Raw genomic sequence first — 144,179 nt, 5'->3', positions numbered from 1 at the left:
GGTCTGAAAGGAATTGTCAATGTGGGAGTCAAAAGATGGGATGTCTCATAGCATCTGAACATTGCCCAGGCCCTGAAACAAGGGTACAGTATGTTGCAGGACTTATTGGACATTGTAAAGCCCCATAGCACCTGGACATCACTACAAGCCTTGGTATAAGGGTGTTTTATATTGAAGGACTAATGTGAGACCTGGGAAACCATATGAAGAGATTATATCTACCTACTGATGGAAGTTAACATTTTTGAAGCCTCCTGAGGAACCAAAGAAATTTGAAAGGGGAAGCGCGTCAAGGCATTGAGGCATTCTCCTTTTGAGATGGGACGTTGGTGAGAGAATAAAACCACGACAAGAAATATCAAGCATTTTGTGGATGTAGAAAATGCAGCTTGACTCGTGGAATGACACCCCCTGATGTTTCCTAGACATCCCAGCTTGTAAGGACAGTATCGTTGGACACTTGTAGCTGATTTTCACTTTTTTGACCCCAGTGTGGCTTCCTTCATCCGAAGAAATCAAGGATAGGGCCATATGTTATCTGTGGTCATTTATGTATACACAACCTCTTTCCTTGTAAAAAAAATAATTTTCTGGTTTTCTTTTTAAGCTTACCCCTTTAGAAAAACTGATTGAGTAATACGATTTCAACTTACTCTGTCATCCTGAATGGGGAGTAGTGAACTTATCATTTGGTATCTTGACAGAAGTCTGATTCTCTATATCTGTAATCCCCACTCTACGGGCACTACATGATAAATGAAATTTTGACCCCGACAGACAGCTTGAGACTGCTTTAGTATTGGCTATCCTGTCTTTTGACTCCCGCCTTGACTTGGGAAACCGACAAGTTTATAACCAATTCCATTCATACCTTTCATACTAGTTATATGTTTAGGGTTTAATAGAGTGAGATCAGGGTCAGCCACCATCGAGTGGGGGTGGGGGCGAAAAGAACCTTAGAGTTACCTTTGCTGACAGGAAGATATTCTGACTCAGGAATATCCTAGGGAGAGGCAAGCTTATTTGCATTTTCTAGCACACATTTTTGATGTGTACATATATATGCACAATCTTCTGGGCTATGATTGCATGTTCTATATTTAAATATTTTTAAAAATATCTTTCAAGTGTATTTTTTTGGATGAATTATTAAAAGTTAATTTTTAGATTGGAGTATTGGTCTTTGGTTATAGTCTCCAAATATTGAGAAATAACCAAATGGATTTTCTTCTATTCTCTGTCAAATGCTTTCGACAACTAGCCTAATACTGTCTGTAATCACTGAAGCATTAAGCTGGGTTCACACTAAGCGACAGCGACAACGACGTCGCTGTTACGTCACCATTTTCTGTGACGTAACAGCGACCTTGTAAGTCGCTGTTATGATCGCTGCTTAGCTGTCAAACACAGCGACGCAGCAGCGATCATAACGTCGCTGTGCTACATGTGCAGAGAGCAGGGAGCCGCGCTTAGCGCTGGCTCCTTGCTCTCCTAGGCACAGTACACATCGGGTTAATTAACCCGATGTGTACTGCAGCTACATGTCACAGTGCAGAGAGCAGGGAGCCGCGCACACTGCTTAGCGCTGGCTCCTTGCTCTCCTTAATACAGTATACATCGGGTTAATTACCCGATGTGTACTGCAGCCACATGTGCACAGAGCAGGAGCCGGCACTGGCAGCAAGAGCGGCGGAGGCTGGTAACGAAGGTAAATATCGGGTAACCAGGGAAAGGTCTTCCCTTGGTTACCCGATGTTTACGCTGGTTACAGCTTACCGCAGCTGCCAGACGCCGGCTCCTGCTCCCTGCTCGCTTCATTTCGTCGCTCTCTCGCTGTCACACACAGCGATGTGTGTGTCACAGCGGGAGAGTGACGACAAAAAAATGAAGCTGGACATTCAGCAACGACCGGCGACCTCACAACAGGGGCCAGGTCGTTGCTGGATGTAACACACAGCGGCAGCGACGGGACGTCGCTGCAACATCACAGAAAATGGTGATGTAGCAGCGACGTCGTTGTCGCTGTGTGTGACACCAGCTTAACTCCTGCTTCACACAATTGCTAATTAATGTATTTAGATAGCTTGTAAAGTAACCTGAATTGCCGGAAATGACAAATCCTACCTAGAAGTAGCTACCAAGATATTAGGCAAGGTAGCTACTATGGGGTCAACTAAGGGGGTCCATTTCACTTAGACATAGCGTGTTGTTACTGTTTACTATACAGTGGCATGTAAAGGTTTGGGCACCAATGGTAAAAATTACTGTTATTGTGAACAATTAAGCAAGTTGAAGATGAAATTATCTCTAAAAGGCATAAAGTTAAAGATGACACATTTCCTTTATATTGTATTTTTTTTATTTTACATTTGAAAAATTAGAAAAAAGGAAAATGAGCTGCTGCAAAAGTTTGGGCACCCTGCATGGTTAGTACCTAGTAGCATCCCCTTTGGCAAGAATTACCGCTTGAAAATGCTTTTTTGTAGCCAGCAAAGAGTCTTTCATTTCTTGTTTAAGAGATTTTCATCCATTCTTCCTTTGGAAAGTCTTCCAGTTCTGTGGGATTCCTGGGTCGTCTTGCATGCACTGATCTTTTGAGGTCTAGCCACAGATTTTCAATGATGATCAGATCAGGGGACCATGAGGGCCATTGTAAAACCTTGAGCTTGCGCCTTTTGAGGTAGTCTAGTGTGGGTTTTGACGTGTGTTTACACTCATCCATTTGTAGAAGCCATCCTCTTTTCAACTTCAGTTTTTTTTTACAGATGGTGTTATGTTTGCATCAAGAATTTGTTGAAATTTCATTTAATCCATTCTTCCCATTACCCTTGAAAAGATCCCTGTGCCATTGGCTGCAAAACAATCCCAAAGCATGACTGATCCACCCCCATGCTTAATGGTTGGCAAGATTTTCTTTTCTGACATTTTGTACCCTCTTTTCTCTGCATATACCTTTGATTATTGTGGCCAAATTGTTCTATTGTAGCCTCACCAGTCCACAGGACTTATTTCCAAAATGTATCGCGCTTGTTTAGATGTTCTTTTGCATACTGCTGACTCTGAATTTTATGGTGAGGACGCAGGAGAGGTTTTCTTCTGATGACTCTTCCTTGAAGGCCATATTTTTGCATCTTTCTCTGAACAGTAGAACAATGTACCACAACTCCAGAGTCTGCTAAATCTTCCTGAAGGTCTTTTACAATCAAGCTGGGATTATGATTTGCCTCTCTAGCATCATATGAGCAGCTCTCATAGAAATTTTGCTTGGTCTTACAGACATTATCTTGACCTCCACTGTTCCTGTGTTAACTGACATCTCTTAACTACATTTTGAACTAAGGAAAGAGCAACTTGAAAACCCTTTGCTATGTTATTATATCCTTCTCCACCTTTGTGGGCCTCCACCATTTTCACAGTGCTACGCAGCTAGTTAGAAGAACCCCTGGCTGCTGGTTTTTGGCACACGGTTAGAGGAGACTGGGTTTTAGAAAGCTGTTAAATTTGCATTACATGGCCCTTCCTAACGTTGATAGTGAACAAGCCATAACCCTAACAGTCTAAGGTCTGAAACCTTGGTAAAAGTTATCTGACCACACATCTCCAAGGGTGTCTCAACTTTAGCATCAGCCCATTTTCCTTTTTGTACATCTTCAAATGTAAAAGATGAAAATATTTTTTTTTGCCTAAAATACAAAGCAAATGTATCATCTTTAACTTCATGCCTTTTAGAGATCATTTCATCCTCAACTTGCTTAACTGTTCACAATAACAGTAATTTTTACCAGGGGTGTCGAAACTTTTACATGCCACTGTAGATGTTATAGAAATATAAATGTGGTTCCATTCTAAGTTTTACTGTGGAACTCCTTGGTTACTCCTGTTGCTAGTAGTCCTTCTCCCCAACATTATGTATTATCAGTATTGATGGTTGGACTTGCAGATAACCGGGACCGGCGGGTCACTGTTATCTTTTTTTTTAAATCCGGTTCCGGTCCAAAATCCGGTCCCCATATAAGCCTATGGAGACTAGAATCCAAAGACTAAAAATGTTGGTAGAAGGAATAGGGGCATAGGAGCAAGTGTGCTGTACTTACCGAGGATTCTTTGTGGCTGTCACACTACTTCCAGGTTGCGCATTCACTTCTGGAGCCAATAATTAACCTTCATTGAATATTCACTGCTTTCCCTGCCCACCGGCGTCTGGGATTGCAGTCAGATGCGCTCCCAGCCTGTGCGACAGCGTGACTGACCAATCACGGGCGCTGTCTGTGGGTCTATAGTGTACAGTAAAAATAAATAAATAAAATATTTTCCATAGTATCCCCCATATTATGATACCCAGCACTTTTGGTGTTTGTGTTTATTTACTTTCACGTCCAGATTAGTAATTGGAGTGTCTCATAAACACCTCCCATTACTAATCTAGTGGCAGCTGTGGGCTGTTATTAACCCCCAATTACCCTGATTGCAGCACCTTCCATTACTAATCTAGCGATTAGTGGCAGCTGTGGGCTGTTATTAACTCCCCATTACCCGAATTGCCACTGCAACAGTGCATTCGAGAAGAGCTGGGCAAAGCGCCGGGCTTGTTGCATCTAATGGATGAGATAAAACGGGCAGTTGCAGGCTGCTATTTTTAGTCTGGGGGGCATCCAATAAGCATGGTCCTCCACAGCCTGAAAATACCAGTCCTCAGCTGTCGGGCTTTATCTTGGCTGGGTATCAAAATTGGCGAGTCCGCATATCAGTTTTTTAAATTATTTAGTTAACTAATTAAAAAAAAAGTCGCATGCGGTTCCTCTTATAATAAAAATAGCCACATGCGGTTACTCTTATTTTGATGCACAGCCAAGATAAGCACATGGCTGGAGGCTGCAGCCTGTAGCTGTAGGCTTTATCTGTTCTGGGTTTAATAATATGGAAGGGAACCTACGCCAATTGTTTTATTTCTTTATTTTTATAACACGATACTGACCCGCAGACAGTACCTGTGATTGGTTGCAGTCAGACGCGCCCTCCAGCTTGTGTGACAGCATCACAGACTCCAGGACAGCTGGTGGGCAGGAAAAGCAGTGCATATGGATGAGCAATGATGAGCAGCCCAGGAAGTGAAGGAGAGGCTGCAGGAGCAGTGTACAGATGTGCCGGAGCATTCGTAAGTATGAAGCGCTTGCATCATTCTTATTTTCTTTATCTTTACTTTATTTTTTCTAATTTCTCGAGTGCCAGATGCATATCAACACCTGGAATCCCGGGTCCGACACCCGGGTACTTTTACAGTCCGGGTACGCCAATCAGTAACTAATTAGCATTGTGCAGAGAGGATAATGCCGTACCTACGCACATCCCTGGAGATTTGCATTCTGGATTATATTTCCAAGAGTAAGGCGGGCTTTGCACGTTGCGACATCGCAAGCCGATGCTGCGAGGTCGCACGCGATAGTCCTCGCCCCCGTCGCAGGTGCGATATCTTGTGATAGCTGGCATAGCGAAAATTATCGCTATGCCAGCTTCACATGCACTCACCTGCCCTGCAACCGTCGCTCTGGCAGGCGACCCGCCTCCTTCCTAAGGGGGCAGGTCGTGCGGCGTCATAGCGACGTCACACGGCAGGCGGCCAATAGCAACGGAGGGGCGGAGATGAGCAGGATGTAAACATCCCACCCACCTCCTTCCTTCCGTATAGCCGCCGGCGGCAGGTAAGGAGATGTTCCTCGCTCCTGCGGCTTCATACACAGCGATGTGTGCTGCCGCAGGAACGAGAAACAGCATCGTACCTGTCGCAGCAGCGTAATTATGAAAAAGTCGGAACCTGCACCGATGATACGATAACGACGCTTTTGCGCTCGTTAATCGTATCATCTAGGATTTACACACAACGATGTCGAAAGTGACGCCGGATGTGCGTCACTTTCGATTTGACCCCACCGACATCACACGTGCGATGTTGCAACGTGCAAAGCTGCCCTAAGGCTCTGTTCACATATCTGCAGTTCTGTTGTACTGCCTTATAGTGCGTTTTTTTGAACAGAGCAAGATAATCACTCTGCAGACAAGCTACAAGCAAGTCTATAGTCAGCCGTTTTTAAAGCATTTATACTGAACAGTGGCCAGCGTTCTTTCTATTTGATGCTTATTCTGTTCAGATATCTGTTTATCTTTCCATTTATAACAAACCAAGAGGGCAGGTTAAGCCCTTACCGCCATGGCCTGTTTTCAGCTTCCTGAAAGGGCCAAATTTTACAATTCTGACCAGTGTCACTTTATGAGGTAATTTTGGAACGCTTCAATGGATCCCAGTGATTATTTTTTGTGACACATTATACTTTATGGTAGAGGTAAATTTAGGTTCTTATTTTTAACTTTTATTTGTGGAAAATATCAGACTTTTGGTGAAAATTTTCAAAATATCGCTATTTTCAAAATTTTAATTTTTATGCCCTTAAACCAGACATTTATGTCACAAAAAATTGTTAAACAATAACATTTCCCACATGTCTACTTTACATCAACACTAGTTTTTTTAAACATATTTTTTTTGCTAAGACGTTAGAACGGTTAAAAGTTTACTTGCAAATTCTCATTTTTCCAACAAAATTTACGAAACCAATTTTTTTTAAGGGACCACATCCCATTTGAAGTGAGGGCCATATATGGCAGAAATATAACAAAAGTAACACAATTTTAAAAACAGTGCTCAAAACCACATTCAGGAAGTTTTTTAACAATTTAGGTGCTTCACAGGAATTAAAGCAATGTGGAAGGAAAAACTGAAAAAGTAAATTTTTGATACTCACCGTAAAATCTATTGCGCTTAAAGGCCGCTTTACACGCAACCACATCGCTGACGAGATGTCGTTGGGGTCACGGAATTCGTGAAGCGCATCCGGCCTCGTTAGCGACGTCTTTACTTGTGAAATGCAGGAACGATCGTTAACGATCAAAATTACTCACTTTATCGTTGATCGTTGACGCATCGTTCCTTTCCCGAATATCGTTGCTGTTGCAGGACGCAGGTTGTTCGTCGTTCCTGCGGCAGCACAAATCGCTATGTGTGACACCGCAGGAATGAGGAACTACATCGTACCTGCGGCCAGTGCAATGAGGAAGGAAGGAGGTGGGCGGGATATTCCGCCTGCTCATCTCCGCCCCTCCGCTTCTATTGGACGGCTGCCATGTGACGTCGCTGTGAGGCAGCACGAACTGCCCCCTTAGAAAGGAGGCGGTTCGCCTGCTACAGCGACTTCGCAGAGAAGGTAAGTCCGTGTGACGGGTGTTAACGATGTTGTGCGCCACGGGCATCGATTTGCCTGTGACGCACAACCGACGGGGGCGGGTTCGCTCACTAGCGATATCGATACCGATATCGCTGCATGTAAAGCAACCTTTAGTCTTCATTGGGGACACAGAACCCTGGGATAGTCTGCTGTCACCTGGAGGCTGACACAGATATTATATAGCAAATAAATTATCTCCTCCCAGCAGACTATACCTCACCTGCTTGTCCCCGACCTCCTCAGTTTAATGAGAAAGCAGTAGGAAAAGCAAAAAAGGTGAAGGAAAAGAACAACATAAATATATGCCCAACTGGGAAACAGTAGAGGGTGTTGTGTCTCCAATGAAGACTAACGAGAATCAAATTTTACAGTGAACAGCAAAAATCTACTTTTCTCAGTTACTTGATTGGGAGACACAAAATCCTGGGACATCCTAAAGTTGTCTACGGGGTGGGAAAAGACACAAGATAAATATTCGGTTGAAATCACAGAACTTACTGGTGAAGCTCTAGTGGAAGCTTGAGTAAGGCGGGCTTTGCACACTACGACATCGCAGGTGCGATGTCGGTGGGGTCAAATTGAAAATGACGAACTTCCGGCATCGCATGCAACATCGTAGTGTGTAAAGGCTCGATGATACGATTAACGAGCGCAAAAGCGTCGTAATCGTATCATCGGTGCAGCGTCGGCGTAATCCATGATCACATCGCTGTGTGTGAAGTCGCAAGAGCGAGGAACATCTCCTACCGGCGTCACTGCGGCTTCCGTAGGATATGCGGAAGGAAGGAGTGGGCGGGATGTTTACATCCCGCTCATCTCCGCCCCTCCACTCCTATTGGCCGCCTGTGTGACGTCGCAGTGACGCCATACGACCCGCCCCCTTAATAAGGAGGCGGGTCGCCGGCCAGAGCGACGGTCGCAGGACAGGTGAGTCCATGTGAAGCTGGCGTAGCGATAATGTTCGCTACGGCAGCTATCACAAGGATATCGCAGTTGTGATGGGGGCGGGGACTATCGCGCTCGGCATCGCAGCATCGGCTTGTGATGTCGCAACGTGCAAAGCCCGCCTTAGGCTAAGTTCACACTTCCGTTGTTTTGCATCAGTCACAATCCGTCGCCTAGAGGAATTACGGTATCCTGCAAAATATTTTGCAGGAATCCTGTTTTTCCCCATAGACTTCTATTAGTGACGGATTGCGACTGGTGATGCTGTCTTGCATCCACTGCGTCACGGTCAGTCATTTTTTAACTGACCGCCGGGTGGGAGCAACGCAGCCTGTAACGTTTTTTGAGCAGCGCGATCCGTAGGATTTTGCTGTGCATGCTCTCTCTGGCTCTCTGCCCCCATAACCAGGATAAACATCGGGTAACCAAGCAATGCGCTTTGGTTAGTTACCCGATATTTACAGTGGTTACGGGTGCAGGGAGCCAGCGCTAAGCTGGTATCCAAGATAAATATCGGGTAACCAAGCAAAAAGTGCTTTGCTTATACCCGATATTTACCATGGATACAGTGTGCAAGGGGCCGACACTTCACCACTCGGCTCCGCCCCCTCCCGCACTCTGCATGTGTACACACTCACAATCACACACACACACACACTCACTTGTCCCCAGCTCTGCAGTCCCCGCGGCACTTTATTCCTCAGCTCCACGGCCCCGCTCAGCTCCGCCCCCTTGCACTCTGCCCCCTCCCGCACTCCGCATGTACACATGGACGTAGACACACACACACACACTCTCACTCACTCACCTGTCCCCAGCCATGCAGACCGCGGCACTGACGTCCTCAGCTCCGCCCCCTGAACTCCGCCCCCCAAACTCCGCCCCCCCCGCACACAATGGAGTCCGACAATGAAATTCTTTCTTTGTCATCCATTGTCATCTGTTGTACAACGCATCAGTCACATGCGTCAAGCAACGCATGTGACTGATGCAAAACAACGGAAATGTGAACTTAGCCTTACCTGTAAAATCTTCCTTCCTGCTCAAGCTTGCATCAGCAGAAGCAAAGGTATGAACCCTGTAAAATTTTGAAAACATGTGTACAGATGCCCAGGTAGCTGTCTTATAGAGCTGCAGACCCGAGGCCTGATGATAAACCACCCGGGAACCCCCCATCGCTCGCTTTAAATGAGCCTTCAAACTATGTGGGGGAGCACAGGTCTGGTACTATACATTACATTACAGAAAGCTGGCTCCCGTTTGATGTGCAGAGGAAGGCTGACCACCTCTCCTTCACGGTCTGATACTGTACAGAACTGAACATTATTGGCTGTACATTACTGGATTTTGCCAGATGTGCAGATGAAGGGTACCCACCTCTTCTTCCAGGTCTGGTACTATACAGGACTGTACATTACTGACTGTACATTAGTGGTTCCTGTTAGTTGTGCAGATATGGGGTGCCCGCCTCTTCTTCTGAGTCTGGTACTGTACATTATATTACATTACAGGAAGTTGGATCTTGCTAGATATGCAGAAGAAGGATGCCCGCATCTTGCTAGATGCGCAGACAGAGGGTACCAGTCTCATTTTCAAGGTCTGGTACTGTACAGGACTATATATTACTGGCTGTACATTAGTGTCTCTTGATAGATGTGCAGACGATGGGCGCCCGCCTCTTCTTCCGGATTTGGTAGTGTACATTGCATTACAGAAAGTTGGATCTTGCTAGATGTGCAGACGAAGGATGCCCGTTTCTTGTTGGATGTGCAGATAAAGGGTGCCCACCTCTTCTTCCGGGTCTGGTACTGTACAGAAGTACATCATAATGGAGTCAGTTCTGCCTTTGTAGTGTACAGAACTCATTGTAGCTACAATAAACCTTTCTTTACTCCATAAAGGAAGTGGTTGCGCAATCCTTGGGAGACTGAGAAGTTATTCCTTATCATACATTACTGGCTGTACATTACTGGCTCCTTTTAGATGTGCAGACGCTGGGCACCCACCTCTTCTGCCGGGTCAGGTACTGTACAGAAGTGTACATTACTGGCTTTACATTACTGGCTCCTTTTAGATGTGGAGACGCTGGGCACTCACCTCTTCTTCCGGATTTAGTACTGTACATTACAGAACAGTAAGTTGGATCTCATTACTGTTGTACAAAATTTACCTTAAAATAATTCCTACAGAACCTATCTTGTTCGTAATCCTTGCACTATACTTTATACCATATATATTTCACATTATAATATTCCTTTAAGTGTTATTTTAATAATTAATTATAATTGACTTTTACAAAATTCCAAAATTGGCAAACAAGAAAGTGCTCACATAAAGTTATATCATGAATCACACAATGAATATTGTTAGCTCACTAAGATCTAAATAATGGTGCTCAGCAATACCTCGGGATATATTCTCTAATAGGTTCTGATTCTACATAGCCACATACTAGAGAAATCGAAAAATCTGGACATGGTTAGCCCCTTTCTGTATTATAAAATTTAGCTATTAAAGCCGTATTGTTGTATCTAGATACACCACCTAAACTTTAATTTTATGGGGCTTTATTAACGTGTTTTCTATGATCATTAAGAACCTAAGTGAAAACCTCTGAATTGAAAACGGCTTCTGCTGGGGTTTCTATGTCTATTATGGTGAAGATCATTGAATGGCCTAGACAACAATTAAAAATAAGAATCTACATTGAACTAGGCTAGAGACGTGCACTGGAACATGAATTGGTTTGTGTTAGGAGAGATTCTATGCACAGAGTCCTTGGTGTCGGGAAATTAAATTTTTCATTTAATCTGCAATTTATTCATGTTAACAAAGCTCTATATATGAAGGAACGGTTGTTGAAATCTTTTTAAGAAATCACAATTTATACCTTCTGTTTTATCAATAATGACAAATCTGAAATTCTAATTTGAAGCTAAGCCATTTTCTTACGTCTTTATAATTCATGTATAAGCTTCCAAATGTAACCTCAAATCCTAAGAATTATATGAATATTAAAGAGATAACTAGTGATGGCTTGAATTGTGTTTTATAATAGTTTTATCTGGAAAGCTCCCAGGTGGAATACATTAAAATCAATATATGGAACAGCCAGGAATAATACTGACTGTAATACCAAGATAACGTGCCAATGTGCATTCGAAAGTGGCACAATGAGCTGGCAAATAAATACGATTCTTACGCTAGGTTGACAGTGCTATTTCTTCAACTTACGAATTTCTTTTTGTCCCCATTATGTTCACATTACAAGTGATTCATAGGCAAGAACTGAGAAATTAAAATGTTGATGTCCAACTTACAAGGAAAAATATTTGCATACATTTCATAAATATTTATGAAATCTAACAATAACAAGCATGCAACAGTATACTAAATTTATAAACAGTGAGACTTATAACAATCCATTGTCACAGATTTTTTGCTGTGGGTTTGGAGCACAAACCTAAAGATGACTTTTATACAAAAAGTAAAAGTGCTTGTATATTAAAAAAAAAACCCTTATTACACTGCATGTTTACTTTCCAATTAATGTATAAGCTGGTAAATTGTATAGTGACCTGTCATAGATATCATACAGTGTTATCATGACTAACCATATACTGCAAGGTTTACTATTGTCATTGGATGTCACTATCACAGGTGTGAGGGGATAACAGGGGACCTGGGTTCTACACTGGCCATGGATGTCTCTACTCCCAGAGATACGTCTAGTGGTGACGATGTATGGGCCATCTTCCTATCCCCTGCTCCTGGGCCTTCCTGATCTAATACACCCTCTCCCCCACCCCAGGGGAGGACAGGGAAAGGACTGGTAGAACCTACAGATATGGACAAACTGGGGAAACCAAAACTTTATCAAGCAGCATGCTCACACAGAATAATCAGACAACAAATGATAAGGAGGAAAATGAAGATCAGGGAGGAAATAACCAAACAACAAGAGGAATTCCACAGCACACCAAGCAACATGCAGTAAATCACCAGTTACTGCAACATAACAGCACACGGACCGGTTAAAGCTATAGTCGGCATTGCAAGACAGATTCCTCAATCTTAAAGGGAACCTGTCAGAAGAAATTTCGTAATAAACCTAAAAGATTCCCCTTCTGCAGCTCCTGTGCTGCATTCTAGCAAGGTTCCTGTGATTGCGCAAGCGTGAGATTATGGGCGGCGCTGTGATTATCATCAGCAAGTACCCGCCCATAATCTCATGCCCGCGCTTTCCCCTCTGCCTCCACCGTTCTGCGCAAGCGCTGGCCAGATGAACCCACGTCACCTCTTACCCATGTTTCCCTGGAGCAGGAAATAGATGGGAGGAGCGGAGCACACCACCGATCAACAGGGTTCATCTGGCCAGCGCTTGCGCAGAACGGTGGAGGCAGAGGGGAAAGCGTGGGTACTTGCTGATGACAATCACAGCGCCGCCCATAATCTCATGCCTGCGTAATCACGTCACCAGCGGTCACACTGTGCACAGTGCACAGTACCGCGAGAGTGGCACGGCGCATGCGCGAGACCTTGGGAGCACTGGGCGGCGTCCTCAGTATGGAAATGAGTGATGGGGACGGCGTAAACCGGCAGGAGGGCGACTAACGGACGCAAGAGAGCCCGCCCCAGTGTCCAGAAAAAAATATTTGCATACAAAAAGTAAGACTTTATAAACTATTTATTTAGTTCTCAAAGGGGGCAGAATAGCAACAGGAACCTTGCTAGAATGCAGCACAGGAGCTGCAGAGGGGGAATCTTTTAGGTTTATTACGAAATTTCTGCTGACAGGTTCCCTTTAAAAAGGCGAGGAGTAACTGTGATAGGTCTCCCACAACATGTGATCCAAAAAGTAACCAGCAGGCTAGCAGTAATTTACTCCTCCTAGTCCAATCACTAATGAGCACACAGCTGGTCGACGCCCGAGCCTACCTGTGCAACTCAGAAGCATCAGAGAAAGCATAGTTGGAGTGTCAGTCTATAGTGTGAACAGCATCTGATGCCACCATGACACTCAGCTAGTTTAGAGCCAAACATTGTGTGACAGTCCCTGTATGGAATCGGGACTGTCCTATAAAGTAAAAAAAAAAATGGAATCCCTTATGTATACTGCACAAAGGCATGATAGGCCTCTGTAAGCTCTGTAAGGTGAAAAGGGGTCTATGAATGGAGAACAAGGTAATCCCAACCAGCCACCCCATTGTGAGAACTAGCAAAACCAGAAGGTAGAGAAGTTGTCAACATTTGGTGAAAATATTGTTGTCCCCGCATTTGTAATATGCTAATCACTTATATCATGCAACTTCATTTTCTAATTTTGTCTCTGTGAAGAATAATCTAGTAAATATGTGAGCCTGACAGAAGCAATTAGAATTGTGGACCCATAGGGGAAGGGTGAGCAAGAATCAATGTTTATTCCATTTATTCACAAGCTATTTTACTGACGTGCAATGAGACAAATAAACCAAATTGTTTCACTGTAGATGTGTCGTTTTGTGTGAACAGAAATGCTAAAGTCTTCATATAACAGGCTCTAGAGATTTGAGAGTGGTTAAGGCTAGGTTCACATTTCCGTTGTTTTGCATCAGTCACATGCGTTGCTTAACGCTTGTGACTGATGAGTTGTACAACGGATGACAAGTATTGTAAGAGAAAGTGGATTCCGTTATAAAACAAGAGACAGAGAGAACAATCAGCTGATCGCTCTCATTAGCCGGCCACCGGCTTTTGAGAGCGAACAGATGATCTCCCGGCGGCCGACTAATGAGAGCGATCAGCTGATCGTTCACAATAGCCGGCCGCCGGCTTTTGAGAGCAAACAGATGATCTCCCGGCGGCCAGCTAATGAGAGCGATCAGCTGATCGCTCTTATTAGCCGGCCGTCGGGTGATCAGCTGATCGCTCTCATTAGCCGGCCACTGGGTGATCAGCTGATCGCTCTCATTAGCCGGCCGCTGGGTGATCAGCTGATCGCTCACAGAAGGTGGCTGCCGGGCGATCAGCTGATCGTTCTGCCGCCGAGAGAGAGCATGCGCATCGAAATCAAAAGGATTCTGCTGCTCAAAAAATGCACATGGTGCGTTCCTGCCGCCCGACGGTCAGTCGTTCCATGGAGGAGGATCCAACACAGTGTCATCAGTCACAATCCACCGCTCATACAAGTATATGTGAACAACGGAATACGCCAAACGGATTCCGTTGTTTACCAGAGACGCGGATTGTGACTGATAAAAATTGACGGAAATGTGAACCTAGCCTAAGAGGTAAACATTTAGCTTACAATGTTGCTTTACAGCCGCTGGTTGTTGTGCCAAAACTACAGTTTAACTATAAGTACTTTTGGTTTGAGAAAAGGTTGAGTACAGAAAAGCAACTACTACTACTAGAAGCACAACTACCAGCGTGGAATACTCTGTTTATATAGCAGTGTAGTCAGCTAAATGTCTACCAAGTGAGGACCACCTTAACGCCTTATTTTACCTGCATTCTACAATACTACCCGTTGTGCACTTGTCTCACTCTTCTTTTTCATATGCTCTAGAGGTTCACAGATCTCTTATTGTGTCTTTCAGGTTCCATCAGTTCTTGGGTGGTGATCTTCATACTTCCAATAAACAGTGCCCTGAATCCCATCTTGTACACTATAACAACTAGACCATTCAAAGAGATGATCTGTCAGATATGGAACAACTACAAACAACGACGTTCAATTGGGAACAAAAGTAGACCAAAGGATTACTCACCATCCTTTTTCTGGGTGGAGATGTGGCCTCTACAAGACCTTTCTGCAGAAATAATGAGACCTGGTCTTTACACAGACTCTGAAGTATCAGTAGATACTCACACAACAAGACTTAGTTACACATAGTAGCAGGCAAGAACTTTGTATTTTTTTTATTATCCAAATAAGAGAATAAAGGTCCTTACGACACATTGAATCACTTCTGAGGATCTGACTACTGATGGACTGGATTCGAGCAATGATAGATGACTTTAAGCTATGGCTTCAACTAATGGCTTAGAGGTCTAAAATATATAAAGTTCACAGTTTAGATTTTTGATGTTACCTATGGTCCAAGTACTTGGAGGTGAACTCAACAGAATTGAAGGAAAACGGACCAAGATTGAAGTCTGTAAAATAATTTTATACTATAATCCTGTCCACAAGTAAAGAACCACTTAAGCTGTCCCACCAACAATTTTTTTTTAGATAAAAAGTGTTTGTTTTTAAAAGAATGAACAGATAATGAATGATAAAATAGTGATTTAGATGTCAATACAAAACAAATGGACTTTGCACCATGAAAGATAATAAAAAGTAAAATACATTTGGTAAAACATTGGAGCAGGAGTGACGGACAAGATAAAGGGTTCAAACAGAATTTCTACAGGAAAATTACAAAATAAATATATAAACTAATTGTACTGAGCGAAAAATCCTAAAGTAATGTGCATGTTTAGAAAGTAAAGTAATAACTGAACTAAATTTCTTATATATGAAAAATTTCTCATAAAAGAAGAAAAAAATTACTCTTTATCTATTTGCTTTGATGATACACTACAACACAAGAAATCTGTATTGTAAATCATAACAGTTCCTAAGCAAAAGGTCTGTAAGGATTTTTGTACAGTACAATAAGAACACTATTCGTCAAATGTTTGGACACGTTGCTCATGCAGTGGTTTTCTTTGTGCTTATTGAAGATGCACAAATCAAGACTTAATTTGTGGAATCAATCGCTTTGAGGAATGCCCAGGAAAGAAAGGACAAGAATAACATTTGCTGCAGAGAATAAGTTCATCATAGTTACTAGCCTCAAAAGATGCAAATTGACAGCCCCGAAGAAAACAGCTCTCATAAATGATGCATAGACATCATGTAGCAGACGCATCTCAAAAACAACTGTCCAGAGGTGACTGTGAGAAGAGGCCTGTATAGTTAAATTGTTGCAAGGAAACCACTACTGAGGACCACAAAGAATAGATTTGTTTGGGCAAAGTAGCACAATGATTGGACATTAGATCAGAAGTCTTTGCTGTGGTCTGACAAGCTAAAATTTGAAATATTTGGAATCTACCACAATGTTTTCATGAGGTGCAGGAAAGGTGACCAGATGGTTTCTCCATGTGTGGAGCTCACTTAGAACCTTTTGGAGCTTTTGTGGTGACACCGTAGATGATTTATAGCAGGTTCAAGGCACACACCCAGGGCTACCACAGCATTTTGCAATGACATGCCATCTCATATACTTTTTATTTAGTTGGGAGCATCATTTGTGATGTAGCAGAACAATTACCCCAAAACACCCCCAAGCTTTTTAAGGGCTATATGACCAAGAAGGGGGAAAGAGTGTTGCATTAGATGACATAGCATCTAAAATCACCCAACCTCATCCCATTCAGATGATTCAGCATGGGTTGGACTGCAGAGGGAAGGCAAAGCAACCAAAACATCTGTGAATTCCTTCAGGACTGCTGAAAAGACTTTCCAGGTGACTACTTAATAAAGCTGTTTGTGAGAATGCAAAAGGAGTGTAAAGGTGTCATCAGAATAAAAGGGGAGAGACTTTGAGGAATCTACGGTTTAATACATACTCTGTTTTTGTTCATATGTGTTACTTTTTGTTTCCATTTGTTTTCCTTCATGGTTTTGTTGTCTTCAATCTGAATCTAAAATGTGCACATTCTTATAAGAACAAGGAAAACCATTGCATGAAAAGCTCTCAAAATTTTTCATACTGTACTGAATCTCCTCCCTTCTCTGGCTCATGTAAAGCCAATGCTGTCAATCAAATAAGAGAGCGGCAGAAATAGATGGAAAACAAGTAGGAGGGAAGGTGCACTGAACCGTTTGGTCACACTGAGTGATTGTACATGTTTGAACAGGCAGTTTGAACTGACATGCTGTTTAATTTATTTTTGCAGTATAACTACCTTTGCTGTCAGTTAATCAAAAATAGATACTGTGTGCTGTCAGGATAATACTACACCCTCTTTTTCACCTTTTACCTCTGACCTCTTACCAAGACAAGCCCTGCAGACAATGCAGATATCCCACAGCTGCCACCAATATGTTACTGAGACAGCCCAGGAGATCACGCAAATATCCCACCGCTGCGACCAATTTGTCACGAACAGCACTCAGCTGCCCCCAATTGTAAGGATAATTTGCAATTGACTGCCGATTGATGGATGAGGCAACGACGGCTTTCACTACTAGGCCAATTATTGAAACACTGACAGTGAGCATATAGTATATTCACAACCGATTCCAGCTCATGGAATTAATATATATCTCAGTACAGTCACTGACAACTCCACAGTAACAAAACGAACCAATACTAGCTGCCATCACCAATCGTTTTACAGGCTGATTGGCTAACCATTACAGGTAGCGCATGGCTTCGGGGATTCAGTTTATAGAGCAAGAAGAACAAAACTATTAGATTTTATATATTCAGTCTGAAAAGTAGGCAGTTTTTATGAAAATTTACAAAAGAGATTGCAAAGGGGAACAAAACAATACATCGTAGACAATTACATAAAATTAATGGGATAAACAAAAGAAAATTACTAAACCTTATGTCACTGCAATGGTTTCAGAGCTTCAAAGAGGGAGGTACTCCTTAGGAAAAAAGGACAGAACAGCAAACTGTAATTTCCAAGGACTAAAAAAGTACCAAATCGAATTTCTGCTTGTAGCGCCGGTGTCTCTGCAGAGATGCCGACTTACTCACCACCTTGGCCAGGTCACCTCCTCCCCCACACTCCCCCGGCCATCCATATGCGCTTGCTGCCGCCTCCTCCCCCTCCCAAGCCTGTACATGCCTCACAGGGTTCCCTGGAGGGCATATAAGACACGTGTGCGCACACCAGCCATCCTTTTAAAGGGCCAGCATGCCATTTCCCAGAAATGCCTCTCAGTCTATGGCTGAGAGGCACTATATATTTAAGGCACACTCACATTTAGTTAGTCAGTATATTAGTCTGCTGGCTAGTTGTCAGGTCCCGTTACCTCTGTGTCTGTCACCTATACCTAAGGAGTACTTTACACGTTGCGTCATCGCTAGCGATATATCGTCAGGGTCACATCGTTAGTGACGCACATCTGGGGCTGGTAGCGACATCGCAAAGTGTAAGTCCTAAGTGCGACAATGAACGAGCACAGAAGTGTAAAAAATCGCTGATTTGTGTAACGTCGTTCATGTCCATAATGTCGCTACATCAGGAGATACGATGTTGTTTGTCGCTCCTGCGGCGTAACACATCGCTGTGTGTGAAGCTGCAGGAACGACAAACATCTCCTTACCTGCGGCCACCAGCAATGCGGAAGGAAGGAGGTGGGCGGGATGTTACGTCCCGCTCATCTCCGCCCCTCCGCTTCTATTGGCTGGCCGCTTAGTGACGTCGCAGTGACATCGAACGCACCTCCCCCTTGAAGGTGGGATTGTTCTGCTGTCACAGTGACGTCGCCGACCAGGTATATACGTGTGAAGCTGCCGTAGCGATTATGTTCGCTACGGCAGCAATCACAAGATATCGCATGTACGATGGAGGCGGGTGCTATCGCGCTGGACATCGCTAGCAAGTGCTAGCGATGTCACAACGTGTAAAGTACCCCTAAGTCTGCCTTCCCATATCTGTCTGTTCCTGCCGTGCCCACCATACCTTTCCATACCCGCCTGTCCTGCCTGCCTCAGTCACCCTTTCTGTACCTGTGTGTATAATTGAGTCTGTCAACTGTCCTAGGGGTCAGCTGCTACAGTCCCGGTCACCACCCTGGGAGTGATACCTTGTGTCTGACTCGTGGTGGGTGCTTAGTCAAGCTCCTCCCACTAAAGGTTAAGCCTTGGGTTCCCCTGTGGTCCAGTGGGTCCACTAACCCCGCTCGCTGCTTCTACACCAGCCGTGAGCGTTACACTGCTTTTTATTAAATCAAAGTTATACCCACATACTTCCCCTTGATGAGCTGCTTGAGGGATGTGCTAAGCCCTTCAGAATTTTAGGAGACCCCAACTTACAGAATATCTATATGTTCAATGTGGGGGTAAAGATGTCTTTTAACCAGAGATCTCTTATGGATTTTAATTTCTCTATGAAAACCTCTGTATAGGTAAGGTGTATTAACTGTTGCTTCTAATGTGGCTGGTCATTAAAGTTGTTATCTAGGCCTGAAGTTTGATGTCTTCTCCGTAAATTCAGCTGAACTCAATGATTTCAGAGGGACTAACTGCCCATCTGATGAGTATGGGGTCCTCCTGACCCTATCCAACAGGTGATAATGGTCAATGGAATCAGAAAGTTCGGTTTGTTAGAATTCCAGCCACCATTACATTTTTTGAGAGGTCTGGAAATTACATTCTCCTCTTTCCCAATTAAAAACCTTGGCGCTCCTGTTTGTTGGGGAGTCTGGAGAGATAACTGTCGGCCAGAGCTACAGGTGCATCTCAATAAATTAGATTATCATCAAAAGTTAATTTATTTCAGTAATTCAATACAAAAAGGGAAACACATATATTATACAGAGTCATTGCAAACATTCAAGCGTTTATTTCTGTTAATGTTGATGATTATGGCTTACAGTCAATGAAACCCAAAAGTCATTATCTCAGAAAATTAGAATCTATATATAATTGCCTTATTCTGTCTCTGTCTGTCTGTCTGTCTTGCTCCAAAATGACGTCATTACAGGGACAACCGTCTCATTGGCCACTGAGCCCAACACCGCCCCCCGCACGAATTGGCCGCGCCGCTCGGCCCAGCCATGCCCACCGCACTGTGCCCGCCCGGCCACGCCTCCCGCACACTGTGCCGCTCGGCCATGCCCCCCGCACACTGTGCTCACTCGGCCATGCCCCCCGCACACTGTGCCCGCTTGGCCACGCCCCCTGCACACTGCCCGCTCGGCTACGCCCCCACAGACTGTGCCCGCTCGGCCATGCCCCTGCACACTGTGTCCGCTCGGCCATGCCCCCCGCACACATTGGGCACCTATACACCTCCCCCCAGGACTACTCCACCTATTAGACTCCTCTACCCCAGGACTACTCCTCCTATTAGACTCCTCTACCCCAGGACTACTCCTCCTATTAGACTCCTCTCCCCCCAGGACTACTCATCCTATTAGACTCCTTCCCCCAGGACTACTCCTCCTATTAGACTCCTCTACCCCAGGACTACTCCTCCTATTAGACTCCTCTCCCCCAGGACTACTCATCCTATTAGACTCCTCCCCCCAGGACTACTCCACCTATTATACTCCTCTCTCCCCAGGACTACTGCTCCTATTATCCTCCTCTCTCCCCAGGACTACTCCTCCTATTATACTCCTCTCCCCCCAGGACTACTCCTCCTATTATACTCCTCTCTCCCCAGGACTACTGCTCCTATTATCCTCCTCTCTCCCCAGGACTACTCCTCCTATTATACTCCTCTCTCCCCAGGACTACTCCTCCTATTACACTCTTCTCCCCCCAGGACTACTCCTCCTATTATACTCCTCTCCCCCCAGGACTACTCCTCCTATTATACTCCTCTCTCCCCAGGACTACTCCTCCAAGACACACACACTGCACAAAACATACCTCCCCCAAAACCCACACAAACCGCGCAACACACACAGCACCACACACACACAACGCTGCTGACACACAGCGCTCCACAAACAACGCATCACACCAACAACACCGCTCTCACACATCCCAACACCCAGACAACACCCAGAACATTTACAGCGCCCTACACAAACACTTGGCAACTACACACAACAACCTCTATATATATAAATATATATATATATATATATATATAACAAAAAACATACATTAACTACACAATAAATTCTAGAATACCCGATGCGTTAGAATCGGGCCACCTTCTAGTATTATATAAGAGCAACTGAAAAAAAATATTTTAAGCTCAGAAATGTTGGTGAACTGAAACGTCTGTACAGTAAATGCACTTAAAACTTGGTTGGGGCTCCTTTTGCATGAATTACTGCTTTAATGCAACGTGGCATGGAGGCGATCAGCCTGTGGCACTGCTGAGGTGTTATGGAAGCCCAGGTTGCTTTGATAGCAGACTTCAGCTCATCTGCATTTTTGGGTCTGGTGTCTCTCATCTTCCTCTTGACAATACCCTATCTATGGGGTTTAGGTCAGGCGAATTTGCTGGCCAATCAAGCACAGTGAATCTGTGGTTATTAAACCAGGTACTGGTACTTTTGACAGTGTGGACAGGTGCCAAGTCCTGTTGGAAAAAAGCTTGTCGGCAGAGGGAAGCATGAAGTGCTCTAAAATTTTCTGATAGATGGCTGTGCTGCCTTTTGTCTTGATAAAACACAGTTGACCTACACCAGCAGATGACTTGGCTCTCCAAACCATCACTGAGTGTGGAAACTTCACTCTAGACCTCAAGCAGCTTGGATTGTGGCCTCTCCACTCCACTTGATTTCCAAATGAAATGCAAAATTTACTTTCATCTGAAAACACCTTGGACCACTGAGCAACAGTTCAGTTCTTTTTCTCCTTGGCCCAGGTAAGACGCTTCTGGCGTAGTCAGTCTATTGCTCATGAGTGGTTTGACACAAGGAATGTGACAGTTGTAGCCCACATCTGTGTGTGGTGGCTCTTGAAGCACTGACTCCAGCAGAAGTCCACTCCTTCTGAATCTCCCCCCACTTTTTGAATGGTCTTTTCTTAACAATCCTATCAAGGCTACGATTATCTTGGTTGCTTGTGCACCTTTGTCTACCACATTTTTCCTTCCACTCAACTTTCCATTAATATGCTTGGATACAGCACTCTGTGAACAACCAACTTTTTTATCATTGACCTTTTGTGGGCTTACCCTCATTGTGGAGAGTGTCAATGTCTGCCTTCTGGACATCTGTCAAGTCAGCAGTCTTCTCCATGATTGTACAGCCTACCGAACCAGATTAAAGACCATTTTAAATGCTTAGGATTTGCAGGTGGTTTTTGGGAATTATTCAAATTTTCTGAGATAATGACTTTTGGGTTTTCATTGGCTATAAGCCGTAATAATCAACATTAAAGAAGTGTTCACCCATATTTATTATTGGCCACAAAGATCAACGATATTATGTTGAGAAACAAGGTTTTTCTCAAATACCTTATGTTGCCAATAGTGCCTGTGAGCGGCGCTGTTGGAGTCCGCTCATCCCCATCACCTGAGTTCCGGGCTCCGTGACTTTGGGGATCCGGTGATGTCACGTCAACTTCCTGCTCACCTGACATCACTGAGGCCAGCCGCAGCCTCCGTGAGTCACTGGACTGTGGGCGGAGTTTCACCGCTCATCACAGCAAAGTATGTCTTCTGCTTGCTCACTCTGCAGTGAAGGAGGAAGGAGCAGGGACATGATGGGCTGTGATGAGCGGTGAAACGCCACCCATAGTCCAGTGACTCACGGAGACTGGGGCTGGCCACGGTGATGTCAGGTGAACAGGAAGTTGATGTGACATCACCAGATCCCTGAGGTCATAGGGCCGAGGGGTCAGGCGATGGGGAAGAGCAGACTGCAATAGCGCCGCTCACAGGCACTATTGCTAACACAAGGTATTTGAGAGAAACATTGTTTCTCAACATAATATCATTTTGGCCAATAATGAATATAGGTGAACCAACCCTTTATAAGAAATAAACACTTGAAATAGATCCCTCTGTGTGTAATGATTCTATATAATATATGTGTTTCTCTTTTTGTATTGAATTACTGAAATAAATTAACTTTTTGATGATATTCTAATTTATTGAGATGCACCTGTATCTCATGAGTTTGGTTGAGTTCACATGTTTTCTATGTGGTAAAATTTATCATTTAACTAAAAGTAATCCAGTAAAATAAAAATCATATTACTATTTATTTGCTTCCAAAATCACACTTTCTTTTGTATCAAACGGTGAATCCCGCAGCATTAAAATCCAGTTACACTTACGAGTGACATTCACTGATTGGCCAGCACAGAGGTAATATAAAGAAAGCAATATCAGTAAATGGATCTATCTCCACTTGTACATTGATGTGTATGCCGTATTATCACATGTAGGTCGTTTCTCATAACTTTAATAAAGATTCTCAAGGGAGATTTATAACCGTTAAAGCAAAAAGTGGAATAGTTGATGATAGGTAAAAGTAAAAGTCACTATTTCTACAATTTCCAGAGTCCAGAAATGAGAGCTGGAATCATAGCCCTTGGCTCCTTCTCCACTTGACCCAAGTAAATTATGTTGGATTCCTACTTTAACATCAAATGTGAATATAAATTGATGCAAGAAACTGAAAAGGAAAAAATTGAATTGTCAGCGCCCGTTTACCAGTGGCAAAAGCTTTCATTGTGCTCCAAAATCAAACTACCTTTCAGCAATCAGCAGAGACCTCTGTGATCTCCCCTCCTGGTTTCCTCCATCTTTACCTACCACACTGGAGATAAAGTTGTCATCTCGTTGTGTCGGTGCCGGCCAATGGCCCTCTGATGGCAGATGTTCAAGAAAAAAGGGAGTGTGCCTGTCGTATTTCACGAAAAAAGCTCTTTTTCATTTTTGTCTTATGAAATAGACAGGATTAATAGGAATTACTAGTATTGTATTACTAGCATTGATATTCTGTGTTCACATTATATGTTTAGTTTTTGGGGGTGAATATTTTTTTAAGGTTTTACATTTCTGTTTAATGTCATACTTTAAACTGTGGCAAACTAATCAGAATCCACAATTGATAATTAAATTATAAGTTATTTTGCATTGTGCCTTGGCTTTTTTATTCTGCAATGATTTCAGAACAACAGTCTTAACTCTGAAGAGCAATTTACTACGATGATACAAAAGGGAGGGCATCCCACAGTGCGTCCTATACGGGACACGTACCCTGCCAGCGATATTACTCTCTCACTACAAATCCTGCTTTATCTTATTAATAAATCAACACCTATACCTAGAAAATGTACAGACTGGGTCATCGTGTGGCATTTTCATTAGGTCTCTATTATTTTACATTGCCCAAAATACAGTGGGTGTTATTTTAGTGACATGTTCTGGCTACAATAATCCTAAAAATAAACTTCGGCTCATACATAAGTCTTATGCACAAAAAGGAGAACATCCACTTTAATGACAGAGCTTGGTAAAGAAACAAGATACACAAAAAAAAATTCTTACTATGCTATATATAACTCAATTAATTAAAAATGTATTTTCTTTTTTTCCATGTCCACTTTTGTGATATGTATCTTTTGCCCACATTCCCCTCCTTCGCTTTGTTTTTTCACGTCATTTGTTCTTATGATTTAATCCTGCTCTGATTGTTATCTTTTGTATTCTAAATTAGATAATCCTTGATAAAGGCTATAAATCTAGCCGAAACGTTGGATTCAGGTACACGGATTGTGTATATAAATATTTTCTTGGGGTATCTTGTTTCTTTACCAAGTTCTGTCATTAAAGTGGACGTTCTCCTTTTTGTGAATAAGACTTATCTGTGTGACGGAGTTTATTTTTTATGATTACTAACATTTTTTCTCCTGAGCACCAACAAATACGATAGTTAAGCTAGCTTACTCTTCTCTACTATTGTCTGGCTGCAAGACATGATCCTTCTTGTGGATTAATTGAATTAAACATTTTATTGTGTAATCTAAATGGTATAATAAAGTCTGATTACAAAACTAATCCAGAAGATTGGACACCAATCAGTAACAACATTAAAGAGAACCTGACATGTAGAAAACTATATCTGATCTGCACGTAGGATGTTATAGAGCAGGAGGAGCTGATAAAAAGGTCAGTAAGTATTTTACTTATTGAAATCCCTGTTTGTATGCATGAGTCCAGTGGGCGGATCTACTCAGTGATTGACAGTCTTCCCTGTATTACTGTGCATGCACATAGCTGTCAGTCACAAGTAGGACCACCCACTGGACTCTTCATACAAACACCAGGGATTTCAACAATTAGCATGCAAGTTGTGCTAAATCTTTTCCCACAAATCTACACTGGAGATCAAAATTAGAAAACAATGTATGATCACTCTTTTTTTCAGAAATAGTGTAATCTACATTGATCAACATTTGAAGGTTTGTTTCTAAGGGGTACACCATGCCACTAGAGCAGGGTTTTACAAAAGAACCAAAATGTATCAACATAAAACTTTTATTTTGCCCAAAACGTCATGATCATAATTAGAGAACAACAATGACTGCAGCACATAGAAAGATTATAACTACATTTTCTGACGGTAACAATCAAAAGAAAGTGTACAGGCCTTTGCTTTGAATGACTTCAGCACATCTGCGGCTACAAGACATCACTAGTCTTTCACACTGCTCGGGTGGGATTTTGGTCCACTGTTCTTCCAGTGTCTTCCACAGTTCATTGACTGTTGTGGGTTTTTGGGCCATAACTTTGTCACCAAGGATTTTTCCAGAGGTTTTCGTTGGGTTAGGATCAAGAATCTGAGCTGGCCATTTCATTGTTTCAATGTTTTGTTTCAAGGAACTGCTTTACCCGTTTTGCTGTGTAACAGGGGGTTTTGTCCTGCATGAAAATTGCTGGCTCAATGAGTGATGAGCACAAATAAGAAACCACGTGTTTATGAAGAAGGTTCTGATACACACTTGCATTTACTCTGCTATGTAGCTGTATGAGAGGTCCAGTCTTTCCCCTGTTTATAGGCGAGCATAATGTTTTCCAACGGACCCAAAAAAATTAAACTTGCTTTCATCACTAAAATGAACTGTGGACCACTTCTCCTCTATCCACAAAACATGCTGCTCACCAACTGTGAGTCTAGCCTTTTGATTCTTTCTGCTAATGAGAGGTTTGGTTACTGAAGAGTGGGTTTCATTCGAAATACTTTTTAACGTCATGACACTTTATGAGAAGACAGGTCCTTACCCTGTTCAGTGCTGAACGCGCGAGCAATTCCAGCTACAGTGTTGAAACGATTACCCATGGAGATTCTCCACATTATCCTGTCTTGTGAGGGTGACCAGCCTTCTTGGAGAACTTAAAAAAGTTTGTGATGTTGTAAAGATACAATATTCTCAAAATCACAGACTTGGAATGATCACCTTCTCTCACTATGGCTGATATCTGGACAACCTGCTGCCAGAGGGTTTCAGTCACTTTAGAACGGCACACCATTTTTGCAAATTCAGTGGAAACTGAAAAGTTTGGAAAGTTAGGATGCCTGTTAAATAGGGTTTATCAGATAATTAAGCAAATTAGCACCGGGTGCCAGATTAACATCAATAACTTGCAGGTATCTGAAAGTGTTCTCTAATTTTGATCTGTGTTCTTTTACATTTATCTCATTTACATTTTTATTATGTGCTTTACAATCATTTCAATTTATGAAATAAGCTTAAAATACTGCTAGTTTACTTATGTTAGGATATAATCACATTGGACTCCACAATGACCTCAACATTTAGGAAATTGTGCTTTGTTCTCTATTTTTGATCTCCGGTGTATATATTATTCTACTCAGCTTCTCCTTCTCTCTACTATACCGTTCCCATATCAGGACTGCATGTACAACATGACATGTTCTCTACAAAGACATCTGCTTAAAATTATACCTAAGGCCAAAACAGCCGACCCATTGATGCATGGACTTCTCAAGACCTTCGACGGTGTCTTGTGATATTTGGCAACAAGATGTCAATATATTCATTAATGGATAGTGGCACTTCCAGTTACTTTTTTTGTTTAATTTATATATATGTTTTTAAAACTAAATATTTTTTTAACTGGGTATTATTAAAAATGTTGCACTCTGACTTTTAAGACTTTTTTGTTTCCCTGCATATTACTGTCTGGCAAGAGAATGAGATCAACTAAAAATCCATCAGTGAGCTCATTCAGTCTGGGAGTTTGTAATTCTTTTATTTGTCTTTTACTGAGCTGCTACCAACTAATTTATGCTAACAAATCACATGAAAGAAGAGTTGAACTTTCATGTGAACATTAACCAGCTGAGAAGAGGTCGGTAAAGATGGATATAAGCAGTAAAAGGAATCTGTCAGCAGGTTTTTGCCACCTCATCTGAGTGTAGCAAGATGTAGACAAAGACTCTGAATCTAACAATGTATCACTTAGATTATTAGGTTCACATGTTCTGAAATAATCTGAGATTTTAGATTTAGCAAAGTAGCGCGCTGATAGAGCTGTCTCACCCATACAAGCTCTAAACAGACATTGTGCATTGACAGTGAGGTGACATTGACAGTAAGGAGTCAATCAGAGGAGGGGGTGTGTCAGAAAACATAGCATGAGCCACCTAGTCACAGCTATGATAATCATGAAGTGTTTAAAGCTGGGTTCACAAATAGCGACAGCGACAACGACGTCGCTGTTACGTCACCATTTTCTGTGACGCAACAGCGACCTTGTAAGTCGCTGTTATGATCGCTGCTTAGCTGTCAAACACAGCAGAAGCAGCAGCGATCATAACGACACATGTCGCTGTGCTACATGTGCTGAGAGCAGGGAGCCGCGTACACTGCTTAGCGCTGGCTCCCTGCTCTCCTAGCTACAGTACACATCAGGTTAATTACCCGATGTGTGCTGCAGCTACATGTGCAGAGAGCAGGAGCCGGCACTGGCAGCGAGAGCGACGGACGCTGGTAACGAAGGTAAATATCGGGTAACCAGGGAAAGGTCTTGCCTTGGTTACCCGATGTTTACCGTGGTTACAGCTTACCGCAGCTGCCAGATGCCGGCTCCTGCTCCCTGCTCGCTTCATTTCGTCGCTCTCTCGCTGTCACACACAGCGATGTATGCGTCACAGCGGGAGAGCGACGACCAAAAAATGAAGCTGGACATTCAGCAACGACCGGCGACCTCACAGCAGGGGCCAGGTCGTTGCTGGATGTCACACACAGCGACAGCGACGTCGCTGCAACGTCACAGAAAATGGTGACGTAGCAGCGACGTCGTTGTCGCTGAGTGTGACACCACCGTAAAGGTGGCTTTACACACTGCAACATCTCAAACGACATCGCTGTAACGTCACCGGTTTTGTGACGTAATAGCGACCTCCCCAGCGACATTGCAGTGTGTGAAACACATCAGCGACCTGGCCCCTGCTGTGAAGTTGCTGATCGCTACAAATCGTTCAGGACCATTCTTTGGTCCTTTGTTTCCCGCTGTGCAGCAAAGTCTCAGTGTGTAAAGGGGACTTAAAACACTGGAAACGAGTGATGTGTCACAATATCTGTCAATCACTATTCTCTGTCAGTTGGTCTCTCCCTCTCGGTCTCTATTCTCTCTCTGTCTGTCTGTCCCTCTCTCACAGTCTGTCGGTCATTTTCCCCTCCTCTCTCATACTCACCGTTCCCCAATCCCTGGCGTGGCGCTGCACGGCATTCACACTGCTGCGGCGGCTTTTCCTCTTTTGAAAAAGCCGGCCGCTCATTAAACAATTTCGTATTCCCTACTTTCCCCGCCTACAGGCGCCTATGATTGGTTGCAGTGAGACACGCCCCCACGCTGAGTGACAGGTGTCTCACTGCACCCAATCACAGCAGCCGGTGGGCGTGTCTATACTGTGCAGTGAAATAAATAATTAAATAATTAAAAAAAACGGCGTGCAGTCCCCCCCAATTTTAATACCAGCCAGATAAAGCCATACGGCTGAAGGCTGGTATTCTCAGGATGGGGAGCTCCACGTTATGGGGAGCCCCCCAGCCTAACAATATCAGTCAGCAGCCGCCCCGAATTGCCGCATACATTATATGCGACAGTTCTGGGACTGTACCCGGCTCTTCCCGATTTGCCCTGGTGCGTTGGCAAATCGGGGTAATAAGGAGTTATTGGCAGCCCATAGCTGCCAAAAAGTCCTAGATTAATCATGTCAGGCGTCTCCCCGAGATTCCTTCCATAATTAATCTGTAAATTACAGTAAATAAACACACACACACGAAAAAATCCTTTATTAGAAAAAAAAAACACAAACACATTACCTCATCACCAGTTTAATAAGCCCCAAAAAGCCCTCCTTGTCCGGCGTAATCCACGGACCTCCAGCGTCGCATCCAGCTCTGCTGCATGCAGGTGACAGGAGCAGGAGAATACACCGCCGCTCCTGTCACCTCCACGCAGCTAATGAAGACATCCGCGCGATCGGCTGAGCTGTCACTGAGGTTACCCGCTGTCACTGGATCCAGCGGTGGATGCAGCGGTGACCGCGGGTAACCTCAGTGACAGCTCAGCTGATCGCGCTACTCACCGCCGCTCCGGTTAGCTCCACGCAACTGAGGTGAGTAGCGCAATCAGCTGAGCTGTCACTGAAGTTACCCGTGGCCACCGCTACATCCACCGCTGGATCCAGGTAACCTCAGTGACAGCTCAGCTGATCACGCTATTGCCTTCATTAGCTGCGTGGAGGTGACAGGAGCGGCGGTGTATTCTGCTGCTCCTATCACCTGCATGCAGCAGAGCTGGATGCGACGCTGGAGGTCCGTGGATTACGCCGCACAAGGCTTTTTGGGGCTGATTAAATTGGTGATGAGGGAATGTGTTTGTGTTTTTTATTTCTAATAAATGATTTTTTCGGGTGTGTGTGTTTATTTACTGTAATTTACAGATTAATCATGGAAGGAATCTCGGGGAGACGCCTGACATGATTAATCTAGGACTTATTGGCAGCTATGGGCTGCCAATAACGCCTTATTACCCCGATTTGCCAACGCACCAGGGCAAATCGGGAAGAACCGGGTACAGTCCCAGAACTGTCGCATATAATGTATGCGGCAATTCTGGGCGGCTGCTGGATGATATTGTTAGGCTGGGGGGCTCCCCATAACGTGGAGCTCCCCATTCTGAGAATACCAGTCTTCAGCCGTTTGGCTTTATCTGGCTGGTATTAAAATTGGGGGGGACCGCACGCCGTTTTTTTAAATTATTTAATTATTTATTTCACTGCACAGTATAGACACGCCCATCGGCTGCTGTGATTGGGTGCAGTGAGACACCTGTCACTCAGCGTGGGGGCGTGTCTCACTGCAACCAATCATAGGCGCCTGTGGGCGGGGAAAGTAGGGAATACGAAATTGTTTAATGAGCGGCCGGCTTTTTCAAAAGAGGAAAAGCCGCCGCAGCAGTGTGAATGCCGTGCAGCGCCGCGCCGGGGATCGGTGAGTATGAGAGAGGAGGCGAAAATGACCGACAGACTGTGAGAGAGGGACAGAGATAGTGACGGACCGACAGAGAGAGAATAGAGACCGAGAGGGAGAGACCGACTGACAGAGAATAGTGATTGACAGATATTGTGACACATCACTCGTTTCCAGTGTTTGACTAGCTAGGTCGTTCTGCAGGTCCGGATCGCTGTTGCGTCGTTGGCCAGGTTTGCCTGTTTGACAGCTCACCAGAGACTCACCAGACTTTGTAGCGATCCCGGCCAGGTTGGAATCGCTGAAAGTCTCAGTGTGTAAAGGGGCCTTAAAGCTGGGTTTACACACTGCAACATCTCAATCGACATCGCTGTAACGTCACCGGTTTTGTGACGCAATAGCGATGTTGTTTGCGATGTTGCAGTGTGTGAAACCTATCAGCAACCCGGCCCCTGCTGTGAAGTTGTAATCGTTACAAATCGTTCAGGACCATTCCTAGGTCCTTTGTTTCCCGCTGTGCAGCATGCATCGCTGGAAAGTTTCAGTGTGTGAAAGACTTTGCAGAGACTTTGTTAGCAACTTCCCTTTCAAAAGGCTGCTTATCAACGTCCCCAACAACCAGCTAGGTCGCTCTGCAGGTCCGGATCGCTGTTGAGTTGTTGGCCAGGTTTGCCTGTTTGACAGCTCACCAGCGACTTAGCAGAGACTTAGGGAGGTCGCTGTTACGTCACAAAACCGGTGACGTTACAGCGATGTCCTTTGCGATGTTGCAGTGTGTAAACCCAGCTTGAGGCTTTAGTTTAAGTAAACAACAGCAGGGAGCCTGATAAGATAAGCAAAGTTGATGTCATTATCCAGGCCAGTATCTGCCACTGTGGTATCTCCCAGCTCCAGCCTGGTCATGTCAGGGATTAATTTCTCCCTGCTTTGGGATGCTATATCTCGCTGCTGCACCTCTGGTTCAGCGCCAGTGATAGTCGATGTCTCATAGAGTGTGTAGCTGGCTCTGTTGAGGTACCCATCTGTCCTGCCGTGCAAGCTCTCTTGCCTAGCCTGTTTGTCCTCTCCCGATCCCGGCCCGCTTGTCAATACCTTTGTTTGTAGTTTGGACTTCCCAGTATTTGATTTACGCTTCTGTCCCTGACTTGACTGTCTCTCCCTTTGGCTTCCTCTATTACCGTTCGGCTTCTGACCCTTTGCTTGTTTCTGACTGAGTTTGTTCACCCCTCGTACATTGCTTTGACTTCCTGTTGCTGACTCGGCTCTCTGACTACTCTACTGCCACCTTGTGGTTACTTTGCTATACTACTCCGGGTCACATCTTAGTACAGTGTGACGTTACTCTGCTGCCACCTTGTGGTGACTCCGATGTACTACTCTGGGCCATGTTTTAGTGCAATGTGACAGATGATTTTTGTTTTTTTAACCCCAACAGCAGGCTGTCCTCAGCTTACATAGCAAAAACTTCCTGACAGATTCCCTTGAAACACGACCAGAACAAGCTCCGTGACAGATTCTTATTAAATAATCACTCCCATTCACATTTCTGTTTACATGTGTGTTTATGTGGATGTAAACTATGAGTTTATTATACTCACCTACTGTTGCTCTCTGCAGTGTCCAGCGTCATTTTTTCTGCTCTTCTCAGTGACGTCACCGCAAATGAGACCTGCTGGATCATTATACGCTATATACATGACCCACGAGTCTCATTTACAATGAAAGTCTATGGTGCCTTGTTCTGACGTTCCATAAACTTACATTACATGACATGACTTCTGGGTCACACTGCACTCAAGTGGAGTCTGCAGAGAGGGGACATCATTTAGAAGAGCAGAAGACTGGCGCTGGACATCAGAATATATTATTAACACACACTACATTACCTCAACAAACACATACATTGAGACAATAAAAACGTTAGTGGGAGTGCTTCATTAAGTCATTCTGCCACCAGCAATAGTCAGTGCAACAGAGTCTGTAGAAGGTAGACTATGCACAAATATTACTGAAAATCAATTGTAAAACTAATTTTAGCCCAAAATACATGCATTTAACCCTTTCACAACAGAGGCAATTTCAGATATTTCATTTTCTCCTCCCTTTTTTTCTAGGGCAATAATTATTTTTATTTTCTCATAGATATATGAGGATTTGTTTTGTGGGTGCAATGAATTGTACTTTTGAATGACACCATTCATTTAACCACATGGCATACTTTAAAATGGGGGGGATCCCAATTGTGCAGAAACAGAGAAAAAATTAAGTCTGACTTGGTTTGTCTTTGGGAATTATTTTTTACAGTGTAATGAGTTCACAATATGAGTGTTCTCAACATTACTGTTACGGCGATACCAAACATTTCCAGATTTTATTATTTAAGTGGTGAAAAAAAAATCTGAAGTTTGTAAAAAAAAAAAAATTGTGGAGTTTTGTTGCCATTTTCCTAGACCGGTAACATTTTCAGTTTTAGGTCAAAGGAGCTAAATGTCACATTTTTTTTGTTTACCGATAGGGTTAATTCACTGTAGATTGATAGATTAGACATTTATGGAAGCGGTGATACCTCATATGTGTATCTTTATTATGTTTATTTCTAATTGAGCAAAATGGGGGTTCATTTGAACCTTTATGTTTTTTCCATATTTTGTTAGAACATTTTTTTTATTTTTTTTACTTTTCAGTATTTTTAATTAGTCTTTGTAGGAGGAATATAACCTGCAATTGTCTAATTGCTTGTGCTATATACAGCAAAGCTTTAGAATTCCTGTGTAGAGAAGAAATCAGTCTCCTTTTCAGCCCAACCACAGGCAGGGTTTAGTAAGAGCGCTGCTATGACAAGCACGGAGGTCTTAAGCAGATCCCTTGATTCATAGCAACTCATCGGTGACCCGTGATTACATCATAGGTGCAGCGATGGGAGCTGAAAATGCTGCATTAAATCCCACTGTCAGTGTTTGACGGCAATATTTAACAAAGTTGACAATGGTGGATGGAAGTCCGCCCACCTGTGATTGTAAGTGGCAGGTCCTGGCTGTAACATACAGCCATTACTTGTCGGATATGGGGCAGGCTCACTCTGTACATGGACGACGGATGTCATGAAGGAGTTAATGTGTGACCGTCATTTTAATTTTTATTTCATATCAATATTACTTATGAAAATAAGCAACAATGTAATATATCTTAGCAGATATAATTTGCTTCATTCCCCTGGACTGATCTTTTATTCTTAAAATTCTCAACTCTGGAGGTAAAATCTGTATGCAGTGAAGACTTTCCCATTACTGAGATAGGAGATGGCAGTTGGTGCTGGTTAGATTCTATGTAGGGAGGGGAGGAGCTCTGTTGCTAGCTCCTCCCTTCTACATATGAGATGGTAGTTACTACTGACAAACATTCTCTCTCAGTGCTATAAAAATCTGCATTACTTAAAAACAGATTTTACCTTGGAACTGAGAATAAAAGATCAGTCCAGGGAGAGAAAGAAGTAAATGTGTCTGATAAGATATATTACAAAGTTGCTTATGTTCATATGTAACTATTGATTCATGAAATAAAAATTAAAATGACAGTTACACTTTAATTTAAAAAAAATCCATTGAAGGGTTCTCCAAACTGCACACTGTCATGATTAGGTAGTCTACAGAATTCCCCTGTATTATCAGTGCAAGTGGGATATACGTGACTGCATGCATGCGATTTGCAGACTTGCGGTCACATGATGACTGGACATGCTCGGCTTCTCTCAATAATAGAGAATTGAGAGAAGCTGTCCGAGTCTAGTCAGTGCATAACTCAGAGTAAACATATCGCACAAATGCAGGTCAGGTGTCCGCCAGCTCGCACCAACAATGCTAGGAAGTCATGTAGCATGCTTACTGCACACTGTGATGATCTGGCCGTCTGCAGTCACACAGACTGACTGCAGACATTTGTTCTGAGTCCAGACAGCCCCTTTAAGTCCTGGAAATTGTGAGTTCAGACCTTTATAAAAAAAAGACTTTGCTTTTTCTTTTTGATCACATCCCACAAGTGCTCCATTGGATTACGTTCTAAAGAATTTGAAGGCCAGCACCTCAAACTAATGCAAAACAGCAACATGTTACAAAAAAAAAAATGTGCATCCACTCAATAGGGATAACATAACTTATTAAACAGGTTGTCTGGGGCTTTTTTTTCCAACTATGTGCCTAAAAGCTAAAAGGCAGGAAGTTGCTAAAAGAAGCCATAACCTGTCTGTTGTACCTGATGCTGGCATAGAGCAGTCATTGACCAATCCTGCCGGTGGTTCAGCTGTGCCATGTCAATAGAGCAGGTCTTCTTCTCCGGGCCGCTTTGTCAACAGAGTGTGACTACTGGCATAATGCTGATTGACAGCAGGCTTTCCGCAATTAAACAGTGGGAAGCCGGCTGTCAGTCAGCAAATCGGCAGTCACACCCTGTCAGAGAAGAGCGGAAAATAGTTTGCTACTCTGTTGAAGTGACATAAACAGAAGCCACTAAATCACCGTCAAGAGTGGTCTGTGACAGCTCTGTCCCGGTGCTAATGGTCCTGGGCACAAGGCGGTAGGTTACAACTACTTGCCAATTAGTTATTGGGCACATTGAAAACAAAAAATACTGGCTATCCCCTTTAATTTCTTCAGTCAGTGAGCATTGTTCTTGGAAATAACATGCTGCCATTAGCGAGCACAGCTGGCAAGAAGGATGTACTACTTCTACAATGTTTCGGTAAGTGGTGTCAACGTAACACAGAGTCAAACTTCCGAGGATCGCACCGCTTCCTCAGACTTGCCTTCTTCTATTGGTGCATCCTGGCGTCATCTCTCCCCGGGCAAGTATTGTACGTGCATGCGGCAATCCACAAGACATGACAATAAAGATTTAGACCCTTCAACTTTGGACAGGGGTTAATGTAAAAAAAAAAAAAAAAAAAAAAAAAAAAAAAAAATCGAAATGAAGAAAATGCTGATTTATTACAAGAGCCCGTAGTGAATACTGATTTACACAATAGAACAAATCGTTATCATACCACACTTTACTGACCATGTAACATGAAGAAAAAGAAAAGTGCACTGTTCTCAGGAAGAAAAGAACGCTCAGTTAAGAGGTGCAAAGTATTTACATATTGGCCTACCCAAGCATCAAACGTTTATATAATTTGTGGAGCTAAACTGCATACACTAAAGCAACACTGAAGACATGTCAAGGTCAGCAGAAGGTTATGGCATGGGCTGCAATGACTGATATCCCTCCTTCAGTAGGTCCCTCCAAGCCTTCAGGAAGCGGGCATTCTCTTTGCATTTGGCAGCTAGATCTTCAACCTGAGACGAGACAGCAGATGTTGCTTCGAGAAGCTTTGTTAGTGAGAAGGCAGCCTGCAAGGTAAAGCAAGACGTCATTTCAACTCACTAACATCCAAATAAGACACCATAGGTCACGAACAATGGCTGCAAAGACAGAATCATCAGTAAAAACAAAACTCAAATGCATAATGCCTCGATGGGGTATGCCAATGTGAACCGCATCTATCTCAACTACGAGGAGCTTTTAGAGAGGTGGGCAGAATCCCCTAGACATGAACAGATACGACCGCGTCTCCACTGACAGTGGTGCTCATCAATATCAAGGTAGATGCGGATGTCACTGGTGGGAACCAAATCAACTATATAGATATGGTATGTCCTGGGATCATACCACAAGTGTAAGAGGTGGGGTTGCCCCTTTAAGGACAGCATTAAACCTCTCTTTCCAGTTGAGTCCAATACAGATTTTGGCTATGAGAAACAATATTCCACAACTTGCAATAAACTTGGTCATGAAGTACTGGACTGTATAAAGTAAGTGACTGAACAAACGAGATCAGCAGCCCAGAGAATCAGCTGGGAGTCAAAAAGCAAGGCAAACTGAATTGGATTTTGATAAGAAATTGACACTAAGATGCATTATATATATCTTGGTATTGCAGAGATGGAACTCTCATATCTACAGGTTGGGAGAACTTATCAAGAGAAAGCACAGACGAGAAGTCGAGGGGCTTAAAGGGGTTTTCGAGAGTTTAAGCACTGGACCTAGGAAGTTTGCGTAAAGGAGAAAGTAAACAAATTGATGTCTAGGGAGAAATGTTTTCTGAAATCAGAAGCCCCCTTTACACCCCATTCATACATCCATGCCTAAACTTGTACATGAACAAATGGATCAGTGTCATCAGTGTTTTGGATCGATGTGACATCCATGTGTCCTTTGTTACCGTTAGTGTCATCAGCGTTTTTCATATATGGATGAAGAAAAAGATATTACAAAGCTTCTCCTATATTTTGCAAAGTTAAACACGTCCGGCACACAAACTGAACAATGATCCCATCCATGTGCTGTACGTGTTTTTAACTGACATAGACTTGTCCCCTGCACAGATGACAACATACATGTGAAAAACACCATGGATTCTAAGTATGTGTTGTATCTGTGAAGAAAAAAATGGATATAACACATACATTTGAATGAGGCCTTACAGGGAGTTTGTTGGCACAAAATGAGTGTCCAAATCAAGTACAGCACCATGTAAGGCACATAACCCTAATAAAAATCATAGCTTTTCTGTATTAATCCATCACTGCCGTCGCCCGAAATCCTACTTTATTCAAATATCCTAATGAAGCACTTGTTGCACCCACAGGAGGTCAGGCGGTTCAGTGCACCTTCCCTCCTACTTGTTACATATGTATCTCCGTCCTCCTCTTCCTTGATTGACAGCACTGTCTCCGAAGTAACGTACATATACAGTGGCATGCTACGTTTGGGCACCACTAGCCAAAATTACTGTTATTGTGAACAGTTAAGCAAGTTAAAGATTAAATGTTTTCTGAAAGGCATAAAGTTAAAGATGATACAATTCCTTTGTATTTTACGAAAAATATATACATTTTTAACTTTTACATTTTTAAATTAAAATAAAGGAAAATGGGCCACTGCAAACGTTTTGGCAGCCTGCATGATTAGTATCTAGTAGCAGTACATTTTGGCAAATATCACAGATTGTAAACGCTTTTTGTAGCCAGCCAAGAGTCTTTCAATTCTTGTTTGAGGCATTTTCATCCATTCTTCTTTGAAGACGTCTTCCAGTTCTGTGAGGTTCCTGGGTCGTCTTGCATGCACTGCTCTTTTGAGCTCTAGCCACAGATTTTGACCAGGGGTGAGCAAACTTTGGCATGGCACTGTATATCTAAATAAAGTATTTCCAGCAAATGTAGTCCTAGATTAAAACAGTAAAAATAAGATTTCTATAAGGGCAATGTCTCCTACAAGGTGCTGTGCTTGGTTTGTACACATGTCGGGCTTATCAGCAGCTCATCCCATAGCAATGGAGCACACAGGTTACACATGGTAAATATACCGTACTGTGCAAAAGTTTCAGGGGAGTGTGGAAAAAATACTGCAAAGTGAATGAACAAAAGAGAAATCTAAGTTAAATCAATATTCGGTGTGACCAAGCAGCATGAATTCTTTTTACGTACACCAGCACAAAGTCAGGGATTTTGTAGACTATAGTCAGGTGTATAACAAGGGCTTGGGCCACACATGGACATATGTCGTCTGACACTGAAATCACAGTGTCACTTTGTGACATGACATTAATGATATCCCATGGTGCCGCCTGGTGACCTTCAGTCGCAAAGGTTTCCAAATAGGTTGAATTTTCTGTTACAAGTCACACGTAATTTACTTCAATGCAAGTCACATGGGACTTATCTGAGATTTGCAAAATCACCACTCAAAAATGGTTGCAAGACTTCAAGTGGTACAGATGTTCTTCATTCTGCGACTTGTCTGAGAATTGCTGTTGTGCAACACGTCATTGTGTAGCTCCATCCAAACTAATTATATCAAATGAGCGATGATGATTATAACGTTCATAAAAGGTTTGATAGACAGTCATTAACTGAAACAGAAAGAGCTGTGTAGGAGGCTGAAAACTGGGTGAGGAACAAAAAAACTCTGCTCCAAATGGTGAGGTTTTGGAAAACAGTTTCATCTCACAGGTCATACACAATGGCAACACTAAAGACAGCAAGATGATACGGTATAAGGTAGTTATACTGCATTAGTAAGGTCTCTTCCAGGCAAAGATTTCAAGAAGTGCTGTTCGAGCTTTACTAAAGCACCAAGAAATGGCCAACGCCGAGAACCGTAGATGTAGAGATTGGCCAAGGAAACCCCTTGTAGCAGGAGATGAAATTGAAAAAGTTTTATAGCAGGGCCATCAGCCTATAAATGAAAATAAAACAACAAAGCTCTTTATTCACGTGAAGTTATATTACAAGAGTCAGACTTCAATTGTGAAAATAACGGTGGTTAATTGTGGAGAAAGTTAATGGAAAATAAATGGTGTAAATAAATTTCTCCAAAAGGAAAGATATTGGATTTACACGTTAGATACAGAAACTGCCCCAAAAGGAACGGCTGGAAAATGCAGCATGTAATTCACCTTAACCGGAAGAAAGATTTGTTGTCACGTCTTCATATATGTGACATGGAGTGTGAGACTGCTCATTGACACAACTAATCGAGCAGTGCCATCCGCTCAGAAGTGGCAGCGACCAGTGGGAATTAGCTACACCCATCTACTGTTCAGAGAGAACAGGTCAGAAGTGGAAAAAAATGCAGTCACAAAGCCGCATCTTCAACATGGAAAAAAAGCCAAGTGTCTAAACTGTGCCCGAAAACATATGAGCTGGGGTGCAGAAAATGGCAGCAGGTACTCTGGACTAAGGAGTCAAACATGTGGCTATAACAGAAGGCCGTGTATTCACCAAGGGGCTGGAAAGTGGAGTCTGCAGACCACAGGGAAGCATGGTGGAGGTGTCTTGTAAATGTAGGACAGGATATGGCTACGACTACACAGCAGCACTGACATCACAGGAACAAGTGGTGGAGATCCTTCAACATTGTGTACAAGAGAACCGAGAAGAACTGATGCATATGTTGGTCACACCAAGTATTGATGAGTATTTTGTTGATAAAATTAAACTAATAGTTCTTGTTTTTGAAGTCTTCTTACTATGCGATGTGTGCTGCCGCAGGAACGAGGAACAACATCGTATCTCCTATTGGTGCGATATTATGAAAATGACCGACGCTACACAGATCGCCGATTTACGACGCTTTTGCGATTGTCTATCGGCGCATCTAGGCTTTACATGTTGCAACGTCGTTACCGGCGCCCGATGTGCGTCACTTTTGATTTGACCCCGACGATATCGCAGTAGCGATGTCACAACGTGCAAAGTACCCCTAAGTGTCAGCAAGCTGCAAGCTAGGTCCGGCCATACTGACAAATTATCTCTTTATGAAGGAGATGTGGACTCGTGGGAGGAATAGGGCTGTACTGTGGAGCGAGGCTGGGTGTGCTGAACCCAGTGAGACTAATGGAAGCTGGAACAGGTGAAGCGGAAGAAGTGAAGGAAGTGTCCGGAGATGCTCTGTGCAGAAACGTCCGAGAAGACTTGTGTCCGCTATCTAATGGACACGGGTATCACAGTGATGTTCAGTAAAACTATGTTTTTCAAAGAAGTGGTGGTCTTCTCAATGAGCTGGTTAACACCGTCCTGGCCAGCCGGAGTCATCGCCATCATGCGGCCTGCATAGGTGTGTCATCTCCGTTGTCCACACCCAGGCAGGACTTGCAATGTCATGTACCAAGCTGGGGCACAGCAGACGCAGACCTCACCCATGACTACCGCCCCGTTACAACAGGTCCGCTCCAGCATGGAGGCGGGTACACATTGCTTTGTTGTGTACAGATTCTCTGCACACTACAAAGCATGTTTTGGCAGGATAAAAGCACCTGAAAAAACGTGCATTTGTTATTGCGTTTTTTGATGGGGGGGGGGTTTAAAGTCATGGCAGTTGTAGGGGTTCTTGCGCTGTACCCCCGCGATTGCCACCAGGTCTACGGCTCACTGCCCGGAGCGGTGCCCACGCTGCTTCTGGCAGTTTAACCCCTTGAATGCTGTGATCAATGCCATCGCAGCATTCAGGAGGCAGGGAGGGGAATTGCTTACCCATCCCTGGCGATCGAGTCCCTGTACTTCAATCACAGAGACCCAATCGCTGCCATGGCAACCCTGGGTAGTCACCATGATGACAGTGGGTTACTGAGCTACCGAAAGCGTAACACTCCATGCCGGATGCAGGAGAGGCGAACTATCAGTGTCACACTGACATGCAATCCCTGCAGTGATGGAGCACAAGCCCTGCACTGGATTATATCAGACGCAGGAAAAAATGCAGAAACAATTGACATGCTGCTTCCTTTATCTGCAACAAAATCTGCTCATGTGCACAGCAGGTCAGGATTCTCAGAGGCTTTGCTGGGATGCGACTTTCCTTGCAGTATTGAAACGCATAAAAAGGCAGCAAATAAGCAGCGTGTGCACATAATGTATTATAATGGCGCAAACATGGGGAATGAGCAGAGGCTGTCCCGGAGGGGCCAATCCCAGCCCCGGCGCAGAGCCCTCCCCGCACATTACCCTGGGATTCCTAGGCAGTGTATGTGTATATTCGGGGCTCACAGGTGACAATCATGGAGACATTCCCACTGCTGTGCGCCGTACATCATCTATCTGCAGCTCCACCTCCTCCAGCAGCTCCGCCGGCTCCTGCCGGGGTCCCCGCGCCGGTTTCGCCATGTTCCCGGGATCTATGACCGCAGCGATCCGCACAAGCTCCCGAACTTCAGACCAGGCGCGAAAAGGACAGTGTTCCCACTGCAGCCAATCACAGAGCAAGACGTCATTTTTTTTTTTTCCCTGAACCTACTTTATTAAAACCTGAACAGTAGACACATTGCTTGGAGGAAGCCTAGGATTACGGTCTCTCGCGCAGTTTGCTCTTCCATGTTCCCGCGGCAGAGGGCGCCACATACAGCTGCGCTACCACATTCCCCACAATACACTCTACAGTTCCTGGCAGCCAGCACTACATTTCCCGACAGCCCGAGCCCTGACTTCGCGCAGGCGCAGAACTTTGTGTGTACAGCAGAGGTGCAGTACGCAGTTCAGGTCAGATAGTATCCAGCAGCCGCTGTCCGGGAACAGTGATCTCAGGCTCCACCGGGATGTCTGTCTGCAGGTGCACAATGCGAGGTAAGCGGAGACCAGCGGGCACAGGGGCGTCTGCGGCTGCTGTGGTACTACAACTCCCAGCATGCGTCACTAGCTGCTGTCATCCAAGGCATGCTGGGATTTGTAGTGTCAACCTTCAAAACATCTGGCCATGGCCGTTACCTCTATGTGTAATATGCCCGGAGCTGACAGGTGACCTGTGTGCTGGGGTCAGAGTCACAGCCGAGCCCGGAGATCGCGGAGACAGGATGTGCCCTTCCGAGTCCTGGAGGTGCTGCCCCCTGCCGGCCACTCGAAAGGTCACCAGCACCATGTGTGTGTATATGGATGTGTGTACTGTCACCAGCGCTGCACGTGTGTGTATACATGGATGTCACACATAGTGTGTATATATGTGTGTATGTTACCAGCAGTGTGTGCGGGTGGAAGCCATAGTCTGGACCACGGGACTACAAAATTCACACTATGAATAATGGCAGTACTCCCGTTTAAAACAGATAAAAACTGTATCTTCTCCAGCACCATGTACATGGTGGTGTTCTTGGTGGTTTTAGAACCCAGGACCCCAATGCTAACCACTGAGCCACAGTCGTGTGTGTGTATGTATGTGTGTGTATATATATGTATGTATGTATGTATGTATGTATGTATGTATATATATATATATATATATATATATATATATATATATATATATATATATATATATATATATAATCTCTATCTCTCTCACATCTGAAAACCAACACCTCCCAGTGTAGTCTGGGGACTAGAACCCACTTTCAAATAAAGTGAACTATGAAAGGCTCCCTTACAAATGGCAGACCTATACAAAAATGAAGCCATAGAATAAGGTAAAAAGGTATTTTAATTTTTGCCGGAGCTGTGTATATACAGTATGTATGTGTGATATATATATATATATATCACACACAGTACAGACCAAAGGTTTGGACACACCTTCACTTTCAAAGAGTTTTCTTTGTTTTCATGACATGAAAGTTATAGATTCACATGAAGACCTCAAAACTATGAATTAACACATGTGGAATGAAATACTTAAAGTGTGAAACAACTGAAAATATGTCTTATATTCTAGGTTCTTCAAAGTAGCCACCTTTTGCTTTGATTACTGCTTTGCATACTCTTGGCATTCTCTTGATGAGCTTCAAGACGTAGTCACCGGAAATGGTTTTCCAACAGTCTTGAAGGAGTTCCCAGAGATGCTTAGCACTTGTTGGCCCTTTTGCCTTCACTCTGCGGTCCAGCTCACCCCAAACCATCTCGATTGGTTCAGGTCTGGTGACTGTGGAGGCCAGGTCATCTGGTGTAGCACCAGGGCTGTGGAGTCGGTAAGCCAAACCTTCGACTCCGACTCCGACTCCTCAAATTCTCTTGCACCGACTCCGACTCCGGCTCCGACTCCGACTCCTACATATATTGCTTATAGTTAGGTGAAAAATTTATTGTAGTACATGAATATGTGTATGTGAACATCAGACATTTAATAATTTTTATGATACAATAATCAAGATATTTGGATAGAACATAAAATATATTTATTGGAATACAACTTTAGAACACAAAAAACTGTAATAAATTGTAAATATGTAATACACTATGTAATATACAGTAGATTACATATATATCTTGTGTGTGTATATACACTGTATATACATATATATATATATATATATATATTTTACATATTTACAATTTATTAGTTTTTTGTGTTCTAAAGTTGTATTCCAATAAATATTTTATGTTCTATCCAAATATCTTGATTATTGTATCATAAAAACAATTAAATGTCTGATGTTCACATTGTACTACAATAAATTTTTCACTTAAATATAAGCATTATACTAAATGTTATTATTTAGTAAAATATTCAGCACATTCTGCATTGCACTCCTGTCCCCAATTTATTATATATTTTAGGAGTCGGAGTCGGTGCATTTTATACCGACTCCGACTCCGACTCCACCAAAATGAGCTCCGACTCCGACTCCACGACTCCGACTCCGACTCCACAGCCCTGTGTAGCACCCCATCACTCTCCTTCTTAGTCAAATAGCCCTTACACAGCCTGGAGGTGTGTTTGAGGTCCTGTTGAAAAATAAATGATGGTCCATCTAAATGCAAACCAGATGGAATAGCATGCCGCTGCAAGATGCTGTGGTAGCCATGCTGGTTCATAATGCCTTCAATTTTGAATAAATCCCCAACAGTGTCACCAGCAAAGCACCCCCACACCATCACACCTCCTCCTCCATGCTTCACGGTGGGAACCAGGCATGTAGAGTCCATCCATTCACCCCTTTCTACAAAGACATGGTGGTTGGATCCAAAGATCTCAAATTTGGACTCATCAGACCAAAGCACAGATTTCCACTGGTCTAATGTCCAGTCCTTGTGTTCTTTAGCCCAAACAAGTCTCTTCTGCTTGTTGCCTGTCCTTAGCAGTTATTTCCTAGCAGCTATTTTACCATGAAGCCCTGCTGCACAAAGTCTCCTCTTAACAGTTGTTCTAGAGATGTGTCTGCTGCTAGAACTCTGTGTGGCATTGACCTGGTCTCTAATCTGAGCTGCTGTTAACCTGCGATTTCTGAGGCTGGTGACTCGGATAAACCTATCCTCCGCAGCAGAGGTGACTCTTAGTCTTCCTTTCCTGGGGCGGTCCTCATGTGAGCCAGTTTCTTTGTAGCGTTTGATGGTTTTCTGCCACTGCACTTGGGGACACTTTTTTAAAGTTTTCCCAATTTTTCGGACTGACTGACCTTCATTTCTTAAAAGTAATGATGGCCACTCGTTTTTCTTTACTTAGCTGCTTTTTTCTTGCCATAATACAAATTCTAACAGTCTAATCAGTAGGACTATCAGCTGTGTATCCACCAGACTTCTGCACAACACAACTGATGGTCCCAACCCCATTTATAAGGCAAGAAATCCCACTTATTAAACCTGACAGGGCACACCTGTGAAGTGAAAACCATTTCCGGTGACTACCTCTTGAAGCTCAAGAGAATGCCAAGAGTGTGCAAAGCAGTAATCAAAGCAAAAGGTGGCTACTTTGAAGAACCTAGAATATAAGACATATTATCAGTTGTTTCACACTTTTTTGTTAATTATTTCATTCCACATGTGTTAATTCATAGTTTTGATGCCTTCAATGTGAATCTACAATTTTCAGAGTCATGAAAATAAAGAAAACTCTTTGAATGAGAAGTTGTGTCCAAACTAGTGTGTGTGTGTGTGTGTGTGTGTGTGTGTGGACACTGCATATACAATGCTCAGTATAGATGAGTACACCCCTTTGGTCATCTGAAAAAGTAACATTTTGAGCCCATTTTATATGTGGGCTAACAAGGTGGTCTGAAGAGAACTTCCCTTCAGTGTTTTCTTACTCCAGGTGGCGCTCTTGTACTCCTTTCTGAAGGACGTCTATAGAAAGCCGGCCGGGTTGTGCCTCTGTGTATATATGACAGGACTGGCTTATAACTTTGCTTTGATTCATCCTATATCTAATATATAAAGCTGTGTGTATGTCCGCTAAAGGAATCCGCACAGTCTCATTTACAATCACAAAATTTTGCACAGACGTCCCATGTGACCCAGGGAACGTCGTAGGCTATGTTTTGACGGGAAAATTTAACCCCGCGCTTTACAGTTACTCTCCAAAAAACATGCATCCATTAAAGTGAATGGAGCCTGGAACTACTGGTTTTAATAGCTGCTGTGATTGGTTGCTATAGGAACAAAGGACAGTCACAGTATAAGAAGCTTATGTGTGAGGTAATATGATGTCAGTGGGGAGACGGATAGAGGGAGACAGAAAGACAGACTGGGAGAGAGACAGACGGGGAAAGACAGAAAAAGAGACAGACAGACGGGGAAAGAGACAGACCTGGATAGAGACAGACAGACAGGACGACAGTGAAAGAGACAGACAGCAAAAGACACAGACAAAGACATACAGGGAAAGAGACAGGAAAATAGATGCGGAGACAGATGGGGAAAGCAACAGAAAGATAGACAGGGAAAGAGAGAGAGAGAGAGAGACAGACCGGGGACAGAGACAGACCGGGGACAGAGACACAGAGATAGAGACAGACCGGGGACAGAGACAGACTGGGGACAGAGACACAGAGATAGAGACAGACCGGGGACAGTGACAGTTACTATCCTGGGCAACGCCTGTGTACTACAGCTAATTCTCTCTATAATTAATATTCTGACATTATCCCTGGACAGGCACGTCATAGCTGTCTTATCGTGCACAGGAGTCCAATTACCGTCAGTTATCATGGCCTGGTATCTGTTCATTATTGTCAGTGGCTGTACACATGGTGACAGAAGCACCTGTGCCAGACGTCACTGAGGACTAATGGCCGCTGTAATCAGCGTCTACAAGAGGAAACTCCTCACACACTGCCAGTGCTGGGATAAATGGCAATTGTTTTTATTTAGTCACCATAGACACTGATTCTCACTGAAATCTATATACAGATTTTGTCTTTATGGATTGCCATACAGTGGTGACCAAGAGGTACTAATATTCATATTATTATTATTATTATAGCGCCATCAATTCCATGTGTATACATAATAGGGACAAGTACAATAATCATAAACAATGCAATGCACAGACTGATACAGGAGGATAGAGGTCCCTGCCGCGAGGGCTCACAGTCTACAAGGGATAGGTGAGGAAACAGTAGGTCAGGGTAGAGCTGGTTATGCGGCGTTATATCAGACTGATGGTTACGGCAGGTTGTAGGCTTGTCGGAAGAGGTAGGTCTTCAGGTTCCTTTTGAAGTTTGTGAAGGTAGGCGAGAGTCTTATGTGTTGTGGCAGAGCTTTCCAGAGTATGGGGGAAGTACGGGAGAAATCTTGGATGTGATGGTGGGAAGAGACGAGAGGGGAGTAGAGAAGGAGATCTTGTGAGGATCAAAGGTTACGTGCAGGTAAGTACCGGGAGACTAGGTCAGAGATGTAAGGAGGAGACAGGTTGTGGGTGGCTTTGTAGGTCATGGTTAGGGTTTTGAACTGGCGTCGTTGGGCAATGGGAAGCCAGTGAAGGGATTAGCAGAGAGGAGAGGTCGGGGAGTAGCGGGGGGACAGGTGGATTAGCCGGGCAGCAGAGTTTAGAATAGATTGTATGAGCCCATACCATGAGGAGTGTGAGCAGCAGGCGGGTAACACATCATGGCACACCGAATTATTAGTATCATCATCTCGGCACATGGGATCAGGGTGCAGCCCGCTCTAACCACTGATCTCTGCCATGTAACCATTAAATGCCAGTGGGACTGGGGGGTAAGACTCATGTTTGATCACATCAAAAGGATTTCCTGCGACGCGCTTTGTATCCGCCGGCAGATGGCCCAGTCTATTGTGGGACCACGGGCTCTTTCACCATAGTTCCTATTGTTGGGGCATTCATAGGTGGTCTATATGCTGCTAATATAATTATAGTACCATGATCTAAAGTATTGACTTATTTGGTATTCTAACATCTGTAATAACCTGTACAAAAAGATAACATCCTTTATGGTGATTAGTGTGTTCCCAAATAATTATTAATGATAAAAAACGCAATAGAATGTCTTTCAACATTTTTTACAAAATAAAAATTAATGTGTATTAAAGGTAACCTGACAGAGTCAGAGTCATGCTGCCCAAACCTCAAGGGGCATAAATCAGACACCGGCTCCACTACGCCAGCCGGGTATGTTATTCTCTGAAACCCTGCAGCATTTCAGGGTACATCATACACAGATAAAGCCGCAGAGCCCGGTCTGTAATTAATGCTGCCCATGTTAAGGCTATCATGATCCCTTTAAAGTCTTCGGGCGGTCCGAAAGCAATTAAATGGCGGTGCGATCCTGCTCTTGGTCTACAGCAGGGGTCTCAAACACGCGGGCCGCATGCGGCCCCTCAGGCTGCTTCGTGCGGCCCCCGGGCCCGTGCCCCTGTTCACTATCGCTGCAGGTGCAGGGGCCGCAGCCACTGTCTGCACTTGGTTAGATGAATGTTTTGCCGGCGCTCTCAGAGTCAAGGGCTCTGCGCGCGCAGCGCCGGCAATACAATCATCTGCCATAAATCATTGACAGTGGCCGCGATAGTGAACAGGGGCACGGGCCTGGGGGCCGCACGAAGCAGAGATGAGGATAGGCGGGACAGGTGAGAAGAATGGTGTTCTGTGTGTGTGTGTGTGTGTGTAGGACGGCACATTAACCCCTTAGCGACCTATGACTTGCTGGGTACGTCATGGCTCCCTGGTACTTAAGGACCCATGACTTACCCAGTATGTCATAGCGAGATCGTGGCCCCGGAGCCCCGGTGTCTGCGATCGCTTTGCATTGCAAATACCTTAGATTCGGGGAGGAGGGGACCTCAGGAGGGGTGGTGTCTCCTCCCCGGACCTACGGAGGCTGTGATTGGCTGAGCGGCGTTCGTCAGCCAATCACAGCCACTATAATGTTCAGCCATTGAAAATGGCTGAAACATTGAAATCCAGCCATATCAGTGCAGCTGTAGCACCGATCATTGGCTGGAGCCGGGTGACCTCATTTCACCCGCCCCCAGCTCTGATTGGAGAGACCGGCCTTGTGACCGATCTGTCCAATCACTGTGGATCTGGGGCCAGGGACCACCCCCTCAGCTTCGTTCCGGCGTCTGTGGAAGTGAAGAGAGCGATCGGTAAGTTATAGCGCCCCTGCGCCCTTTCAGCCGCTGCCGCCACCGCCACTGCCACTGCCCCCCCCCCCCCCCGACCCATTACTACAGCATGGGGACATTACTATAGGATGGGGACAAGGTGGGCACATGACTATAGAATAGGGACAAGGTGGGCACATGACTATAGAATAGGGACAAGGTGGGCACATGACTATAGAATAGGGACAAGGTGGGCACATGACTATAGAATAGGGACAAGGTGGGCGCATGACTATAGAATATGGACAAAGTGGGCGCATGACTATAGAATAGGGACAAATTGGGCACATGACTATAGAATAGGGACAAGGTGGGCGCATGACTATAGAATATGGACAAAGTGGGCGCATGACTATAGAATAGGGACAAGGTGGGCGCATGACTATAGAATAGGGACAAGGTGGGCGCGTGACTATAGAATAGGGACAAAGTGGGCACATGACTACAGGATGGGGACAAGGTGGGCACATGACTATAGGATGGGGACAAGGTGGGCGCATGACTATAGAATAGGGACAAAGTGGGCACATGACTATAGAATAGGGACAAGGTGGGCGCATGACTATAGAATAGGGACAAAGTGGGCGCATGACTATAGAATAGGGACAAAGTGGGCGCATGACTATAGAATAAGGACAAAGTGGGCGCATGACTATAGAATAGCAAGTAAGCAAGGGAACCAAAGATTTGTGTTCCTTCCAGGACAAGGGCTCACAATTTGTTAGGGAATAGCACCAGTGAGATAATATTAAAATTTAACCTTTATTTTATTCCTTAAAACACACAAAAAGCAATATTAAAAAACCAAAGGTTTGACCATGCAGGTCACAAATCACACACTGCCCAGAGCTGTATATAAAGCTCAAAAGGGCCACAGATACGTCCCTTGGGCAAGATAGACAATGGGACAACTAAATCATGTGTTGAGAGCTGGTTAACACTATCAGTGGATAGCACATAGTCATAACGACAATAGTTCCATTATGCTCAGGCCAGAGTCATAAAATAACACAGGCAAAAGGATATATATTTTTCCTTCACTGAAGGTACGAAAAATACATATAAACACCTATTGGCTGTAATCAACACACAAATTAGGCAAAAAACAGGGAAGATCTCACCCATTCAGATGATCTTCTGTTGCTTATCACAGCATCTCTTGCTGACAGGGCCAGGATGGGGCTTGGATTCCAGGTTGATGTAACTCACCCTAAACCCCATTGACTCCCGTCCTAACAAGGACGGTCCACAACTGAACCTATTATTGTCCTTGTATAAAGCAGCCCCACATGCCTCCCGACGCGTTTCGTCACATTTTAGTGACTCCTCAGGGGACCAAACATGGGTTAAAAGTATCAGGGCCAGTGATGGTGTAATGCCTGCAAGGTCCACACACACCAAATGCTGCAAAATGCTCCTTTTTGCAGCATTTGGTGTGTGTGGACCTTGCAGGCATTACACCATCACTGGCCCTGATACTTTTAACCCATGTTTGGTCCCCTGAGGAGTCACTAAAACGTGACGAAACGCGTCGGGAGGCATGTGGGGCTGCTTTATACAAGGACAATAATAGGTTCAGTTGTGGACCGTCCTTGTTAGGACGGGAGTCAATGGGGTTTAGGGTGAGTTACATCAACCTGGAATCCAAGCCCCATCCTGGCCCTGTCAGCAAGAGATGCTGTGATAAGCAACAGAAGATCATCTGAATGGGTGAGATCTTCCCTGTTTTTTGCCTAATTTGTGTGTTGATTACAGCCAATAGGTGTTTATATGTATTTTTCGTACCTTCAGTGAAGGAAAAATATATATCCTTTTGCCTGTGTTATTTTATGACTCTGGCCTGAGCATAATGGAACTATTGTCGTTATGACTATGTGCTATCCACTGATAGTGTTAACCAGCTCTCAACACATGATTTAGTTGTCCCATTGTCTATCTTGCCCAAGGGACGTATCTGTGGCCCTTTTGAGCTTTATATACAGCTCTGGGCAGTGTGTGATTTGTGACCTGCATGGTCAAACCTTTGGTTTTTTAATATTGCTTTTTGTGTGTTTTAAGGAATAAAATAAAGGTTAAATTTTAATATCTCACTGGTGCTATTCCATGACTATAGAACAGGGACAAGGTGGGCACATGACTACAGAATGGGGACAAGGTGGGCACATGACTACAGGATGGGGACAAGGTGGGCACATGTCTATAGAATAGGGACAAGGTGGGCACATGTCTATAGAATAGGGACAAGGTGGGCACATGTCTATAGAATAGGGACAAGGTGGGCACATGTCTATAGAATAGGGACAAGGTGGGCACATGTCTATAGAATAGGGACAAGGTGGGCACATGACTATAGAATAGGACAAGGTGGGCACATGACTATAGAATAGGGACAAGGTGGGCATATGACTATAGAATAGGGACAAGGTGGGCATATGACTATAGAATAGGGACAAGGTGGGCACATGACTACAGGATGGGGACAAGGTGGGCACATGTCTATAGAATAGGGACAAGGTGGGCACATGTCTATAGAATAGGGACAAGGTGGGCACATGACTATAGAATAGGGACAAGGTGGGCACATGACTATAGAATAGGGACAAGGTGGGCATATGACTATAGAATAGGGACAAGGTGGGCACATGACTACAGGATGGGGACAAGGTGGGCACATGTCTATAGAATAGGGACAAGGTGAGCACATTACTAAAGCATGGGGACAAGGTGGGTACAATACTATTGGATGGGGTCATTACTATAGGATAGGGATAAGGCTGGGGACATTACTATAGGATGGGGACTAGGATGGACACAGTACTACAGGATAGGGACATTACTACAAGGGGACAAGGATGAGAAACATTACTATAGGATAGGGGTAAGGCTGGAGACATTACTATAGGATTGCCACATTATGATAAGATGGGGACATTACTATAGGATGGGGATATTACTATAGGATGGGGACAAGGTTGGCACATTACTATAGGATAGGGACATTACTATAGAATGGGACAACTATATGATGGGGACAGTACTACAGGATAGGGAGATTGCTACAAGGGGAGAAAGATGGGGAACATTACTATAAGATGGGGACAAGGCTGGACACATTACTACAGGACGTGCACATTACAATAAGATGGGGACAAGGATGAGACACATTACTATAGGATGGGGACAAGGATGAGACACATTACTATAGGATGGGGACAAGGATGAGACACATTACTGTAGGATGGGGACTAGGATGGGGCACAATACTACAAGGGGACAAGGATGGACACATTACAACAAGATGGGGAACATTACTAAAAGATGTTGGCCAAAATTTCTATATAGTGATAATTGTAACACTATTAGTTACAAGAAAGGGATAAAATGTAAAAAAAAAAAAAAGCATGACATTTTTTTTTTTACCATCAATTTTTTTTTTTATATTTAAACAAAGAATGTGCACCTTTATTATAATAAACAAGTGAAAAATGTTCAAAATCAGTCATCCAAAGGTGTGTAAAAAAAAAAATATATGGTACCAATAAAAATGTCACTTTGTCCTGCAAAGAATGCGGCCCCCCCAAATTATTTTTTTCCTTTGTGCGGCCCATACACCCAGCCGAGTTTGAGACCCCTGGTCTACAGTGATGGCTTAAATGTTACTGCATAGGAGCTCAGCTGCATGTTAATGAGTCGCTGACGAAAGTTGGATACAGCTGTCCGAGATAGCCAGAGACCCCATAGAGAAGGCAGAAATGGTTTATTACTGTCTTTGCCTTCTCCATCGCTGTCTATACAGTGCTAAGGAAGCAGTGTACACAACGCTGCCGACTCCATACACAGTGATCACATCACTGCTGTGTATAAGGAGGGTGCTGGAGCTGCGGGATCATAGGAGACACAGAGAGCTCTGCTATGTGGCCAGCAAGCGACATTTCCCTTAACACTGATGGATATGTACAAAAGCATGCCACCTATGTAAAACAGAGATGATGGACCATTCATCTATATCCAACAAAACAAGTAAAAGCTAACAAGGGTAAGAAGTCCTATAATTCTTCACATCTTCAACGCCAGGTCATGGTGTAAATGTGAATGTTCTTGTCTTGTGTCCACGCAGCACATCACTGCTTACGATACCTGAAACCACAGACATGTGTGCCAGCGTCCTGCATCAAGAGATGGTCTTCATCCTCTGCGCCCCGCATCACCACCCACTATACCATCCATCCCCGCGACAAGGATAACAGATGGGAAGGTAATTGGCTTCTGTGCTAGCACCAGAGAGGTGCCCTGGATGGCACATTGTAGGGCAGAAAACCACGCGAGTCATCACTCAGAAGGGAGGAGCCCAGGACTCTTCACGGTTAGGCCACTTGCCATTATGGCGGGGGACAGATTACAGCTACTTAGTCATACTAATACTTGAACGACCACATAGCTATATTCACACTGGTTTCCTAGTCGCCAGTTCAGCACTATAACACTTGAAGAAAAAAAACTTTTCCCAGTATTTTTTACAAGGATTTCTGGGGCCTTTTTAATGCTATATGGAAAAAGCCAACAATAACCATATGCAAAGAATGTTGCGTTTTTCAAAAACTGACAAATGTGTCAACATTGTATCGTATTTGGTGCGGTCTGTATTTAAAGGGGTATTCCCATCTCCGAGATGCTATCCCAATATGTAGTAAGAGTAATAATATTAGCACCTAACTCAATTAGAAATGTAGCATAGTTCTCCTGATACAGCCATGTCTCTTACCTCATGTGCAGGGCATTTGTGCCTATGTGTCCATGGTTACGTCAACTCATAGTAAGGGTTATTTAGTTGCTCGTGGTCGTAACCATGGATACCTAAACTGTAATACCCTGCACATGAGGTTAGAGACATGGATATATCAGGAGAACTATACTACATTTCTAATTGGAGGTGTTTGTTAATACTATTATTATTATTATTATTATTACACCTACTACATATAAATATAGGATCTTGGAGATAGGAATACCCCTTTTAAGTAACTTCCATGTGAGCCTCCTAGTGAATTTGTGGCATCACTCAGAGGACTTTGCTTTATGACGGGGATATGAAACTGCAGTCTCGATATTTCGACCTCTGTATGTGAATGCAGCCCAAGGCAGGTCCTCTGCAGAAGCTGATTAGTTCTATATTGATTTCATCTCTAGTCGTTAACCCCTTCACGACCATGGACGGATATATCCGTCATGGAGCGTGTCCCGTTAAGCCCCGCCGCCTGTCGCGGTCGGCACACATATCAGCTGTTTTCAACAGATGACATGTGTGCCTGCTAGCCGTGGGTGGAATCGCTTCCACCCGCGGCCATTAACCCCTTAAATCTTGCTGCCAAAGTCTGGCAGCAAGATCTATATGCGCGTGGCCATGTTTTTTACTTACCCCCGCCCCCACCGGAAGTCACGTGCGTGATCACGTGACTATCGGTGGTTGCCATCGTAGCACAGGGTCATGTGATGACGCCTGCAGCTATGAAGTTTCACTTTCGTTTTCCCTCGGCTGCGAGCAGAGAGAAACAGAAAGTGACTGAATCTGCTGTTTACAGCTGTATAGCGTGATCAGCAGATAGATAAGAGCGATCGAATTACTGATCGCTATAGCCCCCTAGGGGAACTAGTAAAATAAAAAAAAAAAGTTTTAAAAAATAAAAAAAAACAAAAAAACCTAAAAGTTCAAATCACCCCCCTTTGAAATTTAAAGGGTTAAAAAATAAATAAATATACACATTTGGTATCGCCGCGTTCAGAAATACCCGATCTATCAAAATAAAAAATCAATTAATCTGATTGGTAAACGGTGTAGTGGCAAAAAAATTCCAAACGCCAAAATTACGTTTTTTGGTCTCCGCAAGTTTTACGCAAAATGCAATAACAGGCGATCAAAACGTAGCATCTGCGCAAAAATGGTACCATTAGAAACGTCAGCTCGAGACGCAAAAAATAAGCCGTCACTGAGCCATAGATCCAAAAAAATAAGAACGCTACGTGTTTCAGAAAATGGCGCAAGACGTGCGCCACTTTTATTGGACAAACGTGTGAATTTTTTTTAACCCCTTACATACAAGTAAACCTATACATGTTTGGTGTCTACAAACTCGCACCGACCTCAGGCATCATACCCACACATCAGTTTTACCATGTAGTGAACACCGTGAATAAAACATCCCAAAAACTATTGTGCCATCACACTTTTTTTGCAATTTTTCCGCATTTGGAATTTTTTTGCTCTTTTCCAGTACACCATATGGTAAAACTTATGGTTTTATTTAAAAGTACTATGTGAGCAAGGATGGTTGACCTTAGGGAGATCAACATCCACCACTGCGGAGACACCATCACGTGTTTCTCAACGCAGTGATTCTAGAGCAATGCCCCCTGGGAAATATTCAAATCAAGAAGGCATGCAGAGACACCATCACATGTTTCTCAACGCTGGCAGGAAACTAGCCAGGTCTTTCACCGGGAAGGAACAACCACGGGAAGGGCAGTCTCCAGTCAAGGAGACCACCTATGCCAAACATGGTATCCATCCACAGACAGCCGTTTCGGGGTATTTGCCCCTCATCAGTGTGGAGTAGGAATCTGGCTAGTGGGACATTGCCTAGTAAATTATATAGGGAAAGTTTGGATTTTTTTGTTTTATGACAATGACTTTCTTTCCGCCATGCTAGGTGTCGGTATGGAGCGGTTTGCAGAGGAGGCTGACGTGGTGGTAGTTGGAGGCGGCCCGGCTGGTCTCTCTGCAGCCATACGGTTAAAGCAGCTTGCGGCTGAGAGTGGTAAGGAGCTGCGTGTTTGCCTAGTGGAGAAGGCAGCCCAAATCGGGGCTCACATCTTATCAGGGGCCTGTCTGGAGCCAAGAGCCCTGGAGGAACTGTTTCCAGACTGGAAGGAGCGAGGGGTATGTACATATAGTGAATGCCATTGACTTGGGATTAAACAGAGAATTCAGCGCAAGGGCTCACATCAAGAAGAGAAAAAGACATCTTTTTATTAAGAAAGAGAATGTCTTCTTGCTACAATTCTGCTTTTTGTAAATTTATTATGGATCATATGCTGATAAGAAAACACTATACTGGACACAGCATGTTATCCATGGGCAGGAATTCTGGGAAGTGTAACTAGAATAGCCGGAACTCCTGGTATGTAAGGCCCATTTCACACATCCGGCATTTAGCTGGCATGCAATACAATCCATTCATTTACAGTGGAAGCGCAACACCATGCGGTTGTGTGCTTCATGCACAACCGCATTTGTCCGCATGGTGTCGCGCTTCCACTGTAAATTAATGGACTGTACTGCATGCGTGCCGGATCCAGCGAAATGCCGGATGTGTGAAACGGGCCTAAGGAATCGCTCCTTAAAAATTAAAATGGCAAACCCTGGTGATACAATGAACCTTGTCTGTCACCTTACTGACTTTGGACGTACTTGTATGTCTAATTTAAGACCTGAGCCACCTCCTTACCTCGCCTGTAATTGCCGGCGCCCCGAACACTGTTATTGGCCCATTAAATGCTGCTGTTAATCTCTAACAGTGGCATCTAAGGTGCGCAGTACATGGGTGGAGTGCTATTCCATGTGACCATTGCCCCTTCCCATAACACGATCATGGGGTGCAGATGGACTGCCCTGGAAACTATTTACTGGCCTTCATAGGAGAAAGTGATTTTTCTCTATATACTGCAATTCATAATATATAGAATAAGTGATTATATGGGCACAGGTTCAGCTCCACCAGGGGGAACTAAATTCTCCATAGCCATAGAGAAAAACAAAATGTTGCAATTAAGTTTTTTTTCGACTACAGCAACACCCAAATAATGCAATAGGCAGTGATCAAAGTAAGGCTGCTTTCACACTACATTTTTTTTAACGCAAAAACGGATCCAGTGCAAATGCGTTTTCATTTCAATGCATTTGCAATGCACTCACGTCAACATGCGTTCACATGTGTTTGCGTGCGTTATAGTAAGGATCCAGTGACTTGCAGTTTTTTAACTTTTTTCAAAAACGCTACTTGTAGCGTTTTTGAGCTGCGTCCAAATACTGCAAATTGCTGGATCCTGACTAAACAGCATGCAAACGGATGTGATCGCTGGCATGCTGATAGACAGGATCCTGCATGCTCTACTGAGCATGCCCAGAAACCAGCCTCGGGTGATCAGTCCCTCTGTTTATCTTGGTTACGTGTACAGGGAGCCGGCTCCTAGCAGCTGCAGACGCTCGTAACCAAGGTAAATATCGGGTATCCAAGCAAGTTACCCGATGTTTACCTTGGTTACGAGCCTCCGCAGCTGTTAGATGTCTGCTCCCAGTCTTTCACGTTCAGTTCCCCTCACTCCCGATCACATGACTCCAATGCCCGCCCATAAACTTAAAGTGACAGGATCCTGCAAAATAACACATGCGTTTGCATGCGTTTTTTTGCTGTAAAAGCAGGATTTGCTTTTACAGCAAAAAAATGTTCATGACGCATGCTAAAAAAACGCAGTGTGAAAGCAGCCTAATCCATGTACCCCAGAGACTGAAATGCAGACGTTCTAGGTCACAGAACATGGTGACATAAACATGTTTTTATGCAAATTAAAGCTATAATTTTTATTTTTTTCAAAGCTAGAAAATTAAAAATGGAATTTCCATATTTTCCAATTTTAAACACTAGGGGGAGAAAAGAATAGTGAATAGTTGCCAAGGTGGGCAGTTATTGCTGACGTCACTCCTCACCTCCCCTTTTATTTAGCGCAGGAGGGGGGAAGCTAGCGACTGAAATCAGAGCTGCGCTATGTTGTCCGTGACATAAATGTGTGCATAGCGCCTGACCAAGAATTAACCAGGAGCAGGGAGGCCAGCAAGTGAGGTAACTGGGCTCGTTGGCAGAGTGTAAGTGGAGCTAAGAGAATAACCCATGGCTCTAAAAATATGGTGCCAGGCTCCCCTTTCCAGCTGTACACTACGCCTGCCAACAAGTGTGCTCACAGTCTAGGAGATAGGGTTGGAGACCAACCTTATTCTCTTATGCCCTGTGTCTTCCGTATTTGCTATATTGCAAATCAAAAAAGGTCAGTGGAGCCTCTGTTAGGAGTCTCGACACAGAAAAATAGCCAGATATCCCTCCGGGAAGGACCCAGCCAAGGAGTGGCTCTTTTTAGGAGAGCACCATAACCACCATATTAAGTGGCCCATTTAGTCAATAGCCAACTCTTTGACGAGTTTAAAGATATGACAAGGGAAATACCAAGGCCAGATATCCATCCACAGACAGCTGTTTCGGGGTATTGCCCCTCATCAGTGTGGAGTAGGATTCTGGCTAGGTGGGAGCAATGCCTAGTAGACCAGCAAGTCAAAACAATCACTGATATCTGGAAGACCAGCCAGAGAAAACACTGCCTGCAGCCAGCAAAGGCGCTCAACACAGAGAAATCCTAGGTGCATTGCCCCCTAGGAAGTATGCAAATAAAAAAAATCCCGGAGGGTTATCTGGCTTTTTTCTGTGTCGAGACTCCTAACAAGGGCTCCACGGACCTTTTTTGATTTGTATACTTCCCAGGGGGTAATGCACCTAGGATTTCACTGTGTTGAGCGCCTTTGCTGGCTGCCGGCAGTGTTTTCTCTGGCTGGTCTCCCCGAGATAAGTGATTGTTTTGTATTTGCTATATTGCAATACACTTAAATAAATTAATGAAATTGCTTACATTTTTTATGTTTTATCTTTTATGAATCTAATGCCATCAAATACACAATTTACTAAAAATACAAAATTACATATTACCATTATATATTAAAAATAAAAAAAAACCTTTACACGTTTGGTATCATCGTAATCGTAGTGATCTCAAGAGTCATATAATACTATATAATGAACGCCATTAAAAAGACCCATCATCCCAAAGAAAAATGGCAGAATTGCGGCTTTCCTTTTTTGCCACAATTGGATTTTTATTTTTTTTCTGTTCCGTAATACATTATAAAGTAAAATGAACAATATCATTCATAACTACAACTCATCCCGCAAAATACAAATCATCTTAAGGCTACGTTGGTGCAAAAATATTACTGTTATGGCTATTGTAAAAAGGAGCAGAAAAGAAAAAAACATTAAAAAAAACTCTTAAAAAAATAACCCAGCCATAAAGTGGTTAATCCCCTCCCCCCATTGGAAAATCAGTCTGCTTGTTACAATTGTGATTATTGTTACATTAATTTATAAAGCTGAGAGAAGATACAGGGGCAACCTACCGTATATGCCGGCGTATAAGACGACTGGGCGTATAAGACGACCCCCAACTTCTGCCCTAAAAATATAGAATTTGGGATATACTCCCTGTATAAGACTACCCCGCTCCCAAATGAAAAAAAGTCTGCTTTGATTGCAACATGTTAATTTTAATTCCGCGAGAGCCGTACAATATGTTTTTAAAGGGCCATTGACAGATCAATTGCTCCAATGTTCACTTAGTACAGCAAGGAATGCTCCTCCCTGCTGTATAAAGCCACAACTGGACTGAAACAATGGTACTACACTCTGCTACAAACAGACACACACAACTCTGCTACAAACAGACAAACACACACAACTCTGCTACATACAGACAAACACACACACACAACTCTGCTACATACAGACAAACACATACAACTCTGCTACATACAGACAAACACATACAACTCTGCTACATACTGACAAACACATACAACTCTGCTGCATACAGACAAACACATACAACTCTGCTACATGCAGACAAACACACACAACTCTGCTACATACAGACAAACACACACAACTCTGCTACATACAGACAAACACATACAACTCTGCTACATACAGACAAACACATACAACTCTGCTACATACAGACAAACACATACAACTCTGCTACATACAGACAAACACGTACAACTCTGCTACATACAGACAAACACGTACAACTCTGCTACATACAGACAAACACGTACAACTCTGCTACATACAGACAAACACATACAACTCTGCTACATACAAACACATACAACTCTGCTACATACAGACAAACACACACAACTCTGCTACATACAGACAAACACACACAACTCTGCTACATACAGACAAACACATTCAACTCTGCTACATACAGACAAACACATACAACTCTGCTACATACAGACAAACACATACAACTCTGCTACATACAGACAAACACATACAACTCTGCTACATACAGACAAACACATACAACTCTGCTGCATACAGACAAACACATACAACTCTGCTACATACAGACAAACACATACAACTCTGCTGCATACAGACAAACACATACAACTCTGCTACATGCAGACAAATACACACAACTCTGCTGCTCTGTGGGGCCTGCACCTGCGGCACGGCGGGTACCGCACCCGCGGCATCGGCGGGGGGGGATTGGCAGGGCATACATCTGGGGGGTTAGAAGCAGCTCACCGGGGCCCATAATGGGCACAAGTCCCCCTGTGTTAGATATCTCCCCCATAGTGCTGCCCATGGCCCCTATATAGATCGCACAAGTCCCCCTGTGTCAGATTTCGCCCCCATAGTGCTGCCCATGGCCCCTATAGATCGCACAAGTCCCCCTGTGTCAGATTTCGCCCCCATAGTGCTGCCCATGGCCCCTATAGATCGCACAAGTCCCCCTGTGTTAGATATGGCCCCTAGGCTGCTGCCCATAGTAAAATAAAACCCTCTTTCCTTACCTCCTCCAGCGCTGAGCTCCCTCCTGTCTGGCTCCGTGCTTCTGTTCTTCCACTTCCTGGTTGTCAGTGCGGTCATGTGATCGGCACAGCAGGCTGAGCTCTCTGCCTGATCACAGTGGAAGCAGGGACACAGGGAGAAACGCTGCAGGGGTAAGTAAAGCTTTTTTATTTTAGAATGAGCAGCAGCCTGGGGGCCAAATCTAACACATTGGGGACATGTGCGATCACACTGGGGACGCAGGCTCATATAATATGCACCGCTGCCCCAGCCCCTCACTGCGTGCGATTTCAGCACCATTGGAGATGGACAGCGGCTGTGCATATTATATGAGCGGGTGCAGGAGATCAAAGGATGCAGGCCGCAGCGTTCCCCTGTGCTCCAGAGCTGCTGCCCCCACCTCCCCTGGACGCTGCAGTGTACATACCTTCCCCCCCCCCCCCCCCCCCCCCCTATATCCGGCGTATAAGACGACCCCCCACTGTAGCCATTATTTTAAGGGGGTAAAAAGTCGTCTTATACGCCAGTATATACGGTATAATACTAATACTAAAGTGCAGGTGCGGGGAAGACTTAGGTTGTGTCCTTCATCAGGTCGGAACACTCCTTCCACCATAAAGGATCAGAATAACGCCCTCTTCTCCATTGCTCACCACCTGTCAGACTCGTAATCTGAGGTTGTGTTTTCTGTTATTATTGGAAACGCAGATGTTCCGCTAGATCCATCACATGACAGATACTGTCGGGGTCCACGGTGGGGTCTGCAGCCATTGGTCAGAGCTTTAGTGGCATACATGTAACGGTAGTCCTATCTTACCATTTTCTGCGTTACTACAATGGTGGGTTTGGGACAATGGTGGGTTTGGGTTGAGCTGCATGTTGGATTGTCAGCTTAATGTTCCTTTGTGTGATTTCTCTCAGGCCCCGCTGCACACAAAGGTGACCGGCGATAAGTTTGGAATCCTGACCGAAAAACACAGAATACCAGTCCCTATACTTCCTGGTAGGTATTTTACATGTGTGTCTTAGTAGCCATCCATGTGATCCTGGTTATCTCCTGTGGTTTCCAGAATCACACCTTAAGAAATAACAAGGCTGTGCAAAGCTATGGGCGAGCAAAGTCCATGAAGGCTGGTTTGGTACTGTTTTTGATAAACAGAATGACAATTCAGGTGTGACTGTAGTGTGAAGTACATTACTGGGGCGGCCTTTACAGGGGTTTCCAGAGAAAAAATCAGGAATGATTTCTAAATAGTAAATTATAAAAGGACTGGAGCACCTAGACTAATAGGACTACATTGATATGTTGTATAACTTGCTATTTAACACTTTCATAACATTCCCCTACATGTACAGTGCCGCGGGAAGGGCATTCCTGCAAACCGACATACATGTGCCATTCTACAATCATATCGGCTCCCAAGCAGAATTGACAAATCATCAGCGGGTATCAGCTATGTATCATAGCTGACATCCTTCAGTAATCCCCAACGATCGGTGCTAGCACATCGTGGGCGCTTAACCCCCCTCTAATGCTGCTGTCAATAGTGACAACAGCATCAATCTGCTTATCAGAGGAAAAGGGCTCCCTCCGGGGCTCCGATCGGTGTGATCGCTTTGTACCGATGGTGACCCCAGGCCAAATAATGGCCGTGCGGTCACCCAAGTACGGAGACCTATGAGGACCTTCCATGAGCATTACCCCTGACATGCCTCCTGCCTCTGTGCCAGTCACTGATCTAATGCCCTGCAATTTTAAAGCATTGCAGATCATTAGATCAGCAATCAGGGCAGAGAAAGATGATGTCCTATATTATTAATAATAATAAGTTTTATTTCTATAGCGCCAACATATTCCGCAGCGCTTTACAATTAAGAGGGGACATGTACAGACAATGAGACAATACAAAATAACAAAATTAAGATACCAGGAGGAGGGAGGGCCCTGCTCGTAAGCTTACAGTCTATGAGGAAATAGGGGAGACACAAAAGGTGAATGGGGGGGAGAAAAGCTTGTCATATATGGTCCAGCCATCGATTTAATTGGGTATTCAAAAGCAGCTGCATGAACCCGTCGGTGAGAATTTATACAGGTACAGGGGACGAGAACTGGAAGTAAATTTCTTTGTCGCTCCATTGGGAGACCCAGACAATTGGGTGTATAGCTTCTGCCTCCGGAGGCCACACAAAGTATTACACTTTAAAAAGTGTAACCCCTCCCCTCTGCCTATACACCCTCCCGTGCATCACGGGCCCATCAGTTTTTTGCTTTGTGTTGAAGGAGGCAGACACATTCACGCAAGCTCCACATTTTAGTCAGCAGCAGCTGCTGACTTTATCGGATGGAAGAAAAGAGGGCCCCTAACAGGGCTCCCGGCATGCTCCCTTCTCACCCCAGTCTGGTCGGCGGTGCTGTTAAGGTTGAGGTACCCATTGCGGGTACAGAGGCTGGAGCCCACATGCTGTTTTCCTTCCCCATCCCTTAGGCGCTCTGGGTGAAGTGGGATCCTAACCGGTCACCATACACTGGGACCGGGCTCCCTCCGCAGCCCCTGGGGGAATCTGACGGACAGGAGACCGGGTATCATCAGGGACAGGCCCTGCTACTCTGAGGTACTCTGTGTCCCCTTGGGGACGGCGCCTAGAGCGCCTGTGTAACGGACGCTGCAGCAGTTGCTGGGTGTTTTGTGTCGCCGGGACTACCGCGCCGACCGCGCTTGTTTGCCGTCCGCGTTAATAACTTTAGTCCCCGGCTTTTGCGGCCTAGTACCGCATACTCCCGCCCCCGGGCCTGCCAGTCAGGGGTAAGGGCGGGACGCTAGACTGGACATCAGCGGTGAGGGCTGGAGCATACTTAGGTATCCTCCTACCCCCTCACTGAGCACTGCGGGGCACCAGATTCCCGCACTTTCTGAGGCACGCCCACGGCTCCCTCCTCCTCTCAGAACGCTGGCAGCCATTGCTATCAGCACTTTTGCCGGTGGAGATCTTCAGACCGTGCTCCACAGCTCTGGGAGGCCCAGGCAGGGAATCTGGTGGACACACAACCGCTGAGGGCGGTCGGTAAGCCGCACCTGTTACTAGGTGCTGGCCCCCCTGGGTGCCGAAGTGTATATTTATATCCTTATATTGTATACATTTACTCTGTTCGGCCGCACTATTTGCTTTGGCTATATAGCCTCACTGATTGCTCTAAGAGGAGACAACAGCATGTCGTCCGCAAAAAGCAAGGGTGCCAAGGCACAGGCTTATTTTGCAACCTGTACCTCTTGTGCGGCTATGTTACCTGCAGGTTCCACCTACCCTCATTGTGTGCAATGCTCGACCCCTGTGACACTCACTCAGCCGGAGCCTCAGCCACGGGTGGGACCCCCGGCCCAGGTAGAACCACCGGCTACCACTGTCCAGGTGTCAGGGACAGAGTTTGCAGTGTTGGCTGAGAAACTTTCTGAGTCACTTTCACAATCCATGGCTCAGTCTATGGATAGATGGTCTGCTAAGATACTAGAAGCTTTGCAGTCCAGACCGGTAACACAGGCCCCGGGCACTGTTGAATCATTGCCCCCAGCCCCCCTCGGTCGGCGCAGCAAACTGCTCCTGAGGTGACTCCTAGGTCCCACGGTGAGGACTCCGACACGGACCGCAGTCCCAGACCGGCTAAGCGGGCTCGCTGGGAGCTTCCCTCGACTTCAACCTTATAGCGTCCATCAATCAGGTGTTAGAATTTTCCCCTCCAGCTCCTCCGATTGAGGAATCAGCTTCTCAGCAGGAGAAATTCCAATTTAGGTTTCCCAAACGTACACGGAGTGCGTTTTTTGACCACTCCAACTTCAGAGATACAGTCCAGAAACACCGAGCTTTTCCGGACAAGCGCTTTACTAAGCGCCTTAATGACACACGCTACCCCTTCCCCACTGACGTAGTTAAGGGTTGGGCTCAGTGTCCCAAGGTGGATCCCCCAGTCTCTAGACTGGCGGCTAGATCCATAGTAGCAGTGGCAGATGGTGCGTCGCTCAAGGATGCCACTGACAGGCAAATAGAGCTCCTGATGAAATCCATCTATGAAGCCACAGGCGCGTCTTTTGCTCCGGCATTCGCAGCCGTATGGGCACTCCAAGCTATCTCAGCTTGTCTGTCTGAGATTAATGCAGTCACACGTGCCTCTACTCCGCAGGTTGTGTCTTTAACCTCTCAGGCGTCGGCTTTTTCGTCCTACGCCATGAACGCCGTCCTGGACTCTGCGAGCCGTACAGCGGTAGCATCCGCCAATTCAGTGGCAGTCCGCAGGGCCATGTGGCTACGCGAATGGAAGGCAGACTCTGCTTCCAAGAAATTCTTAACCGGTTTACCATTTTCTGGCGACCGTCAGTTTGGCGAGCAATTGGATGAAATCATTAAACAATCCAAGGGAAAGGACTCGTCCTTACCCCAGTCCAAACCAAACAGACCTCAGCAACGGAAGATACAATCGAGGTTTCGGTCCTTTCGGCCCTCAGCCAGGTCTCAATTCTCCACGTCCAACAGGCCACAGAAGGGCCAGAGGAACTCTGATTCATGGCGGTCTAAGTCACGTCCTAAAAAGACCGCCGTAGGAACCGCCCCCAAAGCGGCCTCCTCATGACTTTCGGCCTCCCGAAACCGCATCCTCGGTCGGTGGCAGGCTCTCCCGCTTTTGCGACGCCTGGTTGCCACATGTCCAAGACCGATGGGTGAGAGACATTCTGTCTCACGGTTACAGGATAGAACTCAGCTCTCGTCCTCCGACTCGTTTCTTCAGAACATCTCCGCCCCCAGAGCGAGCCGATGCTCTTTTTCAGGCGGTGAGCACTCTGAAGGCAGAAGGAGTGGTGATCCCTGTTCCCCTCCAAGAATGGGGTTGCGGTTTTTACTCCAACTTGTTTGTGGTGCCAAAAAAGGACGGATCATTCCGTCCCGTTCTGGACCTCAAACTGCTCAACAGACACGTGAAAACCAGACGGTTCCGGATGGAATCTCTCCGCTCCGTCATCGCCTCGATGTCCCAAGGAGACTTCCTAGCATCAAACGACATCAGGGATGCTTATCTCCACGTGCCGATTGCACCAGAGCATCAGCGCTTCCTGCGTTTCGCCATCGGAGACTAACACCTTCAGTTCGTGGCACTGCCTTTCGGCCTGGCGACAGCCCCACGGGTCTTCACCAAGGTCATGGCAACAGTGGTGGCAGTCCTACACTCTCAGGGACACTCTGTGATCCCTTACTTAGACGATCTTCTAGTCAGGGCACCCTCCCGGGTGGCATGCCAACACAGCCTGAACACTGCTCTGGAGACTCTCCAGAGGTTCGGGTGGATCATCAATTTCCCAAAGTCAAAATTGACACCGACTCAATCGCTAACTTACCTCGGGATGGAGTTTCATACTCTCTCAGCGATAGTGAAGCTCCCGCTAGACAAACAGCGCTCACTACAGACAGGGGTGCAATCTCTCCTTCGAGCCCAGTCACACCCCTTGAGGCGCCTCATGCACTTCCTAGGAAGATGGTGGCAGCAATGGAGGCAGTTCCATTTGCGCAGTTCCATCTGCGTCCTCTCCAATGGGACATTCTCCGCAAATGGGACAGGAGGTCGACGTCCCTCGACAGGAACGTCTCCCTCTCTCGGGCAGCCAAAGCCTCTCTTCAGTGGTGGCTTCTTCCCACTTCTCTGTCGAAAGGAAAATCCTTCCTGCCCCCATCCTGGGCTGTGGTCACAACGGACGCGAGTCTGTCAGGGTGGGGAGCAGTCTTCCTCCACCACAGGGCTCAGGGTACCTGGACTCAGCCAGAGTTCTCCCTTCAGATCAATGTTCTGGAGATAAGGGCAGTGTATCTAGCCCTAAAGGCGTTCCAGCCGTGGCTGGAAGGCAGGCAGATCCGAATTCAGTCGGACAACGCCACGGCGGTGGCGTACATCAACCACCAGGGCGGCACACGCAGTCGTCAAGCCTTCCAAGAAGTTCGGCGGATTCTGCTGTGGGTGGAAGCCACAGCCTCCACCATCTCCGCAGTTCACATCCCAGGCGTAGAAAACTGGGAAGCAGACTTTCTCAGTCGCCAGGGCATGGACGCAGGGGAATGGTCTCTTCACCCGGACGTGTTTCAAGAGATCTGTTGCCGCTGGGGAACACCGGACGTCGATTTAATGGCGTCCCGGCACAACAACAAGGTCCCGGCATTCATGGCACGGTCTCAAGATCACAGAGCGCTGGCGGCAGACGCATTAGTTCAGGATTGGTCGCAGTTTCGACTGCCTTATGTATTTCCTCCTCTGGCACTGCTGCCCAGAGTGTTACGCAAGATCAGGTCCGACTGCCGCCGCGCCATCCTCCTCGCCCCAGACTGGCCGAGGAGGTCGTGGTACCCGGATCTGTGGCATCTCACGGTGGGTCAACCGTGGGCACTACCAGACCGACCAGACTTGCTGTCTCAAGGGCCATTTTTCCATCTGAATTCTGCGGCCCTCAGCCTGACTGTGTGGACATTGAGTCGTGGCTCCTAGCGTCCTCAGGGTTATCTCAAGATGTCATTGCCACTATGAGACAGGCCAGGAAACCAACGTCCGCCAAGATCTACCACAGGACGTGGAGGATCTTCTTATCCTGGTGCTATGATCAGGGTTTTACTCCCTGGCCGTTTGCCTTGCCCACTTTTCTGTCCTTCCTTCAATCCGGAATGGAAAATGGTTTGTCTCTCTGCTCTCTCAAGGGACAAGTCTCGGCGCTTTCCGTGTTTTTTCAAAAGCGTCTAGCCAGGCTTCCGCAGGTACGCACGTTCCTGCAGGGGGTTTGCCACATAGTCCCTCCTTACAAGCGTCCGCTAGAACCCTGGGATCTTAACAGGGTGCTAACGGCTCTTCAGAAATCACCTTTCGAGCCGATGAGGGAGGTTTCTCTTTCACGCCTTTCGCAGAAGGTGGTCTTCCTAGTGGCAGTCACATCACTTCGCAGAGTGTCTGAGCTAGCTGCGCTGTCATGCAAAGCCCCCTTCCTGGTGTTTCACCAGGATAAGGTGGTTCTGCGTCCGGTCCAGGAATTTCTCCCTAAGGTGGTATCCCCTTTTCATCTCAATCAGGATATTTCCTTACCTTCTTTTTGTCCTAATCCAGTTCACCAATGGGAAAAGGATTTGCACTTGTTAGATCTGGTGAGAGCACTCAGACTCTACATTTCTCGTACGGCGCCCCTGCGCCGTTCTGATGCGCTCTTTGTCCTTGTCGCTGGCCAGCGTAAAGGGTCGCAGGCTTCCAAGTCAACCTTGGCTCGGTGGATCAAGGAACCGATTCTTGAAGCCTACCGTTCTTCTGGGCTTCCGGTTCCTTCAGGGCTGAAAGCCCATTCTACCAGAGCCGTGGGGGCGTCCTGGGCATTGCGGCACCAGGCTACGGCTCAGCAGGTGTGTCAGGCGGCTACCTGGTCGAGTCTGCACACTTTCACGAAACACTATCAGGTGCATACCTATGCTTCGGCAGATGCCAGCCTAGGTAGGCGAGTCCTTCAGGCGGCGGTTGCCCACCTGTAGGAAGGGGCCGTTTTACGGCTCTTTTTATCGAGGTATTCTTTTACCCACCCAGGGACTGCTTTTGGACGTCCCAATTGTCTGGGTCTCCCAATGGAGCGACATAGAAGAAGGGAATTTTGTTTACTTACCGTAAATTCCTTTTCTTCTAGCTCCTATTGGGAGACCCAGCACCCGCCCCTGTTCCCTTCGGGCTGTTGTTCTTTTGTGTACACATGTTGTTCATGTTGAATTGTTCTTTTGGTTCATGGTTTCAGTTCTCCGAACATCCTTCGGATTGAATTTACCTTAGACCAATTTATAAGTTCCTCCTTCCTGCTTTGGCACCAAAACTGATGGGCCCGTGATGCACGGGAGGGTGTATAGGCAGAGGGGAGGGGTTACACTTTTTAAAGTGTAATACTTTGTGTGGCCTCCGGAGGCAGAAGCTATACACCCAATTGTCTGGGTCTCCCAATAGGAGCTAGAAGAAAAGGAATTTACGGTAAGTAAACAAAATTCCCTTCTTTTTTGAAGGGCAGAAAGGGTCTAGAGTAGATCAGGGAAGTGAGGTGATAGGCTAGTCTAAACAAATGCATTTTTAGGGGCCGCTTAAAGGTGTGGATGTTGGGAATTAATCGGATTTCTCTTGGTAGTGTGTTCCAGAGGATAGGCACAACTCGCGAGAAATCTTGAAGACGGGAGTGGGAGGTTCGAATTGCTGAGGATGTCAGTCTTAAGTCATTAGCAGAGAGGAGGGCACGGGTGGGGTGATAGACAGAGATGAGGGAGGAGATCTAGGGCGGTGCGGAACTGTGGAGAGCTTTGTAAGTGAGAGTGGTAAGTTTATATTGGATTATATTGGGACTAGGTAAAAAGAAAATTGTAAAATAATTAAAAAATAAAATATATATATATCACAAAATAAAGGACAAAAAAATACACCAATAAATACATATATTTATGTAAAAACAAAACTAAACAAAAAAATACACATTTGGAATCTCCATGTTCAGAATGTCCGATTCTATAAAACTATCAACTGGTTAATCCATTCAGTGAACACCATAAGAATAAAAATAAAAATTGTGGAAAACCATGCCTTTTCATCATACTGCTGAAAAAAGTGGAATAAAACACAATCAAAAAGTTACATGTAAATAAAACTCGGCTCCGTCAGAAGAAAAATAAAAAAAGCTATTGCTCTCAGAATATGGTGATTCAAAAACATTTTTTCTATAAAATTGTTTTTATTTTGTAAAAAAAAAAAAAAACATATGTGATATTGCTACAATAGTACTTGAGCCAAAGAATAAACCTGTCTTAATTCTTCCTCCCAAAGATCACAGTAAGGCTCAGCTCGCATTTATACTGCGCTCTATGCAGAGCGCTTACACCATGGTTTACATGTACCGTATTTTTCGCTTTATAAGACGCACTTTTCCTCCCCAAATTTTGGGAGGAAAATGGGGGGTGCGTCTTATAAAGCGGTAGCGGGGGGGGGGGGGGTCCTGTCTGAGGCGATCGGGCGGGTGCCTGTGGCTGCATGCAAGCGGCCGGGTACCTGTACTTGCATGCAGCGGCAGCCGGGTACCCGTGGCTGTGTGCGGGCGGCAGCGGGTGCTGTGTGGGGTCGGCAGCCAGGTACCTGTGCTTGCATGCGGTGGCAGACGGGTACCCATGGCTGTGTGCGGGCGGCAGCCGGGTGCTGTGTGCGAGCGGCAGTCGGGTGCCCGTGCAGGTACCCGGCTGCCGCCCTCACACAGTCACCCATCTGCCGCCCGCACACAGCCATGGGTACCCGGCTGCCACCGCACGCAAGCACAGGTACCCGGCGGCTTGTACGCAGAGTGGGCGGGCAGCCTGCTGGCTGCCACTCTGTGCATGCGGGGCGGGCGGCTGTGCAGCTTACCAGTTGTCCGCGGTCCCACTTTCAAATGATGGCGCCGGTGGAGCTCTTGGATGAGAGCTCCATCTGCGCACGCGCTGCTCCGGGAGTCAGCGCGTGCGCAGATGGAGCCCTTGGATGAGAGCTCCATCTGCGCATGCGTCGCTCCGGGCGCCATTACTTGAATCGGGACCGCGGACACACTCCACCACTGAGCCGTCGCCGCCGCTCCCACCACTGAGCCGCCGCCGCTGCCACCACTGAACCGGGACCGCGGACACACGCCACCACTGAGCAGTCCCTGCCGCTGCCACCACTGAGCAGTTGCCGCCGCTCCCACCACTGAGCCGCCGCCGCTGCCACCACTGAACCGGGACCGCGGACACACGCCACCACTGAGCAGTCCCTGCCGCTGCCACCACTGAGCAGTTACCGCCGCTCCCACCACTGAGCCGTCGCCGCCACTCCCACCACTGAGCCGTCGCCGCCACTGCCACCACTGAACCGGGACCGCGGACACACTCCACCACTGAGCAGTCCCTGCCACCACTGAGCAGTCGCCGCCGCCGCTGCCACCACTGAACCGGGACCGCGGACACTCACTGCACCGGCCTGCTGCACGGCTCACACGCCACGGCTGCTGCCGCCACCACGGACCCCACGGATCCTGCCACCGCGGATGCCACCGCGCCTGCAACCACGGACGCCACGGCACCTGCAACCACGGACCCCGCTGCCACTGACCTGCCGCGCCTGCCAGCACAACCTGTGCCTCCTGTGACCCCGCTTCACCACCACTGCTGCCCCCCTCCGGTAAGAGAACACCGGAGTATAAGACGGACCCCATTTTTCTTTTTTTTACCTTTTTTTATGTCTAAGTTTGGGGTGCGTCTTATATTCCAGTGCGTCTTATAAAGCGAAAAATACGGTAAATCCTTTAAATACGTGATTCAGATGAAATCCCTGACAGAAGATTCACTATAATGAGTCACATGGAGATTGCCTATGATCTCTCTGGTCTATAATCCGATTGAGTCTGTCTTTTTAGTGGTGCATAAAAACTTGGTAAACCACAATTTTGTACACTTCTGAAAATGACCATGCTGAACAGAGGCCAGATGGAGTCCAGAGTAACTCTGCTGCCTCATTATAGAGAATGGATCCCTCTGGGGTGTCATCTGAATCAATCATTTAGAGATTTAGGCTATGTGCGCACGTTGCGTCGGAGTACCAGCAGTTTATTCTGCACATTTTCCTTCCCTTGGTTTTTGACCAAATGGCTTTTGACCATTTTTTAGCGTTAAAAACGCATGCGTTTTTACCGTGTTTTTAGTGCGTTTTTAGCGCTTTTTACCTGCGTTTCTGCAGATGCGTTTTTGAGATCAAGACACTGAGAAATAAAGTTGAATTAGTCAAAAAGAATGAAAAAAGAGAAAAAAGTATAAAATTAACTTTTAATAAAACTATATGGGAAATTATCATTTTTACTGAGAAAATAGTGGTTATGCACATTTTATCAGAAACATAGGTGAAGTTTCTAATTTTTTAACATTTAAATTTCTTTGTCGCTCCATTGGGAGACCCAGACAATTGGGTGTATAGCTACTGCCTCCGGAGGCCACACAAAGTATTACACTTTAAAAAGTGTAACCCCTCCCCTCTGCCTATACACCCTCCCGTGCATCACGGGCCCATCAGTTTTTTGCTTTGTGTCTCGGGATGGAGTTTCATACTCTCTCAGCGATGGTCAAGCTGCCGCTGGACAAACAGCGGTCGCTGCAGACAGGGGTGCAATCCCTTCTTCGGGCCCAGTCGCACCCCTTGAGGCGCCTCATGCACTTCCTGGGGAAGATGGTGGCAGCAATGGAGGCAGTTCCATTTGCGCAATTTCATCTGCGCCCTCTCCAATGGGACATTCTCCGCAAATGGGACAAGAGGCCGACGTCCTTAGACAGGAAAGTCTCTCTGTCTCTGGAAGCCAAGACCTCGCTTCAGTGGTGGCTTCTCCCCACTTCTCTGTCGAAAGGAAAATCCTTTCTTCCCCCATCCTGGGCTGTGGTCACGACGGACGCGAGCCTGTCAGGATGGGGAGCGGTTTTTCTCCACCACAAGGCTCAGGGAACCTGGACTCCGACAGAGTCCTCCCTTCAGATCAATGTTCTGGAGATAAGGGCAGTGTATCTAGCCCTCAAGGCGTTCCATCGGTGGCTCGAGGGCAGGCAGATCCACATACAGTCGGACAACGCCACGGCGGTTGCGTACATCAACCACCAGGGCGGCACTCGCAGTCGTCAAGCCTTCCAAGAAGTCCGGCGGATTCTGCTGTGGGCGGAGGCCACAGCCTCCACCATCTCCGCGGTTCACATTCCGGGCGTAGAAAACTGGGAAGCAGACTTCCTCAGTCGCCAGGGCATGGACGCGGGGGAATGGTCTCTCCACCCGGACGTGTTTCAAGAGATCTGTTGCCGCTGGGGAACGCCGGACGTCGATCTCATGGCGTCTCGGCACAACAACAAGGTCCCGGCATTCAGGGCACGGTCTCAGGACCACAGAGCTCTGGCGGCGGACGCCTTAGTTCAGGATTGGTCGCAGTTTCAACTGCCTTATGTATTCCCTCCTCTGGCAATGCTACCCAGAGTGTTGCGCAAGATCAGGTCCGACTGCCGCCGCGCCATCCTCGTCGCTCCAGATTGGCCGAGGCGGTCGTGGTACCCGGATCTGTGGCATCTCACGGTGGGGCAACCGTGGACGCTCCCAGACCGACCAGACTTGCTATCTCAAGGGCCATTTTTCCATCTGAATTCTGCGGCCCTCAACCTGACTGTGTGGCCATTGAGTCCTGGCTCTTAGCGTCCTCAGGGTTGTCTCAAGATGTCATTGCCACTATGAGACAGGCCAGGAAACCAACGTCAGCCAAGATCTATCACAGAACTTGGAGGATCTTCTTAGCCTGGTGCTCTGAGAGGGGGTTCATCCCCTGGCCGTTTGCCTTACCCAGGTTTCTTTCCTTCCTTCAATCGGGATTGGACAAGGGTTTTTCTTCAGCGCTCTATTGGGAGACCCAGACGATTGGGGTATAGCTACTGCCCTCCGGAGGCCACACAAAGCACTACACTAAAAAGTGCAAGGCCCCTCCCCTTCTGGCTATACCCCCCCGTGGTATCACGGGTTCTCCAGTTTTCAAGCTTTGTGCGAAGGAGGTCAGACATCCACGCATGGCTCCACAGATTTTAGTCAGCAGTAGCTGCTGACTATTTCGGATGGAAGAAAAGAGGGCCCATATAGGGCCCCCAGCATGCTCCCTTCTCACCCGTGGATGGTGTTGTAAGGTTGAGGTACCTATTGCTGGTACAGGGGCTGGAGCCCCACATGCTGTTTTCCTTCCACATCCCCTTGTAGGGCTCTGTGGAAGTGGGATCCTGCCGGCCTCTAAGCTCTGACGCCGGGCTCCATCCACAGACCCATAGCACCTGATGGATACGGAGCAGGAGTACAATCAGGGACAAGGCCCTGCATCATACAGGTACTCTGTGTCCCCGGCAGGCACAGACACACTCCGGGCTGGCTGGGTGTTGTAGTGCGCCGGGGACCGTAACGATTGAGTTGGTGTTCCTGCAGTTTACTGGGGGACTTTTGTGTTGTGGGAACGCAGCGCCGACCCCCACTGGACCGGCGGCGCTGCTGTGACTTGTAGTGCGCCGGGGACACGCCGACCGCGCTTTTACGGCGGCGGCGTTTATAAATCCAGTCCCCGGCTTTTGCGGCCTAGCTCCGCTTCGTTCCCGCCCCCACCCTGTCAATCAGGGTAGGGGAGAGACGCTGTTTCGCAGCAGCGACGAGGGCTGGAGCCTGATTTACATGCTCCAGCCCTCTCACTAGGCACAGAGGGAAGCAGGCTTCCCGCTCTTAGTCAGGAACGCCCAGGGCCCGCCCCCCCCCTCCTCTCCCAGGACGCCGGCAGCCATTACATGCAGTCTGGCTAGAGGAAGGACGCAAGGCTCTGGGAGACCTGGACTAGGGGGCTTTTGGAGACCACACACCCGCTCTTAAGCGGGCGGTAAGCGGCATTTCAGCTGGCCCCTCTAGTGCCTCAGTGTGCATTGGTGTACTGTGTCACCAGATATATATATTTATTTATTTCTTGCACTGTGAGGTCGCTTCCTGGCTGGATACCCCAGATCGCTCTGAGGAGGCAGCAACATGTCATCCACAAAACGCAAGGCTGCCAAGGCTAGGGCTGTGTACACTGCGTGTGCTGCATGTGGGGCTGCTCTACCAGCAGGTTCCAAAGACCCCCATTGTGTGCAATGCTCAGATTCGGTGCTGCTTCGCCAGCCGGAGTCCGGAGGGGTAGTGACCCAGGCTGAGACGCTTGTAAGTCCTGCCCAGGTGTCAGGGACAGACTTTGCAGTTTTTGCTGATGGAATGTCTGTGACTATGGCAAAAATCCTTGAAACTTTGCAATCCATGACTGGGGCTCAGTCTATGGACACGGCGAGGTCTCTGTCCTCTAATCCCCCTCAGTTGGAATTAATCCAGACTGCAAGGGGGTCCCCGGCTTCCCAGGCTGAGTATTATGACTCAGATGATAGCCCTAGCCACCCTAAGCGAGCTCGCTGGGAAAGACCCTCAACGTCATCACACTGCTCAGGGTCTCAGCGCAATCAGTCGCCCTGTGATGCGTCTGAAGAGAGTGATCAGGAGTCTTATCCTGGAACCCCTCTCAATCTGGATACCCCGGATGGGGACGCCATGGTAAACGAGCTTATCTCAGCCATCAATAGACTGTTGGATATTTCTCCCCCAGCTCCTTCTGCAGAGGAGGCAGCTGCAGAGCAGGAGAAGTTTCGTTTCCTCTATCCCAAGCGTAAATTGAGTGCTTTCTTGGATCACTCTGACTTCAGAGAGTCAATCCAGAAACACGACGCTCATCCAGAAAGGCGTTTCTCTAAACGTTCTAAGGATACACGTTTTCCTTTCCCCCCTGATGTGGTCAAGCGCTGGACCCAGTGTCCAAAAGTAGACCCCCCCGATTTCCAAACTTGCAGCTAGATCCATAGTTGCAGTGGAGGATGGCGCTTCACTTAAGGATGCCAATGACAGACAGATGGACCTTTGGTTAAAATCTGTCTATGAAGCTATCGGCGCGTCGTTTGCTCCAGCATTCGCAGCCGTATGGGCACTCCAAGCTATTTCAGCTGGTTTAGCAAAAGTGGATGCTATCATACATCCAGCGGTGCCGCAAGTGGCGTCCCTTACCTCGCAGATGTCTGCATTTGCGTCTTACGCTATCAATGCGGTCCTAGAATCTACCAGCCGCACCTCAATGGCGTCCGCCAATTCGGTAGTTTTGCGCAGAGCCTTGTGGTTAAAGGACTGGAAAGCAGATGCTGGTTCCAAAAAATGTTTAACCAGCTTGCCTTTATCTAGAGATAGACTGTTTGGCGAGCCATTGGCTGACATCATTAAACAGTCCAAGGGTAAAGACTCTTCCTTACCCCAGCCCAGATCAAGCAAACCTCAGCAGAAAAAATGGCAGCAGAGGTTTCAGTCCTTTCGAGGTTCGGGCAAGACACAATTCTCCTCGTCCAAAGGGACTCAGAGGACGCAAAGAGTCTCAGATTCCTGGCGGGCTCACGCACGCCCCAAGAAAGCAAATGGAGGAACCGCTTCCAAAGCGGCTACCTCATGACTTCCAGCCCCCCTCCTCCGCATCTCCGGTCGGGGGCAGGCTCTCCCGCTTTTCCGACATTTGGATGTCACAGGTCAAAGACCGGTGGGTGACAAACATTTTGTCTCGCGGGTACAGAATCGAGTTCAGTTCTCGTCCTCCAGCTCGGTTCTTCAGAACCTCCCCACATCCAGACCGAGCAGATGCCCTGCTGCAGGCGGTGGACTCCCTAAGAGCGGAAGGAGTAGTGGTTCCTGTACCGCCTCAGGAACAAGGGCGAGGGTTTTACTCCAATCTCTTTGTGGTTCCAAAAAAGGACGGCTCGTTCCGTCCTGTTCTGGATCTAAAGCTGCTCAACAAACATGTGCACGCCAGACGGTTCCGGATGGAAACCCTCCGCTCTGTCGTTGCCTCAATGTCTCAAGGAGACTTCCTTGCCTCAATAGACATCAAAGATGCTTATCTCCACGTGCCAATTGCTACAGAACATAGCAATCCAATTAAGGTTAGGTTATAGAATCAGCATAAAAATTACCTTTATTCCTAAACTTGTAGGAGCAAATATCTCACTCCAAAGGCACAAGTTAGGTACTGAAAGCCATCACTGTAAGTGGTGATAAACACCCTAGTCATGTGGGCTAGCCCAATTAGGCAAGCGCATACAGTGAGGCCACTAGAATAACAAACACATGAAAAAAACTAAACATACATAAAGGAAAGAGGTATTGCTTATAAGCAAAGGACAATGGTCCAATTGGCAAAAAAACGCAATATACAAAATAATACCTAAAAAAGCAATAGCATTACAATGCACTCCATACGCTGACAATGGTCAGTCATATACATAGACGAAATGCAAACAATATTTAGGTATTAAAAAAGGAATGGTCTCACCCAATCCCTTTTGATGGAGGGACACGCAGTCTCTAGATCCTGAGTAGTGGATATGTCCGCCATACACTGGCCCTACTACCTCCTGGATACAAAATAACAAAAGACTGCTGCCCCAGACTTCCGTCCTAACAAGGACGGACCACAACTAGGTCTCAAGCTGGACCCCTATGCTGACCCTGATGACATCCCGGCGTCCCGACGCGTTTCGTCACTAAGACTCCTCAGGGGACATGATCGTCTTCAGTCAGGTCCTTACTGCCAGCCCTCACCAAACCATTGACACTATGATTGGGTGAGACCATTCCTTTTTTAATACCTAAATATTGTTTGCATTTCGTCTATGTATATGACTGACCATTGTCAGCGTATGGAGTGCATTGTAATGCTATTGCTTTTTTAGGTATTATTTTGTATATTGCGTTTTTTTGCCAATTGGACCATTGTCCTTTGCTTATAAGCAATACCTCTTTCCTTTATGTATGTTTAGTTTTTTTCATGTGTTTGTTATTCTAGTGGCCTCACTGTATGCGCTTGCCTAATTGGGCTAGCCCACATGACTAGGGTGTTTATCACCACTTACAGTGATGGCTTTCAGTACCTAACTTGTGCCTTTGGAGTGAGATATTTGCTCCTACAAGTTTAGGAATAAAGGTAATTTTTATGCTAATTGCTACAGAACATCAACGTTTTCTACGTTTTGTGATAGGAAACGACCATCTTCAGTTCGTAGCTCTGCCATTCGGTCTGGCGACAGCCCCCCGGGTCTTCACCAAGGTCATGGCGGCGGTGGTAGCAGTCTTGCACTCTCAGGGACACTCGGTGATCCCTTACCTAGACGATCTACTTGTCAAGGCACCCTCTCAAGAGGCATGCCAACTCAGTCTACATGCTACGCTGGAGACTCTACAGACGTTCGGATGGATCATCAACTTTCCAAAGTCGAATCTGTCACCGTCACAGTCGCTAACGTATCTTGGCATGGAGTTTCATACTCGAGCAGCGAGAGTGAAGCTTCCGCTGAACAAGCAGCGGTCCCTACAGACAGGGGTGCAATCCCTCCTTCAAGGCCAGTCGCACCCCTTACGGCGCCTCATGCACTTCCTCGGGAAGATGGTGGCAGCCATGGAAGCAGTTCCCTTTGCGCAGTTTCATCTGCGCCCACTTCAATGGGACATTCTCCGCCAATGGGACGGGAAGTCAACGTCCCTGGACAGGAAAGTCTCTCTTTCCCAGACGGCCAAGGACTCTCTACAATGGTGGCTCCTTCCCACCTCATTGTCTCAGGGAAGATCCTTCCTGCCCCCATCCTGGGCAGTGGTCACGACAGATGCGAGTCTGTCAGGGTGGGGAGCAGTGTTTCTCCACCACAGGGCCCAGGGGACGTGGACTCCGCAGGAGTCCACCCTTCAGATCAATGTTCTGGAAATCAGGGCAGTGTATCTTGCCCTACTGGCCTTCCAACAGTGGCTGGAAGGAAAGCAGATCCGAATCCAGTCGGACAACTCCACAGCGGTGGCATACATCAACCACCAAGGAGGGACGCGCAGTCGGCAAGCATTCCAAGAAGTCCGGCGCATTCTAATGTGGGTGGAGGACACAGCATCCACCATATCCGCGGTTCACATCCCAGGCGTAGAAAATTGGGAAGCAGACTTCCTCAGTCGCCAGGGCATGGACGCAGGGGAGTGGTCCCTTCACCCGGACGTGTTTCAGGAAATCTGTCGCCGATGGGGAGTGCCGGACGTCGACCTAATGGCGTCCCGGCACAACAACAAGGTCCCGGCATTCATGGCGAGGTCGCGCGATCAAAGAGCTCTGGCGGCAGACGCATTAGTTCAAGATTGGTCGCAGTTCCGGCTCCCATACGTCTTCCCACCTCTGGCACTCTTGCCCAGAGTGTTACGCAAGATCAGATCCGATTGCAGCCGCGTCATACTCGTCGCCCCAGACTGGCCGAGGAGATCGTGGTATCCGGATCTGTGGCATCTCACGGTCGGTCGACCGTGGTCACTGCCAGACCGACCAGACTTACTGTCCCAAGGGCCGTTTTTCCATCAGAATTCTGCGGCCCTGAACCTGACTGTGTGGCCATTGAGTCCTGGATCCTAGCGTCCGCAGGATTATCTCAAGGAGTCGTAGCCACAATGAGACAAGCTAGGAAGTCAACGTCTGCTAAGATCTACCACAGAACGTGGAAGATTTTCTTATCCTGGTGCTCTGCACAGAGAGTATCCCCTTGGCCATTTGCATTGCCCACCTTTCTTTCCTTCCTGCAATCGGGGTTGGAAAAGGGCTTGTCGCTCAGCTCCCTTAAAGGGCAAGTCTCGGCACTATCTGTGTTTTTTCAGAAGCGTCTAGCACGTCTTCCTAAGGTGCGCACGTTCCTACAGGGGGTCTGTCATATTGTGCCCCCGTACAAGCGGCCGTTAGATCCATGGGATCTGAACAGAGTACTAGTTGCTCTGCAAAAGCCGCCCTTCGAGCCTCTAAAGGACGTTTCCTTTTCTCGCCTGTCACAGAAAGTGGCGTTTCTTGTTGCGATCACATCGCTTCGGCGAGTGTCTGAGCTGGCAGCTCTGTCATCCAAGGCTCCCTTCCTGGTGTTCCACCAGGACAAGGTAGTGCTGCGCCCCATTCCGGAGTTTCTCCCTAAGGTCGTATCCTCGTTTCATCTTAATCAGGATATATCCTTGCCTTCCTTTTGTCCTCAGCCGGTTCACCGGTATGAGAAAGACTTACGTTTGCTAGATCTGGTGAGAGCACTCAGAATCTATATTTCTCGCACGGCGCCTATCCGCCGTTCAGATGCACTTTTTGTCCTTGTCGCTGGCCAGCGCAAGGGGTCGCAGGCTTCTAAAGCCACCCTGGCTCGATGGATCAAAGAACCAATTCTGGAAGCCTACCGTTCTGCTGGGCTTCCGGTTCCTTCAGGGCTGAAAGCCCACTCAACCAGAGCTGTGGGTGCGTCCTGGGCTTTGCGACACCAGGCTTCGGCTCAACAGGTGTGCCAGGCAGCTACCTGGTCGAGTCTGCACACTTTCACCAAACATTATCAGGTGCATACCTATGCTTCGGCGGATGCCAGCTTAGGTAGAAGAGTCCTGCAGGCGGCAGTGACATCCCCGTAGGGGAGGGCTGTTTTGCAGCTCTAACATGAGGTATCTCTTTACCCACCCAGGGACAGCTTTTGGACGTCCCAATCGTCTGGGTCTCCCAATAGAGCGCTGAAGAAGGGAATTTTGTTACTTACCGTAAATTCCTTTTCTTCTAGCTCTTATTGGGAGACCCAGCACCCGCCCTGTTGTCCTTCGGGATTTTTTTGTTGTTTGCGGGTACACATGTTGTTCATGTTGAACGGTTTTTCAGTTCTCCGACGTTATTCGGAGTTAATTTGTTTAAACCAGTTATTGGCTTCCTCCTTCTTGCTTTGGCACTAAAACTGGAGAACCCGTGATACCACGGGGGGGTATAGCCAGAAGGGGAGGGGCCTTGCACTTTTTAGTGTAGTGCTTTGTGTGGCCTCCGGAGGGCAGTAGCTATACCCCAATCGTCTGGGTCTCCCAATAAGAGCTAGAAGAAAAGGAATTTACGGTAAGTAACAAAATTCCCTTCGTCTCTCGGCTCTCTCAAAGGTCAAGTCTCGGCGCTTTCCGTGTTTTTTCAAAAGCGTCTAGCCAGGCTTCCGCAGGTCCGCACGTTCCTGCAGGGAGTTTGCCACATAGTCCCACCTTACAAGCGTCCGCTGCAACCCTGGGATCTCAACATTGTTCTACGGGCTCTTCAAAAACCACCTTTTGAGCCGCTGCGGGATGTCTCTCTATCACGTCTTTCGCAGAAGGTGGCATTTCTAGTGGCGGTTACTTCACTCCGTAGAGTGTCAGAGCTTGCAGCGCTGTCTTGCAAAGGCCCTTTCCTGGTATTTCACCAGGATAAGGTGGTTCTGCGTCCGGTCCCGGACTTTCTCCCTAAGGTGGTGTCCACTTTTCATCTCAATCAGGATATCTCCTTACCTTCATTTTGCCCTCATCCAATTCACCAATGTGAAAAGGATTTGCATTTGTTAGATCTAGTGAGAGCACTCCGGATCTACGTGTCTCGCACGGCGCCACTGCGCCGCTCTGATGCGCTCTTTGTCCTTGTCGCTGGCCAGCGTAAGGGGTCGCAGGCTTCCAAGTCAACCTTGGCTCGGTGGATCAAGGAACCGATTTTTGAAGCCTACCGTTCTTCTGGGCTTCCGATTCCTTCAGGGCTGAAAGCCCATTCTACCAGAGCCGTGGGTGCGTCCTGGGCATTGCGGCACCAGGCTACGGCTCAGCAGGTGTGTCAGGCGGCTACCTGGTCGAGTCTGCACACTTTCACGAAACACTATCAGGTGCATGCCTATGCTTCGGCAGATGCCAGCCTAGGTAGGCGAGTCCTTCAGGCGGCGGTTGCCCACCTGTAAGAGGGGGCCGTTGTTTCGGCTCTTTTTATCGAGGTATTCTTTTACCCACCCAGGGACTGCTTTTGGACGTCCCAATTGTCTGGGTCTCCCAATGGAGCGACATAGAAGAAGGGAATTTTGTTTACTTACCGTAAATTCCTTTTCTTCTAGCTCCTATTGGGAGACCCAGCACCCGCCCCTGTTCCCTTCGGGCTGTTTGTTCTTTTGTGTACACATGTTGTTCATGTTGAATTGTTCTTTTGGTTCATGGTTTCAGTTCTCCGAATATCCTTCGGATTGAATTTACCTTAGACCAATTTATAAGTTTCCTCCTTCCTGCTTTGGCACCAAAACTGATGGGCCCGTGATGCACGGGAGGGTGTATAGGCAGAGGGGAGGGGTTACACTTTTTAAAGTGTAATACTTTGTGTGGCCTCCGGAGGCAGTAGCTATACACCCAATTGTCTGGGTCTCCCAATAGGAGCTAGAAGAAAAGGAATTTACGGTAAGTAAACAAAATTCCCTTCTTTCGGTTATTGTGTGTGTGTGTAAAGGAACATTAGAACCCATTAAATTTTGTCCAGAAAAGCATGCGTTTTTGGAGCCAAAAACGCAGTGGAAAAGCAGGTAAAAAGCATGAAAAACGCAGGAATTGTGATTTTGGTTGCGTTTTGCCATTTCTCATTGACTCCAATGTTAAGGAAACGCTGCAGAAATGGCAAAAACAACTGACATGCTGCTTCTTTTTCAGCATGGTTTTTGACCACAAATATGCAAATTAAACGCTGCAGAAAAAAAAGCAAAGTGCAGACAGGATTTCTGCTTTTCCCATAGACTTTGCTGGCAATCAAAAACGCATGCGTTTTTGCGCAAAAACGCTGCTGCTGAAAACGCTGCAGAAACGCGGAAAAAAACGCAACGTGCGAACATAGCCTTAGATGGAAACCTGGATGTAAGGGCTAAGCCTAGAGTACAGGATAAATATAATACAACATTTTTTGTAAAATGTGCCCAATGAAAAATCCTATAGGGGTGTAATTTACAAAATAGGGTCACTTGAGGGGTGACTTTGCTCTTATGGTACTTAGGGGCTCTGTATATGGAGTCCGCAAACTATTGTATAAAAATTTGTACTCTAAGGGGTACTTTGCACACTACGACATCGCAAGCCGATGCTGCGATGCCGAGCGCGATAGTCACCGTCGCAGATGCGATATCATTGTGATAGCTGCCGTAGCGAATATTATCGCTACGGCTGCTTCACATGCACTCACCTGGCGTGCGACGTCACTCTGGCCGGCGAACCGCCTCCTTATTAAGGGGGCGGGTCGTGCGACGTCACACGGCAGGCGGCCAATGGGAGCGGAGGGGCGGAGATGAGCCGGATGTAAACATACCGCCCACCTCCTTCCTTCCGCATTGCAGCCGGGACGCAGTTAAGGTGGTGTTCCTCGCTCCTGTGACTTCACACACAGAGATGTGTTTCCTGTTGCAGGAGCGAGGAACAACATCGGACCGTCACATCAGCGTAATTATGGAATTCGCCGACGCTACACCGATGATACGATTACGACTATTTTGCGCTCCTTAACCGTATCATCTAGGATTTGCACACTACGATGTCGAGAGCGACGCAGGAAGTGCGTCACTTTCGACATGACCCCACCGACATTGCACCTGCGATGTCGTAGTGTGCAAAGTACCCCTAAGAGTCAAATGGCATAAGGAGGGACAGGGCCGCACAGCTAAAATAGAAAAAAGATAATTGAACCAAGTGAGGGTGCAAAGCTTACAAAAACATTGTATAAAAGAGAAAAAGAGTAGGCAAGGAGCACTCAACTCACTAAATAATTATCAGTGTAATAACGTTTATTATATGCATAAGGTGCAAAACCGTATAAAATCAATTAAAAACAAGGACACCTGTCCCATGGACTCAGTGAAAAAGCGCAATGCACTAAATACAATTAAACAAGAGGCAAAAGTATTATCCCAAGGACCTACAATAAAGTGCTAATGCAAACAGATATGGCCATAGGGTACCGCATCAATACATAATATCAAGACATGGAACACAGGGAATGCGAGATGAAATAAAACCCTGAAAATATTCCTGCTTGGAGATTGGGTCTTACATGGTGGTGCGCTGTCTCCAAGCAGGAATATTTTCAGGGTTTTATTTCATCTCTCATTCCCTGTGTTCCATGTCTTGATATTATGTATTGATGCGGTACCCTATGGCCATATCTGTTTGCATTAGCACTTTATTGTAGGTCCTTGGGATAATACTTTTGCCTCTTGTTTGATTGTATTTAGTGCATTGCGCTTTTTCACTGAGTCCACGGAACAGGTGTCCTTGTTTTTAATTGATTTTATACGGTTTTGCACCTTATGCATATAATAAACGTTATTACACTGATTTATTTAGTGAGTTGAGTGCTCCTTGCCTACTCTTTTTCTCTTTTATATAAGAGTCAAATGGCACTCCTTCCCACCCGAGACCTCTCCTTGTGGCAATGCAGTATACAGTATACGCGCGTTTTGTGTGGGCTTTTTCTGCCCCCCACCCCCTGAAGAAGCTCACGCGAAACGCATGTAGAGGTCTTGGAGATTCATTGCCTTGCAGAATCCAGGGTATTATGGGTGAGTGCCACTTATTTGATAATTAAGTACCTTAGCTGCTATTTTGCACGTGTACTTTATGTTCTAGCGGATGGTTCTTTCTTTTGAGCCGGGTACTCTTGCTGCTACTATGCATATTTATTTGATCTGCAATGTGGTGTTCTCCCTACTTGTAATCCTTTCTGAGCACCTTGTTCTTTTCCTTTTATATTATGCTGTATTATCCTGATGTATGTTTAATACATTTATCGGATTATCTACTTTGGTGGATTTATGACTCAATTTAGTTATAGGTTTGGAGGGAGGTGAAAACAGTCTGGGTGGTGTTAAAGATCCTTTATGAATATTTTTTTTCTTGTTGCCTGGAAACCCTCTTTAAAGATTTATTCCCATGTTCTCAGATGTATATATTTATATGCGGTTTGTAAACACTTGCAACTTTACAAATCAGATTTTATTTGCCCCAGTTCTTCAACTAGTTGTTTTCTTTTCTTTGTGTGTTGCCAAGGGAACCTGCCAGTACTGCTAGATATATACAGTGCTTACAAGCTCTTTTCTTGTAAGCACTGCACTGATGCTGCAGAGGATCTCTAGAGTACACTGTCAGCTCCTTATCCCGGCCAGCCAGCTTCAGTTCTGTTGCATTTTTGATGCTGCAGTCTGTGTTAAAACAGTGATTATTCCTCTGTCACTCAGTCCTGCACTTTCTTACAGCTGAGTGATTGACAGACCAGGGTGAGCAGAGAGGAGGAGAAGAGGGAATTGTTCTCTTCCTTCCTGCTCTCTCTCCCCACACAATTCTATACTAGCAATCTGCCGGGATGAATGCCGGCGCTCCTAGACTAGTATGGATACATTTGCGCTTGGATTAAAGCAGCACTGGTTATTTTTTATTTCAGCACTGGAGTGGTGCCATTAATGTAAGCTACCTGCCCCTAGTTATGTACACTTGCGGCCATCTTCTTCTTCTGTTTTTGGTTCCGCTCCAGTCGTTTTCTGCAGTTTATGACCTTCCGGATTGCTCCGGTGTTTGTAGGACAAGCTGGAGGTCTTTCTCACTGTAAGTCCAGGAGATACAGACAGAGGCAATCATAGATTTGCATTAGGAGCTTTGTGACCGTTACATCTGACTTCTGGTCAGTCAGAAGCTGATTAAACAAGATGCCGGATCGGGCCAGAGCTATGCCCTGACGAGTTGAAGATGGCGGCTGGTAAGTATAATACTAGAGTCCAGAAACTTGCAGCACTGAAGGAAAGAAACCGCTGAAGTGGTGCTTTAAGCACTCTTTTTACACAGACTGTTACTTTATTAGAAAGTGAAAACGTGTAATACACGCACACATTTACACCCACACCCTCCCTTTTGTATCATTCAGAGATAGGACTGTAGAACGATCTCTTATGCAGCAGAAAATTCTGCCAGTGCTTTGATGATCTTTGTTTTACATTTTAGGACTTCCAATGAATAATCATGGCAACTATATTGTACGGCTTGGACACTTGGTCAGCTGGCTTGGTGAGCAGGCGGAGGCTCTGGGGGTTGAAATCTACCCTGGATATGCTGCAGCGGAGGTACATAGTTATGTGTCTCTTTTTAATGTACCATAAATATCTATTCTACGCTCCTTGTACCTGAGCATTTCTTCAGCGCTCTATTGGGAGACCCAGACGATTGGGGTATAGCTACTGCCCTCCGGAGGCCACACAAAGCACTACACTAAAAAGTGCAAGGCCCCTCCCCTTCTGGCTATACCCCCCCGTGGTATCACGGGTTCTCCAGTTTTCAAGCTTTGTGCGAAGGAGGTCAGACATCCACGCATAGCTCCACAGATTTTAGTCAGCAGTAGCTGCTGACTATTTCGGATGGAAGAAAAGAGGGCCCATATAGGGCCCCCAGCATGCTCCCTTCTCACCCGTGGATGGTGTTGTAAGGTTGAGGTACCTATTGCTGGTACAGGGGCTGGAGCCCCACATGCTGTTTTCCTTCCACATCCCCTTGTAGGGCTCTGTGGAAGTGGGATCCTGCCGGCCTCTAAGCTCTGACGCCGGGCTCCATCCACAGACCCAGTTGAACCTGATGGATACGGAGCAGGAGTACAATCAGGGACATGGCCCTGCATCATACAGGTACTCTGTGTCCCCGGCAGGCACAGACACACTCCGGGCTGGCTGGGTGTTGTAGTGCGCCGGGGACCGTAACGTTGGAGTTAGTGTTCCTACAGTTTACTGGGGGACTTGGTGTTGTGGGAACGCAGCGCCGACCCCCACTGGACCGGGCGGCGCTGCTGTGACTTGTGGTGCGCCGGGGACACGCCGACCGCGCTTTTACGGCGGCGGCGTTTATAAATCCAGTCCCCGGCTTTTGCGGCCTAGCTCCGCTTCGTTCCCGCCCCCACCCTGTCAATCAGGGTAGGGGAGAGACGCTGTTTCGCAGCAGCGACGAGGGCTGGAGCCTGATTTACATGCTCCAGCCCTCTCACTAGGCACAGAGGGAAGCAGGCTTCCCGCTCTTAGTCAGGAACGCCCAGGGCCCGCCCCCCCTCCTCTCCCAGGACGCCGGCAGCCATTACATGCAGTCTGGCTGGAGGAAGGACGCAAGGCTCTGGGAGACCTGGACTAGGGGGCTTTTGGAGAACACACACCCGCTCTTAAGCGGGCGGTAAGCGGCTTTTCAGCTGGCCCCTCTAGTGCCTCAGTGTGTATTGGTGTACTGTGTCACCAGATATATATATTTAGTTATTTCTTGCACTGTGAGGTCGCTTCCTGGCTAGACCCCAGATCGCTCTGAGGAGGCAGCAACATGTCATCCACAAAACGCAAGGCTGCCAAGGCTAGGGCTGTGTACACTGCGTGTGCTGCATGTGGGGCTGCTCTACCAGCAGGTTCCAAAGACCCCCATTGTGTGCAATGCTCAGATCCGGTGCTGCTTCGCCAGCCGGAGTCCGGAGGGGTAGTGACCCAGGCTGAGACGCTTGTAAGTCCTGCCCCGGTGTCAGGGACAGACTTTGCAGTTTTTGCTGATGGAATGTCTGTGACTATGGCAAAGATCCTTGAAACTTTGCAATCCATGTCTGGGGCTCAGTCTATGGACACGGCGAGGTCTCTGTCCTCTAATCCCCCTCAGTTGGAATTAGTCCAGACTGCAAGGGGGTCCCCGGCTTCCCAGGCTGAGTATTATGACTCAGATGATAGCCCCAGCCACCCTAAGCGAGCTCGCTGGGAAAGACCCTCAACGTCATCACACTGCTCAGGGTCTCAGCGCAATCAGTCGCCCTGTGATGCGTCTGAAGAGAGTGATCAGGAGTCTTATCCTGGAACCCCTCTCAATCTGGATACCCCGGATGGGGACGCCATGGTAAACGATCTTATCTCAGCCATCAATAGACTGTTGGATATTTCTCCCCCAGCTCCTTCTGCAGAGGAGGCAGCTGCAGAGCAGGAGAAGTTTCGTTTCCTCTATCCCAAGCGTAAATTGAGTGCCTTCTTGGATCACTCTGACTTCAGGGAATCAATCCAGAAACACGACGCTCATCCTGAAAGGCGTTTCTCTAAACGTTCTAAGGATACACGTTTTCCTTTCCCCCCTGATGTGGTCAAGCGCTGGACCCAGTGTCCAAAAGTAGACCCCCCGATTTCCAAACTTGCAGCTAGATCCATAGTTGCAGTGGAGGATGGCGCTTCACTTAAGGATGCCAATGACAGACAGATGGACCTTTGGTTAAAATCTGTCTATGAAGCTATCGGCGCGTCGTTTGCTCCAGCATTCGCAGCCGTATGGGCACTCCAAGCTATTTCAGCTGGTTTAGCAAAAGTGGATGCTATCATACATCCAGCGGCGCCGCAAGTGGCGTCCCTTACCTCGCAGATGTCTGCGTTTGCGTCTTACGCTATCAATGCGGTCCTAGAATCTACCAGCCGCACCTCAATGGCGTCCGCCAATTCGGTAGTTTTGCGCAGAGCCTTGTGGTTAAAGGACTGGAAAGCAGATGCTGGTTCCAAAAAATGTTTAACCAGCTTGCCTTTATCTAGAGATAGACTGTTTGGCGAGCCATTGGCTGACATCATTAAACAGTCCAAGGGTAAAGACTCTTCCTTACCTCAGCCCAGATCAAGCAAACCTCAGCAGAAAAAATGGCAGCAGAGGTTTCAGTCCTTTCGAGGTTCGGGCAAGACACAATTCTCCTCGTCCAAAGGGACTCAGAGGACGCAAAGAGTCTCAGATTCCTGGCGGGCTCACGCACGCCCCAAGAAAGCAAATGGAGGAACCGCTTCCAAAGCGGCTACCTCATGACTTCCAGCCCCCCCCCTCCGCATCTCCGGTTGGGGGCAGGCTCTCCCGCTTTTCCGACATTTGGACGTCACAGGTCAAAGACCGGTGGGTGACAAACATTTTGTCTCGCGGGTACAGAATTGAGTTCAGTTCTCGTCCTCCAGCTCGGTTCTTCAGAACCTCCCCACATCCAGGCCGAGCAGATGCCCTGCTGCAGGCGGTGGACTCCCTAAGAGCGGAAGGAGTAGTGGTTCCTGTACCGCCTCAGGAACAAGGGCGAGGGTTTCACTCCAATCTCTTTGTGGTTCCAAAAAAGGACGGCTCGTTCCGTCCTGTTCTGGATCTAAAGCTGCTCAACAAACATGTGCACGCCAGACGGTTCCGGATGGAAACCCTCCGCTCTGTCGTTGCCTCAATGTCTCAAGGAGACTTCCTTGCCTCAATAGACATCAAAGATGCTTATCTCCACGTGCCAATTGCTACAGAACATCAACGTTTTCTACGTTTTGTGATAGGAAACGACCATCTTCAGTTCGTAGCTCTGCCATTCGGTCTGGCGACAGCCCCCCGGGTCTTCACCAAGGTCATGGCGGCGGTGGTAGCAGTCTTGCACTCTCAGGGACACTCGGTGATCCCTTACCTAGACGATCTACTTGTCAAGGCACCCTCTCAAGAGGCATGCCAACTCAGTCTACATGCTACGCTGGAGACTCTACAGACGTTCGGATGGATCATCAACTTTCCAAAGTCGAATCTGTCACCGTCACAGTCGCTAACGTATCTTGGCATGGAGTTTCATACTCGAGCAGCGAGAGTGAAGCTTCCGCTGAACAAGCAGCGGTCCCTACAGACAGGGGTGCAATCCCTCCTTCAAGGCCAGTCGCACCCCTTACGGCGCCTCATGCACTTCCTCGGGAAGATGGTGGCAGCCATGGAAGCAGTTCCCTTTGCGCAGTTTCATCTGCGCCCACTTCAATGGGACATTCTCCGCCAATGGGACGGGAAGTCAACGTCCCTGGACAGGAAAGTCTCTCTCTCCCAGACGGCCAAGGACTCTCTACAATGGTGGCTCCTTCCCACCTCATTGTCTCAGGGAAGATCCTTCCTGCCCCCATCCTGGGCAGTGGTCACGACAGATGCGAGTCTGTCAGGGTGGGGAGCAGTGTTTCTCCACCACAGGGCCCAGGGGACGTGGACTCCGCAGGAGTCCACCCTTCAGATCAATGTTCTGGAAATCAGGGCAGTGTATCTTGCCCTACTGGCCTTCCAACAGTGGCTGGAAGGAAAGCAGATCCGAATCCAGTCGGACAACTCCACAGCGGTGGCATACATCAATCACCAAGGAGGGACGCGCAGTCGGCAAGCATTCCAGGAAGTCCGGCGCATTCTAATGTGGGTGGAGGACACAGCCTCCACCATATCCGCGGTTCACATCCCAGGCGTAGAAAATTGGGAAGCAGACTTCCTCAGTCGCCAGGGCATGGACGCAGGGGAGTGGTCCCTTCACCCGGACGTGTTTCAGGAAATCTGTCGCCGATGGGGAGTGCCGGACGTCGACCTAATGGCGTCCCGGCACAACAACAAGGTCCCGGCATTCATGGCGAGGTCGCGCGATCAAAGAGCTCTGGCGGCAGACGCATTAGTTCAAGATTGGTCGCAGTTCCGGCTCCCATACGTCTTCCCACCTCTGGCACTCTTGCCCAGAGTGTTACGCAAGATCAGATCCGATTGCAGCCGCGTCATACTCGTCGCCCCAGACTGGCCGAGGAGATCGTGGTATCCGGATCTGTGGCATCTCACGGTCGGTCGACCGTGGTCACTGCCAGACCGACCAGACTTACTGTCACAAGGGCCGTTTTTCCATCAGAATTCTGCGGCCCTGAACCTGACTGTGTGGCCATTGAGTCCTGGATCCTAGCGTCCGCAGGATTATCTCAAGGAGTCGTAGCCACAATGAGACAAGCTAGGAAGTCAACGTCTGCTAAGATCTACCACAGAACGTGGAAGATTTTCTTATCCTGGTGCTCTGCACAGAGAGTATCCCCTTGGCCATTTGCATTGCCTACCTTTCTTTCCTTCCTGCAATCGGGGTTGGAAAAGGGCTTGTCGCTCAGCTCCCTTAAAGGGCAAGTCTCGGCACTATCCGTGTTTTTTCAGAAGCGTCTAGCACGTCTTCCTAAGGTGCGCACGTTCCTGCAGGGGGTCTGTCATATTGTGCCCCCGTACAGGCGGCCGTTAGATCCATGGGATCTGAACAGGGTACTAGTTGCTCTCCAGAAGCCGCCTTTCGAGCCTCTGAAGGAAGTTTCCTTTTCTCGCCTGTCACAGAAAGTGGCGTTTCTTGTTGCGATCACATCGCTTCGGCGAGTGTCGGAGCTGGCAGCTCTGTCATCCAAGGCTCCCTTCCTGGTGTTCCACCAGGACAAGGTAGTGCTGCGCCCCATTCCGGAGTTTCTCCCTAAGGTCGTATCCTCGTTTCATCTTAATCAGGATATATCCTTGCCTTCCTTTTGTCCTCATCCGGTTCACCGGTATGAAAAGGACTTACGTTTGCTAGATCTGGTGAGAGCACTCAGAATCTACATTTCCCGCACGGCGCCCATGCGCCGTTCCGATGCACTTTTTGTCCTTGTCGCTGGTCCGCGCAAGGGGTTGCAGGCTTCTAAAGCCACCCTGGCTCGATGGATCAAAGAACCAATTCTAGAGGCTTACCGTTCTGCGGGGCTTCCGGTTCCTTCAGGGCTAAAAGCCCACTCAACCAGAGCCGTGGGTGCGTCCTGGGCATTACGACACCAGGCTTCGGCTCAACAAGTGTGCCAGGCAGCTACCTGGTAGAGTCTGCACACTTTCACCAAGCATTATCAGGTGCATACCTATGCTTCGGCGGATGCCAGCTTAGGTAGAAGAGTCCTGCAGGCGGCAGTGACACCCCCGTAGGGGAGGGCTGTTTTGCAGCTCTAACATGAGGTATCTCTTTACCCACCCAGGGACAGCTTTTGGACGTCCCAATCGTCTGGGTCTCCCAATAGAGCGCTGAAGAAGAAGGGAATTTTGTTACTTACCGTAAATTCCTTTTCTTCTAGCTCTTATTGGGAGACCCAGCACCCGCCCTGTTGTCCTTCGGGATTTTTTTGTTGTTTGCGGGTACACATGTTGTTCATGTTGAACGGTTTTTCAGTTCTCCGACGTTATTCGGAGTTAATTTGTTTAAACCAGTTATTGGCTTCCTCCTTCTTGCTTTGGCACTAAAACTGGAGAACCCGTGATACCACGGGGGGGTATAGCCAGAAGGGGAGGGGCCTTGCACTTTTTAGTGTAGTGCTTTGTGTGGCCTCCGGAGGGCAGTAGCTATACCCCAATCGTCTGGGTCTCCCAATAAGAGCTAGAAGAAAAGGAATTTACGGTAAGTAACAAAATTCCCTTCTTCTATGGTTAGTGCTTTATACTGTACAGATCTCTAGATAACATATACAAATTTATCTCTCAAGGTGCTTTTCCATGAAGATGGCAGTGTTAAAGGAATAGCAACAAATGATGTTGGCATTCACAAAGATGGCTCTCCGAAGGTAACATTGGAAAAAAACCTACAATTTAACACATGTTTTATATTGAAGACCTAAGTGCAAACTCTATCGGAAAAAAGGGAGACTACAAAGACTTCCAGAAGAGATGCCAATGACATATCCTGGGGAAAAAGCTGAAATTCCGAAAGTTTCCTATTGTTTGACGCTGACATGATAATGACTGAGCCCAGGCACTGAAACCCACATTCTGGAAATGGGGCTTAATCAAGGGCATGTCCATTAAGGAAAGTATGCATTCTGTATCTGCCCACAGGGTAACCCTATAACTGGCCAAGTATGCTTTAATTTAAAATTTGATTAACAGTAATGAATGCTCCTGTTATTTTTCTTAATGACTACATGGCAGTAAAAGTTTTGTCAAGTTTACTGTATTCTGTGTGGCCATTCAAAAAAATGACTTCACTTGCCACTTCTACTTCATTCCCATAGGCTACATTTGAGCGCGGGCTGGAACTGCATGCCAAGGTGACCATCTTTGGTGAGGGCTGCCATGGACACCTCGCCAAACAGTTGTACAAGACATTTAATCTTAGAGAGAACTGCGAACCACAAACCTATGGAATAGGACTAAAGGAGGTACGTATTTGGGGTGTCTGCTCTGTATGATTACATATGTCAGTTACTATATGGTACAGGGAAATCATCCCTGTTACGCTGGGGTCACACCACTGTATTTTCGTTCTGATTGCGATCCGACAAAACAGCGGATTGTACTCAACCAACGTTTTTCTAGGGGCTGTGCACACGTCCGATTTTCATTCCTCAGGCCAAGTCTGTCCAAGGAAAACCTCTTAGCATGCTCAATTTGCATCAGTAATTGGATCTCACAAGTTAATGGGTCCATGAAAATAATCGGACCATACTCGGATGAAATCTGAGTGCAGTCCGATATTCACGAACTGAAAGAATTGAGAAAATGTAGAATTTTTTTTTTTTTTTTTTTTTTATCTTTTCCACATCTGAGAAAATCGTCTCTCACACAGATCAGAGTGCGATTAGCATAGTTGGATTTATTTTCTAGGATGAGACAAAATACTGTCATTGCCCTATCCATATAGTGAAAGCATTTCATGTCCAATAGAAAACCCTGCATGATCCAGAGGGGTTTTTTTCAGTCTGTCTTATTTTTAGATTATTGCTCTCATGTTTTATTGGGTATTATTAGATTTCTGTGGTGTGGAAGGATTTACATATATTTGCTTTTTTTTTTCACCCAGGTATGGCTTATTGATGAGAAGAAATGGCAGCCAGGTCTTGTAGAACACACTGTTGGCTGGCCATTGGATAGACACACTTATGGTGGCTCATTCCTTTATCACCTCAATGAGGGAGAACCACTTGTGGCTCTTGGTTTCGTGGTAAGTGTAAGGCTTGGCCAGAGATGTGATGCCACCTAATTGACCACCATGGTCAATGGCACCCATCTGAAGTTGCATTTACATAGATTCATTTGGCTTTGTACTTGTTTTGTTCCAGGTTGGTTTAGATTATCAGAATCCGTACATAAACCCATTCAGAGAGTTTCAGAGGTGGAAACATCACTCTTGTGTGTCCCCGACTCTGGAAGGTGGAGAAAGAATTGCTTATGGAGCACGTGCTCTGAATGAAGGTGGTTTTCAGGTACCGTGCCTCCTACACCATGCTAATTCAATGTTCACTGCGCTTGTGCAAAGTTCAATACTGTATCCTAGACATATATTTGTGATCAGTGTTTTCCAGTGCTCATTGCCCCAACACCCCATGTTTTCAGGATTTCCTTATTGCAGAAGTGATGAAATTATTAATGCATCAGAAATTATCAGAGGTTTTCTCAACTGTGCAATACTATGGAAAACATGATCTGTTGGGGGCTTTGGGGACTGGAGTTTGAGAAGTATTCTGAGAATTTGTATTTAGTGTAAGGAAGCGTCTTTCTACTCCCTGGTAAAATTTTCTTTTTTCAGTCCTTGCCTAAGCTCACATTCCCTGGCGGTGTGTTGGTTGGGTGCAGCCCAGGCTTCTTGAATGTACCAAAGATTAAAGGGACTCACACAGCAATGAAAAGTGGTATGATGGCCGCAGACTCCATCTTTAAACAGCTAACAGATGAAAACCTTCAGTCAAGTACACAAGGTATATAGTACATTGTATGTTTGTGTTCACCACGTGTAGAAAACTTTAAATAGCCTCAGAAATGAATTTTTACAACCATGAAAGCTTTTTTTTTTTTTTTTTTCTTCCCAGCTGAAGTGAATGAGGTCTCATACAGTATGTCTGTGGAAAGTATTGTGAACTTACAGAATCCCTGGCATGACTTTTGATTGCCCGGTTTGGCGCAACATTATCATTGTGGCAAGCCAGTCTAATCAAAAGCCATGCCAGGGATCCTGAGAGATTCATGAGCCTCCCGTCAGTGGCCAGATTCTCGCAAATCGATCTGCCCAATTCTAGTGTTAATGTATTTTTGTTTTAAATTAATTATTTCTTTTTGTATTGGGTTTGTAGGACTTCAGGTCACAGATTATGAAGAAAATTTAAAAAAATCCTGGGTATGGAAAGAGCTTTATAGTGTGAGGAACATTAGACCTTCCTGCCATGGATTTCTGGGATTGTACGGTGGCATGATATACACTGGGATTTTCTACTGGATACTAAGGGGAATGGAGCCTTGGACATTAAAGCATAAAGGTACCTGTGAGAACTAAGCCGTTTATTAATCACTGTACACATTAAGCGATAAATCAAACTGGGGTAACGTAAGGCAAATGTACACATAAGTCTGCTAATCCTCACAGTTCTTCCAAGTTCTCAGGGATAGGTCATATGTATATGTGTGCATTCAGAAAATCTTTTATAAGGCAACTGACCAGACTCTACTCTCCAGACTCTGAAAATCACTTGAGAACACACGTCTGTACATCACATTAGTCATGAGATGGCCTTAAAGGAGTTGTCCACTACTTGGAAAAACCCTTCTCATTCCTCATGTGTGCCCCTATAAAAAATAAAAAAGCCTATACCCAACTCAAGTGTCGGTGCAGTTCCAGCGGTGTCAGAATTTGCTTTGCCGGGGCTCACGTGACATTTTGATATGGGAGCCCTGCGGCCAATCACCACCGATTTCTGTCTCCACGCCTTCGGACGCTTAACTAATTAACAGGAAGTGAGTGCTGCGGTTGTCCGAAGGCTGGGAGACAGAAGCCGGTCATAAAGTGACTGCAGACCTTCATTCCAAAATTGGGCAACCCCTTTAACCCCTTCACGACCTTTGACGGATCTAGCCGTCATAGTGCCCTGGTACTTAAAGACCCATGACAGATACATCCGTCATGGCGAAATCGCGGCCCCAGGCACCGCGATTGGTTTTCAAAACCTGTACATTCGGGAAGGAGAGGACTTGTACCTGACCTCAGGAGGGGTGGTGTCTCCTTCCCGGACCTACGGAGGCTGTGATTGGCTGAGCGGCGTTCGTCAGCCAATCACAGCCAGTGTAATGTTTCAGCCATTGAAAATGGCTGAAGCATTTAAATTCTAGCTATGTCAGTGCAGCTGCAGCACTGGCCATTGGCTGGAGCTCGGTGAACTTTACTGCACCCGCCCCCAGCTCTGATTGGAGAGATCGGCCTTGTGACCGATCTCTCCAAGCACCGTGCATCTGGGACCGGGTGAGCTCGCTGTAGGAGATCGCTCTCCTTAGCTTCTCCCTCCGTGGAATCTGAGGAGAGCGATCCCTGCGGGTGCCCATCTGTGAGTCACAGCCCCCGATCCACCGCTGCCCTCCTCCATCTGCTTTGCCCCTGCTCTCCCGCTGCGCCCCTGCATGTGAAGCCGCTACTCAGCAAAAAGAGAGCAGCGGCGTCAGATGCAGGGGGTGGCGCAGCGGGAGGAGAGCAGCGGCGTCAGATGCATGGGGGCATCATACGCCGCTGCTCTCCTCACGCTGCGCCCCCCCTGCATCTGGCGCCGCTGCTTTCTGCTGCCTCCTTGTATCCGCCGTTGCGCCGCCCCTGCATCTGCCGCTCCACTCCCCCATCAGCCACTGCACTCTCCCCATCTGCCTCTGCCCCCTCCCTGATCTGCCTGCTCTCTCCCATCCCCTTAATCCTCTGCCCCCTCTCCCCCTCCCGGATCTGCTGCAATCCTGCTGCCTAGATCCATTCTGTAAGGTAGCTATCCCCAATCTCACCTCCCACTCCCCTTCCACCCTTCCCCTCTCCCCCCTTCCTCCGCCAGTCCTGCATCCGTTGTGCCCTCACCCATCCTCCGCCACTCCTCCATCCGCCGCGCCCTCTTCTATCCTCTAGACATCTTTTTGTCCATCCCACCTAGTCCCCCCCCCCCTTTTGCAGCACATCCGTGCGTTCGTTCTGATTTTTTTTCTGTAAACTAAGAAATACAAATAAACTTAGTTTGGGAACAGTAACATTATACTGTAGTAATCGTCAACTGCAGTATTTTTTACTGAATATTGTAAGGGTCAGCCCAGTGCCACACGTGAGAGCGATGCACAAGTCTCACACCGCATCATCCGGCACGGTCGCTCTCTTCCAGACAGGAGTGTGCGGCTGTGTCGGGTGATGCGATGCGAGATTTGTGCACTGCTCTCACATGTGGCGCTTGCCTTAGTGTCAGTTGCAGGCGCATATATGTGTGTAATATATATAATATATATATAATATATATAATATTATGTGTGTGTGTGTGTGGGTGTGTGTGGGTGTGTGTGTGTGTGTGTGTGTGTATATATGTATGTTATATTTTCATGTTTTTACTGACGTCTGTATTTTTTATTTTGCCAAACTAATATTTCTTTGTATGGGGGGGGGTCTAGTTTCCAACATGGGGTCACATGTGGGGGGGCTCCACTGTTTGGACACATCAGTGGGATCTCCAAACGCAACATGGTGCGGCTAACGATTCCAGCTAATTTTCCATTTAAAAAGTCAAATGACGCTTCTTCCCTCTGGAGCTCTGCCGTGCGCCCAAACAGTGGTTTTCTGCCACATATGAGGTATCGGCGTAGTCAGAACAAATTGCTCAACAAATTTTGCAGTCCATTTTATCCTGTTACCCCTGTACAAATTAAAAAATTGAGCCTAAAATAACATTTCTTCGGCGCTCCATTGGGAGACCCAGACGATTGGGTGTATAGCTACTGCCTCCGGAGGCCACACAAAGTATTACACTAAAAAGTGTAAGGCCCCTCCCCTTCTGCATATACACCCCCCGTGGGATCACGGGCTGCTTCAGTTTTATGCTTTGTGCGAAGGAGGTCAGACATCCACGCATAGCTCCACTGTTTTAGTCAGCAGCAGCTGCTGACTATGTCGGATGGAAGAAAAGAGGGCCCATACTAGGGCCCCCAGCATGCTCCCTTCTCACCCCACTTTTGTCGGCGGTGTTTGTTAAGGTTGAGGTACCCATTGCGGGTACGGAGGCTGGAGCCCACATGCTGTTTTCCTTCCCCATCCCCCCTCGGGGCTCTGGGTGAAGTGGGATCTTACCGGTCTCCAGGCACTGAGACCGGGCTCCATCCACAGACCCGGAGATCCTGCTGGATATGGAGCTGGGTATCGTCAGGGACAGGGCCCTGCTACATTAAGGTACTCTGTGTCCCCGTACACATCGCGCACACACACACCAGCATTGCTGGGAGTGCTAGTGCGCCGGGGACAACAGCGCGGAGCGCTTGTGCTATTATTCACTGCAGCTTAGCTGAGTGAATTTATGTGTTAGAAACTGCCGCGCCGGCCGCTGCGGGGTGTTTTACACTGTGGCGCGGCTGGGACTTGTGGTGCGCCGGGGACTTCCGCGCTGGCCGTGCACATAGGACGGCCGCGCTTATTACTCGAGTCCCCGGCTTTGCGGCCTAGTTTTCGCTTCGTTCCCGCCCCCAGCCCTGCCAGTCAGGGGAGGGGCGGGACGCTGTACAGAAAGTCAGCGCCGAGAGCTGGAGTCTGCTTTGCATTCTCCAGCCCCCTTCACTGGACACAGTGGGACGCCAGTTTCCCGCTCTTGTCTGGGGCACGCCCACGGCCCGCCCCTCTTCACAAGACGCCGGCAGCCATTCCTGCACGCCGTCTGGGCTGGAGAAGGGAGACAAGCTCTGGGCAACCAGTCACAGGATTCGAGCGACCACACACCCGCCTTTGTGCGGGCGGTAAGCAGCACCTGAAGTGCTGACCCCACTAATGCCATTTGTACTTTATGCCTAGATGGCTAGACTACAGCAGCAAAAAGCAAGGGTGCTAAGGCACAGGCTTTCTAGGCTGCTTGTAATGCATGTGCTGAAGTGTTCATTTGTACTTTATGCTGGTATGCTATACACTGCACTGTACGGTCGCTATTCTTGGCTATATACTCCTAGATGGCTGGACAACAGCAGCAAAAAAGCAAGGGTGCTAAGGCACAGGCTTTCTATGCTGCTTGTACTGCATGTGCTGAAGTGTTCATTTGTACTTTCTGCTTGTATGCTATACATTGCACTGTACGGTCGCTATTCTTGGCTGATGCTTCTAGATGGCTAGACAACAGCAGCAAACAAGAAAGGGTGCCAAGGCACAGGCTTTCTATGCTGCTTGTACTGCATGTGATACTGTTCCACACGGCAGGTTCCACTGTCCCCATTGTGTGCAATGCTCCCCTGTAGCACTTGGTCAGCCGGGGTCTCTGCTAGAGGTGGCCAAAGGAACCACCTGTGAACCCTGTCCAGGGACAGGGACGGAGTTGCAGTTTCGGCTGATAGATTGTCTGTGACTGTGACTAACATCTTAGAGACTTTGCAGTCCAGACGGACCATGGGCAATGTTGATACAATGCTCCCTGGCCGCCCTCATTTGGAACAAATCAGTGCTCCGGGGGGGGTCCCATGCATCCCAGGGCGCAGGCTCTGACACGGACGACAGTCCCAGACAGTCTAAGCGAGCTCGCTGGGAGCGGCACTCGGCTTCAATGATGAGGCAGACGTAGCTGATCAGGACTCTGATCCTGAGACCGCTCTCAATCCGGATACTCCGGATGGTGACGCCATAGTGAATGATCTCCTAGCGTCCATCAAGGGAATGTTGGATATTTCTCCCTCAGCTCCTCCGGTGGAGGAGTCAGCTTCACAGCAGGAGAAATCCCTTTTCAGTATCTCAAGCGTATTTTGAGTACTTTTCTGGCCACTCTGACTTCAGAGAAGCAATCCGGAAACACCACACTTATCCAGATAAGCGTTCTCCAATCGTATATCCTTTTTTCTCCCTGACGTGGTCAAGCGCTGGACACAGTGTCCAAAGGTGGATCCCCCAATCTCCAGGCTTGCGGCTAGATCCATAGTTGCAGTGGAAGATGGGACTTCACTTAAAGATGCCATGGACAGACAGATGGTCCTCTGGTTGAACTCTGTCTATGAAGCTATCGGCGTGTCGGTTGCTCCGGCATTCGCAGCCGTATGGGCATTCCAAGCTATTTCAGCTGGTCTTGCGCACGTGGACACTGTCACATGTACATCTGTGCCACAGATGGCGTCCTTAACCTCGCAATGTCTGCATTGCGACTTACGCTATTAATGCTGTCCTGCACTACGAGCCGTACGTCAGTGGCGTCCGCCGACTCCGTGGTTTTACGCTGAGCCTTGTGGTTGAGGGAATGGAAAGCAGATTCTGCTTCCAAAAAAGTGCTTAGCCAGTTTGCCATTATCTGGTGACAGACTGTTTGGTGAGCGATTGGATGAAATCATTAAACAGTCCAAGGGTAAGGACTCTTCCTTACACCAGCCCAGATCAAACAACACAACAGAGGAAGGGACAGTCGAGGTTTCGGTCCTTCCCAGGCTCGGGCAGGTCCCAATTGTCCTCGTCCAAAAGGACTCAAAAGGCTCAGAGAGGCGCAGATTCCTGACAGGCTCAATCACGCCCAAGGAAGGCAGCCGGAGGAACCGCTACCAAGGCGGTTTCCTCATGACGTTCAGCCCTCTCTCTCCGCATCCGCGGTCGGTGGCAGACTCTCCCGCTTTGGCGACATTTAGCTGCCACAGGTCAAAGACCGGTGGGTGAGAGACATTTTGTCTCACGTGTACAGGATACAAGTAAAATATATCTTTGTACCGTGTTAGCCAGTAGAGATAAAAAAATTGTTTAAAAGAACAGAGAGTCCTCAGTGGTTGATACAGGATAGAGTTCTGTTCTCGTCCTCCGACTAGATCTTCAGAACTTCCTCACCTCCCGACCGAGCAGATGCTCTTCCGCAGACAGAAGGAGTGGTAATCCCTGTTCCTCCTCAGGAACAAGATACGGTTTTTACTCCAATCTGGTTGTGGTACCAAAAGACGACGGCTTTTTCCGTTCCGTTTTGGACCTAAACCTGCTCAACAAGCACTTGAAAACCAGGCGCTTCCGGATGAAATCCCTCCGCTCCGTCATTGCCTCAATGTCTCAAGGAGATTTCCTAGCGTCAATAGACATCAGGATGCTTATCTCCACGTGCCGCTTGCTCCAGAGCACCGGTGTTGGCTACGTTTTCGTTATTGAAGACGAGCATCTTCAGTTCGTAGCCCTGCCCTTCGGTCTGGCGACAGCCCCACGGCTTTTCACCAGTTCATGGCAGCAGTGGGAGTAGTCCTGCACTATCAGGGTCACTCTGTGATCCCTTACTTGGACGATCTACTTGTCAAGGCACCCTCTCAAGAGGCATGCCAACACAGCCTGAACGTGGCGCTGGAGACTCTCCAGAGTTTCGGGTGGATCATAAACTTTTCAAAGTTAAATCTGACACCGACCCAATCGCTGACATATCTTGGCATGGAGCTTCACACTCTCTCAGCGATAGTGCAGCTCACGCTGAACATACAGCGTTCACTACAGACGGGGGTGCAGTCTCTCCTTCAAGGCCAGTCACACCCCTTAAGACGCCTCATGCAGAGGCAGTCCCTTTCGCGCAGTTTCATCTGCGTACACTTCTATAGGACATTCTTCGCCAATGGGATGGGAAGTCGACGTCCCTAGACAGGAACGTACCCCTTTCTCAGACGGGCAAGGACTCTCTTCAGAGGAGTCCACCCTTCAGATCAATGTTCTGGAAATCTGGGCAGGGTATCTTGTCCTGCAAACCTTCCAGCAGAGGCTGGAAGGCAAACAGATCCGAATTCAGTCGGACAATTTCGCAGCGGTGGCATACATCAACCACCAAGGCGGAACACGCAGTCGGCAAGCCTCCCAGGAAGTCCGGCGGATTCTGATGTGGGTGGAAGACAGAGCATACACCATATCCGCAGTTCACATCCCGGGCGTAGAAAACTGGGAAGCAGACTTCCTCAGTCGCCAGGGCATGGACGCAGGGGAATGGTCTCTGCACCCGGACGGGTTCAAGAAATCTGTAGCCGCTGGGGGAGGCCGGACGTCGACCTACTGGCGTCTCGGCACAACAACAAGGGCCCGATTTTCATGGCGCGGTCTCACGATCAAAGAGCTCTGGCGGCAGGCGCCTTAGTTCAGGATTGGTCGCAGTTCCAGCTACCCTATGTGTTTCCCTCTCTGGCACTGTTGCCCAGAGGGCTACGCAAGATCAGCTCCGATTGCCGCCGCGCCATCCTCGTCGCCCCAGACTGGCCGAGGAGGTCGTGGTACCTGCATCTGTGGCATCTCACGGTCGGCCGACCGTGGGCACTACCAGACCGGCCAGACTTACTGTCCCAAGGGCCGTTTTTTCCATCTGAATTCTACAGCCCTGAACCTGACTGTGTGGCCATTGAGTCCTGGATCCTAGCGTCTTCAGGATTATCTCAAGACGTCATTGTCACCATGAGACGGGCTAGGAAGCCGACGTCTGCCAAGATCTACCACAAGACGTGGAAGATATTCTTATCTTAGGGCTCTGCTCAGGGAGTGTCTCCCTGGACATTTGCATTGCCTACTTTCTTCGGCGCTCCATTGGGAGACCCAGACGATTGGGTGTATAGCACTGCCTCCGGAGGCCACACAAAGCAATTACACTAAAAAGTGTAAGGCCCCTCCCCTTCTGGCTATACACCCCCAGTGGGATCACTGGCTCACCAGTTTTCTGCTTTGTGCGAAGGAGGTCAGACATCCACGCATAGCTCCACTGTTTAGTCAGCAGTAGCTGCTGACTATATCGGATGGAAGAAAAGAGGGCCCATATGGGGCCCCCAGCATGCTCCCTTCTTACCCCACTTGTGGTTTGTAAGGTTGAGGTACCCATTGCGGGTACGGAGGCTGGAGCCCACATGCTGTTTTCCTTCCCCATCCCCCTGAGGGGCTCTGAGGAAGTGGGATCTTACCGGCCACCAAGCCCTGAGGCCGGGCTCCATCCACAGACCCATAGAACCTGCTGGATGTGGAGCGGGAGTGCCGTTCAGGGACAAGGCCCTGCAACTTTCAGGTACTCTGTGTCCCCGTATGGCAGGCCACGCACACCCCAGGCTTGCTGGGTGTGCTAGTGCGCCGGGGACTGTAGCGCTGTGCGCTGGGCTTATAGTCCCCGCAGATTACTGGGGGACTTTATGTGTGTGGATCGCCGCGCCGACCGCCCCTGGAGCGGCGGCGCAGCTGCGACTTGTAGTGCGCCGGGGACGCGCCGACCGCGCTTTTACGGCGGCGGCGCTTCTAACTTTAGTCCCCGGTCTTCTGCGGCCTAGCTCCGCTTCGTTAACGCCCCCCACCCTGTCAATCAGGGTAGGGGAGAGACGTTGTTCAATCGGCAGCGCCGAGGGCTGGAGCACGATTTACATGCTCCAGCCCTCTCACTGAGCACAGTAGGACACAGGCTTCGCGCTTTTTCTCTGTGCACGCCCTAGGCCCGCCCCCAGGCTTGCAGCTCCCCAGGACGCCGGCAGCCATTATACACATGCAGTCTGGCTGGAGAACGGACGCAGGCCCTGGGGGACCCAGGCTAGGGGTTTCTGGCGACCACACACCCGCGCTAAGCGGGCGGTAAGCAGCACATACTTGCGGCCCCACTAGTGCCACAGTGTTATATTTTTCGCTGTACCAGATATATTTATATACTGCACTGTAAGGTCGCTTCTTGGCTGTACACCCTATATTGCTTTGAGGAGACAACAGCATGTCATCCGCAAAACGCAAGGGTGCCAAGGCACGGGCTGTATACACGGCTTGTACAGCATGTGGGGCTAATCTACCAGCAGGCTCCAACGACTCTCATTGTGTGCAATATTCAGTCCCAGTGGCACTTCGTCAGCCAGAGCCTATTGTGGTGGTAGCCCAGGCAGAGACGCCTGTGAACCCTGCCCCGGTGACGGGGACAGAATTTGCAGTCTTTGCTGATAAAATGTCTGTGACTATGACAAAAATCCTGGAGACCTTGCAGTCCAGGCCAGTTGCTCAGACCATAGACACTGCTGTGTCTATGTTCCCCGGTCCCCCTCAGTTGGAACTAATCCGTACTTCAAGGGGGTCCCAGGCATCACAGGCTGAGGGCTCTGACTCCGATGACAGTCCCAGTCCGCCTAAGCGAGCTCGCTGGGAGAGACCCTCCACGTCATCACGCGGATCAGGGTCTCAGCGAGAAGGGTCCCTATATGATGGTTCAGAGGTGGGTGATCAGGAGTCTTGTCCTGACGCCGCACTCAATTTGGATACGCCAGATGGTGACGCTATGGTAAACGACCTTATAGCGGCCATCAATAGGCTGTTGGATATTTCTCCCCCAGCCCCTTCTGCAGAGGAGGCAGCTGCACAGCAGGAGAAATTCCATTTCCTGTATCCCAAGCGTAAATTGAGTACTTTTCTGGACCACTCTGACTTCAGAGAATCCATCCAGAAACACAATACTTATCCGGACAAGCGTTTTTCTAAACGCCTTAAGGATACACGTTATCCTTTTCCCCCTGACGTGGTCAAACGCTGGACCCAGTGTCCAAAAGTGGACCCTCCAATATCCAGGCTTGCAGCTAGATCCATAGTTGCAGTGGAGGATGGGGCTTCACTTAAAGATGCCAATGACAGACAGATGGACCTTTGGTTGAAATCTGTCTATGAAGCTATCGGCGCGTCGTTTGCTCCAGCATTCGCGGCCGTGTGGGCGCTCCAAGCTATTTCAGCTGGTCTGGCACAGGTGGACTCTCTCATACGTCCAGCAGTGCCGCAAGTGGCGTCCCTAACTACGCAAATGTCTGCGTTTGCGACCTACGCTATCAATGCGGTACTGGACTCTACGAGCCGTACCTCAATGGCATCCGCCAACTCTGTAGTTTTGCGCAGGGCCTTGTGGTTAAAGGAATGGAAAGCAGATTCTGCTTCTAAAAAATGTTTAACCAGCTTGCCATTATCTGGAGACGGACTGTTTGGTGAGCAATTGGCGGAAATCATTAAACAGTCCAAAGGTAAGGACTCCTCCTTACCCCAGCCCAGATCAAGCAAACCTCCACAGAGGAAGTGGCAGTCAAAGTTTCGGTCCTTTCGAGGCTCGGGCAAGCCCCAATTCTCCTCGTCCAAAGGGACTCAGAAAGAGCAAAGGAGCTCTGATTCCTGGCGGGCTCACTCACGCCCCAAGAAAGCAACCGGAGGTACCGCTTCCAGGCGGCTGCCTCATGACTTTCGGCCGCCTCCCTCCGCATCCTCGGTCGGTGGCAGGCTCTCCCGCTTTTGCGACATTTGGCTGCCACAGGTCAAAGACCGGTGGGTAACAGACATTTTGTCTCACGGGCACAGGATAGAATTCAGTTCTCGTCCTCCGCCTCGGTTCTTCAGAACTTCCCCACATCCCGACCGAGCAGATGCCCTTCTGCAGGCGGTGAGTTCTCTAAGAGCAGATGGAGTGGTGGTCCCTGTTCCTCTTCAGGAACAAGGTCAAGGTTTTTACTCCAATCTCTTGTGGTGCCAAAAAAGGACGGCTCATTCCGTCCTGTTCTGGACCTAAAACTGCTCAACAAGCATGTGAACGCCAGGCGGTTCCGGATGGAATCCCTCCGCTCAGTCATTGCCTCAATGTCTCAAGGAGATTTCCTAGCATCAATAGACATCAAGGATGCTTATCTCCACGTGCCGATTGCTACAGAGCACCAACGCTTTCTACGCTTCGTGATAGGAGACGACCATCTTCAGTTCGTAGCTCTGCCATTTGGTCTCGCGACAGCCCCACGGGTGTTCACCAAGATCATGGCGGCAGTGGTAGCAGTCTTGCACTCTCAGGGACACTCTGTGATCCCTTACTTGGACGATCTACTGGTCAAGGCACCCTCTCAAGAGGCATGCCAACTCAGCTTGACTGTTGCACTGGAGACTCTCCAGACGTTCGGGTGGATCATCAACTTCTCAAAGTCAAATCTGTCACCGACCCAGTCACTAACGTATCTTGGCATGGAGTTTCATACTCTCTCAGCGATAGTGAAGCTTCCGCTGGACAAGCAGCGGTCTCTACAGACTGGGGTGCAGGCTCTCCTTCAAGATCAGTCGCACTCCTTAAGACGCCTCATGCACTTCCTCGGGAAGATGGTGGCGGCAATGGAGGCGGTTCCGTTTGCGCAGTTTCATCTGCGCCCACTTCAATTGGACATTCTCCGCCAATGGGACGGGAAGTCAAAATCCCTGGACAGGAAAGTCTCCCTTTCCCAGACGGCCAAGGACTCTCTGCAGTGGTGGCTTCTTCCCACCTCATTATCACAGGGAAGATCCTTCCTACCACCGTCTTGGGCGGTGGTCACGACAGACGCGAGTCTGTCAGGGTGGGGAGCAGTTTTTCTCCACCACAGGGCTCAGGGTACGCGGACTCAGCAGGAGTTCACCCTTCAGATCAATGTTCTGGAAATCAGAGCAGTGTATCTTGCCCTACTAGCCTTCCAGCAGTGGCTGGAAGGAAGGCAGATCCGAATTCAGTCGGACAACTCCACAGCGGTGGCATACATCAACCACCAAGGGGGGACACGCAGTCGGCAAGCCTTCCAGGAAGTCCGGCGGATTCTGATGTGGGTGGAAGCCACGGCCTCCACCATATCCGCAGTTCACATCCCCGGCGTAGAAAACTGGGAAGCAGACTTCCTCAGTCGCCAGGGCATGGACGCAGGGGAATGGTCCCTTCACCCAGACGCGTTTCAGGAAATCTGTCGCCGATGGGGAAGGCCGGACGTCGACCTCATGGCGTCCCGGCACAACAACAAGGTCCCAACCTTCATGGCACGGTCTCGCGATCAAAGAGCGCTGGCGGCAGACGCCCTAGTGCAAGATTGGTCGCAGTTCCGGCTCCCTTATGTGTTTCCACCTCTGGCACTCTTGCCCAGAGTGCTACGCAAGATCAGATCCGATTGCAGCCGCGTCATACTCGTCGCTCCAGACTGGCCGAGGAGGGCGTGGTATCCGGATCTGTGGCAGCTCACGGTCGGCCAACCGTGGGCACTACCAGACCGACCAGACTTACTGTCCCAAGGGCCGTTTTTCCATCGGAATTCTGCGGCCCTGAACCTGACTGTGTGGCCATTGAGTCCTGGATCCTAGCGTCTTCAGGATTATCCCAAGGGGTCGTTGCCACCATGAGACAGGCTAGGAAGCCCACGTCCGCTAAGATCTACCACAGAACGTGGGGGATATTCTTATCCTGGTGCTCTGCTCAGGGAGTGTCTCCCTGGCCATTTGCATTGTCTACCTTTCTTTCTTTCCTGCAATCTGGGTTAGAAAAAGGTTTGTCGCTCGGCTCCCTTAAAGGTCAGGTCTCGGCGCTATCCGTCTTTTTTCAGAGGCGTTTGGCACGCCTTCCTAAGGTGCGCACGTTCCTACAGGGGGTTTGCCATATCGTACCCCCGTACAAGCGGCCGTTAGATCCATGGGATCTGAACAGGGTACTAGTTGCCCTCCAGAAGCCGCCCTTCGAGCCTCTGAGGGAGGTTTCACTTTCTAGACTATCACAGAAAGTGGTTTTTCTGGTAGCGATCACATCTCTTCGGAGAGTGTCTGAGCTAGCAGCGCTGTCATCCAAGGCTCCCTTCCTGGTCTTCCACCAGGACAAGGTAGTGCTGCGCCCCATTCAGGAGTTTCTCCCGAAGGTGGTATCCTCTTTTCATCTTTATCAGGATATCTCTTTGCCTTCGTTTTGTCCTCATGCAGTTCATCGGTATGAGAAGGATTTACATTTGTTAGATCTGGTGAGAGCACTCAGAATCTACATTTCCCGCACGGCGCCCCTGCGCCGCTCGGATGCACTCTTTGTCCTTGTCGCTGGCAAGCGCAAAGGGTCGCAGGCTTCCAAAGCCACCCTGGCTCGATGGATCAAAGAACCAATTCTTGAAGCCTACCGTTCTGCTGGGCTTCCGGTTCCATCAGGGCTGAAGGCCCATTCTACCAGAGCCGTGGGTGCGTCCTGGGCATTGCGACACCAGGCTACGGCTCAACAGGTGTGCCAGGCAGCTACCTGGTCGAGTCTGCACACTTTCACCAAACATTATCAGGTGCATACCTACGCTTCGGCGGACGCCAGCCTAGGTAGAAGAGTCCTGCAGGCGGCAGTTGCCTCCATATAGGGGAGGGCTGCCTTGCAGCTCTAACATGAGGTATTCTTTACCCACCCAGGGACACCTTTTGGACGTCCCAATCGTCTGGGTCTCCCAATGGAGCGCCGAAGAAGAAGGGAATTTTGTTACTTACCGTAAATTCCTTTTCTTCTAGCTCCTATTGGGAGACCCAGCACCCGCCCTGTTGTCCTTCGGGATTTTTGGTTGTTTTTCGGGTACACATGTTGTTCATGTTGAACGGTTTTCAGTTCTCCGAGGTTACTTCGGAGTGAATTTGTTTAAACCAGTTATTGGCTTTCCTCCTTCTTGCTTTTGCACTAAAACTGGTGAGCCAGTGATCCCACTGGGGGTGTATAGCCAGAAGGGGAGGGGACTTACACTTTTTAGTGTAATTGCTTTGTGTGGCCTCCGGAGGCAGTGCTATACACCCAATCGTCTGGGTCTCCCAATAGGAGCTAGAAGAAAAGGAATTTACGGTAAGTAACAAAATTCCCTTCTTTCCTTCCTTCCTGCAATCTGGTTTGGGAAAAGGTTTGTCGCTTGGCTCCCTTAACGGACGAGTCCCAGCGCTGTCTGTATTCTTTCAGAAGCGCATAGTACGACTTCCTCAGGTACGCACGTTCCTGCAGGGGGTTTGTCACATTGTCCCTCCGTACAAGAGGCCGTTAGACCCATGGGATCTGAACAGGGTACTAATTGCTCTCCAGGAGCCGCCCGTTGAGCCTCTGAGGGATGTTTCACTTTCTCGACTTTCACAGAAAGTGGCCTTTTTGGTAGCGGTCACGTCTTTTCAGAGAGTGTCCGAGCTAGCAGCGCGGTCATCCAAAGCTCCCTTCCTGGTGTTTCACCAAGACAAGGTAGTGCTGCGCCTGATTCCGGGGTTTCTCCCTAAGGTGGTATCCCCTTTTCATCACAATCAGGATATCTCCTTACCTTCCTTTTGTCCTCATCCAGTTCATCGATATGAATTGGATTTGCATTTGTTGGATCTGATGAGAGCACTCAGAATCTACATTTCCCGCACGGCGCCCCTGCGCCGCTCGGATGCACTCTTTGTACTTGTCGCTGGTCAGCGCAAAGGATCGCAGGCTTCCAAATCCACCCTGGCTCGATGGATCAAGGAACCAATTCTTGAAGCCTACCGTTTTTGCTGGGCTTCCGGTTCCATCAGGGCTGAAGGCCCATTCTACCAGAGCCGTGGGTGCGTCCTGGACATTATGGCACCAGGCTACGGCTCAGCAGGTGTGCCAGGCGGCTACCTGGGCGAGTCTGCACACCTTCACCAAGCGTTATCAGGTGCATGCCTACGCTTAGGCGGATGCCAGCCTAAGTAGAAGAGTCCTGCAGGCGGCGGTTGCCTCCATGTAGGGAAGGGCTGTTTTTACAGTCCAAACTTGAGGTATTAATTTACCCACCCAGGGACTGCTTTTGGACGTCCCAATCGTCTGGGTCTCCCAATGGAGCGCCGAAGAAGAAGGGAATTTTGTTACTTACCGTAAATTCCTTTTCTTCTAGCTCCAATTGGGAGACCCAGCACCCGCCCCTGTTCCTTCGGGATTTTTGGTTGTTCGGGTACACATGTTGTTCATGTTGAATGGTTTCAGTTCTCCGATGTTCCTTCGGATTGAATTGTTTAACCAATTATTGGCTTTCCTCCTTCTTGCTTTTGCACTAAAACTGAAGCAGCCCGTGATCCCACGGGGGGTGTATATGCAGAAGGGGAGGGGCCTTACACTTTTTAGTGTAATACTTTGTGTGGCCTCCGGAGGCAGTAGCTATACACCCAATCGTCTGGGTCTCCCAATTGGAGCTAGAAGAAAAGGAATTTACGGTAAGTAACAAAATTCCCTTCTTCTTTGTCGCTCCATTGGGAGACCCAGACAATTGGGGTGTATAGCTTCTGCCTCCGGAGGCCACACAAAGTATTACACTTAAAAGTGTAAACCCCTCCCCTCTGCCTATACACCCCCCCGTGCATCACGGGCTCCTCAGTTTTTATGCTTTGTGTTGAAGGAGGCACACATGCACGCAAGCTCCACAATTTAGCAGCAGCTGCTGACTATATCGGATGGAAGAAAAGAGGGCCCATAACAGGGCCCCCGGCATGCTCCCTTCTCACCCCACTCTGGTCGGCGGTGCTGTTAAGGTTGAGGTACCCATTGCGGGTACAAAGGCTGGAGCCACATGCTGTTTTCCTTCCCCATCCCTTAGGGGCTCTGGGTGAAGTGGGATCCTAACCGGTCACCATGCATGGGACCGTGCTCCCTCCGCAGCCCCTGGGGGAATCTGCTGGACAGGAGACCGGGTATTGTCAGGGACAGGCCCTGCTCCTCTGAGGTACTCTGTGTCCCCTTGGGGACGGCGCATAGAGCGCCTGTGTAACGGACGCTGCAGCACCTGCCGGGTGTTTTGCGTCGCCGGGACTACCGCGCCGACCGCGCTTGTTTGCCGGCCGCGCTAATAAATTTAGTCCCCGGCTTTTGCGGCCTAGTATCGCAAACTCCCGCCCACGGGCCTGCCAGTCAGGGGTGAGGGCGGGACGCTAGACTGCATGTCAGCGGTGAGGGCTGGAGCATACTGAGGTATCCTCCTCCCCCCTCACTGAGCACTGCGGGGCACCAGATTCCCGCACTTTCTGAGGCACGCCCACGGCTCCCTCCTCCTCTCAGAACGCTGGCAGCCATTCCTATCAGCACTTCTGACGCTGGAGAACTTCAGAGGGGAGACAACACCGAGCTCCACAGCTCTGGGAGGCCCAGGCAGGGAATCTGGTGGTCACACAACCGCTGAGGGCGGTCGGTAAGCCGCACCTGTTACTAGGTGCTGGCCCCCCTGGGTGCCGAAGTGTATATTTATATGCTTATATTGTATACATTTACTCTGTACGGCCGCACTATTTGCTTTTGGCTATATACCCTCACTGATTGCTCTAAGAGGAGACAACAGCATGTCGTCCGCAAAAAGCAAGGGTGCCAAGGCACAGACTTATTTTGCAACCTGTACCTCATGTGCGGCTATGCTACCTGCAGGTTCCACCTACCCTCATTGTGTGCAATGCTCGGCCCCTGTGACACTCACTCAGCCGGAGCCTCAGCCACTGGTGGGACCCTCGACCCCGGTGGAACCACCTGCTGCCACTGTCCAGGTGACAGGGACAGAGTTTGCAGTATTCGCTGACAAACTTTCTGAGTCTATGGATAGATGGTCTGCTAAGATACTAGAAGCTTTGCAGTCCAGACCGGTAACACAGGCCCCGGGCACTGTTGAATCATTGCCCCCAGGCCCCCCTCGGTCGGAGCAGCAAAGTGCTCCTGGGGCGACTCATAGGTCCCACGGTGAGGACTCCGACACGGACCGCAGTCCCAGACCGGCTAAGCGGGCTCGCTGGGAGCTTCCCTCGACTTCATCACACTGCTCAGGGTCTCAGCATGAGGACTCTCTGGAGGATGAAGCGGAGGTGGCAGATCAGGGCTCTGATCCTGACGCTGCTCTCAATCTTGATACACCTGAAGGGGACGCTATAGTAAATGACCTTATAGCGTCCATCAAGCAGGTGCTAGAACTTTCTCCGCCAGCTCCACCGATTGAGGAGTCAGCTTCTCAGCAGGAGAAATTCCAATTTAGGTTTCCCAAACGTACACGGAGTGCGTTTTTCGATCACTCCAACTTCAGAGATACAGTCCAGAAACACCGAGCATTTCCGGACAAGCGCTTTACTAAGCGCCTTAATGACACACGTTACCCCTTCCCCACTGACGTAGTCAAGGGTTGGGCTCAGTGTCCCAAGGTGGATCCTCCAGTCTCCAGACTGGCGGCTAGATCCATAGTTGCAGTGGCAGATGGTTCATCACTCAAGGATGCCACTGACAGGCAGATAGAGCTCCTGATGAAATCCATCTATGAAGCTATAGGCGCGTCTTTTGCTCCGGCATTCGCAGCCGTATGGGCACTCCAAGCTATCTCAGCTTGTCAGTCTGAGATTAATGCAGTCACACGTGCCTCTACTCCGCAGGTTGTGTCTTTAACCTCTCAGGCGTCGGCTTTTGCGTCCTACGCCATGAATGCTGTCCTGGACTCTGCGAGCCGTACGGCGGTAGCATCCGCCAATTCAGTGGCAGTCCGCAGGGCCATGTGGCTACGTGAATGGAAGGCAGACTCTGCTTCCAAAAAGTTCTTAACCGGTTTGCCATTTTCTGGCGACCGCCTGTTTGGCGAGCAATTGGATGAAATCATTAAACAATCCAAGGGAAAGGACTCGTCCTTACCCCAGTCCAAACCAAACAGACCTCAACAACGGAAGGTACAATCGAGGTTTCGGTCCTTTCGGCCCTCAGCCAGGTCTCAATTCTCCTCGTCCAACAGGCCACAGAAGGGTCAGAGGAACTAAAAAGACCGCCGGAGGAACCGCTCCCAAAGCGGCCTCCTCATGACTTTCGGCCTCCCCAAACCGCATCCTCGGTCGGTGGCAAGCTCTCCCGCTTTTGCGACGCCTGGTTGCCACATGTCCAAGACCGATGGGTGAGGGACATTCTGTCTCACGGTTACAGGATAGAGTTCAGCTCTCGTCCTCCGACTCGTTTCTTCAGAACATCTCCGCCCCCCGAGCGAGCCGATGCTCTTCTTCAGGCGGTGAGCACTCTGAAGGCAGAAGGAGTGGTGATCCCTGTTCCCCTTCAGCAATGGGGTCACGGTTTTTACTCCAACTTGTTTGTGGTGCCAAAAAAGGACGGATCTTTCCGTCCCGTTCTGGACCTCAAACTGCTCAACAGACACGTGAAAACCAGGCGGTTCCGGATGGAATCTCTCCGCTCCGTCATCGCCTCGATGTCCCAAGGAGACTTCCTAGCATCAATCGACATCAGGGATGCTTATCTCCACGTGCCGATTGCACCAGAGCATCAGCGCTTCCTGCGTTTCGCCATCGGGGACGACCACCTTTAGTTCGTGGCACTGCCTTTCGGCCTGGCGACAGCCCCACGGGTCTTCACCAAGGTCATGGCAACAGTGGTAGCAGTCCTACACTCTCAGGGACACTCGGTGATCCCTTACTTAGACGATCTTCTTGTCAAGGCCCCCTCTCGGGTGGCATGCCAACACAGCCTGAACAGTGCTCTGGAGACTCTCCAGAGATTCGGGTGGATCATCAATTTCCCAAAGTCAAAATTGACACCGACCCAATCGCTGACATATCTCGGCATGGAGTTTCATACTCTCTCAGCGATAGTGAAACTTCCGCTGGACAAACAGCGTTCACTACAGACAGGGGTGCAATCTCTCCTTCGAGCCCAGTCGCACCCCTTGAGGCACCTCATGCACTTCCTAGGGAAGATGGTGGCAGCAATGGAGGCAGTTCCATTTGCGCAGTTTCATCTGCGTCCACTTCAATGGGACATTCTCCGCAAATGGGACAGGAAGTCGACGTCCCTCGACAGGAACGTCTCCCTTTCTCGGGCAGCCAAGGCCTCCCTTCAGTGGTGGCTTCTTCCCACTTCTTTGTCGAAGGGGAAATCCTTCCTGCCCCCATCCTGGGCTGTGGTCACGACGGACGCGAGTCTGTCAGGGTGGGGAGCGGTCTTCCTCCACCACAGGGCTCAGGGTACCTGGACTCAGCCAGAGTCCTCCCTTCAGATCAATGTTCTGGAGATAAGGGCAGTGTATCTAGCCCTAAAGGCGTTCCAGCCGTGGCTGGAAGGCAGGCAGATCCGAATTCAGTCGGACAACGCCACGGCGGTGGCATACATCAACCACCAAGGCGGCACACGCAGTCGGCAAGCCTTCCAGGAAGTTCGGCGGATTCTGCTGTGGGTGGAAGCCACAGCCTCCACCATCTCCGCAGTTCACATCCCGGGCGTAGAAAACTGGGAAGCAGACATTCTCAGTCGCCAGGGCATGGACGCAGGGGAATGGTCTCTTCACCCGGACGTGTTTCAAGAGATCTGTTGCCGCTGGGGGAAGCCGGACGTCGACCTAATGGCGTCCCGGCACAACAACAAGGTACCGGCATTCATGGCACGGTCTCAAGATCACAGAGCTCTGGCGGCAGACGCATTAGTTCAGGATTGGTCGCAGTTTCGACTGCCTTATATATTTCCTCCTCTGGTACTGCTGCCCAGAGTGTTACGTAAGATCAGGTCCGACTGCCGCCGCGCCATCCTCATCGCCCCAGACTGGCCGAGGAGGTCGTGGTATCTCACGGTGGGCCAACCGTGGGCACTACCAGACCGACCAGACTTGCTGTCTCAAGGGCCATTTTTCCATCTGAATTTTGCGGCCCTCAACCTGACTGTGTGGCCATTGAGTCCTGGATCCTAGCGTCTTCAGGGTTATCTCAAGAGGTCATTGCCACTATGAGACAGGCCAGGAAATCAACGTCCGCCAAGATCTACCACAGGACGTGGAGGATCTTCTTATCCTGGTGCTCTGATCAGGGTTTTACTCCCTGGCCATTTGCCTTGCCCACTTTTCTGTCCTTCCTTCAATCCGGAATGGAAAAGGGTTTGTCTCTCGGCTCTCTTAAGGGACAAGTCTCGGCGCTCTCTGTGTTTTTTCAAAAGCGTCTAGTCAGGCTTCCGCAGGTACGAACGTTCCTGCAGGGGGTTTGCCACATAGTCCCTCCTTACAAGCGTCCGCTAGAACCCTGGGATCTGAACAGGGTGCTAACGGCTCTTCAGAAACCACCTTTCGAGCCAATGAGGGATATTTCTCTTTCACGCCTTTCGCAGAAGGTGGTCTTCCTAGTGGCAGTCACATCACTTCGCAGAGTGTCTGAGCTAGCTGCACTGTCATGCAAAGCCCCCTTCCTGGTGTTTCACCAGGACAAGGTGGTTCTGCTTCCGGTTCCGGAATTTCTCCCTAAGGTGGTATCCCCTTTTCATCTCAATCAGGATATCTCCTTACCTTCCTTTTGCCCTCATCCAGTTCACCAATGTGAAAAGGATTTGCACTTGTTAGATCTTGTGAGAGCACTCAGACTCTACATTTCTCGTACGACGCCCCTGCGCCGCTCGGATGCGCTCTTTGTCCTTGTCGCTGGCCAGCGTAAAGGGTCGCAGGCTTCCAAGTCAACCTTGGCTCGGTGGATCAAGGAACCAATTCTTGAAGCCTACCGTTCTTCTGGGCTTCCGGTTCCTTCAGGGCTGAAAGCCCATTCTACCAGAGCCGTGGGTGCGTCCTGGGCATTGCGGCACCAGGCTACGGCTCAGCAGGTGTGTCAGGCGGCTACCTGGTCGAGTCTGCACACTTTCACGAAACACTATCAGGTGCATACCTACGCTTCGGCAGATGCCAGCCTAGGTAGGCGAGTCCTTCAGGCGGCGGTTGCCCACCTGTAGGAAGGGGCCGTTTTACGGCTCTTTTACCGAGGTATTCTTTTACCCACCCAGGGACTGCTTTTGGACGTCCCAATTGTCTGGGTCTCCCAATGGAGCGACAAAGAAGAAGGGAATTTTGTTTACTTACCGTAAATTCCTTTTCTTCTAGCTCCTATTGGGAGACACAGCACCCGCCCCTGTTCCCTTCGGGCTGTTGTTCTTTTGTGTACACATGTTGTTCATGTTGAATTGTTCTTGGTTCATGGTTTTCAGTTCTCCGAACATCCTTCGGATTGAATTTACCTTAGACCAATTTATAAGTTTCCTCCTTCCTGCTTTTGCACCAAAACTGAGGAGCCCGTGATGCACGGGGGGGTGTATAGGCAGAGGGGAGGGGTTTACACTTTTAAGTGTAATACTTTGTGTGGCCTCCGGAGGCAGAAGCTATACACCCCAATTGTCTGGGTCTCCCAATAGGAGCTAGAAGAAAAGGAATTTACGGTAAGTAAACAAAATTCCCTTCTTCTTTGTCGCTCCATTGGGAGACCCAGACAATTGGGTGTATAGCTTCTGCCTCCGGAGGCCACACAAAGTATTACACTTTAAAAAGTGTAACCCCTCCCCTCTGCCTATACACCCTCCCGTGGATCACGGGGTCCTCAGTTTTATGCTTTGTGTGGAAGGAGGCACACATCCACTCATGCATTCTCATATTAGTTATGTCGGTTGGAAGAAAAGAGGGCCCCCACGGGGCCCCCGGCATGTTCCCTTCTCACCCCACTACGTCGGCGGTGTTGTTAAGGTTGAGGTAACCATTGCGGGTACAAAGGCCGGAGCCTCATGCCGTCTCCTTCACCATCCCTTAGCGGCTCTGGGAGAAGTGGGATCCTGAACGGTCATCCATTTGCTGGGACCGTGCTCCCTCCGCAGCCCCTGTGGGAATCTGCCGGACCGGAGTCTATTCAACCTCAGGGACCGGGCCCTGCAACTACTAAGGTACTCTGTGTCCCCATTGGGGACTGTGCAGGAGCGCACCTTCTTCCCGGACGCTGCGGCAGCTGCTGAATTGAGAAGACCGGCGGACTTCCGCGCCGACCGTGCCTGCTTGTCGGGCGCGGTCTCAAATTTAGTCCCCGGCTTCATCGCGGCCTAGTCGCAAAAATCCCGCCCCCGGGCCTGCCTGTCAGGGGTAAGGGCGGGATTACCGACCTGACGTCGGATGTGAGGGCTGGAGCATCCTGCATGTTTCCTCCCCCTCACTGATCACTGTGGGGACCCCAGATTCCCGCACTTTCCTGGCGCCGCCCACGGCTCCACTCCTCCCCTGAGATCTCCGGCAGCCATTTTTTGGGCATTCTGCCGGTGGAGGATTCTCAGGAACAGCTCTGCAGCTCCGGGGGACCTAAGGCTGGGAATCTGGAGGCACACACTCCGCTTGTTAGCGATCGGTAAGCCACACCGGTCACCCGGTGCTGGTCCCCCCTAGGGTGCCGGAATAGATACGTATTTATATATATATATATATAATTTCTGTTCGGTCGGGCTGTATACCCTGTTTTTGCCCATATACCCTCAGTGATCATTCTCCTAGGAGACAACAGCATGTCGTCCACAAGGAGCAAAGCTGTTAAGGCACAGGGTTTTTTTGCGGCCTGTACCTCTTGTGGGGCTATGTTACCTGCGGGTTCCACCTACCCTCACTGTGAGCAATGCTCGACCCCTGTTTCACTTGCTCAGCCGGAGCCTCGGTCACTAGTGGACCCCTCGGCTCATGTAGACCCCCCCCCTGCTCCCCCTGTCCAGGCGGCAGGGACAGAGTTCTCCTCTTTTGCTGAGAAACTCTGAGTCACTTTCACAATCCATGGCTCAGTCTATGGACAAATGGTCTCCCAAGCTGCTAGAAGCTTTGCAGTCCAGACCGGTCGTTACACAGGCCCCGGCCCCTGTTGGATCGTCACCTCCAGGCCCCTCTCGGTCCGAGCCGCAGCGCGCTCCCAGGTTGGGCCCTAGGTCCCACACGGAGGACTCCTGCCAGGACCACAGTCCTAGACAGGCTAAGCGGGCTCGCTGGGAATCTTCCCCGACTTCTTCACGCTGCTCGGGTTCCCAGCTTGAGGACTCTCTGGAGGACGAGGCGGACGTCGCAGCTCAGGGTTCTGACCCTGACGTCGCCCTTAACCTTGATACACCTGAGGGGGACGCATTAGTGAATGATCTTATCTCGTCCATCAACCAGGTGTTGGATCTCTCTCTCCCACCTCCTACTGTGGAGGAGTCGGCGTCTCAGCAGGAGAAACACCAGTTTCGGTTCCCCAAACGTACACGTAGTTCGTTCTTCGATCACTCTAACTTCAGAGACGCTGTCCAGAAGCCCAGAGCGGTTCCGGACAAGCGCTTTACTAAGCGCCTCACTGACACGCGTTACCCCTTCCCCGCTGAAGTCGTTAAGGGGTGGGCTCAATGTCCCAAGGTGGATCCTCCAGTCTCTAGATTGGCGGCTAGATCTGTTGTATCGGTAGCAGATGGCTCATCGCTAAAGGATGCCACTGACAGGCAGATAGAGCTCCTGGTGAAGTCCATCTATGAGGCCACGGGCGCGTCTTTTGCCCCGGCCTTTGCAGCCGTGTGGGCACTCCAAGCTATCTCGGCTTGTCTGACTGAGATTAATGCTGTCACACGTAATTCTGCTCCGCAAGTTGCGTCTTTGACTTCTCAAGCGTCAGCTTTTTCTTCCTACACCATGAACGCAGTCCTAGACTCGGCTAGCCGTACAGCTGTGGCATCCGCTAACTCTGTAGCAGTCCGCAGGGCCATGTGGCTGCGCGAATGGAAGGCAGACTCGGCCTCCAAGAGGTTCTTAACCGGTTTGCCGTTTTCTGGCGAACGCTTCTTTGGCGAACGATTGGATGAGATTATTAAGGAATCCAAGGGAAAGGACTCCTCCTTACCCCAGTCCAAACCTAAGAGACCTCAACAACGGAAAATACAATCGAGGTTTCGGTCCTTTCGTCCCTCCGCCAAGCCCCAATCCTCTTCGTCCAGCAGGCAGGAGAAAGGCCAGAGGAACTCCTATGCGTGGCGGTCCAAGTCACGCCCCCAAAAGGCCGCAGGAGGCACTGCCTCCAAGGCGGCCTCCTCATGACTCTCGGCCTCCCCTAGCCGCATCCTTGGTCGGTGGCAGGCTCTCCCGCTTTGGCGACGCCTGGTGGCCACATGTTCAAGACCGATTGGGTGATTCTGTCTCACGGTTACAGGATAGAGTTCAGCTCTCGTCCTGCGGCTCGTTTCTTCAGAACCTCTCCGCCCCCCGCTCAGGCCGACGCACTTTTTCAGGCGGTGGACGCTCTGAAGACAGAAGGAGTTGTGACCCCCGTTCCCCTTCAGGAACGTGGTCGCGGCTTTTACTCCAACTTGTTCGTGGTGCCAAAAAAGGACGGATCATTCCGTCCCGTTCTGGACCTCAAACTGCTCAACAGACACGTGAGAACCAGACGGTTTCGGATGGAATCTCTCCGCTCGGTCATCGCCTCGATGTCACAAGGAGACTTCCTAGCATCGATCGACATCAAAGATGCTTATCTCCACGTGCCGATCGCACCCGAACATCAACGCTTCTTGCGTTTCGCCATCAGGGACGAACACTTTCAGTTCGTGGCATTGCCTTTCGGCCTGGCGACAGCCCCACGGGTTTTCACCAAAGTCATGGCATCCGTCGTGGCGGTCCTACACTCTCAGGGCCACTCGGTGATTCCCTACCTAGACGATCTCCTAGTCAGGGCCCCTCCTCGGGTGGCGTGTCAACACAGCCTTACAGTCGCTCTGACGACTCTCCAGCAGTTCGGGTGGATAATCAACTTCCCGAAATCCAAGTTGACACCGACCCAATCACTGACTTACCTCGGGAGGGAGTTTCATACACAGCCAGCGGTAGTCAAGCTACCGCGGGACAAACAGCTTTCTCTGCAGGCAGGGGTGCAATCACTTCTTCGGAGTCAGGCACACCCCTTAAGGCGCCTCATGCACTTCCTGGGGAAAATGGTGGCAGCGATGGAGGCAGTGCCGTTCGCGCAATTCCATTTACGGCAGCTCCAATGGGACATTCTCCGCAAATGGGACAGGAGGTCGGCTTCCCTCGACAGGAACGTCTCTCTTTCCCTTGCAACCAAGACGTCACTTCAGTGGTGGCTCCTTCCCAATTCTCTATCGCAGGGAAAATCCTTCCTACCCCCAACCTGGGCTGTGGTCACGACGGGCGCGAGCCTGTCAGGGTAGGGAGCGGTTTTTCTCCACCACAGGGCTCAGGGAACCTGGACTCTGATCTGAAGGGAGGACTATCGATGTTCTGGAAATAAGGGCAGTGTATCTAGCCCTATTGGCTTTTCAGCGGTGGCTGGAGGGCAGGCAGATCCGTATCCAGTCGGACAACGCCACTGCCGTCGCATACATCAACCACCAAGGTGGCACTCGCAGTCGTCAAGCCTTCCAGGAAGTCCGGCGGATTCTGCAGTGGGTGGAAGCCACAGCCTCCACCATCTCCGCAGTTCACATCCCGGGCGTAGAAAACTGGGAAGCAGATTTTCTCAGTCGTCAGGGCATGGATGCGGAGGAATGGTCTCTGCACCCAGAAGTGTTTTGAGAGATCTGTCGCCGCTGGGGAACGCCGGGCGTCGATCTCATGGCGTCACGGCACAACAACAAAGTCCCGGCATTCATGGCACGGTCTCAGGATCACAGAGCTCTGGCGGCAGACGCGTTAGTTCAGGACTGGTCGCAGTTCCGACTGCCTTATGTGTTTCCTCCTCTGGCGATGCTGCCCAGAGTGTTACGCCATTCTCGTCGCTCCAGACTGGCCGAGGCGGTCGTGGTACCCGGATCTGTGGCATCTCACGGTGGGTCAGCCGTGGGCGCTTCCAGACCGCCCAGACTTGCTGTCACAAGGGCCATTTTTCCATCTGAATTCTGTGGCCCTCAACCTGACTGTGTGGCCATTGAGTCTTGGCTCCTAGCGTCTTCAGGGTTATCTCAGGATGTCATTGCCACTATGAGACAGGCCAGGAAGCCAACGTCCGCCAAGATCTATTACAGGTCTTGGCAAATCTTCTTATCCTGGTGCTCTGATAACGGTTTCTCTCCATGGCCGTTTGCCTTACCCACTTTTCTTTCATTCCTCCAATCCGGAATGCACAAGGGTTTGTCACTCGGCTCTCTCAAGGGCCAAGTATCGGCGCTCTCCGTATTTCTTCAGCGCTCTATTGGGAGACCCAGACGATTGGGGTATAGCTACTGCCCTCCGGAGGCCACACAAAGCACTACACTAAAAAGTGCAAGGCCCCTCCCCTTCTGGCTATACCCCCCCGTGATATCACGGGTTCTCCAGTTTTAGCTTTGTGTGCGAAGGAGGTCAGACATCCATGCATAGCTCCACAGATTTTAGTCAGCAGCAGCTGCTGACTATGTCGGATGGAAGAAAAGAGGGCCCATATAGGGCCCCCAGCATGCTCCCTTCTCACCCGTGGATGGTGTTGTAAGGTTGAGGTACTTATTGCTAGTACAGAGGCCGGAGCCCACATGCTGTTTTCCTTCCCCATCCCCATGAGGGGCTCTGGGTGAAGTGGGATCTTACCGGTCTCCAGGCACAGAGACCGAGCTCCATCCACAGACCCAAAAGAACCTGCTGGATATGGAGCTGAGTATCGTCAGGGACAGGGCCCTGCTACATCAAGGTACTCTGTGTTCCCATGCACATCGCGCCCACACACACCAGCATTGCTGGGAGTGTTAGTGCGCCGGGGACAACAGCGCGGAGCGCTGGTGCTATTATTCACTGCAGCTTTGCTGAGTGAATTTATGTATTGAAAACGGCCGCGCCGGCCGCTGCTGGTTGTTTTTTACATTGTGGCGCGGCTGGGACTTGTGGTGCGCCGGGGGACTTCGGCGTCGGCCGTGCACATGGGACGGCCGCGCTTATTACTAGAGTCCCCGGCTTTGCGGCCTAGTTTTCGTTTCGTTCCCGCCCCAGCCCTGCCAGTCAGAGGAGGGGCGGGACGCTGTACAGTAGCTCAGCGCAGGGAGCTGGAGTCTGCTTTGCATTCTCCAGCCCCCTCTCACTGAACACAGTGAGACGCCGGGTTCCCGCTCTTGGCTGGGGCTCGCCCACGGCCCGCCCCTCTGCACAGGACGGGGAAGAGAAGCCGGCAGCCATTATGGTTTCCACTCTGGGAGAACGGAACCAGTCACAGGTTTTTGGGCGACCTCGCACCCGCTCTTGTGCGGGCGGTAAGCAACTGACACCACTAATGCTGAAGTGGGCTTTTGGGCTGTGTGCTGATATGCTATGCACTGTACTGTACTGTCGCTATTCTGGGCAACAGCAGCAAATAAGCAATGCTGCTGAGGCACAAGCTTTCAATGCTTCTTCGTTTGCATGTGCTGCAGTGTTTACTGTCAGATTGGGCAACAGCAGCAGTAGAGCAATTTGTGCTAAGGCACAAGCTTTCAATGCTGCTTCGCTTGCATGTGCTGCACGGTTTATTGTTATGATATACATTCACTGTATGTCGCTATTCTTGGCTAATGCGCCCAGATAAACAGACAAAAGCAGCAGTAGAGCAATGGTGCTACGGCACAAGTTTTCAATGCTGCTTGACTTGCATTGGCTGCAGTGTTTACTGTCATGCTTGTATGCTATACATTCACTGTATGTCGCTATCCTTGGCTAATGTTCCTGGATAAATAGACAACAGCAGCAGAAAGGCTAGGGTGCTAACGCGCAAGCTTTCAATGCTGCTTGGATTGCATGGGCTGCAGTGTTTACTGTCATGCTGTATGCTATACATTCACTGTATGTCGCTATCCTTGTCTCATGCTCCTAGATAAATAGACAACAGCAGCAGAAGAGCAAATGTGCCAAGCCACAAGTTTTCAATGCTGCGTGTACTACATGTGCTGAAGTGTTTATTTGTACTTCATGCTTGTATGACTATTCACTGTACGGTCGCTATCCTCGGCTAGGCTCTTAGATAGCTAGACAACAACAGCAGAAAAAGACAAGTTGCCAATGCACGGGCTTTCTATGCTGCTTGTACTGCATGTCATACGGTTTCAGGACCCCCAGTGCGTGCAATTGCTCAACCGGGGTCTCTGCTATATGTGGCCAAAGGAACCACCTGTGATCTCTGTCCAGAGACAGGGACGAAGTTGCAGTTTTTCCGCTGATATATTGTCTGTGACTATGACTGACATCTTACAGACTTTGCACCCCAAGCAGACCGTGGGCAATATGGTTGCAATGACCCTGGCCGCCCTGATCTGGAGCATCTCAAGGCGCCAGAGTGATTCCAGGCATCCCAGAGAGCAGGCATCCGACACGGTCGACAGTCCCAGATGGCCTAAGCGGGCTCGCTGGCATTAGCCCTCGACTACATCACTGGGCAAGGTCCCAGCTGGAGTACTCTCTGTACGATGAGGCAGACGTAGCTGTTCAGGACTCTGTTCCTGAGACCGCTCTCAATCCGGATACACCGGATGGTGACGCTATAGTGAATAATCTTATTGCGTCCATCAACGAAAGGTTGGGTATTTCTCCCTCAACTCCTCCAGTGGAGGGGTCAGCTTCACAGCAAGAGAAATCTCTATATATTGAGTACTTGTTTAGCACTCTGACTCCAGAGACGCAGTCCAGAAACGACACGCTTATCACGATAAGCGTTTCTCCGACCGTATTAATGAGACACGTGTCGCTCCCCCTGACGTGGTCAAGCGCTAGACCCAGTATCCAAATGTGGATCCCCCAATCTCCATGCTTGCAGCTAGATCTATAGTTGTAGTGGTGGATAGGACTTCACTTCAAAAGGCCATTGACAGGCAGATTGGCCTCTGGTTGCAATCTGTCTATGAAGCTATCGGCAGGTCGGCTGCTCCGGCAGTCGCAGCCGTGAAGGCACTCCAAGCTATTTCAGCTAGTATTGCGCAGAGGGTCGCTGTCACAGGTACTCTCGGTCCCAGCAGCGTCTTTAACTCGCAATGTCGGCATGGCGAATCATGCTGTTATTGCTGTCCGAGACTCTACGAGCCGGACGTCAGTGGCATCCGCCAACTCCGTGTTTTTACGCAGAGGCTAGTAGTTGAGAGATTGGAACAGAGGCTGCTTCCAACGAAGTGCTTAACCAGGTTGCCTTTATCTAGTGATAGTCTGTTGGTAAGGGTTGAATGAAATCATTCAACTATCCAAGACGACTCAAAAAGCCCAGAAGGGCATAGATTCCTAGCGGGCTCAATTCACGCCCGGGGAAGGCAGCCGGAGGATCCGCTACCAAAGCGTTTTCCTCATAATTTTCAGCCCTCTCACTCCGCAACCGCGGGGGGGCAGACTCCCCCGCTTTAGCGGCATTTACCTACCGCAGGTTGAGGGCCTGTGAGTGAGAGTCAGTTTGTTTTCAAACTACCGCACCGACCGAGCCGAGGCTCTTCTGCAGGCGGAAAGAGCGGTAATCCCTGTTCCTCTTCAGGAACCAGATACGCATTTTGCCCCGACCTGGTCGTGGTGCCAAAATAGGACGGCTCCTTCCGTCCCGTTCTGGACTTTATACTGCTTAACGAGCACGTGAAAACCAGGCGGTTCCGGATGGCATCACTCCGCTCCGTCATTGCCTCTCTGTCTCAAGGAGTTTTCCTAGCTTCAATAGACACCAGGATGCTTATCTACACGTGCCGATTGCTCCGAGGCACCGGCGTTGGCTACGATTCGTTATTAAAGACGAGAATATTTCGTTTCGTAGCCATACCCTTTGGCTGGCGACAGCCCCACGGGTGTTCACCAAGTTCGTGGCAGCAGAGGGAGCAGTCCCGCGCTCTCACGGTCACTCTGTGATCCTTTACTTGGGCAATCTACTGGTCAAGGCACTCTCCTTTACAAGCATGCCAACACAACCTGAACATGGCGCTGGACCCTTCCCAGAGTTTCGGGTGGGTCTTCAACTTGTCAAGGTTGAACCCAATCGCTGGCATCTCCTGGAGAGTTTTCACACTCTCTCAGCGATAGTGAAGCTTCCGCTGGACAAACAGCGTTCACTACAGACGAGGGGACAGTCTCTCCTTCAAGGAGGCGCCTCATCCAGAGGCGAGTTTTAGCTTTTCCAGACGGTCAAAGACCATCTTCAGAGGAGTCCACTCTTCAACTCAGTGGTCTGGAGCTCTGGGCAGTGTATCTTGCACTGCAAGCCTTCCTGCAGTGGCTGGAATGCAAATAGATCCGAATTCAGTCGGACTATCCACAGCGGTGGCATACACCAACCACCAAGGCGGACTACGCAGTCGACAAGACTCCCAAGAGGTCCGGCGGATTCTGCTATGGGTAGAAGACAGAGCATACACCATATCAGCTGTTCACATCCCGGGCGTACGACACTAGGAAGCAGACTTCCTCAGTCGCCAGGGCGTGGACGCAGGGGAATGGGCTCTGCACCCGTTTGTTTGCAAGAATTCTGTAGACGCAGGATGAAGACGGACGTCGACGTCATGGCTTCTCGGCAACAACAAGGTCCCGATTTTCATGACGCGGTCTTACGATCAAAGAGCTCTGGCGACAGGCGCCTTGGCTCAGGATTGGTCACAGTTCCAGCTACCGATTGCTGCCACACCATCCTCGTCGCCCCAGACTGGCCGGGGAGGTCGTGGTACCGTGATCTGTGGCATCTCACCGTCGGTCGACCGTGAGCACGACGTCATTGCCACCATGAGACGGGCTAGCCAGCCGCGGTCTGCCAAGATCTACCACAACTCGTGGAAGATATTCTTATCTTAGTGTTCTGCTCAGGGAGGGTCTCCCTGGCCATCGGCATTGCCTACTTTGCCTTCCCTCCTGCAATCTGGTTGGGAAAGAGGTTGGTCGCTCGGCTCCCTTTAAGGGCAAGTCTCGGCACTATCCGTGTTCTTTTCAGAAGCGTCTAGCACGTCTTCCTAAGGTGCGCACGTTACTACAGGGGGTTTGTCATATTGTGCCCCCGTACAAGCGGCCGTTAGATCCATGGGATCTGAACAGGGTACTAGTTGCTCTCCAGAAGCCGCATTTCGAGCCTCTGAGGGAAGTTTCCCTTTCGCGCCTGTCACAGAAAGTGGCCTTTCTGGTTGCGATCACGTCGCTTCGGCGAGTGTCTAAGCTGGCGGCTCTGTCATTCAAGGCTCCCTTCCTAGTGTTCCACCAGGACAAGGTAGTGCTGCGCCCTATTCAGGAGTTTCTCCCTAAGGTTGTATCCGCGTTTCTTCTTAATCGGGATATACCCTTTCCTTCCTTTTGTTCTCATCCGGTTCTCCGGTATGAAAAGGATTTACAGTTGTTAGTTCTGGTGAGAGCACTCAGAATCTACATTTCCCGCACGGCGCCCATGCGCCGCTCTGATGCATTTTTTGTCCTTGTCGCTGGTACGCGCAAGGGGTTGCAGGTTTCTAAAGCCACCATGGCTCGATGGATCAAAGAACCAATTCTTGAAGACTACCGTTCTGCGGGGCTTCCGGTTCCTTCAGGGCTGAAGGTCCATTCTACCAGAGCCGTAGGTGCGTTTTGGGCATTACGACACCAGGCTACGGCTCAACAGGTGTGCCAGGCAGCTACCTGGTCGAGCCTGCACATTTTTTCACCAAACATTATCAGGTGCATACCTATGCTTCGGCGGACGCCAGCCTAGGTAGAAGAGCCCTGCAGGTGGCAGTGGCTTCCCCATAGGGGAGGGCTGTCTTGCAGCTCTAACATGAGGTATTTCTTTACCCACCCAGGGACAGCTTTTGGACGTCCCAATCGTCTGGGTCTCCCAATAGAGCGCTGAAGAAGAAGGGAATTTTGTTACTTACCGTAAATTCCTTTTCTTCTAGCTCTTATTGGGAGACCCAGCACCCGCCCTGTTGTCCTTCGGGATTTTTTTGTTGTTTGCGGGTACACATGTTGTTCATGTTGAACGGTTTTTCAGTTCTCCGATGTTACTCGGAGTTAATTTGTTTAAACCAGTTATTGGCTTTCCTCCTTCTTGCTTTGGCACTAAAACTGGAGAACCCGTGATATCACGGGGGGGTATAGCCAGAAGGGGAGGGGCCTTGCACTTTTTAGTGTAGTGCTTTGTGTGGCCTCCGGAGGGCAGTAGCTATACCCCAATCGTCTGGGTCTCCCAATAAGAGCTAGAAGAAAAGGAATTTACGGTAAGTAACAAAATTCCCTTCTTTTTCAAAAGCGTCTAGCCAGGCTTCCGCAGGTCCGCACGTTCCTGCACGGAGTTTGCCACATAGTCCCACCTTACAAGCGTCCGCTGGAACCCTGGGATCTTAACAGGGTGCTAACGGCTCTTCAGAAACCACCTTTCGAGCCGCTGCGGGATGTCTCTTTATCACGTCTTTCGCAAAAGGTGGCCTTTCTAGTGGCAATTACATCACTCCGGAGAGTGTCTGAGCTTGCAACGCTGTCATGCAAAGCCCCCTTCCTGGTGTTTCACCAGGATAAGGTGGTTCTGCGTCCGGTTCCGGAATTTCTCCCTAAGGTGGTATCTCCTTTTCATCTCAATCAGGATATCTCCTTACCTTCATTTTGCACTAATCCAATTCACCAATGTGAAAAGGATTTGCACTCCGTGGATCTGGTGAGAGCACTCCGGCTCTACGTGTCTCGCACGGCGCCCCTGCGTCGTTCAGATGCGCTCTTGTCCTTGTCGCTGGCCAGCGTAAAGGTTCGCAGGCTTCCAAGTCAACCTTGGCTCGGTGGATCAAGGAACCGATTCTCGAAGCCTACCGTTCTTCTGGGCTTCAGCTTCCTTCAGGGCTGAAAGCCCATTCTACCAGAGCCGTGGGTGCGTCCTGGGCATTGCGGCACCGGGCTACGGCTCAGCAGGTGTGTCAGGCAGCGACGTGGTCTAGTTTGCACACTTTCACGAAACACTATCAAGTGCATACCTATGCTTCGGCAGACGCCAGTCTAGGTAGGCGAGTCCTTCAGGCGGTGGTTGCCCACCTGTAAGAGGAGGGCCGTTTCGGCTCTTTTTATTGAGGTATTCTTTTACCCACCCAGGGACTGCTTTTGGACGTCCCAATTGTCTGGGTCTCCCAATGGAGCGACAAAGAAGAAGGGAATTTTGTTTACTTACCGTAAATTCCTTTTCTTCTAGCTCCTATTGGGAGACCCAGCACCCGCCACTGTTCCCTTCGGGCTGGTTGTTCTTTTGTGTACACATGTTGTTCATGTTGAATTGTTCTTTTGGTTCATGGTTCAGTTCTCCGAACATCCTTCGGATTGAATTTACCCTAGACCAATTTAGAATTTTTCTCCTTCCTGCTTTTGCACCAAAACTGAGGAGCCCGTGATCCACGGGAGGGTGTATAGGCAGAGGGGAGGGGGTTACACTTTTTAAAGTGTAATACTTTGTGTGGCCTCCGGAGGCAGAAGCTATACACCCAATTGTCTGGGTCTCCCAATAGGAGCTAGAAGAAAAGGAATTTACGGTAAGTAAACAAAATTCCCTTCTTTTGTGGAAAAAAAAGTACTTTTTTGTTTTTATGCCGCCAATGTATGAAGCACGCGAGGGTTCAAAGTGCTCATTACCCATCTAGATTTATGCCATGGGGGGGTCTAGTTTCCAAAATGAGGTCACTTGTGGGGGAGCTCCATTGTTTAGGCACCTCAGGGGGTCTCCAAACGCAACATGGCGTACGCTAATAATTCCAACCAATTTTGCTGTGAAATGGCTCTCCTTCTCGGCTGAGCCCCACCGTGTTCCCAAACAATTACTTTCCACCACATATGAGGTATCTGTGTACTCGGGAGAAATTGCACAATACATTTTATGGTGCATTTTTTCCTGATACCCTTGTGGGAAAAAAGCTACCTGGTTGAAGTAACAATTTTGTGGTAGTGTTTTTTTTTTGGTTTTTTTTTTCACGGCTCAAAGATATTAACTTTTGTGAAGCCCCCAGAGGTTCAAAGTGCTCAATAAACATCTAGATAAATTCCATGAGGGGTTTAGTTTCCAAAATGGGGTCATTTGTGCGGGAGCTCCATTGTTTAGGCGCCTCAGGGGGTCTCCAAACACAACATGGCATCCACTAACGATTCCAGACAATTTTGCTTTTGAAAAGTCAAATGTCGCTCCTTGCTTTCCGAGCCCTGCTGTGCGCCCAAACATTTGATTTCTTTGTCGCTCCATTGGGAGACCCAGACAATTGGGGTGTATAGCTTCTGCCTCCGTAGGCCACACAAAGTATTACACTTTAAAAAGTGTAACCCCTCCCCTCTGCCTATACACCCTCCCGTGCATCACGGGCCCATCAGTTTTTTGCTTTGTGTTGAAGGAGGCACACGTTCACGCAAGCTCCACATTTTAGTCAGCAGCAGCTGCTGACTATATCGGATGGAAGAAAAGAGGGCCCCTCACAGGGCTCCCGGCATGCTCCCTTCTCACCCCACTCTGGTCGGCGGTGCTGTTAAGGTTGAGGTACCCATTGCGGGTACAAAGGCTGGAGCCACATGCCGTTATCCTTCCCCATCCCTGAGGGGCTCTGGGTGAAGTGGGATCCTAACCGGTCACCATGCACTGGGACCGGGCTCCCTCCGCAGCCCCTGGGGGAATCTGCTGGACAGGAGACCGGGTATCATCAGGGACAGGCCCTGCTTCGCTGAGGTACTCTGTGTCCCCTTGGGGACGGCGCATAGAGCGCCTGTGTAACAGACGCTGCAGCGGCTGCTGTGTGTTTTGTGTCGTCGGGACTACCGCGCCGAACGTGCCTGTTTGCCGGCCGCGTTACTAACTTTAGTCCCCGGCTTCTGCGGCCTAGTACCGGGCCTGCCAGTCAGGGGTAAGGGCGGCACGCTAGACTGGACGTCAGCGGTGAGGGCTGGAGCATACTTAGGTATCCTCCTCCCACCTCACTGAGCACTGCGGGGCACCAGATTCCCGCACTTTCTGAGGCACGCCCACGGCTCCCTCCTCCTCTGAGACGCTGGCAGCCATTGTTATCATCACTGCTGCCGGTGGAGAACCTCAGACCGAGCTCCACAGCTCTGGGAGGCCCAGGCAGGGAATCTGGTGGACACACAACCGCTGAGGGCGGTCGGTAAGCCGCACCGGTTACCAGGTGCTGGCCCCCCCCGGGTGCCGAAGTGTATATATATATATCCATATATTGTATACATTTGCTCTGTTCGGCCGCATTATTTGCTTTTGGCTATATACCCTCACTGATTGCTCTAAGAGGAGACAACAGCATGTCGTCCGCAAAAAGCAAGGGTGCCAAGGCACAGGCTTATTTTGCAACCTGTACCTCTTGTGCGGCTATGTTATCTGCAGGTTCCACCTACCCTCATTGTGTGCAATGCTCGGCCCCTGTGACACTCACTCAGCCGGAGCCTCAGCCACTGGTGGGACCCTCGGCCCAGGTAGAACCACCGGCTACCACTGTCCAGGTGGCAGGGACAGAGTTTGCAGTGTTGGCTGAGAAACTTTCTGAGTCACTTTCACAATCCATGGCTCAGTCTATGGATAGATGGTCTGCTAAGATACTAGAAGCTTTGCAGTCCAGACCGGTAACACAGGCCCCGGGCACTGTTGAATCATTGTCCCCAGGCCCCCCTCGGTCGGCGCAGCAAAGTGCTCCTGGGGTGACTCCTAGGTCCCACGGTGAGGACTCCGACACGGACCGCAGTCCCAGACCGGCTAAGCGGGCTCGCTGGGAGCTTCCCTCGACTTCATCACACGGCTCAGGGTCTCAGCATGAGGACTCTCTGGAGGATGAAGCGGAGGTGGCAGATCAGGGCTCTGATCCTGACGCTGCTCTCAATCTTGATACACCTGAAGGGGACGCCATAGTAAATGACCTTATAGCGTCCATCAACCAGGTGCTAGAACTTTCTCCTCCAACTCCACCGATTGAGGAGTCAGCTTCTCAGCAGGAGAAATTCCAATTTAGGTTTCCCAAACGTACACGGAGTGCGTTTTTCGATCACTCCAACTTCAGAGATACAGTCCAGAAACACCGAGCATTTCCGGACAAGCGCTTTACTAAGCGACTTAATGACACACGTTACCCCTTCCCCACTGACGTAGTTAAGGGTTGGGCTCAGTGTCCCAAGGTGGATCCTCCAGTCTCTAGACTGGCGGCTAGATCCTTAGTAGCAGTGGCAGATGGTTCATCGCTCAAAGATGCCACTGACAGGCAAATAGAGCTCCTGATGAAATCCATCTATGAAGCCATAGGCGCGTCTTTTGCTCCGGCATTCGCAGCCGTATGGGCACTCCAAGCTATCTCAACTTGTCTGTCTGAGATTAATGCAATCACACGTGCCTCTACTCCACAGGTTGGGTCTTTAACCTCTCAGGCGTCGGCTTTTTCGTCCTACGCCATGAACGCCGTCCTGGACTCTGCGAGCCATACAGCGGTAGCATCCGCCAATTCAGTGGCAGTTCGCAGGGCCATGTGGCTACGCGAATGGAAGGCAGACTCTGCTTCCAAGAAGTTCTTAACCGGTTTGCCATTTTCTGGCGACCGTCTGTTTGGCGAGCAATTGGAGGAAATTATTAAACAATCCAAGGGAAAGGACTCGTCCTTACCCCAGTCCAAACCAAACAGACCTCAGCAACGGAAGATACAACCGAGGTTTCGGTCCTTTCGGCCCTCAGCCAGGTCTCAATTCTCCACGTCCAACAGGCCACAGAAGGGTCAGAGGAACTCTGATTCATGGCGGTCTAAGTCACGTCCTAAAAAGACCGCCGGAGGAACCGCCCCCAAGGCGGCCTCATCATGACTTTCGGCCTCCCCAAACCGCATCCTCGGTCGGTGGCAGGCTCTCCCGCTTTTGCGACGCCTGGTTGCCACATGTCCAAGACCGATGGGTGAGAGACATTCTGTCTCACAGTTACAGGATAGAGCTCAGCTGTCGTCCTCCGACTCGTTTCTTCAGAACATCTCCGCCCCCAGAGCGAGCCGATGCTCTTTTTCAGGCGGTGAGCACTCTGAAGGCAGAAGGAGTGGTGATCCCTGTTCCCCTTCAAGAATGGGGTCGCGGTTTTTACTCCAACTTGTTTGTGGTGCCAAAAAAGGACGGATCATTCCGTCCCGTTCTGGACCTCAAATTGCTCAACAGACACGTGAAAACCAGACGGTTCCGGATGGAATCTCTCCGCTCCGTCATCGCCTCGATGTCCCAAGGAGACTTCCTAGCATCAATCGACATCAGGGATGCTTATCTCCACGTGCCGATTGCACCAGAGCATCAACGCTTCCTGCGTTTCGCAATTGGAGACGAACACCTTCAGTTCGTGGCACTGCCTTTCGGCCTGGCAACAGCCCCACGGGTCTTCACCAAGGTCATGGCAGCAGTGGTGGCAGTCCTACACTCTCAGGGACACTCGGTGATCCCTTACTTAGACGATCTTCTAGTCAAGGCACCCTCCCGAGTGGCATGCCAACACAGCCTGAACACTGTTCTGGAGACTCTCCAGAGGTTCGGGTGGATCATCAATTTCCCAAAGTCAAAATTGACACCGACCCAATCGCTAACTTACCTCGGGATGGAGTTTCATACTCTCTCAGCGATAGTGAAGCTCCCGCTGGACAAACAGCGTTCACTACAGACAGGGGTGCAATCTCTCCTTCGAGCCCAGTCACACCCCTTGAGGCGGCTCATGCACTTCCTAGGGAAGATGGTGGCAGCAATGGAGGCAGTTCCATTTGCGCAGTTTCATCTGCGTCCACTCCAATGGGACATTCTCCGCAAATGGGACAGGAGGTCGACGTCCCTCGACAGGAACGTCTCCCTTTCTCGGGCAGCCAAAGCCTCTCTTCAGTGGTGGCTTCTTCCCACTTCTCTGTCGAAAGGAAAATCCTTCCTGCCCCCATCCTGGGCTGTGGTCACGACGGACGCGAGTCTGTCAGGGTGGGGAGCGGTCTTCCTCCACCACAGGGCTCAGGGAACCTGGACTCAGACAGAGTCCTCCCTTCAGATCAATGTTCTGGAGATAAGGGCAGTGTATCTAGCCTTAAAGGCGTTCCAGCTGTGGCTGGAAGGCAGGCAGATCCGAATTCAGTCGGACAACGCCACGGCGGTGGCGTACATCAACCACCAGGGCGGCACACGCAGTCGTCAAGCCTTCCAAGAAGTTCGGCGGATTCTGCTGTGGGTGGAAGCCACAGCCTCCACCATCTCCGCAGTTCACATCCCGGGCGTAGAAAACTGGGAAGCAGACTTTCTCAGTCGCCAGGGCATGGACGCAGGGGAATGGTCTCTTCACCCGGACGTGTTTCAAGAGATCTGTTGCCGCTGGAGAACGCCGGACGTCGACCTAATGGCGTCCCGGCACAACAACAAGGTCCCGGCATTCATGGCACGGTCTCAAGATCACAGAGCCCTGGCGGCAGACGCATTAGTTCAGGATTGGTCGCAGTTTCGACTGCCTTATGTATTTCCCCCTCTGGCACTGCTGCCCAGAGTGTTACGCAAGATCAGGTCCGACTGCCGCCGCGCCATCCTCATCGCCCCAGACTGGCCGAGGAGGTCGTGGTACCCGGATCTGTGGCATCTCACGGTGGGTCAACCATGGGCACTACCAGACCGACCAGACTTGCTGTCTCAAGGGCCTTTTTTCCATCTGAATTCTGCGGCCCTCAACCTGACTGTGTGGCCATTGAGTCCTGGATCCTAGCGTCTTCAGGGTTATCTCAAGAGGTCATTGCCACTATGAGACAGGCCAGGAAACCAACGTCCGCCAAGATCTACCACAGGACGTGGAGGATCTTCTTATCCTGGTGCTCTGATCAGGGTTTTACTCCCTGGCCGTTTGCCTTGCCCACTTTTCTGTCTTTCCTTCAATCCGGAATGGACAAGGGTTTGTCTCTCGGCTCTCTCAAGGGACAGGTATCGGCGCTTTCCGTGTTTTTTCAAAAGCGTCTAGCCAGGCTTCCGCAGGTACGCACGTTCCTGCAGGGGGTTTGCCACATAGTCCCACCTTACAAGCGTCCGCTAGAACCCTGGGATCTTAACAGGGTGCTAACTGCTCTTCAGAAACCACCTTTCGAGCCGATGAGGGATGTTTCTCTTTCACGCCTTCGCAGAAGGTGGTCTTCCTAGTGGCAGTCACATCACTTCGGAGAGTGTCTGAGCTAGCAGCGCTGTCATGCAAAGCCCCCTTCCTGGTGTTTCACCAGGATAAGGTGGTTCTGCGTCCGGTCCCGGAATTTCTCCCTAAGGTGGTATCCCCTTTTCATCTCAATCAGGAGATCTCCTTACCTTCTTTTTGTCCCAATCCAGTTCACCAATGTGAAAAGGATTTGCACTTGTTAGATCTCGTGAGAGCACTCAGACTCTACATTTCTCGTACGGCGCCCCTGCGCCGTTCTGATGCGCTCTTTGTCCTTGTCGCTGGCCAGCGTAAGGGGTCGCAGGCTTCCAAGTCAACCTTGGCTCGGTGGATCAAGGAACCGATTCTTGAAGCCTACCGTTCTTCTGGGCTTCCGGTTCCTTCAGGGCTGAAAGCCCATTCTACCAGAGCCGTGGGTGCGTCCTGGGCATTGCGGCACCAGGCTACGGCTCAGCAGGTGTGTCAGGCGGCTACCTGGTCTAGTCTGCACACTTTCACGAAACACTATCAGGTGCATACCTATGCTTCGGCAGATGCCAGCCTAGGTAGGCGAGTCCTTTAGGCGGCGGTTGCCCACCTGTAGGAGGGGGCCGTTTTACGGCTCTTTTTATCGAGGTATTCTTTTACCCACCCAGGGACTGCTTTTGGACGTCCCAATTGTCTGGGTCTCCCAATGGAGCGACAAAGAAGAAGGGAATTTTGTTTACTTACCGTAAATTCCTTTTCTTCTAGCTCCTATTGGGAGACCCAGCACCCGCCCCTGTTCCCTTCGGGCTGTTGTTCTTTTGTGTACACATGTTATTCATGTTGAATTGTTCTTTGGTTCATGGTTTAGTTCTACGAACATCCTTCGGATTGAGTTTACCTTAGACCAATTTATAAGTTTCCTCCTTCCTGCTTTGGCACCAAAACTGATGGGCCTGTGATGCACGGGAGGGTGTATAGGCAGAGGGGAGGGGTTACACTTTTTAAAGTGTAATACTTTGTGTGGCCTCCGGAGGCAGAAGCTATACACCCCAATTGTCTGGGTCTCCCAATAGGAGCTAGAAGAAAAGGAATTTACAGTAAGTAAACAAAATTCCCTTCTTCTACCACTTATGAGATATCGGTGTACTCAGGAGGAATTGCACAATTCATTTTATGGTGCATTTTTCCCGATACCCTTGTGAAAATGCTAAATTTTATGGCTAAAGTAACATTTTTGTGTAAAAAAAAAAAAAAAAAAAAAAGTAAAATTTTCATTTTTTCCTTCCACATTGCTTTGGTTGCTGTAAAGCTCCTAAAGGGTTAATAAACTTCTTGGATGTTTTGAGCAGTGTGAGGGGTGCAGATTTTAGAATGGGGTCACTTTTGGGTATTTTCTGTCACCTAGGCCTCTCAAAGTCACTCCAAATATGATGTGATGTACCTAAAAAATTTTTTTTGTAAATTTTGTTGGAAAAATGAAAAATTGCTGATGAACTTTGAACCCTTCTAACTTCCTAACGGAAAAAAAATTTGTTTCGAAAATTACGTTGGTATAAAGTAGACAAGTGGAAAATGTTATACAGTAACTATTTTGTGTGACATATCTCACAGATTTATGGGCATAAAATTTCAAATTTTGAAAATTGCGAAATTTTCAAAATTTTCGCCAAATTTCCAAAATTTTCACAAATAAACGCAAAACATATCGTCCTAAATTTACCACTGACATGAAGCACAATATGTCACGAAAAAACAATCTCAGAATCACCAGGATCCGTTGAAGCGTTCCAGAGTTATAACCTGTCAAAGTGACATTTTTAGATTAAAACATACTTGGATGAAATGACAAACCAGATTCTGATTCATGCAGATTCCCTGTGAGGTAAGTTTTTTTTGTTTGTTTTGTTGTTTTGTTTTTTTTATATCATTCAATGTAGCTAGTTTAAGCTCTCGGACAACCTAAAAAAGAGGTTTGGGGGGGTGTCTGCATATTCTCACATTGACCAGGTTCAGACTGTGAAGAGATGCACCATTATGATACATGAATAGGTAACATTTACCTGTCTACTTATAGATTTGTAGGAGGAATAACCGAGACATAGAACAACACAGAATAGGAATACCGTATACAGTGTGTCCACTGCCTGTCCACCACCATTAACTTGAGAATGGCGGCAGCATGCACTACGCAGTGAAACCACCTATAGCCCCACCTGGTGGAAAACAACAGAGTTAGCATTTTTATCTCGAAAACTGAATGAGATAGAGAAAAAAGGTGAATTACAAAGTTGTAGGGCATCATCAATTCAATACGAATCGACACTTTGCATACAGAAATGCTATGATTAGAACATGTAAAATTCACAAGGCTGCGGACATGAAGCGATGCCTCATGGAGACCTTCCTACAAGTCATTGGGTATGGTGGCTGCATGGAGTGGCCTCCACACTCACCTGACCTGACCCCATTGGACTTCTTTCTGTGAGGTCACATCAAACAGCAGGTGTATGCGACCCCTCCACCAATATTGCAGGACCTAAGACAACGTATTATAGATGCTTGTGCAAACGTGTCACCTACCATATTGCACAACGTGCAGCAAGATACAGTATGCTGTCCAGTGTCCAGATGTGTATTGCAGCTGATGGTGGACACTTTGAGCATCAAAGTTAAATGAGCGCCAACATTCAATGTTTTGGGGGGGTCATGGGTTTCATATCATAGCATTTCTGTATGCAAGGGGTCGATTCATATTGAATTGATGATGCCCTACAATTTTTAAATTTGCTTTTTTTTTTCTCTATCTTGTTCCGTTTTTGAGATAAAAATGCTAACTCCATTGTTTTCCACCAGGTGGCACTATAGGTGGTTTTCATTGCGTAGCGCATGGCTACTTTACTATACCTAGACACCACTTCTATGCCTATAGCTGCCACCGTTCTCAAGTTAATGGCGGTGGACTGAATATGGGTGGACACACTGTATAACCCAAGTTTTTCAGCCCTTTTTTTTTTTTTTTTTTATGCTGAAAACTCCTCTCTCGGCTTATACTCAGGAGAGGTTCCCACAAAAAATTGTGTTCTGCAGTGTCTTTTTACCTGCATCTTGCAGACCACAAGTACATAGACACCTGGGTGATCGCGTCCGGTGTGCGGGGCCACCGCTGTCATCATCGCTTTACTGCAGTTGAGTGGCTTGCAGCACCGCCTGCAGTCTGCTAGAAGCATGTAAGAGGCAGGAATGGAGGACAGGTGAGAATTTTTTTTGTGTATGTGAACAACGGCATAATAGGGAACAAGAAGGGAACCAGAATGAGGACATTACTACAGGATGGGGCACATTAATACAGAATGGGGTACATTACTAGAAGGGGGCTAGGATCAGGCATTACTACAAGATGGACCAGGTTTGGGTCACATTACTACAAGGTGGGACAAGGATGGGCACATTACTACAGGATGGGGCATTACTACAAGATGGACCATGCTGGGCTGATTACTACAAGGGGGGACAAGAATGAGTCAATTACTACAAGGAGGGGACAAGGATGGGGTACATTACTCCATGTCACAAGGATGGGCACATTAGTACAGGGTTGGGCACATTACTACAAGGGGGGACAAGGATGGGTCACATTACTACAAGGATGGGGCACATTACTACAAGGGGACCAGGGTGGAGCATTACTACAAGATGGACCATGCTGGGCTCATTACTACAGGGGGAGGGGACAAGGATGGAGCACATTACTACAAGAGGGTCACAAGGATGGGGCACATTACTACAGGATGCGGCACATTACTACAAGGGGAGGACCAGGATGGGGTACATTACTACAGGTCACAAGGATAGGCACATTACTACAAGAGGGGGACAAGCATGAGGCACATTACATTTTATTGGTAACTATTTTTGTTTTTGAAATATACCAGTAGCTGCTGCATTTCCCAACCTAAGCTTATACTCGAGTCAAGTTTTCCCAGTTTTTGTGGTAACATTAGGCGCCTCGACTTATACTCGGGTCGGCTTATATTCGAGTATATTCAATAATTACTTTTTGGCTTTAATCCCAGTTTTGGCTGGAGGTGGGAAAGTCTTGCTAAAATTACATTGTGTGTGAATAAAGCCCAATATGGTGTGAAAATCACCTTGGTTTGAATAGAGGCTTGGACAGATTTTCTGCTTGTCCTCCTTGCTGAGAAGCCTCCGTGTCTGTATAATCACATATTGCTCTTGGGCCCTTCCTTAATGGGAACGCTGATCTGTTTGCTGCTGATAAATAATTACACGCTATCTCTTCACCATAGAGCAAAGTACGAACTGCAGCAGCCAAGAAATCGAGGGCACACAATAGGGGCAATGCAGCAACACAGCCACACGGAAAGAGGAGTTTGTAATCTAATCCAATCCCACCTCTCCCCGTCCAATGACCCCTTGGGAAATTAAACTAATACCGTATTTTCCGGGGTATAAGACGACTGGGCATATAAGACGACCCCCAACTTTTCCAGTTAAATGTCTCCATTGTTTAGTAATGTCCCCTGCTGTAATGAGCCCATTATTTAGTTATGTCCTCCTGCTAGTTCCCTTCTTGTCCCCTATTCTGCTGTTCTTTACACAGAATAAAAGCTATTCACACCTGTCCTCCGTGCCTGTGCTGCCTCCAGCTGCTTCTTGCAGTCCGCAGGCACACAGACCCCTCCTTGATAGTGTCCAGTGTATGGAGCAGCCACTGCAGGATGTTATGGCTTTACTGCAGTTAAATGCTTTACGGCGCCACAAAGCATTCAACTGCAGTAAAATGCTGACAGCAGTGGTGGCGGCCCTGTGTATTGGACGCGATCGTGGAGGGGTCTATGTGCCTGCGATCCACAAGAAGCACTCCTCCATGATAGTGTCCTGTACACGGGGCCGCTGCTGTCAGCACTTTACTGCAGTTGAATGCTTTGTGGCGCCGTAAAGCATTTAACTGCAGTAAAGCCATGACAACATCCTGCAGTGGCCACTCCGTGCAGCGGACGCTATCACGGAGGGGTCTGTATGCCTGCGGACTGCAAGAAAACCGCTGGAGGCACCGCAGGCACGGAGGACTGGTGAGAATATCTTTTATTGTGTGTAAACAACGGCAGTAAAGCCATGACGACATCGTGCACCGCCGTATAAGACGACCCCCCACATTTGAGAAGGTTTTCAGGGGTTAAAAAGTCGTCTTATATGCCGGAAAATACGGTAATAACATCATTGGTTGCAGTGGGCACTTACTCAACTCTTCCCTTGCACATTTTTTGGTATATTTCTCCATTGTTCTAATGGCTTCAGCTCCATCATTTATTAAAGCAGGAGAAGACTATTTTAGGGAGTGCGGCAAAAAACCCTCTAATCCTGTATTCTCACCTCAGTTCTGACTGCATCAGTTTCCTGTTGGATTTCTGGTGTTTGTGTCACAGATTACTGTTGGGTTGTGGCACGCTAGTGGCTATGTTGGCCCTGTATGACAACTGACCGCTTACTATAACATACCTGGATTTATATCATACCTGGATTTATATAGACGGCGGCAGTGCTGAAGTGAAGTGGAAACTTTGAATGTTCTCATAATACAAAGTGTTGTTGGCTATTCCAGTAATTGCTGAATATGCTGGACAATTCATATTGGCTCCTTTTATAAATACCATTACGCCATTCTCCAAAAGACCCGATGGACGTGTGTGAGCGTAATCATGAAGAAGAACATCTCCTCTGCATTGACATAGTAGTTAAAGGGGTCCAGCTTGTAAAGATCCAGGGCTTTTCCTTTGTGTAAGCCATCCATGTTCCCTCAATGAGGGTCCAACTAGCTGCAGGTTTTGTTACGCTCCTTGAGAAAGCTACCGCGAAACACGTGTCGGAGTGTGAGGGTCACGGCAGGACAATACTTTCAGGTGATGTAATTCAGTATTTTCACTTTTACTTGTACCTATTATGCCAACTTGTTGATTGGAACGGCACTTGTTCCCTTTCATCGTCCTGACCCAGCTGCCTGTGCATGGTATGTACTGTGTTTTGTGACTACATTTTCTTATTCCCCCTACTCTGTTGGTGAATTTCACATTATCTAGCTCCATTTTTGTGATGGTTGCCCCGTCAAGGGGTGGGACTTGCACTAGCAGGATCCTGGTGGGTGCCATACACTGGTAGTTTTCAGGTTGGGACTATGGAGGGGTAACATCTGATTAAATTTTGCTGTCTATGGAACATGTTGTTGTTGCGCTCTGATAAAGTTCTGCACATGGCGATTTTTTACACACATGTACTGCTTTTTTAGTGGTGATCCACTTATATGGCAAATTAATTATTTATTATAACTAATGTGCAGTACCTGTCTATGGGTTGCAGCAACGCATTCGGTTTTCCTTCATATAATCTAAAATTTTGTTGGCACAGGTGTATACTCTTCAACCTGTAAAGAATAGTCTTATCCTATTTTTCCTGTCCGTGTCCCTCCCTGTATTCGGTGCTTTTTGCTTGTTTTTAAATATTTAAAGAATATTAATAAAGGTGTTTTTTTACTGTCTGTTTGTGTCACTCCTTCAATATGGGCATCCATTGATGTCCTTGGTTGTATCAGGTTTTGTTACCTACAACAATTGAGCCTCATGCTTTGAATTGATCCAGAGGAAAGTGAAAAGTCTTAAAGGAAACCTCTTATCGGATAAGCTGCACATATCATGGGCTATACTTTGTGCATACTTCGATTAAGTATACAACAATCACTCAGTAAAATGCACTTTTTAATAAATTTGTATTTTTTCTTATAGGTCTTGATAGTAACCAGCTGAAACCTGCCAAGGATTGCACACCCATTGAGTACCCCAAACCTGACGGCAAGATTAGTTTTGATCTCCTTTCATCTGTGGCTCTAAGCGGTACTAACCATGAACATGACCAGCCTGCACATCTAACATTACAAGATGATAGTATACCAGTCAACAAGAACCTGGCTATATACGATGGCCCAGAGCAGAGATTCTGCCCGGCAGGTGTGTGCCAATGAGATTGCTTATCCATGCGTCCTGTACACGCTTTTTTTTTTTTTTTTCCTCCTTCTCGACTGCATCATACATGGATGTATAGTAATCATTTCAGTAAAGAAACTACTGGTCTGTACATTTGGACAGTCTTGTTTTTTTATTTGCTTGGTGGGGTGGTGTTGGGCCCCCACTGATTTCATATTGATGACGAAGGTTCCTTTCACTTTGCGTTTCAGTGGCTCCGTCGGGGCATACGTCCGAAATCCCTCTCCTTCCTCCCACAAAACGAGTTTCGGACGTATGTGCCGACAGGGCCATTGAGTATAATGGAGCAGACAGCTTATGCTCTGTCTTGCACCATTTTCGGGTGTGTACGCTTTTTGCAGGCGGACACCCGAACGTAGTCTGCTGCGTCTGGGCATCTGCCTTCAGAAAGCATATAGCCCCGAAAATGGTGCGAGACAGAGCATACACTTGCTCTGTCTGCTCCATTATACTCAATGGCCCTGTTTGCGCATACGTCCGAAACTCGTTTTGTGGGGGGAGGGGCCGGATTTCTGACGTATGCCCCGATGGAGCCACTGAAACGCAGTGTGAAAGGAGCCTTACTCTAAGGGCCACAATTATTCCCTGTAAGGGGAATCTGTCACCACCCTTTAGGCTGCCTACTCTATTACGCTGATTACTAGTGGTCTTCCTGACCTGAAATTTGGGGGAAATGTACTTATGACTTGCCATCCACACAATGGACATGAGAGCAGAGTCCCTGCTTGCACATGAGCTATAGGCATGCTCTGATGGACAGCTTTTTCCTAATGTACTAAAAGTTAAGCAGTCAATCTTAATGAAGACAACCTTTTGGACCCCTGTGAATGGAGTGGTTAATTTTTATTTTGGTTCGATTGATATTTTGCAATACCAAAATAAACATCAGTCTGTCTGTACTTCTCAGGCTGAAATGTTATATTCCTGAAGGTTTAGTGATAAATTGTACCTTGCTCTTGTTTCAGGTGTCTATGAATATGTTCCACTGGAATCCGGTGATGGGTCACGGTTACAAATCAATGCTCAGAACTGTGTGCACTGTAAGACCTGTGATATTAAAGATCCAAGTCAGAATATCAACTGGGTTGTGCCTGAAGGTGGCGGCGGACCGGCCTACAATGGAATGTGAGCGACCCACCCTGGACAGCAGTATTTCTTTAACCAGTAACTAAATGGTACCAATCACTGACACCAGAATGGTTCTAGAAAATTAATTTCAGTTGAAGACTGTGGATTTCCACCATTGCTTGTGGAATGACACCAACACTAATGTAGAACAGGCGTCTGGTTTCTGCTTTGGAAGATGGTTGATTGTGCCAGTATGTTGCCTTATTGTATTGGTGGGATTGAAGACTACAGTGAGGCATGCTCAACACCAGCCATGGACAATGCCTTACTTATTCATAGAATGTGCAAGGAAAGTTTTCTATGTTCCACATTTTGATGCTTAAAAAAAAAAGACATTTTTGAAAAAAAAAAAAAACTCTCCATGTTTTGCCTTCCTTTCACTAAACTCCATTTAGTTCCGACAGCACAGCTTTTAGTGTAGATTTAGTTCTGCAGCTTACATGCGCTCATTATCTTCAGCACAGCATGGTGTAGTGTCCTTATTTTAAGACACATGCCCTAGTGAAATGATCTTCAATGTTCCCTAAAGGAAGGTACCTTATACCCCTATAGTTTTTATTCTGCTTGTGATGTTTTTCTTAATTCTATTTTCCATACGCGACCATCTTGTCTGAGCTAATATAATCAGTATTTAGAGCCACACAGGCAATAGGAAACCAAAGATGGATATCAGCACCTATTCTCTTAACCCCTTCAGCCCCCGGACACTTTTTGTTTTTGCGTTTTTGTTTTCTGCTCCTTTTCTTCCGAGAGCCGTAACTTTTTTATTATTCCGTCAATCTTGCCATATGAGGGCTTGTTTTTTGCGGGACGAGTTGTACTTTTAAATGAAACCATAGGTTTTACCATATATTGTACTGGAAAACAGCAAAAAAATTCCAAGTGTGGAAAAACTGCAAAAAAAGTGTGCTCGCACAATAGTGTTTGGGATGTTTTATTCACCGTGTTCACTATATGGTAAAACTGATGTATCTATGTGATGCCTCAGGTCGGTGCGAGTTTGTAGACACCAAACATGTATAGGTTTACTTGTATCTAAGGGGGTTAATAAAAAAATTCACAAGTTTGTCCAATAAGTGGCGTACGTTTCGCGCCATTTTCCGAAACACGTAGCGTTCTCATTTTTCGGGATCTATGGCTCAGTGACGGCTTATTTTATTCTATATTGGCTAAATTTTACTTCAGAGCACCATCCCACACGGTTGAGCCGGGCTTACTCTTTATTGGCTTATTTTTTGCGTCACGAGCTTTTAATGGTACCATTTTTGCGCAGATGCTATGTTTTGATCGCCTGTTATTGCATTTTGCGTAAAACATGCCGCGACCAAAAAACGTAATTTTGCCGTTTGGAATTTTTTTCCCACTATGCCGTTTACCAATCAGATTAATTGATTTTATATTTTGATCGATCGGGCATTTCTGAACGCGGCGATACCAAATATGTGTATTTATTTATTTTTTAACCCTTTAATTTTCAATGGGGTGAAAGGGGGGTGATTTGAACTTTTAGGTTTTTTTTTTTTTTTTTTTATTTTTTAAAACTTTTTTTTACTTTTTTTTTTTATTTTACTAGTCCCCCTAGGGCGCTATAGCGATCAGCAATCCGATCGCTCTTATCTATCTGCTGATCACAGCTATACAGCTGTAAACAGCAGATTCAGTCACTTCCGGTTTCCCTCTGCTCCGTGCCGAGGAAAAACGAAAATGAAACTTCGTAGCTGCAGGCGTCATCACATGACCCTGTGCTACGATGGCAACCACCGAACGTCACGTGATCACTCACATGACTTCCGATGGGGGCGGCGGTAAGTAAAAAACATGGCCGCGCGCATATAGATCTCGCTGCCAGACTTTGGCAGCGAGATTTAAGGGGTTAAATGTTGCGAGTGGAAGCGATTCCACTCGCAACATGCAGGCACACATGTCAGCTGTTGAAAACAGCTGATATGTGTACCGAGCGCCGCCGCCTGCCCGCGGTAAGGGGCGGGGCTTAACGGGACACGATCGGGGTTAAAAAGAAGTTGTCCGACCATTAACGCCAACATTTTGGGGGTTTTTTTACGCTAATCTATGCAGTATTGTCATCAAAAACACCGCTACGTTTTGTTTTTTTTTGTTTCTAACTTTGTTCCTCTTGAATTATCACTTTATTCTCATTGTCTCTCCAGTAAAGGAGACAAACTCTAGCACAGCGCCACCTATTGGAAGTAGCGATCCTAAAAGTCACAAGTGGATTTTTGACAATCCTTTGCAATATGACTCAGGATATATAAGCCAGATCAGAATCCCAATTTGCAGACACGGTGTTTCGGGGTGCTTGCCCCTCGTCAGTGCAAAGTATGGGGGTGTCTGATCTGGCTCATGAGAAAGCTATGTGGGGACCACGGGGGAACACTATTCTCCTTAAGGAGACTTTGCAAGCCAGTCTGGCTGCCAGGTAAGGGGACTTATAGCTGCAATGCCCCTAAAATTCCACGGGGGAACACTATTCTCCTTAAGGAGACTTTGCAAGCCAGTCTGGCTGCCAGGTAAGGGGACTTATAGCTGCAATGCCCCTCTGGGAAATATTCAAATTGTCTCCCCACTTTATTCTCTGCACCCACTTTATTTACTTGCAACTCAACCAAACTTGACATCTTCCTGTTCTTGATTGCCGAACTCAGTCAGAGCTGGCACCACCCGCCCTCAATGTCCAGCCCTGCCTCCTGCCCGCCCTCTACACACTCATTGACTGTCAGTATTGTGCCCAGCACTGACCTCTCATCACTCCAGCCTTGGAAATAACATGAAAGATCCTGCTTCTCTCATCTGTGCAGCACAATCACCTCACATCACATTCACAATGGTGACAAAGCTGTGTGTGTGTGTGTGTGTGTGTGTGTGTGTTTTTCTATATACACACACACACACACACATACACAGCCATGTTTTTCAGCCCTAATTTTATTGCTGAAAATGCCCCCCTCGGCTTAAACTCGAGTGAGGGTCCCACAAAAAATTACTCTCACCTGTTTTCCATTCCCACGATGTCCTCTTACAAGGCCTTGCGAAAGTATTCGGCTCCATTGAATTTTTCAACCTTTTCTCACATTTCAGGCTTCAAACATAAAGATTAAAAATTTTAATGTTATGGTGAAGAATCAACAACAAGTGGGACACAATTGTGAAGGTGAACGAAATTTATTGCCTATTTTAAACTTTTAAAAAAAAATAAATAAAAAGAAAAGTGGGGCGTGCAATGTTATTCGTCCCTTTTTACTTTCAGTGCAGCAAACTCACTCCAGAAATTCATTGAGGATCTCTAAATGATCCAATGTTGTCCTAAATGACTGATGATGATAAATAGAAGTCACCTGTGTGTAATCAAGTCTCTGTATAAATGCACCTGCTCTGTGATAGTCTCAGTGTTCTGTTTAAAGCGCAGATAGCATCATAAAGACCAAGGAACACAACAGGCAGGTCCGTGTTGCTGTTGTGGAGAGGTTTAAAGCCAGATTTGGTTACAAAAAGATTTCCAAAACGTTAAACATCCCAAGGAACACTGTGCAAGCGATCATATTGAAATGGAAGGAGTATCATACCACTGCAAATCTACCAAGACCCGGCCGTCCATCCAAACGTTCATCTCAAACAAGGAGAAGACTGATCAGAGATGCAGCCAAGAGGCCCATGATCACTCTGGATGAACTGCAGAGATCTACAGCTGAGGTGGGAGAGTCTGTCCATAGGACAACAATCGGTCGTACGCTGCACAAATCTGGCCTTTATGGAAGAGTGGCAAGGAAAAAGCCACCTCTCAAAGATATCCATAAAAAGTGTTGTTTAAAGTTTGCCACAAACCACCTGGGAGACACACCAAACATGTAACAAGAAGATGCTGTGGTCAGTTGAAGCCAAAATTAAACTATTTGGGCACAATGCCAAACGATATGTTTGGCGTAAAAGCAAAACCGCTCATCACCCTGAACACACCATCCCCACTGTAAAACATAGTGGTGGCAGCATCATGGTTTGGGCCTGCTTTTCTTCAGCAGAGACAGGGAAGATGGTTAAAATGGATGGTAAGATGGATGGAGCCATATACAGGACCACTTTTGAAGAAAACCTGTTGGAGTCTGCAAAAGACCTGAGACTGGGACGGAGATTTGTCTTCCAACAAGACAATGAACCCAGACATAAAGCAAAATCTACAATGGAATCGTTCACAAACGTATCCAGGTGTTAGAATGGCCAAGTCAAAGTCCAGACCTGAATCCAATCGAGAATCTGTGGAAAACCTGAAAACTGCTGTTCACAAACGCTCTCCATCCAACCTCAATCAGCTCGAGTTATTTGTAAAGGAAGAATGGGCAAGAATTTCA

At 48.1% G+C, this 144,179-nt stretch overlaps 2 protein-coding genes across 2 annotated transcripts in view; both read left to right on the top strand.

Annotated features, from left to right (window-relative positions):
- Window positions 1-19,675, top strand: part of RXFP1 (relaxin family peptide receptor 1) — a 492,164-nt gene extending 472,489 nt beyond the window's left edge. Inside the window, exon 18 of the mRNA XM_075347535.1 lies at window positions 14,801-19,675. Within this exon, the coding sequence (XP_075203650.1) occupies window positions 14,801-15,096 (296 nt within the window). The 3' untranslated portion in view covers window positions 15,097-19,675. The remainder of the gene's footprint in view (window positions 1-14,800) is intronic.
- Window positions 19,676-41,364: 21,689 nt separating this feature from the next.
- Window positions 41,365-140,561, top strand: ETFDH (electron transfer flavoprotein dehydrogenase). The gene is made up of 13 exons (XM_075347525.1): window positions 41,365-41,508; window positions 52,328-52,465; window positions 54,915-55,144; window positions 60,873-60,954; window positions 84,415-84,533; window positions 90,720-90,797; window positions 91,245-91,391; window positions 92,033-92,173; window positions 92,292-92,435; window positions 92,759-92,927; window positions 93,300-93,482; window positions 138,433-138,654; window positions 139,656-140,561. The coding sequence occupies exons 1-13, from the start codon at window positions 41,481-41,483 to the stop codon at window positions 139,817-139,819; spliced, it is 1,845 nt and encodes a 614-aa protein (XP_075203640.1). The 5' UTR covers window positions 41,365-41,480; the 3' UTR covers window positions 139,820-140,561.
- Window positions 140,562-144,179: the final 3,618 nt, after the last annotated feature.

Source organism: Anomaloglossus baeobatrachus, chromosome 1, assembly GCF_048569485.1.
Source record: "Anomaloglossus baeobatrachus isolate aAnoBae1 chromosome 1, aAnoBae1.hap1, whole genome shotgun sequence".
Lineage (NCBI taxonomy): Eukaryota > Metazoa > Chordata > Amphibia > Anura > Aromobatidae > Anomaloglossus > Anomaloglossus baeobatrachus.
The sequence above is the reverse complement of the archived record's forward strand: the minus strand, read 5'-3'. Positions and strand labels throughout refer to the sequence as shown.

What these genes read in the sequence shown, in the direction of transcription:
- ETFDH (XM_075347525.1), top strand. Translation starts at nt 41,481, where the DNA reads ATGTCTGTCTGCAGGTGCACAATGCGAG. An exon ending in CAAGGATAACAGATGGGAAG is followed by an intron (nt 52,466 to 54,914) that starts GTAATTGGCTTC and finishes CCGCCATGCTAG; the next exon opens with GTGTCGGTATGGAGCGGTTT. An exon ending in TTGGACATTAAAGCATAAAG is followed by an intron (nt 93,483 to 138,432) that starts GTACCTGTGAGA and finishes TTTTTCTTATAG; the next exon opens with GTCTTGATAGTAACCAGCTG.